Here is a 121,896-nt window from a genome sequence, read left to right as displayed (position 1 = left end):
GCAGCGCGGCCCAGAGCCTCTCCAGGTCGTCGAGGATCCGCGGCCGGCCGTGCCCGCCTCCCAAGCCGCCGCCGCCTTCCCGCAGAGCGCGCGCCCCCGGGACACCTATCCCGCGCCGCGGACTGTCGCCGCTCCCCGGCCGGGGCGCGGCCAGGGCGTCCCCCGGGACCGCACCGCGGCGCTGCGCTCCCGGGCGGCTGCGGGCCGGCGCGCCGAGGGGGCGCTGCTGAGGGCGCGGCGCGGGACGCCCCGAAGGGCACGGCCGAGGGGCGCGGGCGCTGCCGGAAGCTGGGGCGGGGCGCCGCGCGGGATGCGCTGAAGGGCGAGCGGCGCGGCGGCGGCGATGAGTGCCTCTGCGGCCACCGGGGTCTTCGTGCTGTCCCTCTCGGCCATCCCGGTCACCTATGTCTTCAACCACCTGGCGGCCCAGCACGAGTGAGTGGGCGCGCGCGGCGGGGTGCGGCGCCGGGGCCGGGGTGGGCGGCCAAGTGGCCTCGGCGCCGCGCGAGCCCCCGGCAACTTTTCCGATGGGGCTCGGGCCGCCAACCGTAGGGCTTGGGCCGGCGGCCTGCGGGGGCTCCCCCTCCGGGCCGGGGGAGGGGAGGCGCGAGGGGGGCGCGCGGGCCCGGGGGGGGGGCGGGGAGCTGGGCTCGGGCGGGCGTCCCGGCCGTTCGGTGCGGTTCTGGAGCCCAGTGCGGGGCGCGCGCGCGCCGGCCCGGGTGTCCGGGGTGACGGAGGTCAACGAGGCAATGCCCCTGCCCTTGAGCCCAGGGGCCGGGGTGTGGGGGCGCAGACGCCGCCAGCTGCGAGCGTGGCCGTGTTCCCTCGGGTTGTGCCGGGTTCGTTTCGCATTTCACAGGGACGTTTCCATGTATGGGCACGCACATACTTCTCGTTTCCTATTAATTTTAGAAACTGTTGTGAATGACTAGCAGGAATAGCCCCGGGCCGACAAGCAAAGACCCGGGTTCTAGGCGTGCCTTTGGCACGACCCGTGTGGCGTGGCCTCAGTTTTCTGGTCTGTGAAATGGCCTATATTTGTATCCTATTGTCAGGATCCAAAGAGACCGTTTTGTGTAGAGGCGCGGGGTAAGGGAGGCCGAGCCTTTCAAGGCCAAGGAAATGGGTGGGGCTGACAGGCCACAGATGGGTTGGTTCAAAGCCCCGCCTCCGTCTGGTGTGAGGGATCCCGGGCTACGCCACCGGGCACTGCGGACCTGCCCGGATGGTGGGAGAGGTGCCAGGCCTCCGTGCCTGCTGGTGTTCCCTGCTGTCCCTGGGGGCGAAGAAGTTAACCTGTTAGGTTTCCCCAGCAGTTGGTGCTGAGGAAATTGCATCAGTCTGCACGTGGCAACCCCCCTCCAGTCCTTGAGCTGGGGATAAGGGTCTGCCTCCAGGGCGGTGACTTCCTACCCCCTTCTCTCTCTCTGCTGGGGCTACCACTTGCTGACAGCCTTATCCAGATGGCCCCCATCCATACGGAGCACTGCCTGGACATTGGCCGTGACTGCCCTTGGTCTGACCCCGTCTCGGGGTACATCTCCTGGGAGCTGCAGCTCCGGGCAGCAGATGTCATGTGTCTGTGAATACAGCGTCCACAGTGGCATTGTGCGCAGTGCAGCAAATATTTATTGAGGACATATTCTGTGCTTGACGCTGTTCCAGGTGTTGGGGATATAGCTATGGGCAAGCTAGGAAAGGTTAGGGAAGTGGGTGTTGAAAAGGACATCAAAAAATGGGGTGACATGAGTGACTGGGAAGGCGACTGGTGGTTAGGGGAGGCTTCTTGGAGGAGGAGGCTTGAGGTGCAGGAGGTGGGCATGGGAAGAGGTGGGGACAGAGCCTTCCAGGTAGGGGAACAGGGAGCAGAGGGAGGAGAGGGGTGCGGCGGCTGGGTGCAGGGTATCTGGGCGGGAGTGCGGCTTACTGAAGGTCTGCATGTCCTGGAGAGGGTTTGGGGATGACTCTGAGATTCTGGCCTCAGCCCCTGGCAGGATGGTGATGGCATTTACTAAGCACACACTGAATTATGTATTGCCGTGTAGTATTGAGCACATCGCTAAGCCCTGCAGAGTTTTGAATAATTGGTTCCAGTCATTCTTCCCAGCCCCCTGCAGGGTAGAATCCCAGTGACCTCTGGCTCCTCTGGCCTCTTCCTCCACTCCCTCCCCCCACTGTCCCCTTCCACACTGGCCCCAGGCCTGGGCTAACATCTGTTTCCTCCCTGCGGTTCCCCACCCCAGGCCCTGCCAAGCCTCCCCCAGGAGCTTCTCTGCCCCAGCCCTTGCCTCCTTGCCCTGGTTCATGCTCTCGCCTCTGACTGGGAGGACTTCCTCCCCGACCCGACTGTGGAAGCCATCCCTGATTTGATAGCCTCAGGTACCATGCCACCTCCGCGTTTTCCAGACCCTCCCTCCAAGCATGCAGGATCTCTCTGTCTACCTGGCCCCCTGGGATTGTGCTTCTCCCAAGAGAATTCCCTTGCTGTGGTCAGAACTCACCTTCCCAGGCCACAGCTCACCGTGGCGTCGTCTGGCCCAGCCCGGGGCCTTGTGCGTAGCGGGCATGCGGTCAGGTTCCAATCCGCTGGATTAGTTGAAGCTTCCTTCCCAGCAGGCTGTTTATGAAAGGCTGAAAACCAGAAAAAGCAAGGCAGGTTACGGAGTCAGTAAAGAGTTAGGATCCGTTAGTCTCATCATCTCTCTGTGACACACACACACACACACACACACACACACACATACACACACTTTATCTCTCTTCTCATGCGCACCCATACACGTCCCTTTCATGGAAGGGCATCAGTAACCCCCCTTGCCCCCAGTCCAAGACTAGCAAAGTTTCCACCCTTTGTTGTGTCTCAGCAGCCCCCGCCCTCACCAAGTCCTGCCGGATCCTTCTCTCTCGGTTCTGAGCCGGTCCTGCACTTGGTGGTCCCTGGGATACTCCCAGAATCTGCGGCCCCAGTTTCTCTTCGCTCCTTGCTCCTCTGCCAGGTGGCAGTTGTGAGAGCGCAGTTTATGCGACCCTCACACTCCCCCGAGGGCACCCGCTGTGCGACAGTGCGTAGGTCCTTGTAGGAGCAGGGATGGGGGCCATTTCCTGGCCACCACCTGCCTCGGGCTGTGATTAAAGTGCTTGTCAGCTTACATAGCACACCGGACCTCTTCGCTTCTCACGGGATGCTTCAGTCCAGCATCATGTTCCTGACCCACATCAGCTTCCTCCTCCATCCTTTGCTTTTTGGCTTATCCCTACAGGAAGAGCCACGGATGTGCACCACTAGAAATTTCCTGCTTCAGCATCCTACCTGGACATTGACACAGTCATCCTCATTCTTATCACAGAAGTGTGTCATCCTTCCGTCATCTGTCATCCATCCATCCCATCATCCATCATTCGCCATCCATCATTCCTCCATCATTCTCCATCCACCATCCATCATCCGTCCATCCATGCAACCACCATATATCCATCCGTGGTCCATCCGTCGTCCATCCGTCGTCCATTCACTATCCACCATTCATCATCCATCCACCATCTCTTATCCTTCTATCCATCCATCCATCCACCATCCGTCTGTCCATCCATCCACCATCTCTTATCCATCTATCCATCCATCCATCTACCATCCGTCCGTCCGTCCATTGTCCATCCATCCATCCATTCACTATCCACCATCCATCCATCAGTCCACCATCTCTTATCCATCTATCCATCCATCCATCCATCCACCATCCGTCCATCCGTCTGTCCATCCATCCACCACCCGCCATCCGTCCATTCGTTCATTATCCGCCGTCCGTCCGTCCATCCATTTCTCCTTCTTGGCTTCTTCTCCCCTCCTTCCCTCCTTCATCCATTCATTAATTCCTATACACCCTGACAGGAGTTCCCAGGTGGACTTTGTCATACTCATCCAGGAATCTTGAAAAAAAGCTGCATATTCCCTTGCCCCAACCCAACGGGCTCTGATTCTGTAGGTGGAGGGCGGCATTTGGAAATCTGGGTGTTCCTGAGGCCCAGAGCCCATTCCCTGACTCTGTGTGGGCCTGAGGGCAGGTGCTGGGGATACAGCTTCTCCTGCACCCGCGACCAGTCTCGCTGGGGGCCCATTTAACCTGCAGCCTGGGTGGCTCGCTTCCCACTTCCTCACTGAGCTTTCTTACGCTGGGGGCAGGTTTCTAACACCCATTCCAGCTGCAGGGGGGCGGGTTTCTAACACCCATTCCAGCTGCAGGGGGGCGGGTGGAGCGAGCTTTAGCATGGGTTTGCCCTTCAGCTGTTGGTAGGTATTGTTGGGTCCTGGTGGAAGCTGTGACCGAGGAAGGTACTTTCCAGAAGCCCCAGGGGCATATAGCAAAGGTGATCCAAAAGATGCTCCTGGGCTGTGGTGGTGTGGACGGGGTTTCAGCTGAGGAGGCGGTGGTGCAGAGGGCCGTTGGAGAGGGCCACATGATCCTGTGTCTAGCCCTGCCGGCCCTGCTGGGTGCCGGGGGGTGAGAGAGAGCGCATCTCTGCAGGACTGGAGGTGACCTCCTGGGTGAGAGCGCTCAGAGTCCACGGAGACTGGACCCTCCATGAGACAGGGATGGATGGCCTCCATTCATCCCCAGTGCCTGGCCCACATGGGTACATAATACATTTTACCCTTAATGTGTTTTAAAGTGAGTTATAAGCAGGTGATGAAATGACATGGCTTTCTCAGGTCGCTCAAGTGGCGAAGGGGGTCCTAGACTCCAGGTGTCTTGACTGCTAACTCAACCAAGCCTCACGCCCTAGGGCTGCCCCATGGGGAAGGGGCCTTGGACCCTGGTCTCCTTGGTACCATGTCTTTTGTGCCCACCTCAGCCTCACCTTACCTTCCGGGTGTGGGGTTGGACTCTGGCTTGCTGGCCCTGGTGTGGGGATCTGGCTTCCTTCCTTTGGGCCGCAGCTCTGGCCCGAACTCCTCCCTCCTTGGATTGGTCTTATTCTTTGGTCCCTTGGATTATACACGTGGCCTGGGGCCCTTCCTCCTGGTCTTTCTGGAAGGTGTGTGTAGCTGAGACTCCTCTGTGCTCCCTGGAGTGCAGCCCGAGGGTTTCCGGCCCTGAGAGAGGCGACGGAAGCAGCGGTTAGGCCTGTCAGTCACCGGGGAACAGGATTTGGAGGTGCAGGGGTGAGCTGGGGGGGTGGGGCAGGGACCATCTTCAGGGGGCGTGGGATGGCGGGGAGGGTGAAGGTGCACAGGCTAGGACGAGTGAGGAACTGGTGCTTCCAGTCTGTGAAAGTCGCACGGGTGGCCCGCAGGGGCCAGAGGGCTGCAGGTGCACCCAGCTCAGCCTGCGGCACTGGAGCTGGAGGCAGAGGCAGACGTGGGGGCGAGAGCATTCACAGCCAGGAAATTCCACGCATCCACATGTTTATTTCGATAAGTGACCGCCTCCCTGTTCTGGTTGTTGCAGTTCCTGGACAATCGTGGGGGTTGCTGCCCTCATCTTGCTCCTGGTGGCCGTGCTGGCTCGTGTCCTGGTCAAAAGAAAACCACCCCGGGACCCACTGTTCTATGGTACGTCTCCCGGGGAGGGAGGTGGCTGGTGTCCCCCTCACAGCGCAGCGTTCGGCCTTCACCTTCCTCATGTCCCCCCGTGAAGAAGTCGTCTGCCTCCAGTACCCTGAGCCCCATGGGGAAGTGGCAGGAAGCAGGAGTGTTTCAGGGCAACAGTCCTCCCCTCGAGACGAACACCTCCTCTGGGCCGTGGACCCCGCCCTTCCCCAGCGGGGATCATGGCAGAAGGTCAATGCCAGCGCCAGGCCGGAGGCGCCTCTGTTCCTTGCCCCCACCCCCAGCCGTGCTCCGACCTCTGCCCTCGACTCTTGCAGTAGCTCCTTCCCGGGCTTCCTGCCTTTGCCTCGCTTCTGCCGCTCCCTCCGCCTGGCATGGAGCTGAGCTGCACAGTGTCTTGATCCGCACGTTTGCATGATGAGGAAATAATAACGCTCCCCGTGGGGGTTGCTGCATTCAGTGATATTAGTCGAATATTTAAGCAGTGCCTGAAAAATACACATGTGTATTACATAAATAAAAACACCCCGATCCAGCACTTACTATGTGCCTGGTGTGGCCCCGAGCGCTGGGGCTGTATTAGCTTATTTAATCCTTGTGACAAGTCCTCTCCACTTACAGACGAAGAAGTTGGCTCGGGGCCGCTGAGACAGGTGGTCAAGGTCATGCAGTGAGAATGTCACTGACCCGAGAAGCCAGGCTCCTCTTTGCCCCATGCTGCTTCTGGCAAAGCTGTCCCCGCCTTTGAGCACTTCCCCTGCTGGGAGCTGGGCTGGGCCTTCCCTGGTTCCGAGTCTGTGATAGTGAGGCTGCGGGTCAGACCCCCCCAGACCTCGGTGTCCTGCAGCAGCAACAGACGTTCTCCATGTTTCCACCGCTTTGCTGAGACACACTTGACATCCGACACGGGGCGGGTGTAAGGGTTACCCTGGGATGGTGTGACACACGGCCATACCGTGAGACGGTGACCCCGGCAAGGTCGTTCACCGTAGGGTCCCTCACGTCACATCATTACCTTTTATGGCCTGCGGTGGGAACACTGAGTGTACAGTGCGGCCTCGTTCACCACCGTCGCCGCGCTGACCACTTACTCATCTTGTCACTGTGGGTCTGTACCCCTCGACCAGCATTGCCCCATGTCTCCCCCTCGCCAGCCGCTCAGCCACCGTTCCAGCCTCTGTTCCCATGACCTCAGCTTGCTCGGGTTCCATACAGCCTCGGTCCTTCTCTGCTGGCTCCTCTCACTTAGCGTAACAACCTCCAAGTCCACCAGGTGGTTGGAAACGGCAGGACTTCCCTCTTCCTTTCTTACGGCTCAGTAATACCCCACTGTGTGTACACGTATCTTCTTTATCCATTCGTCCATGGACGCACGCTCCAGGTGTTTCCAGTCCTGGGTGTAAACATTTAGTGTCCGTGCTCATGGGTCTGCCCATCGGCTGGTACTGCTGTGCATCAGGCTGTGGGCCACGTCCAGAGCTGCCCCACGTGTCTCCTTGTTCTTGGACCAGCAGCTCCCCACGGTGGGCCTTTCTCATGGCAGAAGAGACGGGGACGTGGCCATTGTCACTTCCATGCACATTCCACTGGCCAAACCACGTCGTGTGGCTGCGTCCATCATCAATGGCATATGGGGAATATTCTCTGCCCACCGTGGGTCTTGGCAAAGGTGGGGAGGGAAAGCATTGTAAGTAACTAATTCCTCCCACCTTGCATGTAAAAGACCCCGAGGCTTGGGTGAATGACGTGACTTGTCTGAGGTTGGGCAACCAGAGGGTAGAGGAGCTGGCCCTGAGTTCAAGGCCCGCCTCGTTTCTCCTGCCGCACAGCACCTGCCTGTGCTCTGACCCCTGCCCAGCTTTCAAGAGTGCTCTCCTGCTGCTGTCTTCCCACCATCCGTGGAGTTCACGCTTCGCTGACTTGGGTCTCTCCCAGCCCCCCAGGGCCGAGCACGCTTGCTCCGCCGCCCGCAGCCGTCTGGTCTTGTCTGTGTCCCAGCCTGAGCACACTGCATCCCTGGCGCCGGGCTGGTCGCCTCAGACCCAGCATGGGACACCCCCGTCGGCCTCAGTGATCTGATGCGGGTGCTTTCTTTCGGGGGGACATTTGGTGGCTGATCCTGACAGCATGATCTGGGGCACAGGCCCGGGGGCGCACGGGGAGGCTGGGTCTGCGGGGCAGGGCGCACGCGTGGGCCTCGCAGCCTGGAGAGGATGTGGGCGCCGCGGCCCCGGCTGCGGACTTGGCGAGGCCGGCTCCCCCTCTCCGGGAAGAACCTCATTCTGTCATGGCTGTTCTGTCCACCTTCAAATTCTTGTCCTGCCTGTGCCCGCCACGTGGCTTGTGATGGGATACAGCTTGAAAACGCGGCCTTGCCGATAAACTAACATGCGCTAAGTTTGACCCCTTGCCGTGTAAAGGGCTCGTTCCGTAGCTGGTTGCTGCTGGGAGCTCGTGGGCCATTTAGGAGATTCTCACAGCCTGAGTGAGAGTCTCCTGAGATGCTGTGGCTTGGCTTGTTTCACATTCAATGGGCCGTCTTGGACCCATTTAAAAAATCAGCGGCCTTTCTTCTTCCAACTTGCCCGTCTGTCACTGTCCAGAGTCTTCGGGCTCTTCAGTGTGGAACAGGCGAGCACGGGGCCAGCCGGCTGCAGGGGGGATGCGGGTGTGGCCCACGGCGGCCACTGGGAGGTTGTGGAGGTTGGACGGGGTGGCCGGGTAGGCTCCCGTGGCACAGAGTTAGCGGGTGAGTGTGTGATTCTGTCCCCCCGGGGCGTGTCCCCTCAGAGAGCTCTCCGGCAATGACGTGGAGATCCATGACAAGGGTGAGGGTCCTTCTGCACAGGAGGGTCCTTCTGCTAGTCCCTCTTGATGGTGCCCGCAGCGTCTTCTGGAAAAGATGAAGCCCAAGTCACTGTTTTCGGTGAATGCCAAGCTCTACGTCATTGCCTCCCGAGCTGCTGCTTTTTAAACTCTTTCTTGGGGCACCTGGCTGGCTCAGGCATGGAGCGTGTTGACTCTTGATCTCGGGGATTCTGGGTTCAAGCCCCACAGTGGGTGTAGAGCTAACTTGGCAGAGAGATAAAGACATAAATAACGGCTTCTTCCTTTGCTCTAGTGTATGCGGTGTTTGGATTCACCAGCGTGGTGAGCCTCATCATAGGCCTGGAACAGGACGGAGTCATTGACGGGTTCATGACGCACTACCTGAGAGAGGTACGGAATCGCTTAGTGACCTTAGCCTTATGCCGAAGGGTCGGCCACCCACGTCCCGTCGCCCAGAGATGACAGAGGAGATGCCTGCGTTTAGTGTAAGGGGGGAGGACCCGTGGTATTTCATGTACTGCCACAGACGTAGGTGGTTTATTCCTGTGGAGAGTGAGGCAGAAAGTTGGGATTAAATCAGGCGAGGCACTTCCTTCCAGCATGGGGTCTGATCCCTCCTCCCGCACACCTGGTCCACCACCTTTCTCCTGTGCTTCTATTTAATATAAATGGTACACTCTAAAGGAGTTAGTGTTTGGTGTCTTATTAAAACATTACCATATCCAGAAGCCCGGACCGTTCTTAAGTGTGTTGGAGAACACCGAGGCACTGAAGGGAGCCCTTTGGTGTTGAAGATCCTCCCCTTCCTGTCATCGTATTGTAGGGCCACCTGCCCCTGAGGGAGCTACTCCTCTTTCCTTGTTTCATGGGGTGAGGAATCCAGCCCGAGAGGTTAAGTAACTTACTCAGGGTCACACAGGAAAGTACAGTCTTCATTTCTGTTTCAAACAACGGGGAGCTTCGTATGTTAAGCAAAGGGAATTTGGACTTTATCTCACATTTGAGGGAAGATGTTCAGTCAGGGAACAAGGCAGTCGGCTCTGGGAAGGATGGGCTTAAAGGCGACCGTCAGGGCTGGGAGCTGGGACACAAGTCCAGAGGCTTTGCAGGGCCGGGAAGGGTGTGGGGATGGCTTAGGCAGAGCCAAGCAGAGGAGGGGGGTGGAGGGACGAGTTCCAGAGGCTCTGAGGGGTTGGAGGGGATGGGGCTCAGGGGATAAGTTGGGGGAGACGGGGAGACGGTCGAAGAAGACATCTGCCTCCTGCTTTGGGGAAAATGCTGGGGTTGTTAAACCCGAGGGATTGCAGGGGAATTCTGTCCCACAGACAGGAGTTGGGTGGTCAGGGCCCACCGTGGAGACAGCGCGGGTTTGGTCCCAGACGGTCGCAATAAAGCAAATTTCACAGCACAGCAAGCCCCGTCAAGCTTTTGGCTTCCTGATGCATCTAGAAGTTATATTTACACGATGCTGTAGTGTGGGATCTATAGTCTAAAGCCTGCTCATACCTTAATATTGAAATACTTTTTTTTTTTTTTTTTGCTAAAAACTTGCTATTATCTGAGCTTTCGGGAAGTCCTCATCTTTTTGCTGGTGGAGGGTCTTTGCTGTGAAGTCGCTGGCTGTTGACCCATCAGGATGGTGGCTGCTGAGGGTTGGGGTGGCTGTGGCAGTTTCGTAGAAGACGACACCGGTGAAGTGTGCTGAGGACAGGGAGAGAGAGGACGGGCTGCACGGAGGCGGAGCAGTCAGGCCACACCCGACAGTCCCCGCCGTGTGTGGGGCCCGCACACGGTCACAGCTGCAACATCAGAGGTCACCGGTCCCGATCACCATCACAAATATAATAATGGAAAAGTCCGAAATAGCGTCAGGATTACCCGAACGTGGCCCAGAGACCCAAAGGGAGCAGATGCCGTCGCAGGAACGGCATTTCCTGAGAGACTTGTGACGCAGAAGTGCCGCAGACCTTCAGCGTGTGAAAACACCACGTCTGCAGGCTCCGTAAAGCCAAGGGCCAGGGCACAAGGTCTGCCTGTACGCAGGGAAGAGCCGGGGCTGGAAGCGGTCAGGGGAGTCCCCGTTGATTTAGTGACACCACTCTAGCCGTTTTTGAAATGGCAATGACAGTGGAGGGTGGACATTTTCCAGATGGACGAGGGGGGTGGAGGGCCCTCCAAGGAGAAGGGACGGCTTGAGCAAGAGCCTGGAGGTGAGAAGCAGCAGGGGTCTCCCCAGGTCAGCCCGGGTGCAGGTGTGCAGGGATGGCGCGGAGTTCATGTGGGGACATGTCGCGTTTCGGGTGGTGGAGGGACATCCCGGCAGACGTCTCCGCTGGCAGGGCTTTGCAGGTCTCCTTCCTGACGGAGAGGTTCGGGGGCCTTCGGAGTAGACACGGTGCCTGAAGTCTTGCTGGGGAGAAGGGCGAGCGCTAGGATGGCTGAGGCCGGAATGAGTGGAGGCCACGGTCAGAAGAGCCCCCACACGCAGCGGACTGTGAGGCCGAGAGGCAGGTGGAGGAGCCGGAGAGCTTGGGACCTCCTGAGTCCGGGACGGGGAGGTTTTGGGGACGAGGTGGCTGCGAAGGGCGCAGACGCTGGGCTGGTGGCGGTGGCAGGCGGGGAGGCACAGAGGGTGTGAGAAGGTGGGAGGGGGTGTTGCTCTGGGCAGGTCTGCAGGGCCAGGTTCGGGGCGCCCGGCTGCCAGATGGGGGAGGCAGGGCCGGGCCCGCAGGCGGCACCCAGCCTCGGGAGGCTTTTGAGCACAAGAGCAACGTGTTAAGAACCAGGCCTCACGACCCTTCGTTTGGCTGGTGGATCGGAGAGGAGGGGACCGAGAGACCGTGCGGGACCGGCTCCGTGAGGGGCACCGAGGGCTTGATCGGGGCTGTGCGGAGAGGCAGGGTGGCCCGTGGGGAGCTCGGAGAGAGAGAATTGGCCGGACTTGACAAAGATGGCCTGTGGCTTTGAGCCCGGCAGGCTGGGTGCTGGGCTTGGCAGAGGGCAGAAGCTGCGGAGGGAAAGGAGTTCAGGGGGTTGGAAGGGCCCGCGGGCCGCCCAGTTCAAGACGCCCACCCCGCTGCCAGGAGAGGCAGCTCCGGCTGGAGGGCCGGCGGGAAATGAAGTCATGACCTTGGATTGGATTGTCCAGCCAGAGCACGTCAGAGAGGGAGGGTGCGGGCCAGGCATGAACACACGAGAGCGGCTGCTGTGTTCCTGCCACTTCCTCCACGGTCTTTATTCCATCTGATTCGTGGGGACAGACGACGGGGCTGTCCCTGCCCTGGGCGCGTGAGGCTTCCGTGGGGCCCCTCTTGGCTGCTGCAGACGGGACGGAGGGCGTCTCGGGGGTGCACAGGGCAGGACAGCATGAACGTGGAGGGGAGAAAGGAGAACGGGGGGTCGGAAGGACACCAACCCCTGCGAATTAGCCCGTGGCTGTCTGCGGGCCGTCTGGAGGAGGGAAACGTCGCGCACGCCGTAATGTCACGTTGATAAAATTAATTTCTCAGAAGTATGGCTTTTGATGGTGTGCTGCATGCTGATGTTCGCCATGTGACCTTAGGCCGGTCCTACGACCCCTCGGAGCTCTGTTTTCTCGTGTGTAGAGCGGACTGAGTTGTGTGTGTCCCGTAGGATGGCTGGGAAGGTTGGGGGAGTGGGGTGCCCGTCTGTCTGTCTGTCTGTCTGAGAGCCCGGGTGCGGAGCAGCTTCAGAGGCGCGAGCCTGGGGGTGGCCATGCGGCGCAGCTGGTGGCTGGGCCGGCAGGGTCCCCTCTGCAGCCCCTCCGGCCAGAGCCGTGCACCTGGTCACAGATCTGACTCAGCCTCGGTGAGTTAGCTGTGCCACCACGGTTGCCCGTGATGTCACCTGCCTCGTGTCGCCGCCCACGCGTGTCACCCAATGCATCAGACGATGGCCAGGCAGGCTCAGGGCTCTCCCACGGGCATCTTCAGCAATAGCGGCTTCAGGGCAAAGTGTGGGACTTGGCCTCGGTTCGTCTCTGCGGACAAACCCAAGCCAGCTCCCTGCTCCGCTCTCCTCGGAGCCCGGGCCGGTGTGTGCGGGGCGGTCTGCGTCCGACTGAAAGCCGACCACTCTTTGACTCTCTCCTTAGGGTGAGCCATATCTGAACACGGCGTACGGGCACATGATCTGCTACTGGGACGGCTCCGCTCATTATCTGATGTATCTGGTGATGGTGGCGGCCATCGCATGGGAGTAAGTCCGTCCGTCCGCTTGTGTGTCCCTGTGTCAGCTTAGCCGCCGAGACGTGCTTGTGTAAGGAAACCACAGGCGGGGCAAAGGCACGAACAGGTACCCAGGAATGGGGAGATTCGCTCCAGGGACACGGGCTAGACGGAGTCAGCACAAGGTCTTTCCTTGGCACCGCTGCCTTTGAACACGTCCCTTTGGACGATCCCCAGCCATAGGGACAGCTTGGGCAGACCCTTCCACTTCTGACTATTGTCTTGTAAGGACAGGCTCCTCTCCAGGGGGCTCCTCGCATGTTCATACACGTGGGCCTGAGGCACGAGGGCAGTCTTACGTGGTGATTTCTGGTTTCTGGGCATCCGTGCCCTCAGTTGTGATACGCCAGCCTGTCGTGGGGGGCACGGAGGTACGCTCTCCGGAGACCCCGGCCCGGGACACTGCATGGCACAGAGCCCTCAGGTGAGTGGCGCTCTCACTGGCTGAATTCGTGGGACTTCCCTGCCCATGGTGACACGCCCACTGCTGCTTTCTGCTGGTGTCCCTGTCCCCAAGAAGGTGTACCCTTTGGGGCAGGATCCTCTCAAGCCTGGCCACCTTCCCAGGCCTCCCCGTGGCTCCAGGTTGGAGAAAACAATGGATTCTTGCCCAGACAAGGTGGAAATTCACCTCGACCCACCGCCTGCCCCGAGCCTCAGAGCCCTGAGTCATGAGCCCAGGGACAGCTCTAGTCCTTCTGGGACTCTTCCAGGTCCTAGCCTGTCTCTTCATGAACGTTCCCAAGCCTCCAGGGCGCACATCAGGTATTTCTGAGAATGCCTGGGCTCTGCTTGCAGGCGGCCGGGAGTGGGTCGGGGCTTCTTTGGGTCCACTTAATCTCTGCTGGGAAGGTTCTCGCCGGTCCTGCTGACAATCCCAGCCGTCGTGAACTGGCCTTTTGGGAAGCAGCAGCCGTTGGCTTGGGGCATGGGGCAGGGCAGAAAGCGCAGTGTGGCCCCTCTGCCCCCCTTCAGAGAATCTCCCTGCGGACTCTCATCACCCCTTACGGAGTGGGGATGAGCAGGGGTACCAGCCGGAAGAGCTTCTGGCCACCCTCCCCTGTGAGGATTCGGGGTCTGTGCCTGCCGCTCCGTTAGGACACGGGCTGGACGGCCCTGAATGCTTCATCCTTCTGACACCAGGGGAAGTCCACTTAACATCCTGTTACTCATACTTACAATGCCTTAAAGCATGGAACCAATTTCCTTTCTGTGCGAACTTTATTTTTCCTTCCCTGCCGTGAGCCTCACAGTGGAATGCAGGCCTCCCTGGACCGTGACTGACCGTGTTGTAGTTTAACAGGTGATCAGGGTAGACGTGTACTTCCTATCAAAAGGACACAAATAGGGTTCTATCGTATCACAGATGGGCATGAAATTTGACCACTAGGGCCCCTTAGGGTTGACTGATGACTATCGGTTCAGTAAGCTGCGATTCGTACACTTTACTAGTTAGGGTAATGCTAATCACGTGGGTCATCTTTTGCTAATTGTATCCTAACTCGAGTGCACTAAGCCAAGATTTTTTCGTTGCAGGGAAAGTTATAGAACCATTGGCCTCTACTGGGTTGGATCTATTATCATGAGCATTGTTGTTTTTGTGCCGGGAAACATTGTGGGTAAGAAACTCCACCTTAAAGTTTATTCTCCTCTTCTGAAACAATGTTCATAGACAGAGAAGCTGTCTGGGTTGTTATTGCAAGCCTACCAGACAGCGGCATGCCGAATTCTTCCTTTTCCCCTCTGTCATCTCACCTGTTAAATGCTTTTGAGCAACTTTCAGAAGTGTACACTGATCGATAAGACAATCAACGACTCCTGACGTTTAGGATTTAGAGGGGGTATTTGTGTCTGTGGCTACCTGCAATGTGCAAATATTTCTTACAACTTTTTTTTTTTTATCGTATGTAACTCTTTGACACATTCGATAAATGTATTTTATTTAGTATTAAGAGTATTAAGGCTCTCGAAAGCTAACGTGAAAGAGGTTATTGTTTATGTGTGTAAACACTCAGGGCATTATATTAAATATTCTTTAAAAAATATGGTAGCTAGGATGTGCTGGTAATGAGTACCTTGTAGTTTTAAATTGACGTGTTTTATTTGGTCTCATAAAGAGTATTGCCTGGTCCACAGCACAGAGTTAAAATTACTTGAGTTGAGTGTCCTGAACGTTACTCGTGTTTAGAGATGTTTTTTGGCAAATTTTTGACTTTGACTTTTTCTTTCTTTCTTTTAAATAGGGAAGTATGGAACCCGCATTTGTCCTGCCTTTATCTTAAGCATACCGTATACTTGTCTTCCTGTCTGGGCTGGTTTCAGAATCTATAATCAGCCATCAGAAAGTTATAATTATCCCTCAAAGGTGATTTTATTATGTTAACTGTAACCTGTTCCCAAACTCACGGGGCTCGCCGACATCTCCTGGCTACTGGCTCGAACCGTGCCTCTGCGCACTGGACCATCCGGCCAGTCCATTTGACGGTGCGGATTCTGGACACTGGTCATAGTCAGTTACAATGGCAGAGATAGTCTGTTTCTGTCTGAACACCTCTGCTGCAGCTGGATGGGCTGGGCTTTCTGGAACTCCCTGTGCCACCTGTCACACTGGCTGTTCCCATCAGATCCTGCTTTAGTGCGTGGACTGTGTGGTTTTTCTGAGGCGCTTAAAGGCCTGGTGTTTAGGCCTCTGGGCACCCCTTGCAGAGAAGCCAGTGCCTTTACCGCCCCAAGGGGAGGCTGCAGGGCTCCTGCTGGGCAGGGCTGCACACACAGCCTCAGGGTCTAATTTACCATGGGATCCAGGCATCCGGAGACTGGCTACAGGACGTCTTCTGAGACACTTCCCTTGCATTCACGGCCAAGGTGGTCAAGGTGAAGCAGTGCTGGCCGGGCAGATACTCTGTTAAGGTCTTTACTTCTAAGCTAGTGACATCGAAGTTTCTTTTCTTCTTATTGGTATTAGACCCTTAAGCAAGATCCATAAAGCAAAGTGAAACATGGAATGTGAATTACTAGTGATCTTTAGAACCTGATTATTTGGTTGACTCTAAGACTTAGTGGAGTTCATTAAATGCATTGTAATTTATAAACCTCATTTGTAAACAATTAGACACCTGCTGTGCACACTCAGGGTAACACACTGACATCCTTTTGAGGAATGAGGTTCCTGTTAAACAGCAGGAAGTACCCACTGCCTTGGGCTCCACCGCTTTTAAAACAATCTCCGCATCAGTGTATCAACACCGCTCATGCCATGAGACACAGAAAACTGTTCAGTATCATTTTGTAAATGTCCAGACACAGTGATGGGCAGGAAGAAATGGCCATCGTCACACAGCATGGACAGGAACATAAATCCACACTCGCTCTGTGAGGCAGTTTGGGGCTGTCATCAGCCTTTGCAAATTTAACCCCGTTACCCAGAAATCCCACGTCGAGGGCCCTGTCCTCGGACGGTTGTCAGAGAGATGTGGTCAAGACTTTCCTACAGGATCGCTCATCATCACATGGACGGTGCAAATGCCCAGATGTCCGACAGTGAGAGCAGGGCTGAAATGCGGGGCTTCCGCGTCACACAACGTGTCAGGAGAGGTTTTAGTAACGTGGGAAAGTGCTTGTAAAGTAGGTAGATGTTAAGTGTCAAAAGGACAAATACAAAATTGGTTATACATAAAGTCATAATTTTGTAAAAAAAAAAAAATACATGTAGATCAGATAGGTAAGTAGCCCGATATCTCCAGAAAAACAGTGGCTCCTAATAATGTGCTGGGTTTACGGTTTACCTTTTTAAATGAATGTATCTTACATTTATAATCACAAAACCATTACTGCAAGAAAAAAACAAAAACCAAAAGAACGATTCAGAGAGCGCAAAGGGCCCTTCAGGACCGCCGGGCCCCGTCTCATGTCACGTGAGCAGAGCAGAAGCAGAGAGGAGGCAGGACACGATTTTCCTAGGTTGGGCGGCCAGTGGTTTATGACACGAATCACCCATCCAGAGAATTCTCTCACCGTCTAGCACCAGAGCGCTTAGCCGTCCGTAGATCTCTGATGCTTCTCTGGCGCTCTGGGCCTGCTCATTGGTACAAACTCTTATTTTAGGTCATTCACGAAGCCCAAGCAAAGGACCTGACGAGAAGACCATTTGATTTAATGCTGGTCGTGTGCCTCCTCCTCGCAACTGGATTTTGTCTGTTTAGAGGACTGGTAAGCGGCACAGATCACAGGAGCATTAAAGAAAACATGTATTTAATCCGGATCCCTAGTGCCCCGACAAAACCCGGCCCGGCTTGCTGCCGCGCTACCACCTGCCAGGTCGGCCCCCAGCCTTCCTCCCTCGGGGGTGGGGGGGCGCTGGGCTGCCACATGCACCTCCTTTGCCTCCTTAGACTAAGCCCACCCAGAAGTCTCTTCCTTCCCCGATGTTAGGGTGCCTGAACAATGAGCTAGTAGAGTCTCATTCTTTTGGTTTCTTTGTTGTTTCTGCTTTAAATGTCATTGTCTTTGGGAAGGGTTGTTCCTGAAGACGCCAGTGACACTGTGGCACAGAGCATGCCTTGTGTTCTCGGGAGTAGGGACAGGGTAGTGAGGCGGGGTCCAGAGCAAGGAGTTAGAGTCCTGGCTGTTTCCCAGCTGTGTGGCCTTGGAAAAATGACTTAACCTCTCTGACCTCAGCTTCTTCTGCTGTAAAGTAACAGCACCTACCTTGCGGTGCTGGTTTGATGATTAAATGAGAGAACAAACATCAAACACTTAACAGAGGGCCTTAGACGTGGTAAGTGTTGACCACGTAGGGTCACTCGTTACCATCTTTATTGGTGGATGGTCCTTCATAATGCCGAGTACCATGATTTGCTCTTAGTGGAAACGAATTCCAGCGGCCAGCACCATGAGTAATGATACTCCGCTTCGGTGACAATGACTGCTCTCCGCCTGCTGGCTCGCACAGCAAGTGTGAGGCGAGTGGCAAGCGTGAGCTGATGTACCTGACCCACTGTCTGGGGGTCCTGGAACCGTACGCTCTGTGCGGCTGGCTGGGTTCAGAGCAAGAAGCTCTGGTCTCCAGCAGTAGATCACCAGAAATTTCCCGGAGTCGAGTCAGCTAATGGGAGGGGCGGCACGGGGACGGGATGTAAGGGGGAAGGCCGGAGGGTTTGCTCAGAGTACAGAGTGGTACAACTGTTTTGTTTTTAACTCCTCTCCATGCCCAACATGGGGTTTGAACCCAGGCCCCCAAGATCAGCAGTCACTCGTGCTGCCAGCCAGCCAGGCGACCTTAAAACTGGTCCTTGGTGAGTTTGCTGTGGCAAAGAGAAGAGAACAGCAACAAAAACGAGCCCCGGCTGTAGCCCCGCCGAGCCTTGTCCGCTCCTCTGTGCGCAAGGAAGATGTGGGCGTGGGCGCGGGACTTTTGCAGATGGGCTTTTCTGCCTGGGCCTCTTTGTACCCATTCCATCACTGGCCTGTGTTCCCAGATGTCATCTAGGCAGGACATTTATGACCGAGGACACAAGCGATGCAGGAGGGAGGTGACTCAGAGGGACCTGATGATGTGCTAAGGAGACTTTGTCTCTTCCGTGGCCAGGAGTCTGCTGTGACCCACTCTGCTCTGCCCTGCTGTTCCCTCTCAAGGTGGACACGGAACATGGCTTTGCACAGGACCCTGCTTTCGGATCACCCTTTACTGCCCCCAGCGGCCATGTGCTCTGTGAGGCGCTGCAGAGCGCAGGAGGCTGTGTTTTAAATTCTGCAAAGCATAGTGAGAGGAGTTTGGGCTAGCGATGTCCTTTTCTTCCCGCACAGAACAGCTGGCTAGTTATTTCTTCCCGGGAAGAGTGAAACTGGTCATCTGGCGGGAGCGGTGTTTTGGCCAGTGGGAATCTTGGCACTGAAGGAGTACCCAGGAATAGGGCCTCAGGTATTTCCTGCTCCACTGTTAACCTCTTCGTCTCCTCGGAGCAGATCTGCAGATCATTGCTTTTCTCTTCCCTCCTACTGATAAACTTCTACTACCATATGCCGGTAAAGTGGTCTGTGGCTGAACCTGGAACCTTTAGCCCTCCCAGCGCAGGCTGAGAATCCGAGGTGATTGCAACTATGTAATGAATTTGTTTTTGTTCCCAGATTGCTTTGGATTGCCCGGCTGAGCTCTGCCGATTTTACACGCAATTTCAAGAGCCCTACCTAAAGGATCCCGCTGCTTATCCTAAAATCCAGGTCAAGTAGTTATGAAGCCCGTGGTCTTTCTAACATGGGTGTTCGGTTCTTTAAGAATGGGAACATGGGCACCCATGTAGGAAACGGGAGTGAATATTCTCAGAGATGAAACTGTTCATCTTTTGTGCTTTTCATCAGGCGGGGCTGACTGTGAAGTTGCTGATGATGTTATTTCTCTGTTCAATGCAGATGCTGGCGTATCTGTTCTACTCTGTCCCTTACTTCGTGTTTGCGCTCTATGGCTTGGTGGTTCCTGGATGCTCCTGGATGCCTGACGTCACACTGATGCACGCCGGAGGTCTAGCGCAGGTACTAAACATACCCTCCGTTCACAACGTCCGCTGGGGGTCTGGCTATCCTTGTCGGGAATCCGAGAAACATCTCTGCTTGGTGTTTTCGGGGGTTGGGAAGCGGGTCCTAGACTCGTCCCCTTCGGTTCCCCAGTGCCTTGGGAGGCATTTCTGCATATGCATTTCATTCAGATCGCGCTATAACCATGTGGTAGTGTGTCACCTGGCTGTACAGGGGAGGAAGCTGAGGCCCAGGGAGGTTAGCGATCTGTCCCGGTCACACACCCAGCAAGGGGCCCTGCTGGTTCTCTGGGGCGGTTTCCCCATCTCTGAACACCACGGCTACTAACAAGAATGGAGAGTTGTCACCTTGTAGGTGTCTATATCACACCAAAGATGTCAGAATTCTGTTGTGCTACCCTGCACTGAGCCAGGGAAACCGGGTTGGAGAACATTCTGCTCCCAGTCATGCCTCTCCTTCCCCCCCTGCTACTCAGTCCAGCCCCTGGCCTCTTAGCACGGAACACTTAGCGAGCGTTCAGTGAATGCTTACTTCATTGAACTGGAAATAAAATTACCTATGGAAGTGCAATCTTACTCAAAGTACATTTTTACAAGCTAACAGTTGGCAAGACAAACTGATCTTATGAACAGGGAAGAAAATTATTCAGTAATTTTTCTTTCCCCACTTCTCACTATAAATAAAAAAGAAACAAATGAATCTATCTTGTAAAGTCACTCTTGCATCTTGCTCTTTTCGAGCAGAACAAAGCTCATCTGGACAGTGTCCGTCATAGTCCTGGTGTGGGAAGGCAGCACGACGCCCTGGCGTTTACAGGCTGGAAAACAGCTGTGGTGGTCAGGGGTTAACACTCTGAGCTAAATCCTTCTAGTCTGAGGTAATTCTCAGTTACAGAATTAGAATATTAGTACCAAAAAGTTGGTACAGCATCTGGAAGTAAGGGTTCCTGTCCTTTCCTTGAAGGACTTAAGATGGAAGAGAACTACTACTTGCTCTTTGCAGGCCTCTGAACAGCCGACTCCTCAGGCCAGTATCTTTCAATACCAACTTAAGCTGACTTTTAAAAAATTTTATTTATTTGTCAGAGAGACAGCGAGCGAGCACAAGCAGGGAGAGAGGCGGGCAGAGGGAGAAGCAGGCTTCCCGTTGAAGGCAGATGCTTAACAGACTGAGCCACGCAGGTATCCCTATAAGCTGACTTCTGATTTGGTCTTTAGGCCAAGCTGTTCCCAGACTCCTAGACCGAATCCTAATCTTGGAGTTAGTGTCTAAAACAGCACTCTTGACCTTCCCTACGCCTTATCCTCCACGTCGCCCATCCCTGCAAACAGCCCTTGCCATGCCCTCACCCCTACGTGTAGCACATCGCTAGGCCCAGTTAGTTCTGTCTCCGGAGGAATCGCTTGCAGCTCCTGGCCCTGCAGTGGTCGTGCCCTCGTCTACTTACTTTGTGGGAGGCAAAGCAGGCTAAGTGTTCTGCTCACTTGTCTGGGTGAGGCCAGGCTGTGAGCTCTGCTGGCATAGCCAATACTCAGTGGCTTAGCACAGTGAAGTCTGCCTTCTTGCTTGGGCAAAGGGCATGGGGGGTATTTTCAGGAGCCAGGCCTGGCATCAACATGACTGCGAGGGAAGCAGATCCTGTGGTCTTCCTGTGCGCCCCAGGAGGCTTGGAGTGATGAACACAGCCCAAGCCCCGCAGTTCTGTTTGGTTTTTAAAGCCTCACTTAAAGATAAGAAAGGGACGGCTCAGGGCAGCTTGTTACTTGCCTGGGGTCACAGTTACTAACTGGCAGAATAGGGATCTGGAATCCTGTCTGACCCCAGTGCCCATGTTTCTCTCTACCCGTATCCTTCCTCATGCAGACGTTAGCCATGGTGGAGTCCTACCCATTGGCACAAAGCTAGACCTTGTGCCCCAGACCGGGGCTGGGAGGCAGGGACGCAGGAGCAGGGCTGTGAGGGCCGGGCTAGGCCAGGGTAGGCTGGGTTAGGGCGCATTAGGTGGGGAGGTCACAGCGGGGAGTAAACCTTGGCTTCTGTCTTCCTGGCCTCATTCTCCTGCGCCGCCCAGGAGAGAGGGGCTCCCACCAGCCTCACTCTTACCTGTCCCTTCCTCGAGGATTAGCTTGCTCAGAGTTGATAGTCATGGTCCCTTCTCCATGCCTGGGGACCTGCGTCTGCCCCATAGCAGGCCGTGTTGCAGAAGCCGGACTGTCCCCATCGAGGAAGCTAACAAGAGTGAGGCCACTGTTGGACCCAGTCAGGTGGACAGGGGGCACTCAGGAGGCTTGGGAAGGTCACACCTTGGGGGCTTGGGGGTGTGCTTGAAGTGACAGCACTGAGCCGAACCCAGGATTGTAGCTGCTGGTGAGGGGTAGGCTTGCAGCCAGGCCCAGCAGCTCTGGCCCAGCGCTCCCGGGAAGGCCAGGGGGCCAGCAGGCAGCTCTGGGCAGCAGCACTAGCGGCTTCAGCCAGAGCCCTAGCCTCGCAGGAACTCTTCGGCTTGTCCACCACAGCCCAGTGCGACAAGGTGGCCGGAGGCTACAGACTAGATCCTACAAGTGCCAGGAGCAGGTTTCTCCCCACCCAGAAATGGCGTCGTCTGAGAACTGGGCGTCCGACCGTCCCAGGACTCTGCGCGGGGCCTTAGTATCTAGCTACTCCAGAGTTTAGCCAAAGGAAAAGTTATAAACCACCCTGGAAACAGAGTGCCCGCGATGAGACTGTCACGTACCTGGTTTTCTGCGTAGCCAATACTTGCTTACAAAACGAATTCTTGTCTTGGGAGGCCATCTGACACACTGATCACAGAGAACACCCTCCGTAACCCAACTCGCATCCCTCGCCTACTAAAACTGCCGCACTCCTTGTTTAGAAGCTTTATGCACTCACGATCCCACTAATTTTATCAAAGTTTCATTTCTTGAAAAGCCTAGTGGACTCCTAAGACTCTGATTTAATAGGAAAAAAAGTGAAAAATTTCTAGATCAGTACAAGTCAGTGGAAAAAACACGTTAAGTCCTTACAAGGTCCCTGATTTCAGATCCTGTACGAATCTGTAAAAATCTGTGAAATCTGCAGTCTTTAAAAATCAAAAACATAAATCAAAAAGTAAAAGAAACGGCACCTGGGTGGCTCAGTGGTTAAAGCCTCTGCCTTCAGTTAGGTCATGATCCCAGGGTCCTGGGATTGAGCCCTGCATTGGGCTCTCTGCTCAGCAGGGACCCTGCCTCTCCCTCTCTCTCTGCCTACTTGTGATCTCTCTCTCTGTGTCAAATAAATAAATAAAATCTAAAAAAAAAAAAAAAAAAAAAGTAAAAAAAAATCAAATTAAATGAAAACCAGGTCACATTTTACGCCAAAGAACCAGTGGGGACTTATTCATAACTCAAGTATCTTTTCCTAGAAAATTCTTATTGTAGGATTAAAGTTCAAGTCTCGTTTGAAAAGTATTCCAGGTTGCTTAGATCCACTTATTATTAGTACCTTCTGGCAACTGAAGAATTTTTCTCTGCTAAAATATCACTGAGCATTAGAAAAAAACAATCCAGTCAGTATGGTTAAGAGCACAATCTCTGGAGAGACTGTGTCATGTCTCAGCCTGTCCCTGGGGAGCTCGAGACCTTGGCACCTTGGATTCCTCTGCTGTGAAAGTGAGGATAATATAGGAGCTTTCTGCTAAAGCTCCTGGGGGTGGGGGGGCTGAATGAGGGCCTCTGTGTACAAGGCTTAGCACAGGGCCTGGCACAGAATGTGCCCTGGGTCTTTGTTGCTGTTCCCATCGTTGGTTTAAGATTCCCAACAGGAGTCTGGAGAGGAAGTGCGTTGTGTTGCTCAAAGACTCATTCATCTGAAGCCATGTGGAACAGACATTATTACCTAAAGATCAGAGGGACAGGGAAAGAGATCTGGGATTGACTCCCAGTGGGTTTTGGCAGGGAGCCTGCCGCCCGTCCGGTAATACCCACAGCCCTGGAAGCGGGAACAGTCCCGCCTTGGGTGGGGCAGTGCCCCTTCCCACTCGCAGCTAAGACTCTCACACTCCCTGGCTACTGCGGGTGCTGTGTCCTTTCTCACAAACGGGTCTAGAAGCTTATCTGTGGAGAATCTGGTTGTAGAGTTGACCCTCCTGAAGGCGAATTTTATGTTTTTCCCTTATGGAAACCATTAGGAAAAACCTGAAAGATTTAGAAGAACATGGATAATTGGGAATACTAATGCAAATTCTAATTAGTTTGCTTCCAGTGTAATTCATCGGTAAACATCTTTATTTAGCATTAAGATTAGAGACAGACCGTCTTGAAATCGTCAAAAGGTCAGCAAGGGGATCTAAAAAAGAGCCCACCTGAGTGGTCAGCAAAGGAGAATGCCAGATCACGAACAGGTGATTCTCTTGGCACTGTCCTAAGCACTCCACAAAGATCAACTCATTGAGTGGGCATAGCAACCCCTATGAGGTAGGCTCCATTATTATCCGACTTTTCTAGATGAGGAAGCCAAAAAGGTTACATACCTAACCCAAGGTCATGCTGCTGGTGGAGCTGGGATCGGACACTGGCCGTCTGGTTCAGATGCAGTGTTCTTAACCCCTGGACTGTGCTGCTCAGAAAACCCTAAAAAATGACATAGTTCTGGATTAACTATTCATATTTGTATCAGCCAAATAGTCTGGCTGTTGTCCCAGGGCTCACATCAGTTTTGGCCTAGGATACTTATGTGGACACAGGGTAACTTTCACCTCTCCTTTCTGCCTTCAAGGTCATGACTTTTAGTCATCCTTTCCATGTTGTCTCTAAATATAAGGAAAGGGAGTTATTAAAATTTAACCATTCTTTGCCCTTTCTTTGGCCTCATTTTCCATTCGAATCATCCACTAATAAAAGGATCAAAGCCTATCTTTGAAATTTACTTGAGGTGAAAGCAGGTTTGGAATGGCAAGAAAGATTAGGGGCTCAATGTCACATCACTGAATTCGGCAGAAATGTCTGTGCTCCACAAGCTGTACCCGTGAGCCTGGGTGACAGCTCAGCCGCAAGGAGCCCAGAGCCAGCGGGTGCCAGGCTGAGCTCTCGGCCCTGCCGTCGGCAGGCCTCGTGTGCTGGGAGCGGCGTCACACGGGACGCCTGTGCAGGCCCTTAGCAGCTGTGTGTTCGGGGAGGAAACCGTTCTCCGGGGAGATGGAGGGTTTTCTGAAACTTCGCAACTCTGCAAAGCGGACAGCACAGGGGTTGGAAGGAAGCAGTGGTCAGGGGCTTACTCAGCGGGAGGTGTGGCCACTGTAAACACACCTGTTAGAGCTGCAGGCAAGTGCCAGAAACTGCGGGATAGGGCCCCAGGCTTCTCACCTGAAGCCACCGCTCTGCATTAGGAACGTAGATCTGTACCCCTCGGTTAATAATTCTGGAGAAGACAGGCCTACCAAAATAGGTATAAAAATAGAGAAGTGCTTTGTAGAACCTTTTTGTATTTTGACAGTCACAAGACCATTGTTGTTTAATGTTTATTGAGCTCTAACAATGCGAGAGGTGCCACACGAAACATAAGACACAGTACCTGCCCGGTGGGCTTACAATCTAATCTAAGGACATGATCATTTTGTAACGTTGCCATGATTTTGTGGTTTTTGAAAATGAGGTATTAACTGCACTGGGGAGTGCAGGAGAAGAGCCTACGGAATTCACTGACTTCTGATGCAGGTTTCCCTATGCAAGGAGGCATGATTGCTCCTATTAATCTCTCAAAGGATGTTTGGCATTTCCCCAAACCTGGTGATTTTTGTCATGTGTACAAGCGTCTTTAAAGACAGAGACACCAAACCCACATTTCTGAAGGTCAAGATTCATATCTGGCCTCTAGTCCGGAAGTTTGGTTATATTATTCAGAAAAACACTGTTACTCAAAAGAGGCCCTAGGGAAAAACAGCAACAGGGGCCAAGCTCCTGGTCTGTGTTCCTAGAACTGCCCAAGAGCGGCTTCTCAGGGCAGCCTCTCCAGTGCCCTTAACTCGCAAGGTCTTTTGTCTTCAGAGCCCGGAGGTGGAATGCTTACTGGGCGCTGTCTGGGTATCTGCCTGGGGGACGTGTGTTTGGGGACCGAGCCCTCCCAGAGCCTCCTGGGTCACAACGCAGGGGTGGACAGTTTCTGTGTTGGTCCTTGGTAACACACCACACTAATCTCTTATCTCCAGAGAGTAGCAAAACTGTACTGTGAGGTCCCTAGAATGTACCAGTAATTTGTAAAAATGTAGCCTGTTAAAGTACCCGTCACTGATAGAAATCCATACACATGCCGCCGATGAAAGCGTGTCCTTTTCTTCCCATGATAAAGTCAGATGCTAAGGAACACTTTTATCTGTGAACCACTTAGCAGAACAGACTGATCTCATATGGAAGGAAGTATAAGGTAACTCATACGAATTTGAAGCAAATTATTTAGTTTTTCATTCTTATTATTCTTCTGTGACTTCTTTGGATTATAGTATCTTCTCTCTTCACTTTGATCCTGATGAACTAATAATCCATCACTTGGATATATTTAATTTCCAATCCTTTATTCACATACAGTTTAGATTTCAGTGAGATACGAACACGCAGACTCCAGGGTTGCATTTTGTAACAATATGAGAACCCTGAGAAATCCTCACTGGAAGCCTTTTCTGATAAAGTTTTCCCCTGTGCTTACGAAAAGTATCAAAAAAGATACATCCTGAATGCACGTTATAACAAGTATGTACGTACCAACCGGAAGCTCTAGCTCAGATGATGCTGACTGGGACTGGCTCTACTTCTAAATAAACTAGACTTCAACTTGAAAAGGTTGCCGGCAGGTACATTTACCATTTTATAAAGAGCAACCACAGTCCTACCCCCATCCAAGTTGGTGACAACCCTACATACTAGTATTTTTTAAAGTTGCATAAAAAAACCAATGCTTGAAGAAACAAACAAAAAATATAGAACAAAGGGCTCTGAGCTCTTGTTGCAGGGAACAGGTCAAAGACTGATTTATGACGCCGAGGTCCTCAGTGCTTCTCTTTAAATAGCTGCATTAAAAATGTTTCCACTTTGTAAACTCTGTACTTTCTTCATCTTCATTGGAACACATTTAGTAAGCCACAAGTGATGGCCTAATAGATCTCCAGAATGCAAATCAGAAAAAAACAAAAACAAAAATACCGAGATTTTGCTCAATTTTTCTTTTAAACTGAGCCACTGATGTTTGGTAAGGGACACTGGTGGGTGACTAAACAGCCGGCATGATAAAGCCTCGCTAAGGAAGGTTTACTTTATTTGGACAGTTATGTTAAGACTGGCCCTAAATTCAATGAAATCCTGAAGACTATGGATTGCTTGAGTACTGGTTTTGAGGGCACAGGAAGCAGGGTCTGAATGAATCACCCAGAACACATTGTGAATCCAACTGAACACAGAATCCATGCTTACCTCCCCCTCCCTTTTTTTTAAATGCAACAGGCTCAGTTTTCTCACATCGGTGCTTCTCTTCATGCTAGAACTGCTTATGTCTACAGAGTCCCCGAAGAAGCGAAAACCCTTTTTCTAGCACTAAACATAGCATATGGAGTTCTTCCTCAGCTCTTGGCCTATCGTTGTATCTACAAACCAGAGTTCTTTATAAAAACAAAGGCAGATGAAAAAGTTGAATAAAAATGTTGTTTCATGTTCTTCCTCTCTAGATTACTGACTTTGTTATCCTGGGACTGATAATTTTGTCCCATTTCACTCCCTTCTCATTCAGGAAGACTTCTACATAAAGTCTTGTTCTGCACTGTATGTGAGCTCTCATATGGTTTTGTGTGGGTAAAATTTTCTTTCTTTGAAGGAAAAGTGAAGTTGAGAAACGGTTTGCTTAAAGAAATATATTCAAAATTATCTGTGAATAAACTTGACCATCTATTTCCATATTGTTTGCACATATTAAATATAACTGTAAACAATTACAATTTAGCTCCTACAATAGTGAGAATGAAAATGAAACTATTCAAAAGTGGCCTATGCATATTAAAAAATTCAAAACAACAAATACATACTGGAGAGATACTTTTTGCATATAAGACATATATGCGTCATTATTAACCTCAATATAAAAAGCAAATCATCACAGTATTTTAAAATGTTATTTGAAAATGTTTTCCCAAGGAAAGTCTATTATATTCACTGCTGTTTTAAAGATTGCTTTTAGTAAAATTTTTTTGTGAGCCTAAATAGCTAAGGAGAGATCAATAACTTTATCATTACTCTTAATGAATACTGGTTTTATCGGTGACTGGAAATATTTCTATTGTATTTCTGTGTATATTTTTAATAAATTTTTTTGGCCTTTTATGAAAACAAATCTTATTAAACTGGAAACATTTTGTATTTTTTTTTTTCAGAAACAGTTTCGTAGTCTCTAGGGTTTTTATTTTAAAAATCTGTCAGTTACATGTTCCAATTCAAAATGTCATCTACATTCTCCTTATGTTTTAGTGTGAGCAATGAAGGGGATTTCTGATGAATTAATTAAATTTCATTAATTTAAAATTAAATTACAGCACTCAAAACTAAAAAATACTTCTAAGGGAGAAAGAACTGGATTGGCATCCCTTTTATCTTCTAATGAACCTTTCATATTTGGAATCATGAGTATAGAGAAAAAAACTGGTATTTGTTAAGCGAGAGAAGCAAACTAAAAATCCGTGCGCCCTAGGGTGGTAAGCAGACTGGTGCTTTCCATCCACTCGGGCGCGCTGCCACCAGCACCAGCACCAGCACCATCGCTGTCCTCGGTGGCCTCGGGCTTGCAGAACAGCTCACGTTTTCTCTTCATGTTATTTATTAGCTCTTCACCACAGTGAGAAAACAAAAAAGAAATGGGAGTCCAAAGCAATGCATGGATAATGTCAAGTGTGCGAATTTAGGGTCCACTGAGCTGGTAAATATTGTCTGAGACGTGTGAGCAATCATGTAGCCATTCCTCTCCCTCCTCCATGTTTACAAAAAACGTAACACCCAGACAGTGTGCAAAAAAAAAAAAAAGAAAAAAAAAAAGAAAAAGAAAAAAAAAAGAAAAAGAAACCCCTCACCTGCACTTGATTCTACTGTCAACTTGCTGTTAACAATTTTTGCTTTAATATATGAATTACATTAATACCTCACATCACATAGATGAAGCCAAATTACACTAACTTCGTTGTTTACAACCTCAAATCTTACTCCCAGTACACATTCCAATAAATTTATTCTGTAAAAACAATACATTTTTTTGTTTTTGATTTTTTTTTTTTACAGTAAACTTTTCAACTACAAACCTCGAATACGCGAAAGATGTTCCAAGGACAAGCATAACAGGATTGATAAAACCCAAACTGACTAAATGTGTTCTCACAATATAAGCTGGCATAAAAATAAATAAAATTCTCTATTATCACAATAGCAACAATAATGTACACATAATAATGGTTTGTGGATGAATATCAACTATTCTAATTCTAGTTCCAAAAGAAAACAATGGTTCATTTAAAAGTCAATGCTTGGTCTGGTTTCCCATAGGGCTACTGCTGATTCCAGCTTTAAAATGTAAATTATCCACCTTGAGTGATTAGCTCAAATTGTATTGGCATTGGGGAAAAAATAAATCATTGCCTTTATTTTGGAGTAACACAAAAGACTCACTAACTTCACATATAAAAACTGAGTTTTTGTACGTAACAATATGAGTTTTGAGAAGTATAAGCTGTCGACTAGCTATTTCTAATGCGGAATAGATATTTTACAATGTGATTAAACTTTACACATGGCCTCAAAACTGAAGGACAATTTAATTTCATCTTCAATATGCCAACATTATGTGTTTAGGAACTGGTTCCTGGGTTCTGTCACAGAGAGGAAATCCCGTAAGCATTATGTTGAGTGGTCATTTTTAAAAAGTGCTAATTTATATTTAATGGAGTGTCTGGTGACAGTGGAGTAAAGGCAGGAGAATGATGAACGTAACTGCCTTGATAAAAGGATCCTAGACATGTATAAGTCTGTGCAAAAATCTTGATAATCCTTAGTGGTTCAGGGCAACTTCATGCAACCAAATAACATGAAATTAAATCAATAACCTTAAAAAAGGCTAAAATGTCTTTTTTTCCCCCAAACACAACAGAGAGGAATGTGAATAATGTACATACAAACTGGGGTTCTGTCAATGACAACAAGGAATATGTGTTGGTTCATATCAAATCCAAGATTATTAGACAACCAAATGTATAACCTTCTTATGGTTTTTCTTAATATGCAGCATTCATTATGGTAGTTAGGTCTGTAAAAAAAAAAAGAAAGAAAACAAGACTTTAGATGATTTGGGACATTAACAATAAAAGCTCCATACCTATAAAGTATAATAAGTGGGATTTTCTGAGATTTTAATCTGTACTGCAGCATTACCAATACTCAGCAAGAACAGCCTGGTGAGGCTGTGCTTGATACCGGTCAGCTCAGCAAGCTAAAAGAGGTGCTAGGGCATCTGTAGTGTGCCATTCAAAAAAAAGGAAACAAAACAATAAACTCTGTCTACTGTCTGGCAGGGACAGAGTGCAGTAGTTTGCACTCGTACAGCTCAGGACAATGTATTGCTGGGATAAAGTCACTGGAGAAATTGAGATAATCCATCTTTGTGAGGACTGTGGTGTCAGAAAGAAAGGTAAGCTGCTTCAAATTTAAAAAGCATTTGGAATGTATGCAAATTACTCTGTATAATATTTATAACTTAATTACTTGGGACATATGGCTCGAAGAAATACAAGATTTAAGATTTAACAAAATCAAGATGTACGATAAGAAAGGAAGTCTTGATTTCTTTTAAAATTTAGATGGCATCTGTGTGACAAAATATTTCCATTTCAGGAAAGAATAGTTTCAGTCTGGGTCCTACCATAAATCCTACCAGGTTACGTTTCTTCATAGGGACGCTGTTTTTATTTTCTTCATCATTAACCCAAATACCTTACTCCCCCTACCCCGCATGCTCTCAAGGGACAAAGGAAAGAGGGATTTCGGGCCCCCGTATTTTCTCCTAAAACAGCCCGTTTCCATTCTTTCCTTTGCTAAGTGAATGAACTCGCGTGTGAGCTCATGCATACTCGCTCGTGGGTATGTTCTCACATATACAGTCCAGATCTATAGTGTGCATTATGCCATACATAAATAATTCCAGGACCTTCAAACAGGAAAAGCTACTAAACCTCAAGATGGCAGAAATACTTTTCTTGGGGCACCTGGGTGGCTCAGTGGGTTAAAGCCTCTGCCTTTGGCTCAGGTCAGGATCAGGTCCTGGGATTTCCCTGCTCAGCAGGAAGCCTGCTTCCCCACCCTCTTCTCTGCCTACTTGTGATCTCTGTCTGTCAAATAAATAAATAAAATCTTTAAAATTAAAAGAAAAAGAAAAGAAAAGAAATACACTTCTCTTATAGCCAGCCTGCTCTTTTCCTACCTGAATGAGAAAGTCAACTAAAAAAAAAAAACAAAATCTTATTTCAAATCTGTGAACCTGCAAAATGCAGTGACTAGTGACTCCTAATTATTAACACACAAAAATACTAGATATGATTATACTCACAGACTTGGGGGGTTTTCCTCTCTGGTGAAGGAGGAAGACACCCATTTAAAGCAATGAAAAATTATTAACCAAAGGAATTTATTTAACAATGTCTTTTCACTAATACCAGTGTGAAAGGCAATAAAATCTGTGTGGACATCGGTGGAACATTCATAGTACCAACGACTCAAACTGTATTGAAGAACATTTTTTGGGACAGATGGTCCCAGAGCCACCTTGGAATACAATTAATGCTCAAAGAAAAGGCGATACCTGTGACCACAACTGCAAGGACATGGAATTTGGGGGGGGGAAGCGGGGTGCAGTGTCTTTCAACAAGGTACTGTCGAATGGGTGCTTATAAAAAGCGAATTACAAATCCATTTTTTAACTTGTCATATACCACCACGACTCTATTGGCATCTCCGCATCAAAAACCGTCTTGCTGATTCACAATGGTACGTATCCTGGACATGGTGCTCGGAGCACGTGCTAGCCTGGACATCTCCTCCAAGTCCGCAGCAAGAAGTGGTTCCCTCTGCCGGCAGCCGTGCTCCGCGCCAGGCCAGGGCGGCGGACTAACGCAACCAGACCCCCGAGGCCCACGGACGCGAGGCACAGGAAGAGGCTGTGGGTGGGCGCAGAGCTGAAGGAGCCCCGAACACAGCGGAAGTGATGAGATGGTGGAAGTCACAGGGTCTTTTCCTGGAGCACCATTGTCACTTGACAAAATGATGACAGGTAAACTATAACCATAGTTTTCTCACAGTTTCTCATAGTTTTTGGACGCTTTTTCAGGAGTCACTGAAATGAGCCTATTCCCTCAAGGAAGACAAGTGGAAGTACTTGTTGCCAACGACGAAACTTGAGCTTTTAAGTGAAACTTAGAATTCTGGAAAACTTAGTCCTCTACAGTCAAGACTTCCCAATAAGGATTTTTCTGACAAGATATACCTGGTATTTAAAAATATGATTAAAAATACTTTATAATGAAAGATTTGGAAGACTCAACTAATTCAGGGAACCAGTATCTTCCAAATGGGTAAGAGCTATTCAAAGTTCCAGACAGTCCAACTGACTTCATTAACAGAATACAAAAAGTTCAGACTGCACGTGGCTAGTAACCTTTCAGAAAATATCTCTTTCACAGAGCTGGTATAATATCAAAGAACATTCGCAATGATCTGAAGAAACTATTAAAATACTTAAATCTCTACTTTCCAACTACATATCTATGTGAGGCCACATCTCTTCATATAACTCAACCAGAGACTGAAAACAGAAGCAGATATGAGAACCCTGATGTCTCGTATTAAGACAGACATTAAAGAAATTTTAAAATGCAAAACATTATGGGGCACCTGGCTGGCTTTCAGTAGAGCGTGTGACTCTTTGATCTCAGGGTCGTGAGCTCAAGCCTCATGCTGGGTACAGAGGTTGCTAAAAAAATTAAATAAAAACTTAAAAAAATAATGAAATGTAAAACAATGTCTTTCTTCTCAAAACACTTTCTAAAAAATGTATTTTTCATAAAAATGTTATTTATATTGAGTATTATTTTACAAATTAATAAATACCTTAAAATAAGTTTTTATTCCTAATTAAATAAATGCTCACAGGTGTAACAGAAGCTCTTTGGGGCCCTCAATAACTTATAAGTGAATTAAAAGGGCGCTGAGACCAAAAAGTTTGAAGAATCACTGGCTGAGCAGATACCAAGTACAGGGTTAGAAGAAAGGCTGCACAGATAACCTGGGATCTGAGTACAAAGGCCAACATCTGCCTAAGTAAGGAGTCTGGACTTGATCTTGAGGGCACTGGGGAGACTAAGGATATAGCCTCTTACAGCAGAAAGAAAAGGTCAGGGCCGGAAGGATAAATGCATGGACACTGCTTAGTGGTTACAGCAAACGCAACAGCTGTCCCCCAATATTTATTTTATCCTCTGCTCTTCCCTGCTATTATGGTGGCCTTGTGGTTTGGGGACCTGACTCCTGCTCCAGGAGTGGGGAGAAACTGACTGGTCCCAGTCTCAATCATCAGTGGTTGGTTCAGGGATGGGTGACTTTCGGACAGGGTCTCCAGCATGCCCTTGTGTAACGCCCTCTCCCCCTGAGTGTGGGCCGGACCTCGTGAGTTACTTCTAATGAACAGGATGAGGAAAAAGTGATGGGAATGTAGTGTCTGCGATGAGGTTGCGAGATTACAGAGGACTGGCTTCTATCTTGCTAACACTCTCTCTCGAGGATGAAGCTCTCTGGCATGACGGAGCTGCCTTAGGGGAGCTCACGTGTCAAGGAACCTAGGGGACCTCTGGCCAAAGTTAGGGAGGAACTGAACCCTGACAACATCTACTGAGTGAGCCGGGAAGAGGACCAACGCCCCAGCTAGGCCTCAAAATGATTTGAGCCTCTAACACCTTCTTCGCAGCTTTGGAGACCCAGAGATGGAAGGCTTAACAAGTTATGCCTGTCCGGATTCCCGATCCATGGAGAATACCAGATAATAAATGCTGTTCTAAGCCACTACATCTTGAGGTAATTTGTTACATGGCATCATTGCCACAGCAGGCCCAAGCCAATCGGTGCACAGTCTTCCTGTCACAAAGATTAGTAACTATGTCACAGCCCCGTGGATCAAGAAGGGCGCCCCATGTGTTCTGGAGCCTGCCCTTGTCTGCTTCATGCTTCGAACTATGAGCAGCGAGGATGCTGTCAGAGCCTCTGGAAGTAAAGGGGTCCCCAAAAGTCTGTGGGTTCCTCCTAAGAATCTCTTCTCTCCTTCCCTCACCAGTACTTATAACCACAATACCATCTGCCTCGAGACCCTCAAACCTTTCCTTATGGCCTATGCTTACTGTAGTTAAACGACGGGCTCCTGGGCATGTCACTTCCTACATGCTCACGCCCAGTCAGCTGTGTCCACGTTAGGCTGCGACTTCATCTCTTAAACTCTCCTGCCCCCACCCACATTCCTTGATCTCTTCCGCCAGGCCCCTTGGAAATCACAGTCAGCCACAAGCAAGTCTCCCATATTCCCAACTTGCATTTCTCAGCCACACTGCCCCCTCATGTGTTCCAACAGAAACCTAGTTCTCCCTGAGGACGGCTGCTGCTTCTCCCACAGGCCTCCCGCGGCAGCTCTCGTACCACGGCCCAGAGGCAGGGAAGGTGTCTTTCCTGACCATCACCGCGGTTCCTAAGCCGTTCCTCCTCTCCGCTGTGCTCTCCTCCGACCACCCAGTCCTCCCAGATCTGAACTGCCGCCCCTCCTGCCTACCGTCCCCTCCACACCACCGGGACCACTCCTTCCTCCCACTGTCATTCGGTATCCTCACCACTGGGAACGCTCTCGGTGTAGAACTGTATTTCCGAAACTCCGACCTCTCAGTGCCTTGATTCTCTCTCCTCCTCGAGCTCGCTCAGACCCTCACTGGGGCAAGTGTTGCTCACGCCCCAGAAGTACAGGAGACCCCACAGATCTGCACTTTCACTTTCTTTGGTCAGCTGTGGTCGGGAAGCAGACGGTCTTCCCTTGGACTTTCCTTCCAGCAGTAGGTCGCCGGTAGCCTCCGTTACAGGGGCTGCGTCACCCCCTCACTTGTCATCTCACAGGCGTTCTGTCATTTCCCTTCATCAACCACAGCGAGAAGGGGGAGTACCGCACGGAGATATTTTGAGGGAGGTCACTCTCACTTAACTTCTATTACAGGATATTGTTACAGTAGTTCTATTTTATTAGCTACTGTTGTTACCGTCTTACTGTGCCTAACTTACACATTAAGCTTTATGATAGGCACATACGTGTAGGTAAAAATACAGTATATATGGGGTTCATACTATCCATGGTTTCAGGCATCCACAGGGGCTCTGGCAATAGAGCTCCTGCAGATAAAGGGGGGACAGCTGTATTTGCAAACATGGTTTTAAGCCACTGTTTTGGGGGGGTGGAATTATGAAGGCAGTTTTGGTTGTCCTAAGAACTTGGGGGCTGTCTGGTATTTTACAGGCAGGCGTCAAGGGACCTGTGCCACGAACGGCACTCACCCAGTGAAACGTCCCACTCAAGTACCAGCCCCACGTGCAGGGCGACCACCCCCGCAGTTCTTCCCCAACCTGATGGAACACCGCCCTCGTCCACCACCACTTGTCCCCAGCTTCCTCTCTTTAGCTAGGACTCTACCTTCAATAATTCTCTGATACTGAAAATCTGTTGACCCACTCCCTTCCTCATGCCTTTTTTTCTCCTTCCAAACATATTTTGGTTCAATGATCCATCACTGTAACTGCTCCCTTCCTTGCACAAAATCCATTTCTGCCTCCATCCCCCTCCATCCTAGTTGCACTCGATTCTCTGCCTTTCTGTGGTTGCACAGTTGAACACTGGAATGCCTGGAGAGGATCGCACACCCATCCTGACGACTGTTCTCACTTTAAGTCACGGCCACTAACCTCAAGTAAGCCCTCACTTCATTCCCCAAGTCTATCCACTCTTCTCATCTTCTAGGGGACTACTTTGTCCCATTTCCTCTCTCTCTCAAAATTTCCAACACTGCTTCCCGGTATCAACTCTCAAATGCTGACCTCACTTCCTGAGAAAACAGAAGCAATCAGATAAGAAATTTTACAAGCTCTCACCCTAACTAAGTACCCACTTACCTGCCTTCCCTCCCACCTCAGCGGGGGAGCCAGGGGAGCCCTCCAGATGTGTTCTAGATCTTACGCCTCCTTGTCTTCTGAAGAGTACTGCTTTGGCAACTCCTTCCTACATTACCATTTTGTGCTCATTCATTCCTCATGTGAATCATTCTTACCAGCACATGGGCTGTAAATTCTCCCATCGAAAAAAAAAAGCCCCTCTTGACTCTCTCTCGGACCACGATTATTAAGTATTTGAAAAGAAGTTTAAGATTAGTCTACTAGCCGTACTAGAATCAGGACTCATTGTACAGCTACTATAACTAAGAAAAGTATGATCCTGACCGAAAAAACATAACAGAGAACCCAGAGAGCGACCCATGGCTGTGAGAGATGACACTGCAGGTCAGAGAGGGAAGGAGGGACAATTTAAAAAATGATTCTGGTTCCCATGGTTATTCTGTGGGGAAAAAAGGCAATAGTCCTACCTCATCTTATAAACCCAAATTCCTGATGGATTAAACACTAAAATGTTAAAAACAAAACCTACAAATTTAAAAGGAAATATAGGGGAGTATCTTTCCGATCTTGGGAAAGGGACAGGTTTCTTAAATAAGACAGAAGAATGCTAACCATAACAGGAAAAGTCTGAGACATTTGATTACTGGAGAGAAAGTCAGTTCACTAAAAGGTATCATAAAAAAAAAATCAGACAAGCTACAAGTGTGGAGAAGATATGTACAAATGCACATGACCAACCACACTAGTCAGAATCCAGAATCCGTAAAGGAGTCCTACATATCAGTCACCAAAAATAGTCCAATAGAACGGGCAGAAATACAAAATCAAGGAGATGCCAGAAGGAACCTGGATGGTAGATAAACAAGTGAAAAGAAGCTCAGCCTCATTATTCATCAAAGAATTGCAAACTAAGACTATAATGTACACTCATGATTATAAGCAAAATTTTAAAGTCTGACAATGACACGTCAGTTACAGGAAAGCTGTACGCGGACGGCCGGAGTGTGAACTGGCCCAGATACTTAGGGACGTCCTTGGGCTTTCTCTTCTAAAGTTAGCAACCGTGAGCTCCTGACCTGGCACAGCCAGCTCTCGTGTGTAGTAAAGACCCTCTAGCTTCTGTGCACGCGGAGGCGAACAGGAGGGTGTTCACAGCAGTGCAGTTCAGAATTGTGAAAACCCGGGAACAACCAACATGACCGTCAAAAGGAGACTGAATCAAGTGTGGTGTATTCGTAAGGCTGAGTGTCACACAGCATCGGAGAGTTAACAAGCTACTCTGCACACAATTGTGTGAGGGGCTCCTGGAAGCACACGAGTAAGTGAACGTCACTGTTGTTTAAACAGCTCAAAAATGAGCAAAACTAAACAATGTATTATTTAAGGATATACCGATACATTAGATAGGAGCAAAAATTCTGAAAATGAAGGGAAATAATACAACACTAGTGATTATCCCTGGGTAGGAAGAGTATGGAATTAGATATAAGTTACTGTTCTGTTTTAGGTTGAGTGGCAGGGTTACTGGTATTCATGAGAATACCATATTAAATTTATAGTACATATATATTCTTTTGTATATGACAAATGTATTATTAAAAATGAGCTAAAAATAAAAGGATCTGACTTTGCACAGAGTGGATCTAGAGGGAACATAATCAACATAATAAAGGTCATATAGGGGACGCCTGGGTGGCTCAGTTGGTTAAGCAGCTGCCTTCGGCTCAGGTCATGATCCTGGCATCCTGGGACTGAGTCCCACAATCAGGCTCCTTGCTCGGCAGGGAGCCTGCTTCTCCCTCTGCCTCTAGCCCGTCACTTTGTCTGCCTGTGCTTGCACGCTCTCTCTCTGTCTCTCTAACAAATAAATAAAATCTTAAATTAAATAAATAAATAAAGGCCATATAGGAAAAACCCACAGCTAATTAAGAGCTGTTCCTTTAAGATCGGGAATAAGACAAGGATGTCCATTCTTGCCATTTTAATTCATGTAGTACCGATGTCCTAGCCACAGCAATTGAACAAGAAAACAAAAAGGCATCCAAACTGGTAAGGAAAAAGTAAATCTGTCACAATCGGCAGATGATGTGATAAAGCAGATAGAAAATCCTAAAGACTCCACCAAAAAAACTATCAGAATAAATGAATTCAGTAAAAATTATAAGACAAAATTAATATACATAAATCTGTTGTTTCTACATACTAATAACAAAGTAACAGAAGAGAAATTTAGAAAGTAATCCCATGTATAGTTGCACCAGAAAGAAAAAATACCTAGGAAGAAACTTAACCAAGTTCCTGACAGACCTGTACTCTGAAAACAATAAATCACTGATGAAAGAAATTGAAGACGACATCAACAGAAAGATATTCCACCTCATTGACTGGAAGAACAAATATTCTCAAATGTCCATACTACCCAGGGCAATCCACAGATGCAATGCATTCCCTATCACATTACCAGAACATTTTTCACAGAATTGGCCCAAATAACTACTAAAATCTGTACTGAACCACAGAGGATCCCAAATACCCAAGGCCATCTTGAGAAAGAAGAACAAAGCTGGAGGTATCACGATCTCAGACTTCAGGATACACTACAAAGCTACATTAATCAAAGAGTATGGTGCTGGCACAGAGATATATATGTATCAGTGGAACAGAAAAGAAAGACCAAAAATCAACCCATACTTACACGGTCAATTGATCTCTGACAAAGGAGGCAAGAATGTACAATGGGGGAAAAGACAGTCTCAATAAATGGTGCTGGGAGAACTGCACAGCTCCATGCAAAAGAGTGAAAGTGGAGCATATTCTTACACTATACACATAAATAAACTCAAAATGGATTAAAGACCTAGATTTGAGACCTGAAACCATGAAACCCCTAAAAGAAAGCCTAGACAGTCATCTTGAACATAAGGCTTAACATTTTTCTAGATGTGTCTCCTTAGAAAAAGGAAACAAAAGCAAAATAAACCATTGACACTTCACCAAAATAAAAAGCTTTTGTACAGCAAAGGAAACCATCAACAAAGTAACAGGGAACCTATGGATTGGGAGAAGATACCTGCAAATGATGTATCTGATTAGAGGTATATATATATATATATCTCATACAACTCAACATCCTATATATATATAGAGAACTCATACAACTCAAAACCAGAAAAACCAAATACTCCTATTAAAAAATGGGCAGAGGACCTCAGTAGACATTTTCCCAAAGACATCCAGATGGTCAACAGACACATGAAAAAATATTCAGCATCACTAGTCATCAGGGAAATGCAAATCAAAACCACAAGGAGATAGCCTCAGACTGGTCAGAATGGTGATATCAAAAAGACAAGAGGGGTGCCTGGGTGACTCAGTGGGTTAAAGCTTCTGCCTTTGGCTCAGGTCCTGATCCCAGGGTCCTGGGATCAAGCCCCACATTGAACTCTCTGCTCAGCAGGGAGCCTGCTTCCTCCTCTCTGTCTACTTGTGATCTCTATCAAAAAAAAAAAAAAAAAAGACAGGAAACAACAGGTGTTGGCGAAAATGTGGAGAAAAAGGAGCCCTCGTGCACTGCTGGTGGGAATGTAAACTGGTGCAGCCCTTGTGGAAAACAGTCAGAGCTTACTCAAAAAACTAACAGTAGAACTACCACATGATCCAGTAATTCCACTAAAATATATGGGGGTGCCTGGGTGGCTCAGTCAGTTAATTGGCCAACTCTTGATTTCTGCTCAGGTCATGACCTCAGTGTCCTGGGATCAACCCCCACACCAGGCTCCGCGTGCAGCAGGGAGAGTCTGTTGAGGATTCTCTCTTGCTCTCTCCTTCCGCACTCCCCAGCCCCCTACTCTCGCTCTAAAATAAATACATAAATAAATCTTAAAAAAAACAATAAAAAAAGATCTATGCACTCTTATGTATACTGCAGCATTATTTATAAAAGCCAAGTTGTGGGAACAAACAGCTAAAGCTGCGGTATCAATGGAAGACGACTGAGGCATAAAAGGAAGGTCATCTTGCCATTTGTGACAACACGTGTGGACCTAGTGAGGATTATGCTAAATGAATTAAGTGAGACAAAAAAGACAAATAGCGTACGATTTCACTTCTCTGTGGGATCTAAACAGAAGAAGACCCATAAATACAGAGAACAAACAGATGGCTGCCACAAGGAGGAGGGCCAGGGAATGGGCAAAATGGGCCCATTTTGTCCAGGCTTCTAGTTCTGGAATGAATGAGTATGGGACAAGGTACAGCAGAGAGAATACAATGGATGGTACTGTACTGGTGCTGTGTGTTGACAGGTGGTGGTTACATTCGTGGTGAGCACAGCGCAAGCACAGTCCTGTCAAATCACCATGCTGTATACCAGAAACTACTGTAACATGTGTCAGCTGTGCTTCAACTTAAACAAAAACTGAAAGAATAAATGAACGGATCTCAGTGTCCTTCTTTACAGTCGGGCTCTCACCAGCTATGTGACCCTGGGCCAGTCTCTCCAGCCTGAGTTTCCCCAGGTGCAAATGGAGATGATACATCCTGGGATTTGTGCAGAATCAAGTGAGACGATGCACTGGCAGTCTGTGGCACAGAGTAAGATGGCAGCCATCACTACTCTGAGTCTGCTGCTGCTGCTTCTAACAGCAAGTATTTTCTGAAGTGCTTTCAAGACATCTGAGTTGAAATGGTTTCATGAACCATTAGGAAAATGGGTCTACAATGCAGGAGATACAGGGTGGGAAGTCACCGGTAGTACATAATGATTGAAACCAGGAGCGGGGAGCAGATGAACACAGGGGAAGCTTTCCGAACAGCAGGACACCAAGAGAGACGGAAGGAAGGCGCTCTGGGAAGGAACTGATGCAGGAGCAGGAGAGGCCGGTGACCTGGAGGCAAAGTCAGGAGGGAAGGTGGCTAGTGCCTTTAAATGCTGCACAGATAAAATAAAAACTAACGACGACCCTGACCCTGCATCTGGCAAAAAGAGGGCCGCCATGGACCTTTACAAGAGCGATTTCTGTCCATGGGGATGAAGCAACACGAGCGCCTGGGGGAAGGCAGGAGCAGGTGAGGGACCGGACACTGGAGGCAAGAAACTCAATCTGGAAGTTTAGAGATGAAGAGAAGAGCGGAGAGAGTAGGATATGTGGGGGAAGGGATGCCTAACACTGTTTCTAGGCAGAGAGAAAAGAAGATAAAGGTCCAGGGTGACAGGTGACCACTGACCGGGTGAGGCCTTGGAGAAAGGAGGAGGAGACGCAACTCTGGGCCCTGGGAACAGACAGGCGCAGAATAATGCATCTCAGACTTCCAAGTGCATGTGAGTGACCTGGGGCTTAGTTAAAATGGTTCGCAGAGCCTGGGGTCGGGCCTGGGATTCTGCATCTCTAACAGGCCTGCAGGTGACACGGATGCTACCTGCCCACCGACCACACTCTGAGCAATACGGGTGGAGATCGCCGCTTCCTCTGGCACAGACGTGCAGACAGAAGGGAGTTCATAAAGGGAGACGAGCTGTGAGGCTTCTGCTGCATGCGCACTGAAGCCAGCTGCAGTGAAGACGGCGGGCGCGATAAAGAGAAAATCAAACGAGTCAGGTACTCCGGCCTTTGGGGACTGTTAACAGGACTGGTCCCAGGAGCACTACTCGCAAAGGTAACGACAGAGGACTCGTTACTGGGAAGAGGTCAAGGGAAGAATGATACAGAGGACAGAGTAAAGCTGAGTGGCTAAGAGGGATGAGCGAACAATGAGAATCACAACTGGGGAGTGACTCTGGAAAACGGCACGAGGGAGCTGTTGAGAGGTCAACTGTACTGACAAGAACGCCCAGCACTCAGCTGAAACCAGAACCTCACAGAACAACAATAACAATGTATTCTGCGGAGTACTGTTTCAACATGATTTACCACTGTCCCATTTGTCTTCACAGAGAAAAGACTAACAGAAAATGACCAGGGGCAAAATGTGCCTTCGCTAACCCTTTAAAGTTGATAGGGGTTAACAGAAGTTAAGATCGAAGACATCCACATGGCCAACAGACACATGAAAAAATGCCCACCACCTCTCATCCGGGGAAACACGCATCAAGACCACAGTGAGCTATCACTTCGGACCTGTCAGAACGGCTGGAATCCAAAAGTAAGAGGTAACGAGCTGGCAAGGATGTGGAAAAACGGAAACCGTGGCGCACTGCTGGAGGGAGTGCTTACAAACTGGTGCGGCCACTGTGGAAAATAGCAGGGAGGGCCCTTAAAAGGTGAGAAATACTGGCAATTCCACTCGTGAGCATTTATCTGAAGAAAATGAAAACACCCATGTCAAGAGATCCATGCACCGCTCTGTCCGCCGCGGCACTATCTACAGCAGCCACGGTACGGAAGCAGCCCACGCGTCCAGCGACAGGGAAATGGATAAAGAGATAGTGTCCGTGTACAATGGACAGTTACTGAGCTGTAAAAGGAATGGGAGCTCGCCATCTGTGACAACGTGGACAGACCTAGAGGGTGCCATGTTAAGCGAAACAAGTCAGACAAAGAGACAAATACCATCTGATTTCACTCGTCCATGGAATCTACAAAACAAAACTCCAAGTCGCAGATACAGGAGACACACTTTGGTTACCACCAGCGAGCGGAGTGGGTGAGATGGTGAACCAGGTGAAGGCAACAGAGAGGTACCGACTTCCATCACACAACAAGTCAGTCACAGGTGTGCAAGGCCAGCATGGGGAACGGAGACGGTAATGTTGGCATAACTGGCTATGATGACAGATGGGAGCCAGACTATCACAGTGAGCATTTAGTACCGTCGGTCAGTGTGGGCTCACTGTTGTGTACCTCAAAGTCATACGCTATTGTACGCCACCTTAAGACAGAGTTAACAAAATTTAAAGTGGACAAGTCTTCCCCTTCCATACTTCAAGTACCAGTCTTCACGTGTTATTGGAATACTTAAACATTTAAAGGCCCACTGGGGACATTAGAGTACAAACTCCTAGGAAAGAAGGTGTAATATGAAATTCCCTATTGTGCATGTGCTGTCTTATAATAAAAGAAATACAATTATACAATTTTAAGGTGGCATTTCATGATTTCAATATTTCCCACCTTCCTTTTTAAAAGACTATCAAGTTGTGGCAGTTAGTTTAAAAAAGAATAGACCTGTTCCTAGGGTCCAACCTGTAAGGCAGGCGTAGACCTCCGCCCTCTTGTGCTCTGAATCATTATGTACCCAAGAGCAGTGTGGGACCCCCAGAGGCTGCCGGCCCCCTGCGTCCACTCATTTATGGGGACAGGGCTTGCCGGCGGCGGCTCCGAAGCAGCCGGTCTTCTAGGTGAGAAGAAGCGTGAGACCACGCGTCGCCCTTACCCCTTCACTGGTTTTCTGCAAGTCTGAAGTCGTGTTCCTTGTGTCATTGCCGGCGTCTCCGCCCTCAGAGCTGCTTTTGTTTTCCTCTTCTTTGCAGTCCTTGTCATCTTCATCTCCTGGAGATTTCCGGGACTGTTTAGAGGATTTCTAAACGTTTGGACAAGTTAAAAATTATAGTCAAAAGCACAACTCCAATGCACAAGTGTAGGTAAGAAACACAGAAGTGGCTGACTTACATCCAATCAGGGAACTCGCTACAAGACATACCAGCACCACAGTGCGGTGTGCCGAGGCTGGGCCAGGTGACCTGGGACACACTGTGTCACCTCACTGGGCCTCAGTGTAACCAGCTGGAAAAGGAGGTACAGGTGCACTCGATGACCTGTTCGTTCTTTCCAGTAGTGCAATGGTAAAAGCAGAAAAGAAAGATTCATGTCCCTGGGGCACTGCCAAAGGATGAATGACGGCCAGATGGACAGCCCGGCGCCACCTTTGGGGGCTCCTGGGCTAGAAGGCTTCCCCGAATTTCACAGCAGAAACTCAGGTCTCAGGAGAGTGAGCTGAACTAGCTAAGACAATAGATGAATATTCATGTTAGGACACCTGTTGAAGCTGCCTGGTTAAGAGCAGAAAACATTTATATCACCATGTGATAGAAACTAACTTTAATCTTTTTAAATTACGGATGATTATTGAAGAGCCTGAGGGAACCAGCCCTTTTCTCTTATCACCTTGCCTTTGAAATCAAGATGAACTCTAAGGAAGATGAAAATACAGTTCTAGTTTACAGCCAGAGCTGTTTTGCAGAATGCATTAAAATGATCAAAAGCCGGCCCTGCTGTGCACCTTTAAGAAAGTTTTTACTTTTTTTTTTTACCATCTCACTAACAAGTCCTCTCCAGAATTTTAAGAATCTTTAAGCACACAGCAAATAAGAGCTGAGGCAAAACTGATTTAGCCATGTCACTTTCAGTCTTCCAGAAATAATTAGCAAATTGGAGCTTCCTCAGACAATCAATATTTTAAACCCAACTTCCAAAGAGAAAATATCTTATAGCTACATGATGGAGCATGTAATTACACTGCTTCTATTTTACTTAACTGAAACCACCAACTAAGCCCAAATGTCAGTTTAAAATGAGGTCATCTTTACTTTTCACAGGAAGGAAAAGCAGAGATTTAATAATCCAAATGTGGAGTGTCTACAGGTAAAGCTAAGATCAAGTCTGACAATACAGAAAGCAAACCACTTTTTGTTTCCCTAGTAAATACAGTATAGTTACTGAAACGTAGTAACTGCTTTAGGTAGTAATTCTCAAGTAATGGTTTCTGGCCTACAGTTCTTCGAGGTAGTAACACACAACTCCCTAAAGTTCACAATGCTTACCAACGATCCTAACAAGCAACCCCACCGTGGATCTGTAAGTGCTATCATTCGGCACACGGACCAGAATTAGGGCAGTACAGAAGTTCTGCTCAAGGGTCACATTCAGTACTCGAAGAAATCTGGCTGCCCAGCTAGACTTGGTAACGCTGCAAAGCTGTCAGCAAACTCAGATCATGGCAATTCTTGTAATTCCGGGGAAGGACCCTCCAAATGTTTCAGCACTATAGTCTTGAATTGGTTGGGGGTCCAACTCTTGCCACCTTTGTTTCTTTAATTAAGATGACTAGTGGGTTAGCATCATCACCAATGTTGTGAGGCTCTCTGACCTGCCCTACTTTATACAGTAAATAATGTGTGTGTAAAATATTCTGACCAGCACCTGTCATGGCTCAGATAGGAATCATTCATCTACTTACTACCAAAGAGACAGACACATAACTTCCTTCAAATCTGCTTGGTGACTGAGATGCAGTTAAAAGTTTGTGAACCACTGGTTTTCAGTGGCAAAGGAAGATACTCAACCTTAAGAAGAAGGTATAAAAAAAGATAACCATACTCAACAAAAAGGAAACATTCGGGAAGCCAAGGGGAAAGGAGATTATGTCAGGAAAGTGCTTCTCTACATGTGGTTCCCAGATCAGCAGCATCAGCCTTAACTGAAAATTTAATTCTCAGACCCGCATACCCAAGACCTACTCAAACAGAAATTTAGGCAGTGGCTTAGTAATGTGTATTTTTAATAAGCCCTCCAGGTAATTCTGATGCGTGTGCAATTTTGAGAACCACTGTGCTAAGTTTCTCAGTCAATACTAAAAATTAAAAATCATTTATGTGCTTCCAAAATTTTTGTGTTTGTGCGTAATTTATCTCGACAATAAATAAAATGGTAAAAAATCAAATTTAAAAATCATGGTTCTTGAGTGATCATGGAATTTGTGATCTTTGGAAGAAAAAGAAAAGATGATTCCTTAATTTAAAATAGGTAAACCTTAGTAAGTAAAGTATGTCTTTACCCCTTCACTGCTTTAAAATTATATATCCACATCAGGTCTGAGCCCCATGACTTCTGGTCTTCACAACGAATGAGGAAATAATGACACCGAAAAGCCGCATATCCACACTAACAAATGCCTCAGATACCTCAGGTAGCTTACGTAATTTAGAAGGGTACAACACATCACACAGCTCAGCAGGCAATCATAAATTAAAAATATCAACTGGGGGCGCCTGGGTGGCTCAGTGGATTGGGCCGCTGCCTTCGGCTTGGGTCATAAGCCCGGGGTCCTGGGATCGAGCCCCGCGTCAGGCTCTCTGCTCAGCGGGCAACCTGCTTCCCCCTCTCTCTCTGCCTACTTGTGATCTCTCTCTCTGTCAAATAGATAAATAAAATCTTTAAAAAAATAAAAATAAAAATATCAACTGAATTGGGTATTTAAGTGAAATCCAAAATACTAAAAAACAAACAAACAAACAAAACAAAACCATCTTTAAAAAATGCGATGAAAGATAACAGTCTGACAAGGAAAATTCTAATTATTTTGTTGTGATCTGCAAACTTTATCCCCATTCAAGGCAGATACCATGTTTCTCATTAGGTACGCAGGAAGTAATATGTGATCACACAATTCCACCTGTATGCTAGCTGGGGGGACTTTATAGATGGTAAAATAAAATGCTGATAATCCAATCAGCTCCTGGTACTTGGTTTTTAAGGAGCTGCCTAAGTCTGGCCAGCCACTAAATACCAGAATCTAAAGGGAAATAATTTATCCAAGTAGTCAGTCATGTGAAAGAACAATTATAGTGAAACCTGTACCAATCTCTGGTCTTCAAAGATGTATTTATCTTGCTTTCAGTTTCTAAAGGTGAACAGTTTTTACAATCTCATAGTTTGTTCAACTGCGTGTCTAAATTACTATATGAAAAACCTAGACTTTCAGTGTGTATACCTAAGATCATGTCACTCCTCTGTTTAAAGCCTTCAATAAACTATCATTACATTGGGAAAAAATCCAAATTCTTTCAAAGGCTCAATCACTGAGCCTCTGCCTGCCTCTCTCCCTCTTGGTCACGATGTTCCAACGATGCTCATCCTCCTTCAATTCAGGACACATCAGACACTTTCTGCCTCAGATTTTAGCTGCTCTGCCCCATCCATCCCTCCTCCTCTGCTCTTTCTTCAGGCCTTGGCATGAACTTTGCCTCTTCAGAAAAGCCTGGCCACTCTATCTGAACTACATGCTCTTCACACTCACTGCCTTCAGACCCCCTCATAATTTATAGTTATTATTTGCACAGTCTTTAAAGCAGAAAGACAGGTTAGGAGTAAATCATTCTCTTTGCATAGACTTGTTGTGAATGGTACCGGGTCTCCTATATTCCTAAATTCTTCCAAGTTCATCTGGAGGTTCCTATAGGAGGCACACCTACTCTTGTACACTTGATGCACACATTACTAACTAAAACACACATTACTAACAGTCCTTCTCTGAGAAGCGGTATTTTCAGTGCCAGATCAGCCCTGAAGATGCCCTCACGTCTAAGGTTACCTGTCCTATCCCCCTTGGCTATCTTACTGTCTCTGGAAGCAGAGGTCCACCGAGCTAGGATACTTCCCTGCACCCAAGGAATGAATTAAGAATCATCTAAAACCTTAAAGAACATGCATATAACATTAATAACAATGGAAAAGGTTTTCAGTCACCTTTGAAGTGTAGGACTTTTTCCGTTTTGAGCCTGCTTTTTCATTCTTTCTTTTGCCTTTTCCATCTTCTTCTACTCGATCGCCTTCCTCCTCACTGCTCGCATCTGCAGTGTTCCCGCCTTCTCCCTCAGTTTCTGAGGAGCTCTGCTGCTGAATTGCCTAAGAAATAGCAAGATATTGGCTAATTACATTTTTGAAAAAAATAGTAAAGAATACTGACTGTGAAAAGAATCATTCTATTTTAACCTGAAAAGGTTCAGCTTACTTTTAAGATTTTCAAAATAAAGGACTGTCAATTTCAATTTTTCCATGACCACTTGACTTGAACCCTCTTGGGTAACAGAATTATATTTAATCCAAATCGTTACTGGAGCTAAAAAGAATTCTGATTTCAAATAGACGGAGGGTAACTACCAGTACAAAGGACATGTAAGAAAGACCCCAAAGAGAGTTAAAAACCAAAGAAATGAGATCTAACAATGAAGCAAATCATTACCTGGTACCCAGTAAACTTCACTCCTGGGTTATTCTCTATTTCCCACAATCCTTCATTAAATCCTTTCCGCTTGTTTGACTTTCCAAACTTGTCTTTGTATTCCTTATATGGAAAAAGGTCTTTCGGACCTAAAAATGCACTGTAGAGATAGATTAGAAATAACATTGATACTTTGACCTTCAAATACAAGCTATTTTTAATATCAATATCAACTAAGGTGTCACAGTATATTTCAGTAAACAAATTAAAAGTATAAACCCTCTGAGTTGGGTACATATCATAAAACAGTTTACATTTACATATATAAATATATAAGGTGCCTGAGTGGCTCAGTTGGTTAAGTGTCTGACTTCAGCTCAGGTCATGATCTCAGAGTCCTGGGATCGAGCCCCATATTGGGCTCTTACACTCAGCAGGGAGTCTGCTTCCTCCTCAATCTCTCTCTCTCTCTCTGTGGCACCCCCCGCCCCTGGCTCGTACTCTTGCTCGCTCTCTAATAAATACAATCTTAAAAAGTTTATAAATATACTTCTAGGCAGAAAAAAATGGCCGGCTATATAGACCAGCAATTCTAGACCATGTAACTTGGATTTTACTTTTAAATTAGCAATTTATTTTTTGTTTTAAGACTTTCAGTTACACACGTAATTTTAAAGATGTCTAATGCTGACCACTTATGTCATCACCTTAAACTAAGACTTATTCATGTTAATCTTCCATAGGTAAGGGTTTTATGAGATTTACAGTAAAAATACAAACACTGGTTTTAAAAAGTGACTTTAGCTCTATATAATCACATTAGTATATTTATTCACTATTATTTCAATAAATTAAAAAATCATTTCAGTGATTAATGAGGCACAAACAAAAAAGTCAGATGTAGCAAACATAGAATGTTATGCAATTTAAGCCTTTTTTAAAAAAATTAACTTATTTGACAGGCAGAGAGGCAGGCAGAGAATGGAGGAAGCAGGCTCCCTGCTGAGCAAAGAGCCAGATGGGGGGCTCGATCCCAGGATCCTGGGGTCATGACCCAAGCTGAAAAGCAAAGGTTTTAACCCACTGAGCCACCCAGGTGCCCCTTAAGCTTTATCCTAATTTAATCATAACCAGAAAAAGAAAATGAGTTCGGACAAATCCTGGGGCCAGCTAAGAGATCTGAGCATTCAGACCAGAGTCTGCAGTATCACTGGCAACATATCAAGCTGGTGAATGAGACGGGAGAGGCCCACATCCTGGCGGGACACCCAAGAAGCTTACATTTCAAACTGAGATTCCGAGACCCTTCCGTCCAACAGACCGGACGGACTGAACACCCATGAAGGGTCAGGCCCTGCTGCCGTGCCGTGGATTCTGCAGGGACAAGCGGATGAGCACCTCTGCGCTCAGAGGGCACACGTGCTAGGAGGGCGAGCAGGGTTTGGACAGACACAGGGAGCAGAAAGCACAGTACCATGTGCCAACATAAAGAATGCAGAGAAGGGGGATGGTCAGGCTGGGGGTGCCATGTGGTCGCTTCAGAGACACGGATCGCAGAAGGCCTCCCTGGCCTGGGAGGTGAGGAAGCAGGCCGGGCAGTGTTCCGGGTACAGGGGCACATTTAAGGAAGAGTGAGTACGACAGGCCCCGAGGTGGGAATGCCGACTGTGCTGAGGAAATGAAGAGGCCGGCGTGGCTAGAGTGAGAGGAGGGCCGAGAGGGGACCAGCTGGGGGCACAGAGTACGTGGGGCCTTGAAGGCCGCTATCGAGGCTCAGAGTCAGATGAGCAACCATGAAAGGTCTGTGAAGACACGTGACGATTTGTGTTTTAATAGCATCATTCTGGCTGCTGAGCTGAAAAGAGACCGAAGAAGTGGGCACTAGGGTAGAAGCAGGGGGACCTATCGGCCCCCGGAGTGATGACAGTGACTCGAGCCAGGGTGTGCGGGGTGCAGTGGCTGAGGGGCTGCTGGATTCTGAACTCGTGCCGGTGAAAGAGCCGACGTGACTGTTACTGGGCTGGAGATGCCATGTGAGAGAAAGGAAGGAGGTGAGGCTGTCTCCAGGGTGCCAGGCTGGGAAACGAGACCAGAGTGGCATGTACCGAATTGAAGGGCTTTTGAGAGAACAAGACTTGAAGGCGAAGAGCTCAGTTTGAGATGTTAAGTTTGAAAACCTGGTTTGACATCCAAGTGAGGAGGTCAAGTCGGCAGCTGGAGACGTGATTCTGGAACTCAGAGGAAAGGTCTGAGCTGGAGATATCAAAGCTCTGAGAGGTGTGGTAACAGTGTACTGTCGATCTTTATCAATGCCATTTTCTGGGCCATCTTCTCGGGTGCCCTCCCTCATCAGGAGCTTTGTACTATTGCTTGATGCCATCTCTCAATAAACTTTGTTGCCCACCAAAATATATATATATATTTTATACATACATCTATGTGTATTTGTGTATGTATGTATGTATGTGTACACACACACACACACACATACTCCATTTTCTGACTGGGTCTTAGTACTGATTTCCGCATTACCTAGCTGATCAAAAACTTTAATTTGACAAAAATATCTGGGGAAGTTTTCTTACCCCAACCACCAAAACTCCCTTGACCAATTTTAATTGCTTGGTCAACATGATTCTATCTCACTGAATCCAAACATAACTTATTAGGTTGCTGGACATTTTAATCAAAGTCACGTCACAGTCTTGTGTGACAAATGGAACATGAGAAAAGAAATGGACTTTAGGTATGTCCGTCTGACTTTCTGAGAAGTCTGTCAGGCCTTATTCCACTACGGTTTTGACCTTCCTCCAGCAACGGACTCCCAGTGTAGGAATTAGCTGTGGGTGAGGCAGCAGAGGGCCCATGAGCTGCTGCTGCTAACCAGAGCCTGCTTGTGCTCTTCTGAGGCAGGGCTCATGGGTCCAGTAGCCATCACAGCTGTGGCCACAAACAAGAGCGCTGAAGGAACTGTCTTAAAACAACGTATTTTTGACACACAACCTCGTTTTCTCCTAGATTACAGAAAGATAATTCCGCACATCAAATTTTCTCCCAACTGGTTAGTGACTCCACAGGCTTCACAAGTCTTAAAGTATGGGCCAGGAAACAAAAGCGTTCACAGGTCCATGTTCTGCGAATGGTTTCCCTCCAGGCTAACGCACCTTGAGAAGTGTCCGAACTAAACCTGCTGGGCTGTTACACAGCGGAGACTGGGGGCTGCGACGACCTGTCTGACTGGGCACCAGAATAAATTCAAGGCGATGTTCTGAGGAAACCTCTAGTCTGCTTGGGGGTGCTCCTCTGGCTGACCAGCACACAGCTTTCTTGTGAAGTTCCTCACCTTTCCTATACTTTTCCCTCTTTCTTTTATGTCTTTTTAATTTAATTTCAAACCACAGTGATTATTTTAAACACTGACCATTGGCAGGCACCGTGCCCACGGGAGTCAGCCACCCCATGCACTCTCCGCCTCCGCAGAGAGGCTGAACACTGGCTATGGGCCAGGCATACAGCCACAGGCTCAGGGCACCTAATACCCAATACACAGTCTGCTGAAACTTGAACTCACAGCTGGTTTTGTGAAGTTCATTTTCCTCTAGATATTTAAGAATCTACCTCTGGATGATCAAACCAGCAAAAAACTCACATATGGATTGTTTGATACTTCTCCTTGGTAGCACGTTCACTGAACTGAGGCCTGGAATGATGCCACTGGCTTCCATTAGGGATGCTGTAAAAAACAGCGCTGTGAAACCCTTCACACTGTTCACTGGAATGATCCTATTACATTCACCAGCAATACACCAGGTGGCAAGCTCCTAGTTCTACAGTGCATTAAGGAATGCCTAGAAAATGTTTACTAAGTAAATAAAAGTGACCACATCATGTCAGTAAATGGTTGATTTGTCCTATATGGTGGAAATGTGGTAATCTTTTTTATTAAAGCCTGCCTGGTCCCAGGGATACGATACAATCGTTTGGAAATAGGTCCTAGAGAAAAAGCACAGTAATGGTATCGATGTAAACTGGAGACAGGAATGGAGCAAAGAGAAAAATATGTGTCATAAAGCCCTTTGTACTTATTTTAGGTAAAACATTAATCTCTAAACTTTCTAGCAACCTCTATGGAAGAAAACCTATGGTAATGGTGCATAGTATGTATGCAGTGTCTTTTTTTTTTTTTAAGATTATATTTATTTATTTGACACACAGAGGTCACAGGTAGGCAGAGAGGCAGGCAGAGAAAGAGGGGGAAGCATGTCCTCACTGAGCAGGGAGCCCAGTGTGGGGCTCGATCCCAGGACCCTGAGATCATGACCTGAGCTGAAGGCAGACGCCACCCAGGAGCCCCTACACAGTGTTTTTTAGATAAAAACAAAAGAAAATAAAACCAACTTTCTGAAAGAAACAAAACTATGTCTCACATGAAGCCAAGAAATAAATATGTCTTAAGGGCCTTCAGTCTCCTAACTAGCTCTCTTTCTTTTTTATTTTTGTTTTAATTTTTTTAAAAGATTTTATTTATTTTTATTGAGAGAGAGTAGAGGGAGCATGAGTTCAGGGAGGGACAGAGGGAGATGGAGAGAGAGAATCTCTAGCAGACTCCACGGTGAGCACGGAGCCCAATGCAGGTCTCGATCTCATGACCCTGAGATCATGACCGAGCTGAAATCAAGTCAGACACTCAACCAATGAGCCACCCAGGCACCCCGTCGCTAGCTCTTTCCAGGTAAGAATGAAGATGTCAGAAAGGCACAGACCGCAAGACGCAAGCTAAGAAGTTCGCGCCTGACTCTACTACTTCAAATGAACACAAGGGAGGGCCCTGAACCTGACGACTGTTAAGAGACAGTGTTTAGCTTTCCCCCACATCTGCAGTTCCTACTCAATTATGTCCTTGCTCTGACAGACCACAAACATTTCCATTGTGTCAAGACTGTCAACCGTCTCCTAGTATCTACTGTCTTCTTTCTTTTTATTAATGGATTACTCCTTCCAATTATTTCCCCATTAAGAGTTGCCCTGCTGGTGGCCGATTTCCCAATTCCTGACAGTAACACGTGGCCACGTGACCCAGTCTGTGCCACTGCACTGAATGCAAGTGTATGTGATATATGCAACTTTCTTGTCATTTCCTTACAAAGAAGTTACCTGTTCTTCATGTTCTCTCTTTTCCCCTTCCCTCTACCTGTAAGATGCACAGATGCTGCTAAGCCCTGTTTCGTTTGTTTGCTTTTAAATAAGCAAACAGGGGGCGCCTGGGTGGCTCAGTAGGTTGAGGCCTCTGCCTTTGGCTCAGGTCATGATCCCAGGGTACTGGGATCGAGCCCCGCGTCGGGCTCTCTGCTCAGCGGGGACCCTGCTTCCCCCTCTCTCTCTGCCTGCCTCTCTGCCTACTTGTGATCTCCGTCTGTCAAATAAATAAATAAAATATCAAAAATAAATAAATAATAAATAAGCAGACAGGAGCAACACTCCAGGCAATGACAGGACAATGTGACAGAAGGAACCTGGGTCCCTAGAGCAAAGTAGTAGTCTACTCACCTCCGTCTACCTGCCTATCCCTGGACTGATTCAGAGAAAGAATTTTCTGTATTCTTTAAGACACTGTATTTTGAGGTTCCTTTATTTAGCAGTTTGGCCTGTATTCTAACCAATGCAATTTAAAAACCTTATTAAGGTGGTATGTTTGCTTCAGGGTTCAACAAAATTAAAGAGCCTGAGAAAACATAACTTTGTTGTACAATTTATAAATGGATGAAGTTTCTCTAAAAGGAAATGTACAAGAGCAATAGAAGAAATTTACTGAGAGCGGTAAGGAGATACCTTAGGACTTAAAAGTGTCCTAAAGGAGATTCTGGGTGATGTCCAACATTTACATAGAAATAACATTCGAAAGCGAAATCAATGAAAAATCTTCACATTAAGAAAAATACATTATTGGGGCGCCTGGGTGGCTCAGTGAGTTAAGCCTTTGCCTTCGGCTCAGGTCATGATCTCAGGGTCCTAGGATCCAGCCCTGCATCAGGCTCTCTGCTCAGCAGGGAGCCTGCTTCCCCCTCTCTCTCTGCCTGCCTCTCTGCTTACTTGTGATCTCTGTCAAATAAATAAATAAAAGCTTAAAAAAAAAAAAAGAAAAATACATTATTAACCTTGGTAATTTTATATAATTGTGATCCTTTTAATAACAGATAAAATGTCATAGAACAGGTATAAGATCGTAATTTAGTAGAAATTAGAGTTGCTGAAGCTTTAAGTTGTTTTGTTGACTTACGTTTCATGGGTGCCAAAAAAGAAGATAGGATACTTGTTTGCTGGGGGCTTCACAGCTCCCTCTGGGAGTTCATCAATCTGTTAAAAATAAACTTAGTTATTAAATATTCAGTGAAATCATGTAAAATAGCATAAGCATGATATAAACATTGTTTTGATAATTTCAAAATAAAATTATTCTAATCAAAATCCCAATAGTTTTTCTTTTTTGAATCTTACAAATGATTCCAAAGTTCCTACTTGGCCCACCATGTGGAGAATAACACTGTAAATTGATTATAACCATTATAATACATAACCAGGAGCCAAAACTACTCATTTCCTTTGACTCGACAGAACTGCTGCTGGGAATCTGTCCTAGAGAAATAGTTAAAAAGAGTAGTATTAAGAACAAAAAATCCAAAAGATGCATCTTCTGGAGATGACAGTGAATTTTTACACACACACACCCCCCACACCCCCAGAAACATGTGCTGTAAGATAAAGAATTATTATGAAAATTAACTCATGAAATATATTGTCATTAAAAATTATCATCTCTTGCCTGAGCTTTTGCAAGTCTCTCTTACCACCCATTTAAGCTAGAATTACCTTTTTAAATTTCATTTTATTTTTTAAGTAGTCTCCACCCCAGCGAGGAGCCCAATATGGAGCTTAAACTCAAGACCCTGAGATCAGGACCTGAGTTGAGATCAAGAGTCTGATGCCCAACTGACTGAGCCACTCTGGAGCCCTCCTCTTTATTTTTATTTTTAAATATTTTATTTATTTGTCAGAGGGACAGACTGAGAGACAGCAAGGAAGCACAAGCAGGGGCAGCGACAGGCAGAGGGAGAAGCAGGCTCCCCACTGAGCAAGGAGCCCAACACAGGACACAATCCCAAGACCCTGGAATCAGAACCCGAGCCAAATGCAGATGCTTAACCGACTGAGCCACCCAGGTGTCCCTAGAAACCTTTTTAAAACAGACATTTGATTATCTCACTTTCTTGCTTCAAATCCTTCTATAACTTTTCATTGCTTATAGCATTCTTAGCTGTGCATATGAAACCTCTGGAACTTTAAAAAAAATATACTTCGGGGGTGCCTGGTTGGTTCAGTTAAGCCTCTGCCTTTGGCTCAGGTCATGATCTCAGGGTCCTGGGTTCAAGGCCCACATCGAGCTCTCCTCCCGCAGCCTGCCTGCAGCTCCTCCTGCTTGTGCTCTCTAATAAATCAATAAAATCTTAAAATATACATATTGCATACACACGCACACACACACACACACACACGCTTCAGTCCTCCCCCAGGGACTTACTGATTCCTACATATAGCCGGGCTTGAGGTCCTCTAGTAAGATAAAGTTAAAACCCTTCAGCTATTATATTCTTATACATCCATAATTCCTTACAGTGTGTCAGGAAATGGTCCTTGCCTCACAAATCTCCATCTGCAGCCCCAGCTTTGCCTCTGAACTCCTATGACTCGGACAGGATTACACGGACCTGCAGGCAGGAGACTGCCGAGGTCTACAAACCACTTCCATTCACAGGTCCTCCAAGCAGCTCAAGCTGAAGGAAGCCTATGAAGAGGAGAAGGGGCCCAACTGCAGTTCAGAGAGCAAGAGGCAGGGCGTGGGGCCTGGTCCCCCGAGGAGCTGTGCAGGCCCCCTCACTCACACACGGCCTGGGGAGGACACCAGCACATGCTCACCCGGAACCGGAGGAAGCTGTGTCAGAACAGACACCGTGTGTGTGGAGGAAAGGGGAACTTTGAGTCTAGAACATGTAAAGTCCTGCTTCTGATTTAAACTGCGACATCAAAGGTATCACCTCATCTCTTGGGGCCTTGACTTTCACATCTATAAAATGAGGTGGTTGCACTTGGTGACCTCTCGATTTCCTTCAAGTCCTGAAATACCATGGCTTGTCTAAAACGGAACTAACTTCCCTTGAATCTGTTTTTCTTAATCTTAATTATTGGTATAATCTGTTACTAAGAAAGAAACCTTCATCTTTTTTTTTTTTAAGATTTTATTTATTTATTTGACAGATCACAAGCAGGCAGAGAGGCAGGCAGAGAAGGAGAGAGAGAGGAGGAAGCAGGCTTCCTGCTGAGCAGAGAGCCCGATGCGGGGCTCGATCCCAGGACCCTGAGATTATGACCTGAGCCGAAGGCAGAGGCTTTAACCCACTGAGCCACCCAGGCGCCCCAAAACCTTCATCTTTTTATTATCTCCTCAAGCCCCATATTCAGTTTTTCATCTAATTCTCCCAGATCAGCTCCGGAAATGTCTCTCAAATTGATCACCACTCCCATTAGTAAATTTAGTTCCCTGAACAAGCTCTCATGAGATCGTTCAACAAGGCCGCTATAGCGCTCTAAGTATCTCCTTGTCTCCAGGCTTCCCCCCATCCCACACCGTTACATTCAATACTGCCCTACAAAGACAGTTTAAAATGAATTAATTTATTATTTATTAATTATTATAATATATATTATTATAGACTATATATTATATTATAATATATATTATAATTTAAAAATTATCATTATTAATATAATTCACTAAACATTCAATAATACATGTGTGTGGCAATATATGATAAAAACCATAATTTTATGGGGCAACTGCGTGGCTCAGTGGGTTAAAGCCTCTGCATTTGACACAGGTCATGATCTCAGGGTCCTGGGATCGAGCCCCGCATCAGGCTCTCTGCTCAGCAGGAAGCCTGCTTCCCCTTCTCTCTCTGCCTGCCTCTCTGCCTACTTGTGATCTCTCTGTCAAATAAATACATAAAACCTTTAAAAAAAAACACAAAATTTTCCATCTTAACTATGTTTAAATGTATAGTTCAGTAGTAACAATATTCATTGTTGTGACACAGATCTCCAGAAAGTGAATAACTGTATTTTTAATGGACCAAAAAATGGAACTTAAAATGGAAGTACATGTTAAATATGCGGTGGGCATACTGTTTTGTCACTCTTATAAAAAAAACTGAAAGTATACAATTTAAAAAGAAATCTTTTAAAATCTTCTTTCCAACAAAAATACAACTTTTGGTTAAACTCTTCTTTTGCTATAATGTTACATAAGTAGCATCTACTGCAGAGGTTGCAAAGTGATGGCCCTTGGGCCATTTTTGGCCTGAAAACAAATTTTGTTTGGCTCATACAGAGTTTTTTGCTTTTTAACTGAATTAGTTACCAACACTTTAAAATGGGAAGATTCACATTGAAATCCACGTTAATAGCTTCTGTCAAAAAAAATATAAAAGACGTGGATAAGCAAGAATTCCCACAAGGCGACAGTTTGCGAACATTTTCAACGGTTGCCACCTTTAGACAAAGTATGTGCCCTCGAGTGTGTTTGTTACATGCCCATCGCTTTCTAGATAATGTAAATGCTTGTGTTCCTTATTTATATTGTTTACCTGGCCCCTTGGAATATTTGAGTCTGTGTCCCTGTAATAAATACTGTCAAAAATAGCATAGCCGGCCTTACCACCAGGAAGCTGTTACTCACTGCATTTTATTGAGAATCTTTGTTTTTAACTCTTTTGAAAATTAAAACGTTGGCAATTCTGGAGTAACAAGTTGTTCAAGTAGATACATCTTCCTGAACTAATTAAAAAATGTACCTCCCAGGCACTCTTTTTTTGGCTCCCATAGTGAACGGCAAGTGGCTACAGGACTTTATCTTCAGAGTTTGTTTTTCTCTGTTTCTGTTTTCCTGACTTTGTACTTTGTTATTTTTACTTTTGTTTCTGGTTCTTGGCTATGTTTGGTTTTGATTTTGGTCTGTACACAGCCAAATGTTATGCCCTATTACAGGATGATGGTGACCTCTTGCCTTTCGGAATGATATGGCAAAAAACAATCTGGTGTATTAGTCTTTCCGTTTGCAGAAGAATGTCTGGCTTCTATTAGAAAGAAGAAAAGCCCTTTGGAGACCTAGATCAGTGAATGTGTGTGCTCTGTGCCTCCTTTAACCTGGACCTGAACCTGTAGACCTGAAGCCACAAGCTCTCTGTGTTTGTACTTGACAATACAAACCCCTCCTTTTGTGATTTTGAAACATTTTTCTACCCAGAAAATGGTCTTAACAAATTATATATAATTTTCTTAAAATAAAAGAGCTCTTTTTATTGGTTTGCAGATACTAATATGACTTACAAAAATGTGATATAATGGAAAAATAAATAAAAATACACATATTACATAAACATAAGGTTTCTTTATATTACATTCATATATAATATGAAGGAATATAAAACCTAAGAATCCTCAGGAGAAAAAGAAGTGAATGTACAGTATGTTCAATATGGTAGCCTTATTGTTCTTTATTCATTTGTCTGCTTTGATCATTAGAGAGACACTCAGGGATGTCAGTTAGAGACCAAGCCTCTACCCCTTGAAGTCTACAGGTCTACAGCCCTATGGGAGGAAGGCAACCTCTTATTTCCTAGAAAACCTAAGAGTTTCATCCGTGGACCTTCACCCTTAGTGTTTCCTGGGGACTCACTAGAAATGCTAGTTCTCATTCCAGAATCCTAACCAACTGACAGACACCTTGGGAGTTAAGCCTAAGAATCGAATCAATGTTTTAAGAAGACTCCAGCTGATTCTGAATTACACTGTAAGATGTTCCAGGCCTCTTGCTGTGGTTCCTGCGGGTGGACTGCCTTCATTTCTTGTGATTAATATGTCTCACTTTTTCTGCAGGACTTTTGCACTGAGACTGCAAAAATGCACCAATGCAGGATTGTTTTCCTAATGCTTTAAAATGTATAAAATGTCAACATTTCTGTTTTTGATTAAAGGAGTACTGTATTATGTTCAATGTGGTGACCATCTAAGAAAAAAATCCTTCTCACAGAAACTGATAGGTCAGAGGCATCTATATAAAAAATCCAAATTTAAGTAATCAAAGTGAACAAATCAGACTGGTAATAATTTTGGTGTAAAAACAACTTTGTGTGGATCTAATCATTGTAGAATGTGATATAAGCAAATGTTTTATTTTCTTAAGTAAAATTTGGGTTGGTTTCCTAATGAAGACACTAATTACATTGGAACTTCTTAAACAGGTCTACTGATATCAAGCTAATATTACTTCCATATGATGTTAAAGATTAAGGAAAATGTAAATGAATTATATTCCTGACAAGTTTTTCTATATCAATGGTAATATATTCTGTGGTATGTTAGATTAAACATAATTTCCAAAAGTTAACTTTAGGACACTGGACTAGTATCATATTGAATTAACGAATGGATAATCTTTGTATCCTTGAATAATTTCTAAATAAAATAAAATACTGAAACATTGGTAATGATGTGTAGTTTTAAAATATATAGAATGTGAACTTTTATATGTTGTGTGGTGACTATTTTTGCTAGTCTAAGGAGGCAGAGAAAGGATATGTGTGCTATGTTTGCCTGTGAGCATTGACGGTTTGTTAAAACACTTATAACGACAATAATCCCTCAAGTTATCTGACTCTGTGAAACAGAGGTTAGTTACTTTGGTTAAATTGTAAATAATGGGGTGGTGTCTGGGTGGCTCAGTTGGTTAAGAGTCTGCCTTTGGCTCAGGTCATGGTCCCAGGGTCCTGGGATCAAGCCCCATGTCAGGTTCTTTGATCAGCGGGATTCTGCTTTTCTCTCTCCCCCTGCCTGCTGCTCCCCTGCTTGTGCTTTCTCTTTGTCAAATAAATAAATAAAATCTTTTAAAAAAATTATCAAAAAGGGGATTGAGACTACACTTAAAAACAATCATGGCACAGAAGTGTAACCAGGTAGGCAATGTAATGGGATGTGTTTTGCTTATTAATGGGAAAAGATTAGTTTTGTACTTGAGGTCAAGTATCTGGGTTGTTCCAGCATGTGGGAGAGGATTAAGAAGGCTAAAACCCAATATTCAAGGAATACTGAAAGCTACAGGTTTGTAGAAAGGAAAGTTTACTTGTGTTGGGACAGTATACTACAAATAGTCTAAAAATATGCAATGAAATATTAAAATGTTGCCAAAGCTGGTTCAGTTTGTTCTTCTTTTTAATTGAACTATAACTGACATACAATATCCTATTAGTTTCACATATACATCATATCAACACTGTTACATATTATGAAATGATCTCCACAGTAAGTCATCAACTGTCACCACACAAAGTGACCATAGTGACTCTCTACCTGGTGCTTTACATCTCATGACTTGTCACTAAGTTTGTAGCCTCAATCCTCTTCACCTATTTGCCTGCCCCACCTCCACCCCTCCCCACTCTCGTAACCAACAGTTTCCTCTATCTATGAGTCTCTTCAATTTTATAAGTTTCTGGGTTTTATTCATTTGTTTTTTTAGATTCCACATAAAAGTGGAATCATATGGTATTTGTCTTTCTCTGCCTGACTTATTTCACTTATCATAAAACCCTCCAGATCTACCCAGGTTGTCACAAATGGCAATGGTTCACTTTTTATGGGCAAGTAATATTCTACCATATACATACACTGCATCTTCTTTACCCAATCACCTATTGACACACACACTTCCATATCTTGGCTATTCTAAATGATGCTACAATAAACAGGGATGCATAGATCTCTACAAATTGATATTTTCATTTTCTTTGGATAAATACCAGTGGAATTGCTGGATCGCACAGTATTTCTATTTTCAGTTTTTTGAGAAACCTCCTTACTGTTTTCCATAGTGACTGCACCAATTTACATTCTTACAACAGGGTATGAGTGTTCCCTCTTTTCTACATCCTTGCCAACACTTGTTATTTTGTCTTTTTGATATAACTGGCTCATTTTTTATTCTTATTCTTAAGATTAAAAAGGGTGAGCTTATAAATCCATTAATATCGAATATTTATTAAGATAAAAAAAGAAGTTGGCTTTCTCTGTTAAAATAACAAATTGGGTCTTGGAGTATCCTGTTCCTAACAAGATGTGGTAAAAAAACAGTATTCTCAGAATAACTCACGTAGCTAGCAGAGATGCTGTATTTCACTAGACTTCCTAGTGACTTCCTAGAATTTATACTGTCATATCCTTAAATTTGTTTTTAAACAAACAAAAGTTCCTTGCTAAGGAATTATGGTTCTTAAAACAAAAAACAAAAAAACTGGATTACCATCTTCCATGTTCACTTAAAACATTGTTTCTTTAAGTCATTATTCATTATTTTCAGAAATATAAGTTCCTATCTTAATCAAGGGATCAGATCTTCTCTGAGAACTCTCGTGATGCCGCTGAGATCAGAGTACTTCCAGGAAACAAATTCTGCTCAGGCCGTGGTGTAAGACCTGAAGCTCAGTACTGCCAGCCCTGCAAGTGATGAAAACAAGGCAACCACACTCTTCCGTGGGAGCCCCACTCTCTTGATACTCCGAAGCCCACCTCCCACTGCCCCGGTTGTTCACTCTACTCCTCAGTGCAACCCCCACATGGCACGCGGTGTCCTCTTCCTCTCGGGTGGGAGTTCATGTAATGAATAAGCTGCGGCCTAGTTCGTCTGTGCGGTGATGTGTGTTGAGGCATTCCCGGAATCATACGGTGGGAATCCCTCTCTCACCAACAGGGTGAACAGGAGGGTATGAAAACCCTGGAACCAACATTAGGGGAATCTAATCAGGATACTAGGGGTCAGGGGTTCCACACTGGTAGCTTACTGGTTCCGTTCACTATAGTCCATGCAGCAGTCGGGGGTTGGGGTGCGGGTGCAGGGGTCCTAAGAGCCCGAAGGGCAGGCAAACATACTCAAGCTCCCTCCTTCGGCAATGCCTTTTCTCTCAGAAGTGCCCTTGGCCCATTCCCTTACTTTGTTCAAATCTCTGCTCATACACTACCTCATCAGAGAGACTTCCTTACAACCCAATTAAAAATAGCACCTCTCTGGGACACCTTGGTGGCTCAGTTGGTTAAATGTCCACCTTCGAGGGCCTTGGGATCGAGTCCCACATCAGGCTTCTTGCTCGGCGGGGAGCCCGCTTCTCCCTCTGCTGCTGCTCTCATGGCCTGTACTCACTCGTACACGCTCTCACTCTCTCTCTCACAAATAAAGAAATAAAATCTTAGAAGGATAAAAAAGAATATAATCTCTGTGCAGGGGAAACATGTTCTTTACACAGTACCCCAAATGCCTAAAACAGTGCCTGATACATGCATAATAAATACTCCTTGAGGACCAAGGTTTCCTTACTGACTTAGGACATGAAGAAGCCCACACTCGCACATAGAGAAAATTAGTGATTCCAACTACGACAGGGAAAAGAAAGCATATCATGGAGCACTTTTAGTAACAGGTTACTAAGAAAAAACTATTCTGAAGTTATAGTATAAAGGAGTCTCTATGCTTAAGAAAAAAAAAATAGGAATGACAAGCAAACTTGTCTCTGAGTATGCCGATAAAGATCTGAGGAGCTAGCAGAAAAGAAAAATGAAAAGAATAGAGAAAAAAAGACTATTTTAGGTATCAAAGTGTATACAATGAAGTTAAATTACAGAGGGAGAAAAAAAAACTTGTGATGTTACTCTAAAAATGGCTTTAGATAAAGAGTTCTACAAACGAGTCAACAGATTTACTGCAGGGTAAAATCAGAAAAGCACATTACAGAAAACAGAAATGTGCACAAGATAAAGGGGAAAGAATTCTTAAAATGTGGCTATATTTGGCTTGATAAACAGGTTATTCATCAATTTAATATTTGAAAATAACACTCTGTTAAAGAATCACAAGCATGACTATACGGAAATCGTTCCCAAAATAACAATTCAAAAAAATCTCTAGAAAAGCAGTCCCTAATAACTTTAAGTATGTAAAAACCATCACTTCTTAGTAGATAAGAGCAATTTCATAGACATGTTTTTTACTCCACAGAACTTTGAAAACCTTGACAATTTTATCTTTAAAAGAATTATAAGTGGGGTGCCTGGGTGGCTCAGTGGGTTGAGCCTCTGCCTTCAGCTCAGGTCATGATCCCACGGTCCTGGGATCGAACCCCACATCGGGCTCTCTGCTCAGCAGGGAGCCTGCTTACCCTCCTCTCTCTCTGCCTGCCTCTCTGCCTACCTGTGATCTCTCTCTCTGTCAAATAAATAAATAAAATCTTAAAAAAAAAAAAAGAATTATAAGTAATTTCGAGAGGACGTGATATACTCAAATGCAGGGCTTTTAACCTTGTGGTAGACGCTCTAGGGGGCAGGCTGGACAATTAACCGCAGACCTTCACTAGCACTGCTGATTCTGGAGACGGGGCATGTGCTGGGTATTAACTCATCCCTCTTCCTCATGGTACACCTTAGGGAAGGCTAGTCTGACAACTGGAAAAACTCGGGTTCCAAAAAGGAAGGGATTTGGTTTATGATTGTCATAGAAGATCTTCATTTAAGCCTCCAGGCCCTCTTTTTTTTTAATTTCGGAAGTCACATTTTAAATTGAAATGTCTAAAAATTTGGCCTATTCCTTCAACTCTCCCTCAGTCCCCACAGTCTTCTAAGCAACTGTCCACATGGGTTCAATTTTGAAAAGGTATGAAATACACTTGTTTTTCAGGTTTCACTTTTACTGAGGTAAAAATTTATATATATAGTGAATTATACTGATCTTAAATGAATAAGAATTTGATACATCATAGACCCATATAATCCATCCTAATCAAGTATATAACATGAAGTCAGCTCAGAAAGCCTCATCTTCCCTACCAGTTACTGCAGCCCACCAAAGACAACCACTTCCCAGATTTCTGTCACCAGAGATCAGTTTTTATTTTTAAATTTTAAGTTTAAAATTTAAAGTAATTTTAAGTTTAAAATTTAAAAATAAAAATAATAAAAATTTTAAAAAGGGAAGAAGTCTTTGTTATTGGCCTTTTCTACTTAATGTGTTTTTGTTGTTTTTTGTTTTTTAAGATGTATCTATTTATTTTCGAAAGAGAGAGTGTGAGAGAGAGTACAAGTACAAGGGAGAGGCAGAGGGAGAGCGAAACTCAAGTGGAATCCACACCAAGCTTGGACCCTAACAGCGGGCTTAATCCCATGACCTTGGGCTGAGATCATGACCTGAGCCGGAGCCAGCAGTTGTCTGCTTAACCAACTGCGCCACCCAGGCACCCATTTAATGCATTTCTGAGATGACTTCGTATTATTTAAGTAGTTTGTTCTTTTATATTACCAAGTAGTCTTCCACTATACCCATTCCCCTGGGGGTGTACTGATGGGACATTTGTATTGTTTCCAGGTTTGGCTATTGTGAATGAAACTGCTATACATATTCTTGCACTTTTTTTTAAAATTATATGCTTTCAATTCTCTTGGATAAATACCCAGGAGCATGATAACAGGGTAAAGCCTAGGTAAATGTTTACCTGTGTAAGAAACTGCCAGACTATTTTCCGAAGTGGTTACTGTATCGTATTGTTCTTTCAAACAATATATGAGAGCTCTTCTTGCTCCCCATCCTGACCGACAGGGTTTGGCAGTACAGCCAGCCTTTCCAATTTCAGCCATGCTGTTCGGTATGAAGCGAAATCTATCGTGATGATCTTTTAACACACCGAACTGCCACAATACTCTGTGCACTGATCCAAGAGAAATCAAAGCACATGACCACACAAAGATCTGTACGAGGAGGTACACAGCAGCTTCACTCACAAGAGCCTGGCCTGAAAGCAGCCAGGCCTTCACCAGCAGGAGAGTGGCCAAGCGAAATGCAGTGTCCTCATACACGGGAATAATATTCAACAATCAACAAGATGTCGTGATCATCATACAATAACATGGATGAATCTTAAAAACATGTTAAATGACAGAAGTCTTACCATAAAAGAATACTGCGTGATGCCATTTACATGATGTTCTAGAAAAGGAAAAGCTACTTTATGGTGAAAAAAATCTTAACATTGCTAACTTCGGGGACTTAGGGATTGGAAAGAAGCGTGGGAAAATTTTCTGGGACAATGGCAATACCCCATATGCTGATTGGGATTTGGGTTATGTAGGTGTATAAATCTGTCACAATTCATCCTATGAAACACTTAAGACTTAGGCATTCACTGTGTATTAGTTTTCCTCAAAAAATGCAAATAAATGTTAAATTCCAGTTAATTATATGCATGCTGAAGTGTATGGAATGAAATTCTATGCAAATTAATTTAAAATACATAAAAAATAAAGTGGATTGATGGATAGAGAGAGAGATTGTTAGAAGGATAGAAGTGTGATAAAACCAACCTAGGAAAATGTTAACTGTAGGACCTAGGTTGTGGATATACAGTGTTCACTTTGTATTTTAACTTTTCTGTATTTTCAATATACTTTGGTAAAAATATGTAGAATGGGGATAATAGGAGGGTAGTAGACCAAGTTGGTTATATCCTTGTCTTTTTTTTTTTTTAAGATTTTATGTATTTATTTGACAGAGATCACAAGTAGGCAGATATACAGGCAGAGAGAGAGAGGGAAGCAGGCTCCCTGCTGAGCAGAGAGCCCGATGTGGGGCTCCATTCCAGGACCCTGGGATCATGACCCGAGCTGAAAGCAGAGGCTTTAACCCACTGAGTCACCCAGGTGCCCCATATATTCTTGTCTTTTAAGATAGAAAGTCAACAGACACTGTCTAGTCAATAAATTTGGATGAGAAAGGAAACTGTTGTACTTCATCATAAACAAAGGTTGATCTGTAAAACTGTACATAAAATACTTCAGCTAAAAACAATTCACAAAGTAAAACCACCAAAATGTCAATTACAGAGACTATACCAATTACACCACCATATGTGAGTCCATATTCCTGTATCTTCACTAATAATGGGGATCTCAATTTGCTATGTGAAAAATGGTGTTTTAATTTGCCCTTTCTTAATTATAGAGGACGTTGGACACTTTTTCATATGTTGAGTTATCTGTTTTATGTTTTCTACAAGCTGCTTTTCCAAGTCCAATACTCATGCTTCTACTGGGTTATTGATCTGTAAAAGCTCATTTTGTGCATATCTATATCTCAGGCCTTTTCTTTTTTTTAGATTTTTAAAAAATTTATTCATTCAAGAGAGAGAATGAAAGAGATAGATTGAGAGAAGGAGAGGGTCAGAAGGAGAAGCAGACTCACTGCTGAGTGAGTGAGTGCTTTTCTAAGTCCAATACTCATGCTTCTACTGCTGAAGGCAGTCACGTAACCAACTGAGCCACCCAGGTGCCCTCTCAGCCCTTTTTCTATCATACTCTACAAGTGTTTTTTATTCACTTATCATTTGTCTTGATTTCATCTGCAACACTTTTTTTTGGCCAGCAGAAATTCTTAATTTTTATATAGTAATATAGTAAAAGCTATTAATGTTTTTATTTAAGGCTTATGGGTCTGTATCTTGCCTAATAGGCCTTTCCTATTCCAAGACCACAAAAAAATTTTCTCATATTTTCCCCTGTATCACTTTTGTGGTTATACTGAATTATTTTCTTAAGCTAGAAATGTGCTCAACTTTAAGTGTGGGGAAATCAGCACCCACATAAATGATTACATAAACGAAATATAAATTGCTACAAACGTTTAAGAAGTGGATATGATTTCATATATTACAAAATTAAAGACACACATACCACATGTCTAGCAATTCTACTTCTAGGATCCAATCTATTCTATAGGAGAGCAGGAGCATGTAAAGATAAACAATCCAAGATGTTCACCGAAGTTCTGCCAAAAGAAGAAACAACTAACGGGCCATCAGTATAGAAATGATTAACTAAAGGATGCCGCAGCCATACTAGGCATATCCATTGCCAAGATCTGTATGTACTGACTTGGAAAGCTAGCAGCATTATCAAGGACAAGTGAAAAGAGCAAGCTGAAATGAGAAAATGGTAACTGCATCAAATTACGTGTGTGTGTATCTGCATCTTCCTATCTCTATCTATCTACAAATGCTTACATAAGCGTAGGAAAACATTAGGAAGGATCTATTGCCAACTCTCACTGCTAGTTACATCAGGGCAGGAGGACTGGTAGTGTTACAGAACTACATTTCTGAAACTAAAAACAAACCAAAACATTATTTTCTAAGAGTAAATCAATCAAACTATAAATGCTTAGGGCTTGCCCCAGAAAGTCTGATTTCAAAAAAACAAGAACCGCAGAATGGAATTTTTATTGGGTAAAGAGTACTTGGACGATTAAACTTCTCAGACTCAGAAATCTATGTCAGCTGAAGATACTTCTTTACACCCACTGGATAGAAACAGCGTCTTTTCCCACAGCAAAGGGGGTTCAGCACAAGCCTCCAGTTCCAAACCCGGTTTGAATTCCTAGGAAACGGTATTTGTAGAACTTTACCCTTGCCTTCTGCATTTCCCCAGCAAGGATTCTTGGCTGGTTCTCCACCAGAGAAACTTTCATAATTACACACAAAGATTTAGGTAGCATGTTTTAATAGAAAGAGAATTTATTGCTTCATCCAGATCTTCCAAACCCTGCTTCCCCCACCAAAAAGCTTAAAGAAAGATAATTATGTAAAACAATATTTGGATACTTGTAAATCGAATTCACAAGACTTATGCCAATTCGAGCACATCTTTTATTTTTGGTGTCAATTTCATTGGGCTTTATGTTGTCAATATAAAGTGATATGCACTGCCTGCTTTTTTTCCCTTAAATTTTATTTTGCCGGATATAAATTACTGTCATCTTTCCGTTCAGTTCTGATAAATAGATCTTTCTAATTTGGGAGTAATCTTTACCTCCCATTATTTTGTGTTAGGTCGGTCTCTTACAAACATTATATTAGATTTTATTTATGGGTCTAAATGGAGAACATCTATGCTTCTAGTATAATACTTGGCTTTTTATGCCTCTTTTCTCTCTTCATATTTACCTTTATTCTATGAATTAAACTCAAATATCTCAATTTTAATTCTACAAGTGCCTCAAACATTTTGAGGACACTATTAAAACAACAGTAATTACACAATAACATTAAGACAATATTTACCTATTTATTCTAATCTGAAACCAAATAAGGTATCCAGTGCTTTCTCCTATCTTCTTCCCTTCCCTGTCTCATTATTAATCTTCCTGCCATCTCTTCTCTATTATGTTCCACTGTTTGATTTAATAAATTGGTAATCATTTTCCTTGTTACAATAACTATGAGCAATCACCCAAAGCAAATGCCTTCAAAGTATTAGGAAGAAAGCAAACAGCAGAAGCAGGATGTCAATACGGACTACCTGAGTGTCAGTTTTAGCTGCAGATCCAAGAATGTGGTCAAAATTCCTTGCAGGGGTACCTGGGCAGTTTGGTCGGGTGAGCCTTTGGCTCAGGTCATGATCTCAGGGTTCTGGGATGGAGCCTAATGGAGTCAGCTTCTCCCTCTCCTTCTGTTTCTCCCCCTGCTCGTCCTCTCAATCTCAAATAAATAAAAAATCTAAACCAAACCAAACCAAACAAAAACTCCTTGTGAACTTCAGCTCTAGCCAGAAAAAAAAAAAAAAAAAAAAGTTGGAGGTAAACAGAGTTGATAAAAGGCTCTCCTTTCCCCTAGCACCTTGATGTAGGGAAAAAAGCATCAACAAGACCACTTGGAAGCGCTTATGATATGTCTTCTAGAACTAGAGTCATAGAAGACCAGTGATTGACTCAAGACTAAGAAATCTTGGGAAAGAGTAGAGATTTGCTGGTGGTGGTTCTCGTGGCAGACTGAAATGGGTGATGATTACACTGGGATTGGCTTGTACCCCCCAATTTTTTGTGGTTAAGGATGCAAGTTTTCCATACACCATTAGGTAGAGATAGATAGTATGGGGGTTGTCTTAAATCCTGTTCAGGAGGGCCACCTGGAGGTGAGGGGACCAAGCAGAAAGATGTCCAAGGAGGAGGGAGTTGTGACTACTCAATAAAGAGATACAAGTGCCTGCATCAAGAGAAGTGAAACTGAGATAATCCCAGGAATACTGGTGGTGGGATGGTAGGCTGCTTCTAAAATGGCTCCCAGTGATCTTTATTTCCTGGTACTCCTGGCCTGTGTACTCCTCTCTCAGGTGTGTGCTCATCTCGTTACTTTCTTCCAATGAATAGAATATAGCGAAAGTGATAGGATGTAACTTCCAAGATTGGGTTACAAAAGACTGTCACTTCCATCTTTTTGACTCTTCCCCTCTTGCTTGAAGGAAGCCGGCTGCTGTATTGTGAGTTGCACTGTGGAGAAGCCTGTACGGCAAGGTGCCAAGGGAAGGCTCTAGCCAATAGCTCGTGAAGAAATGAAGCCGTTGGGCTACTGGCGCATGAGGAACTGAATCCTGCCAACAACTACTGGAGTAGGCTCAGAAGCAAATCTATTCCCGAGTCAAGCCTTAATAGGACTCTGATCTTGTGAGAGACATAGAGGTAGAGGATCCAGGTAAGCCATGTTTAGATTCCAGATCCACAGAAACTGTGAGATAACAAACATGGGTTGTTTTAAGCCGCTAAGTTTTGGAGAGATGTGTCATGTGGCTAAAGATAATTAATACTGGGTGGCTCTGAAGAAACTGCAAAAGAATTCATAAGCAAAATGATCAGCTGTACACACTTGCTAAGTCCAGACAGCATGAACACCGCCCCACAACAGTCACAGTCAAGTAAGAACCTTCCTGACACCTTCTGCTCCACTTTCTGCCTCGGGGGCTGCAGGACGCTGGAAGAGCAGTGAGTATGTCAGGTCAAGTCAGAAAAAGTAGCTGACCCCTCCTCCTTCCCACTGTAGTAGGCTAACCTACTTCAGGAGTTAGAAGATTCTTTGGAAGGGCGAAATTTTGGCTTTAAATAAAGTCTGAACTTTTAAATTATCACACAGAACTGACCATACTCCTTACAGAACTTGGTTTGCTTTTGTGACTAGAACTGATCTGGGGGCTTTTCATTAGCAGAGAGTGACCAGAATAGTTACAGGACCTTATCCAAAGAAACAGGAACGATGCTAGCTAGCATCATAAAATGGCTTTGAACACAAGTAGAAGCAAAACAAAGCTTCAGGTAAGTAAAATAAGGCAAGATGACACAGCAGTTAAATCTCAGAGAGGAAGAGCAAAGGTGGGAGACCCGTCAAGATGAATACCAAGTAACGCATGAAGATAAGACAAGAGAAAATCAGCCAGGCTAGCCCCAATCTTCTGTAAATGGTACCTTCCCAACCCACAGGCTCCCACACTGCTCTAGAAGTTCACATAATTAATGACAGTCACGACGTCCATTTTAATCTCAATGTAAAAATCAATAAATACACTTACATCTATCAGAATGGCCAGAATCAAAAAAGACAAGACATAATAAGTGTTAGCCAGGATGTGAAGGAAAAGGAACACTTGTTCACTACTGGCGAGAACCCAAACTGGTGCGGCCACTGTGAAGGTTCCTCAAAAAATTAAAAATAGAACCACCATATGATCCAATAATTCCACTCCTGGGTATCTACCCAAAGAAAATGAAAACACTACCACGAAAAGAGATGTGGCCCCCTGTGTTTACTGCAGCACTATTTACAATACATAGCCAAGATAAGGAAGCAAGTCAAATGTCTAAAGCCATAGATGATGACTGGATAAAGACACAGTAATACAGGCATCAGGCATTAAGACTCAGCCATAAAAAGAGTGAAATCTTGCCACTGTGACAACATGGATGGACCAGCGGGAATTATACTGTCAAGTAAGTCAGAGAAAAACAAATACTCTATGATTTCACGATGAATACGGAGAACAAACTGATGGCTGCTAGAGGGGAGTGGAGTCAGGGGGCGGGCAAAATGGGTGAAGAGGAGTGGGAGGTCCAGGCTTCCAGTTACGGGATGAGTAAATCACAGGAACACAAAGTGTTGCACAGAGAATATAGCCAATGATACTGTAATAGAGCTCCATGGTGACAGGTGCTAGCTACAACCCCGGTGAGCCCCACATAAGGTACAGAGTGTCAAATCAATACGTTGTGCACTTAAAACTAATGTCACATTGTGTGTCAACTATACTCAAATTTTTTAAAAAGCATATAATACATAATATTTTTAAAAATCAATAAATATCATAAATATTTTCTAAAACTGAACAGTATGAAAGTATCTTCATACCTATTGGACAGATACATACAGTAAATACTAAATAACTGTGCTCGTGATTCAGATATTCAGTGAGGTTTATCACTCAACTGAACATAGCTACTTGTGGGTTTGACCACTAATCTGTTCTAATTTCTATTCTTAGTTTATACCCAAAACAAACTGCTGGTTAAGGACCAAAAGCTAAGAAAACAAGAGGAAGATTAATGTTTAACAGAAGTTAATGAAGGGAATAAAATGGAACTAATTTTGTAAATTTACTTAAAAATTATTCTTATGAAAATAAAAGTAAGAAGTATTCTTTTGAAAATGGAATTTTTCAACATCAAGTTTCTCCATTTGAACTAGCACTGAAAGGACAAAAAATGGTGAAAGTACACCCCAATTTAGCATTTTATTTTTAAAAAAGTTAATTATACTTTAGGATTATAATTTTGGTGACTGTCTTTCCCCATCTTTATATATAGGCACATACACTTAACATAAATGGGATATATCACGGAAACGATTTTATCCTGGGGATCCTTCTTTTAAACAGAGATGAGTGTGTTTGAGTTTATTGAGTGAATGAATGAGTAGAGACTTACCTCCACAATCTCCCTCAGATTTACTTATCCCCAGACAAGAACTATCTAGAACTATGCTTTTCTCTACCTTCAAACAGATACAAATGTATACACAGGCAAAGTTTTTCTGGAAAGAGGGAGACTACTGTGTTTCACACGTGTACACACAATGAGTCATATTTTATAAAACTGTCTGCATCATTCAAGGTCCTTGACTTCAACCAGCTGCATAATAATCCAATGACTGGATAACCTATAATCATTCAACTTTTCCCTGAGGGACTGGGCATTTACCCTATTTTTAGTGTTTTTACCCTTTAAAAAGGCTATTGTAAACATACTTAGATTTTTATGCACTGGTGCTTCTATTTGCAGGAGACAGATTTCTAGGAGTGAAATTGTTGGATCATAGATTAGAGATATTTTTCATTTTAATAGATATTGCCAGGCTGCTTTCAAAGAAGGCTGTAATAATTCACATTTTCACTAAGCTATGAAAACGAACTCCCTTCCAATCTTTGACAGCATTAGGTATTACTGTTCTTTTAAATTTGCATTTCCCTGATTAATGATGAGGTTAAGCATCTTTTCATAGGTGTACTGGCCATTAGGACTTACCCTTCAGTGAACTGCCTATTCAGATCATTTTTGCATTTCTCTATGTAAGACTGTCTTCTTACTATTCACTTGTGATATATTAACCTGATATCTGTAATTTCTATTACAAATATATTTTTCTGTTACATAACATGTCTCCTGACCCATTTTCTTCTTTTGAGTTCCTGGACTCCACGGCTCAAGGCACCTTCCCCTTCTCCCCGCATCCACTTCTCGGCCTCCTTTCCTAGCTCCTCTTCTCTGTCTACACTCACCCTCCCAGTGGTCTCTTTGGACTCCAAGGTTTTGAATGCCATCTGTATGCTGATGAATCCCCTATTTCTATCCCTTGAACTCTAGACCTCCCTTCTGAGGGCTTCATACTCACATACTTGGGTGTCTAACAGACATTTTAAATTCAAGGGATCTAAGAACAAACTCTTAACCTTACGGCCCAACCTGCTTACATTTCCCAGGTGAGTATTTCCCTGGTGAGTAAATGGTATTACTGTCCAACCAGCTGCGCTCAGTAGAAAGTAAGAGGTCTTTATTGATTTACTTCTCTCCCACACAGATATATTTCATCTAATACTGAATCCTTCCGATTATAAACCCCCCAATATATCACCGAACTAGCCAATTCCTTCTCCATTTGTTGCTGTCCCCCCACCTCTGGTCTACCACACCATCATCTAATGTCTGCACTTCAACAAAATCCTCCTAACTGGGCCCTTTGTATCCACCTCCCAAACCCCATCTCTGCCCCCAACAATCAATTCAGACTCTAAACATGATTCAGATTATGTCATTCTGCCCCAAATTCTCCAAGGACTTTCCATATTTTTTTAAAATCCTAAACTTAGTACTAAAATTGTAAGACCCTACATGATATGAATTTTGTCCATGCCCTTGAACTCCTCTCCTGCCCTCTTCCCCTAGTCCTGGCGCTTTATCGGACTCACACTTGGCTTCTTCAACTCCCTTAAACGCCAGGCTCATTCCTATTTTCCCCCAAGAAAGTAGTAACACTCTCTCCCATAGGACACCCAACTCTTTTCAAATGTTATGTTTTCAAAAAACCCTTCCTCAATCTGCAGAAACACAAACACACAAATCAAATTATATGCTGTCCTCTTACCTTGCTTCATCTTTTTCCACAGCTTTTATGAATTATATCGTTACATATTGCTTTGCTTAATTTATCTGTTCCCTCTGAACTAAAATGTAAGTTTCATGAGGATAGGAAATTTGTCCACCTTGTTCACTACAAAATCCTTAGCACCCCAAACGCTGTCTGGCACATGGCAGGAATTCAGTAAGTTATTTTTTTAAACCAATTAGTAAGTGTTTATTACTTATTTTTTGACACTGATCATTGTAAAGCTCGCCTGCCTATGCTGAAAGCAGCCAACGCACAGCTGTAGCTCATTCATTTTTAATGTTGTATAATATTCTTACGTCAATATACCAAAACTTAATTTTCTATTCTTTGTCAAAGGACATTTGGGTTATTTCCAAGTTTCTTTTTCCCATTATGAATCATGCTGGTGTGAATATTCTTGTTATACATCTTCTAGTGAACATGTTTATGTGTTTCTAGGGTGTAAACCCTAGGAACAGAAATGCTGAGTCAGTGATTCAGTCTATTACAGGTCCAACTCCTGATCTCAGCTCATGTCTTGGATCTCAGGGTCATGAGATCAAACCCTGCGACGGACTCCATGCTTAGAGTTTCAAGTTCATTAAAGGAACTTTTTTTGTTGAACACAGCACTTGATTTTAATATACTCAAATTTATTAATCTTTACTTTCATGGATAGCTCTTTCTGTGTCTTGACAGGTAATTCTTCCCTATTCTAGGAACACAATATATTCCCCATATGCCCTAAAAGCTTTTCATACTTTTATCTATGCAGAAATGATTTTTGTACACTGTATGAAACAGGGATCTAATTTCCTATGGAAACTATATCGTGAACACACACAGATATTTAACTCTTGACAGTCTCTCCACATCCCCTCCCCCACCTTCATGCCACCCCTGTCCTGCATCGTGGTTCCATAAAATCTGTGGACCAGTGTCTAAGTTCTCCTTCTGTTCTACTGTTTAGCACATCTCCCCCTGAGACAAACTTGTCTTAATTTACTATTAATTATCATTTGAAGAATTCTACATTTTGATATCTGGTAGGCTAAGTCTCACCATGTTATTTCTATTTAGAACATCTTGTCTTGGCTTTCCACCCTTCCATATTAAAGGACAGCAACAAAAAGAAAACATCATTTAGAAACATATATTTATAACAACAGCAGAAAGGAAAAGATATCTAAGAATATATCTAAAATAGATGTGTATAGAAAATTATAAAGCAATTCAAAAACATTTAAGCCAGCCCAAATAAATGGAGAAAAAGACCACATTCTTGTATTAGAAACCTCAGTATTATAAAGTAGCAATTTCCCCATATTAATCGATGGATATAATCCAAATCCAATCAAAATCTCAACATAGCTTTTATCATTAATCTGAATAAGCTAATACACCGTCTGTACTCCACTGCCTGATTAGAAGCACACAGAATTACAAGTTTATCTTATATAAGACTTTGACCAGAGTCTTAGTCCAAAATGTGGCAAACCTTAATCTATCTCCAGTGTTAGAGTTGGGTTTTTTCCCTGTTAAAGTCTACAAAGTTTCATTATAATTCTGATAGCCAGGTTTCTTTTTTTCTGATAACCAGTTTTTGTTTTTGTTTTTTTAAGACTTATTTATTTATTTATTTGACAGCGATCACAAGTAGGTAGAGAGGCAGGCAAAGAGAGAGGGGGAAGCAGGTTCCCCACTGAGCAGAGAGCCAGATGCGGGGCTCAATCCCACGACCCTGGGATCATGACCTGAGCCAAAGGCAAAGGCTTTAACCCACTGAGCCACCCAGGCGCCCCTGATAACCAGTTTTGATTTGTCCTGTCTTCTGCTAGAGTCCACAATGTTTGCAAGCTGACTCTCTCTGAAAGATATTTATTTGATGCTTATTTTATTTGTCTCTAACTTCTTTTGCTTTCTAGATACATTCTGCAGAGTCTGTCTTCTATTTGGCTATTTTCTGGAGCACTGATTCTGCTTGCTATGTAGGGTGTTTATGTACTCTATACTCTGGCCTTTTTATTTAAGAGACTCACTATACACATACTATTTTTCTTCATTGGAAAAAAAACCCTGAGAAACACAAGTGTGGTAGACTACCAGAAAGAAGGGCTTTCTCTCATAAGGCATAGCACGAAGGACTTTTAAAAAGCCTGGGAAGAGGGAGGAAACAGCAGAAAGGCTGAAGGAAGAAAACACGTGCTTTCATATCTAGGATAGCAGCCATTAACCCTGAATGCCTCTGGAAAGGAACCTGTGCTTTCAACTGTGGATACAGACAAAAAACAAAATCATTGAATCAATGTACAAGTATGATAATTCATCAAATGCCTCAAAAATTTAACCTATGGTAGCATTATGATTGTAAAGGTTTAGAACCATCTGTTCAAAATGCTGCTGTAATCTATTTTTAAGGATAAAAATGGGAAGATAGTTTGTCTTTCTGCCAAAAACACCAATGTAAAAATAAAAAACAAAAGCAAAGAACAAAACAAAACAAATTTTGATGGACACGTGCTCCTGACAGCGTCGTTCAACAAATACTTAGTGACAGAAGGCAGGCCACCGGGCAAGCCCAGCAACCTACGCCACCGTGAAAAGCAGACAACGGCCAGCACGCTCATGAGGAAACTGATGTTCACTTCTCAGGTTTTGGTGTAATTGTCCATAAAATAAGAACAAAACGAAACACAATGAGCAAACTGTTATATTTCTACAAGTAGAGGACAAGACTTAGTTCCTGTCACAATAGTGCTCCCAAAATACAACACTTTTTGGTTAATTTTCTCAGAGACTCTTTCCTTTATTTTCTGCCTCAGGGATGAAATTCATCATATGAAAATTTCAATTAATTCTTGGTATAAAACAAAATTAAACCATAGTTAGACTTTTTTTTTTTTAACAATAAGTAGGCTCTGCAACCAACAGGGCTTAAACTCATGACCCTGAGATCAAGTGCTGTGTGCTCTACCGACTGAGCCAGCCAGGCGCTCCATAAACTATATTCAGTCTTTCTTTAAAAGATTTAATTTATTTACTTGACTGAGAAAGAGAGAGAGACAGCGAGAGAGGGAACACAGGCAGGGGGAGAGGGAGAAGCAAGCTGAGCAAGGAGACCCATATGGGACTAGATCCAGGACCCTGGGATCATCACCTGAGCCAAAGGCAGACGCTTAACAACTGAGCCACCCAGGCACCCCTACCATATTTAGTCTTAAAATATGATTGTTTTTGACAAATAAAGGTAGTGGCTTAGCTGAACCATCTTGACCACCTTATCTATGCAAAAACTCATTTGATCACTTAGATAATCAGTCACAATTATTTTCTAAATACGATCTTGTTTTCCTTGTTCTCAATTCTATCCAACTGCCTCATCTAAGGCTAAGGCTGGTCAAACTAGGTAGGTTTGCCTTTAGTCTTACTTTTTTTTTTTTTGAAGATTTTATTTATTTGACAGACAGAGATCACAAGCAGGCAGACAGCAGGCAGAAGGAGAGGGGGAAACAGGCTGAGCAGAGAGCCTGAAGCAGGCCTCGATCCCAGGACCCTGAGATCATGACCTGAACCGAAGGCAGAGGCTTTAACCCACTGAGTCACCCAGGCACCCCTGGACTTCCGTTTTTATCTGACAGTAACTTCCTCTCTTGTTCCAGTCCATGCATACGATAACACAGATCACAATGACCCTAGCACCTAATTTCCTAGCTCTTGCCTGCTATACATGTGCTACCATAGAATCTCACTGTCTTGGAAAACATCTCATTCAGAGTCCTGTACTTTGCTTGTATAAATAAATTATAATAAGCACAACAATCAACAAAATAAAAAGGCAGCCCACATAACAGGAGAAAGTATTTGCAAATCATGTTTCTGATGAGTAGTTAACATCCAGAGTATATAAAGAACTCCCATAACTCAAAAGCCAGAAACAACCCAATTAAAAAATGGGCAAAGAACCTGAACAGATACTTCTCCAAAGATACACAAATGTCCAACAAGGACACAGGAAGATGCTCAAAATCACCAATCACTAGGGAAATGCAAATCAAACCCACAATGGGACAGATACCATCACACACCCACTAGGATGGCAACTACCAAAAAATAAAATAAAATAAAAATCCAGGACTCCTGGGCGGCTCAATTGGTGAGGAGTCTGCCTTAGGCTCAGGTCATGATCCCAGGGTCCTGGAATTGAGTCCCGCATCTGGCTCCTTGCTTAGCAGGGAGCCTGCTTCTCCCTCTGCCTGCCAAGCCCCCTGCTTGTGCGCTCTCTCTGTCTCTGACAAATAAATAAAATCTTAAAGAAAAAAAAAATCCAGAAAATAACAAGTGTTGGCAAAGATATGGAGAAATTGGAACTTTTGTGCACTGTTGATGAGAATGTAAAATGGTATATATAGTTCCTATGAAAAAAAGTGCCTATGGCATTCCCTCAAAAAATTAAAAATAGAATTATCATATAATCTAGCAGTTCTACTTTTAGACTCTTACCCATAAGAATTAAAAGCAAGGTCTCAAAGACATATCTGTACCCTTATGTTTATAGTAACATTATAACAGCTAAAAAGTGAAAGCAACCAGGTTTTCACCAATGTCTGAGTGGATAAACAAAACAATACATATAATGAAATATTATTTAGCCTTAAAAAGGAAGAAATTCTGACAATTGCTACAACACGGACAGACCATGAGGACATTATGCTAAGTGAAATAAGCCAGTTGCAAGATGACAAGTACTATATGATTTCACTTATAGGAGGTGCTGAGTCAAATTCATAGAGACAGAAAGTGGAACAGTGGTTGCCGGGCTTGGGGTGAGGGGAGAGGAGTTACTGTCTAACAGGTACAGGGTTTCACTTCGGTGAGAAGAGAGGGGTGTTGGATGGTGGTGATGGATTGCTGAATTACACACTTACAAATGATTAAGACGGTAATTTTTATGTTATGCATATTTTGCCACAATTAAAAAGAAAAGAAAGTGAAAAACACATAAAATAGCTCATGCCAAGTCTGGTTTTGATCCTTTCCCTACCTGAACTTTTAATTTTCTAAATTAAATCAGGTTTCTCCCTAACCATCAAAATACTGTGAATTCCACATGTTCTTCTTCCTCTCATCCCATAAAGGTGAGTAAAGAGGAAAATCGATTTTAGAGCAGCTCTTTCTTACCAATTTGCTCTGTAACCCTGAGTAAATCAATCAAAAAGATTTATGAATTTTAGTTTTCTTATCCATCCCCCCCAAATAACACAACAACAATATAACAACACTAGAAGTCATCTTAAATCTTGTCTCAGGAGGTACTAACATTTAACCTTCTCTCTTTTTTAAAAAATTTTATTTATTTATTGGACAGAGAGAGACACAGCGAGAGAGGGAACACAAGCCGGGGGAGTGGGAGAAAGAAAAGTGGACCCCCAGCTGAGCAGGGAGTCCAAGCCAGGGCTGAATCCTAGGACCCTGGGATCATGACCTGAGCCGAAGGCAGATGTGTAGCGATGAGGCCACCCAGGCATCCCAACTTTTCATTAAAGACTTCAAAATTATCTGCAGTAAGTAAAGAAGCAATGGAACAAAATGTAAGGTAAGGCTCATTCAGGATGCGGTGTTATGTCTCTCTGATGAATAAGAGTACATAATCCTATCATAAATACTACAGAAATAAATGTTCAAAAAATAGACAAGAAACATTCCCCAACTTATTTTTTGAGAGGGGGCCAATATTCCTCTGATACCAAAACCAGGCACAGACATCACAACAAAATCGATCAATATCACTTATGATTAAGATGCAAAAATCTTCAACAAAATACCAACTAGCAAACTGAATCCAGCAACATAAAAAGAATTATGCCCCACTTATATCAATGGGCAGACCATCCAGACAGAAAATCAAAAAGGAAACACTGGCTTTGAATGACACATCAGACCTGATAGACTTAACAGATATATACAGAACATTTCTATCCCCAAAAAGCAAAATACACATACTTTTCAAGCACACACGGAACATTCTCCAGGACAGATCACGCATTAGATCAGTATATTTAATATAGATCAGTATATTTAAGAAGATATTGAAATCCTATCAAGTGTCTTTTCTACCACAGTGGTATGAAACTAGAAATCAATTACAAGGAAAAAAATGGAAAAAACACAAACATGTGGAAGCTAAACAATATGCTACTAAACAACCAGTGAGTCAATAAGGAAATCAAAGATGAAATAAAAAACACGGAGAGAGATGAAGATGAAAACACAAAAGCCAAAATCTCTGGGAAGCACAAAAGCAGTTCTAAGAGGGAAGTTTAGCAATACAGGCCTACCTCAAGCAGCAAGAAAAACCTCAAACAACCTAACCATACACCTAAAGAATCAGGGAAAGCACAAAGCCCATAGCAGAAGTAAGGAAGTAATAATAATAATAAATAATAAAGATAATAAAAGTAAATAATAAAGATCAGAGCAGAAATAAACAAAGTAGAGACTAACAACAACAGGAGAAAAGATCAACAAAACTATGAGATGATTCTTTGAAAATATAAGACTGATAAACCTTTAGCCAGACTCATCAAGAAAACAAGAGAGAAGATTCTAAGTCAGAAACGAGAGAGAAGCAACAACCAACATCACTGAAATACAAAGGGCTATAAGAGATTACTATGAAAATGATATGCCAACAAACACAAGTCCAGGAGACCAGATGGCTTCACAGTTTAATTCTAGCAAACATTTAAAGAACTAATACTTTTTCTTCTCAAGCTATTGCAAGAAAATAGAAGAGAAAGGAAAGCTTCCAAATTCATTCCATGGTACTACAACTGTACAGAGACATTACAAAAACAAATACACAAACAACAAAAAACCCACTACAGGCCAACATTTCTGATGAACACAGATGCAAAAATCTCCCCAAAAATATCAGCAAACTAAATTCAATAATAGTTTAAAAGGATCATTCACCACGATTAAGTGGGATTTATTCCAGGGGTGCGGGGATGGTTTAGTATCTGCGATGTGATACATTACATTAACAAAATGAAGGTTAAGAACCATATGATCATTTCATTTGAAAAAGAGAGCCTTCCTTTAAGATCAGGAACAAAACAAGGATGTCCACTCTCACCACTTCTAGTCAACACAATCCTGAATGTTGTAGCAGTAATCAGAAAAGAAAAAAAACAAAAGGTATCCAAATTGGTAAAAAGTAAGTAAAACTGTCACTATTTGCAGAGGACCTACTACATATAGAAAACCCTAAAGACTCCATATCAAAAAAACTACTAGAATAAATGAATTCAGTAAAGTTGTAGGATACAAAATTAATATACAGAAATATCTGTTGTGTTTCCATATACTAATAATGATGCAGCAAAAGAGAGATTAACAATCCCATTTATATTTGCACCAAAAATAAAATACCTAGAAATAAATTTAACCAAAGAGGCGAAAAGACTTGTACTGTGAAAATTATAAAATAGTGATAAAAAAAAAACCTGAAGACAACACAATGGAAAAATATACTGTATTCATGGCCTGGAGGAGTTAATATCGTTAAAATGTCCATAACTGCCCATAAAAATGTACAGATTCAATGAATCCCTTTCAAAATATCAGTGGCGGGGCGCCTGAGTTGCTCGGTGGGTTAAAGCCTCTGCCTTCTGCTCAGGTCATGATCCCCGGGTCCTGGGATCCAGCCCCACATTGGGCTCTCTGCTCGGCAGGGAGCCTGCTTCTTCCTCTCTCTCTCTGCCTGCCTCTCTGCCTACTTGTAATCTCTGTCAAATAAAATAAATAAAAAAACAAAAACAAAAACAAAATACCAGTGGCATTTTTCACAGAACTCGAATAATCATAAAATTTGTACGGAACCACAAAAGACCCCAAATAGCCAAAGCAATCTTGAAAAAGAAAAACAAAGCTGGAGGTAACACAATCTGGCTTTGAAGATTTTGAAGATACACAATAACAAAACAGTATGGCCCTGGCACATAAACAGACACACAAATCAATTTAACAGAATACAGACCTCAGAAATAAGCCCACACTTATCTGATCAATTAAACTATGACCAAGGAAGCAAGAGCATTCGAGTAAAAGACAGTCCCTTCAATAAATGATGTTGGGAAAACTGGACCTCTCTCCTATGCCATACATTAAAAATAAACTCAAAATGGATTGAAGACCTAAATGTGAGACCTGAAACCATAAAACTTCTAAAAGAAAACAGATAGTCACCTCTTCAACACTGGCCAATATTTCCCTAGGTATCTGTCCTCCGGCAAAGGAAACGAAAGTAAAAATAAATTACTGAGACTATACCAAAATAAAAAGCCCTCAGAGAAGGAAACCAGCAACCTACTGAATGGGAGAATATTTGGAAATGATATATGCAATAATGGGTTAATATCCAAAATATATAAATAACTCATACTACTCAACAGCCAAAAAAATCTGATTAAAAAGTCAGCAGAGGACACAAATAGACATTTCTCCAAAGAAGACATTCTGATGGCCAACAGACACATGAAAAGATGCTCAGTGTCACCAGTCATTAGGGACATGCAAATCCAAATCACAATGAGAGATCCCCTCACACCAGCTAGAACGGCTGTATCAAGAAGACAAGAAATAACAAGCATTAGCAAGGATGTGGAGAAAAGGGAACCCTCATGCACTGCTGGTGGGAATATAAATTGGTATAATCACTGTGGGAAAACAGTATGAAGGTTCCTCAAAAAATTAAAAATAGAAATACCCTATGACTCCAGTAATTATACTACTGGGTATTTACCCAAATAAAATGAAATTCGGTAAGATAATATGCGCCCTATATTTACTGCAGCATTCTTTACATTAGCCAAGTTATACAAGCAAACCAAGTGTCCACCAACAGGTGATGGATGAAGATGCAGTACATATATACAATTATTACTCAGCCATAAAAAAGGATAAATCTTGCTATCTGCGATGCCATGGATGGATCTAGATGGTATTATGCTAAGTGAAATAACTCAGACAGAGAAAGGCAAATACCACATGATTTCACATATATGTGGAATCTAAAAAACAAAACAGAAACAATCTTAAATATAGAGAACAAACTGGTTGTTGCATGAGGGGACAGGGTTATAAAAAGTGACAGGAAAATAATCCTATTGGCTAAAACTAGAACCTGCTCCAGCATAACAGATTATAAAACAAAGAAACTAAACCAAATCATAAGAAGTGAAGGAAATAAACTCACCTTTAGGAAGAAAGACCAAAATAGAAGACAGTTTGTAAGCACATTATTTGGAATGAGGAAAGCATTTAATTCTACTGAACAGAGGGGAATGAGCTAGACACTGACTGACTGACAAGGAGAAACATCTAATAAAAGAGGACACTTTTAAGATTAATGGGTTAGCCCTGTTACTGCGTTTCACGTTCATGAAACAGCATGTATGAGAAGGGTCAATCAGTATTCAATGTCGTGTGTACCAACCATGTGTGCTGACAGACTGGGAAAGCTAGAATGATAGGGAAGGAAATGACTCAAACTACTTCTTCTTTTTTTTTTTTCAAACTTCTTTAATAAAACTGGTTTTGATTTTTTTTTTTTAAATTATGTACCATAACCCAAAGACTTTATCTCAGGAATGTAAGGTTGGTTCAACATTCAAAATCAATCAATACACTACACCATACTAATAGAACCAAAGACAAAGACCACATGATAATCTCAATAGACACAGGAAAAACACTTGAAAAGATCCAACATCTTTTCATGATAAAAACATTCAACCAACTTAGAATAAAGGAAATATCCTTAAGCTGATAAAGGGCATCTATTAAAAAAGAACAACAACACAAAACCTTAGTTAACATCATACTTAATGGTGAAACACTATAATTTCCCCATAGAACCAGGAACAAGATGAGGACATTCACTCTGATTTCTTGTCAACACTGTACCAGAGGTTCAGCCAGGGCAATCAGCCTACTGGGAGTGTAACGTAGGAGGCAGCACTGGAAAAGAGTCCAGCAATTTTTCAAACATAGAGTAATAATATGACCCAGCCATTTGATTTATAGGCATATGGCCAAAAGACTGAAAACATTAAGTCCACATAAAAAACTTACATGAATGTTCATTGCAGCAATATCCATAACAGCCAAAAGCAGAAGCAACCCAGGTACCCACCAACTGATGAGTGATTTTAAGAAATGTGGAATATCCACACAGTGGAATGTTACTCAGCTATGAAAAGGAATGAAGGATTGATGTTTGCTCTACACGGATGGAATACGGACAAACATGACACTAAGTGAAAGAAGCCAGACACAAAAGGCCACACATCCTATGATTCCACTTCAGTGAAATATCCAGAAAAAGCAAATTCATAGAGATAAAGTAGATTTGTGATTGGCAGGGGTATGGGTAGATGGGGAATGACTGCTTCATGATACAGGGTTTCCTTTTGGAGTGGTAAAATGTTCTGAAGTTGCCAACAATGGTTGTACAAATGTGTGAATGTAATAAAAACCACTGAATTACATCATTTTAAAGGGTGAATTTTATGGTATCTGAATTCTATCTCAACAAAAAAAGAAACACACATATACCTACTGGGACAGAGGAAGGTAAGTTCCAGGTACGCAGCTACAATTTAACATTTAATATCTGTTTATATAATTAATACAAAGGCTAAAAGAGAAAATGCTATGATTATTACAATGGATGGTAAAAAAGGCATTTAACAAAATGTAACTTCTTTAAAAGAATTCCTCGAAAAACAGGAATACAAGAATATTTCAACATGATAAAGACTATCTATCTGAAAACAGACAAAACCATAGAGTAATAAAATAAGATGTACTCCTAAAAACCAAGGAGACAAGAACATCAATTATCTCCAATGCTTAACACTGTTCTGAAAGTTCTAGTTAATATATTAAGAGAATTCACAGCCCGTGTAACAAGTATTGAAACAGAGAAGACAAAAGAATTATCTGCATATGATTTAAGAAAAAGTGTATCACTAGAAAAACAGAATTAAAAAGTACAGTAGAATGGGGCCCCCGGGTGACTCGGGGTTATGCAGCTGACTCTTGACTCCAGCTCAGGTCATGATCTCAGGGTCCTGGGATCGAGCCCTGTGTCATGCTCCACACTCAGCAGGAGCCAGCTTCAGGATTCTCTCTCCCTCTACCCCTCTCCCCGATCACTCATTCCCTATAATAAATCTTTTTTGAAAAATAAAGTATAGCAGGATGACAAATAAGTAAAAATAAAAAGCTTTGGCATGTATCATCAGAGACCAGGTTGAAGAATATGAAAGAAAAAGCCTGAATTTAGTCCTTCAACAAATATTTAGGTTCTTTTGTGAGCCAGACACTGTTAAAGGCATTAAGGATACACCAACAAACAAGGGGCAAAATAAAATAGAAAATAACTCTATTAAATAAGTAAATTATTTAGTATATAAGAATGCAAATAAAGAGCTATACAAAATCAGAGCCAAGGATGAAGACGGGGTTATATTTTAAACGGATGGTAAAATTTCTCGTTGGCGCCTACGTAGAGACTTGGAAGCGGTCTGGGAGGGATGTAGGAAGAGCCTGAGCAACGTCCCTGAGGCAGCAGCATGACTGGCACAGTAAGGAGCAGGGAGGAGGCCCCAGGCTGCGCTGGAGCAGAGAAGGGAGGAGGTCGCACGTCCACTCCGTTCTACCATGCGGCAGTGCCCACACTGCTGAGAACAGATCTTCAGAGCGCAAGAATGGAAAGGGAGACCAGCTAGAAAGGGACTCAAATAATCCATTTAAGAGACAATACTGGCTCGGATAAGGATAGTGGCTGTGGAAGTTTTGGATTCTGCACATACTCTGAAGTTAGAATTAAGAGGACTTGCCAGCACACTAGGTGTGGGAGAAAGCTACGATGTCGGGGGGACACCAAGGTGCTTGTTCTGAGCTACTCAGATTCCATTTATAAAAGCACCAGCAACAGGAAACAACACCCAGTAATTTTTTAAAACTGTGTGGATCCTTTAGGAAGAAAAACCACAAAACTCTACTGAGATAGAAAAATAAACATTCCATACCTCTGGCAGGCATGTTTCAATGTTTCAATATAGAAAAAGGGTCATTTCTCCTATTAATTTACAATTTAATTCATTTCCAACTAAAATTCCATTGTGATTTCTCTTGAAACTCAAGGTATTGCTAAAGTCAATCTAGAAAAACAAGTAAGTGAAAATGGTTCAGAATAATTATTCTTAATAGAAAGATTAATTATGAGAAACTTGCTCTTCTCTACCTAAAATGAATGTCCACAGGGCTTCCTCCCTTCCTTCGGTTCCCTGTTTGAATGCCGTGTTATGAGAGGCTTTCCCTGAACATTCTTACATAAAACACAGCAAGATCGTCCCTGCACTCTGTACCACTGCTAGCACTTCCTGTCCCCTTCAACTACTTTCTTGCCTTAGAGAAGAATCACTGGGCAGCAGGTTCTTTGTCATGTTCTGTACCGGGCACTCTGCCTGTGTGGGGGACAGTGCCTGCCGTAGAATAGGTGCTCACTAAACAGTGCTGAATGGGTGGCTGAATATACAAGCACTGCCACAGACAGAACGCACTGTGCACTGTAGTGGTTCAGAGCACAGGCTCCAGGTTTATCATTTACTATAAGTGGGCAATCTTTGGAAAGATACTTAAAATCTCTCTGAACTTCAGGTTTTTCATCTGTAAAGAAGGGGCATCAACATGCATCACACAGGGTTACGTGCTGATAGATGAAGTTAACGGCATATAAATTCTCGATAATTAGTCCTAAGACTTTCTCTTAACTGTTCTTCCTTGCAATAAGCCTACTTTCAGATCAATTTCTATCCCATATTCTAGTTCCACCCTTTTAAAAACTACCCAGGAAAGGAAGGGACTAATATTGGCTTAGCTTCAACTATGTGTCAGGTACTAAGTTCTCTCACCAACCTCGTGGGGGGAGGGAATACCAAGTCCACTTCAGAGAAAAGGAACCAGAGGCTGAGGGAGATTAGGTCATCTACCCAAGACCACAGTCAACAAGTGGTAGAGCTTCATTGAACCTATACTTGTGGCTCCAAAGTAGACACTCTTTCTGCTACCCCACACTTCCTATTTCTTCTTGCATGTGAGTCCCTTAAATATTTGAAAATCACTATCAGCACGTACATCTTTCCTTCTTTGACTAAACATTCAAATCCCTGATTATGTCCTTCTATGTTTTTCTCTCTAGGTCCCTCATTGTCACGAATTCATTTTAATTTGTTGAGGTCTCTTAATCTGTGGCATCTTAAATTGCATCTGACCCTTGAACATGGATTTGAACTACAAGGGCCCCACATCATATACATTATGTGAGGTTTTTCTAATACAGTACTGTAAATGTATTTTCTCTTCCTTATCATTTTCTTTTTTTAAAGATTTTATTTGTTTATCTGACACAGAGAGACAGAGAGATCACAAGTAGGCAGAGAGGCAGGCAGAGAGAGAGGGAGAAGCAGGCTCCCCGCCAAGGAGAGAGCCCGATGTGGGGCTCGATCCCAGGACCCTGGGATCATGACCCGGGCCGAAGGCAGAGGCTCAACCCACTGAGCCACCCAGGCGCCCCATTCCTTATCATTTTCTTAACAATATTTTCTTTCTCTTATTTTATCGTAAGAATAAACATATATATGTGTTAATCAACTTGCTTATGTTATTGGTAAGGCTTTTGGTCAACAGTAGGCTAGTTGTACTTAAGTTTTTGGAAAGTCAAAAGTTATACTTGGGTTTCTGACCATGGGGGTCATTGCCCCAACTCCCACCCCCTCATTGTTCAAGGGGCAATTGTAATTATTTTTATATTTTTTAAGACTTTATTTATTTATTTGACAGAGAGATGATCACAAGTAGGCAGGCAGGCAGGCAGAGAGAGGGGAAAGTAGGCTCCTTGCTGAGCAGAAAGCCTGACGCAGGGCTCGATCCCAGTACCCTGAGATCATGACCTGAGCTGAAGGCAGAGGCTTAACCCACTGAGCCACCCAGGCATCCCTGTAATTATTTTTAAACTTTTTTTTTAAAGATTTTATTTATTTATTTGACAGAGAGGGATCACAAGTAGGCAGAGAGGCAGGCAGAGGGAGAGAGGAGGAAGCAGGCTCCCTGCTGCGCAGAGAGCCCAATGCGGGGCTTGATCCCAGGACCCTGAGATCATAACCTGAGCCAAAGGCAGAGGCTTAAGCCACTGAGCCACCCAGGAGCCCCGTCTGTAATTATTTTTAAAGGGAACAAAATCTTGTAGAACCCCAGCTGTCATAAAATTTTATCATAATGTTCTAGAACATGCTCAAATATAGCAACAATATATTATAACCATATACTATAAAACCAAGGTTAATTTATATATTAAGTAGAAATGAAGTAAATCAATAAAATCCAAATTAATGATACCAATTTAATATCTTATTATTTTACTGAAATTATATCCTGTTTACAACATGAATATGTCTCAGTTCTCTTGCATTCAGCATCCTTACTATGCCGTGGGCTGTGTGATGAATCAGACTTCACACCACTTTTCTCTATCTAACGACCAGCAGGCCTGTGTTGGCATGGCCATCTAGACATCTTTAGTGACCAGTAAAATGTGGGAGATGAGGGAAAAAGAGCACCTAGGATAATCTGAGGTCTTTGTCTTTTGGGGTGACTGAATTGTAATCTCTCACGGAAACAGAAATATTTAGGCAGGGAGGGGCAGCTAGATTCGTTTTGACAATGAATTTGTGGTACCCGAGAGATGGCTAGATGGAGCTGTTGAGACGGTAAATGGACATAGGGGTCTAAAGCCCACAACAGTTGATTCTGGGCCTGAAACGGGGTTTAGAAGTTGTTAAATGGTGGCTTGAAGACAAAGAAGATCCTGCAAAGGCACAGTCAGAGAAGTGGAAGGACCTTTCGAGAAAAGAAATACAGGAAGGAAGCCAAGAGAAAAGAATTTTTTTTTAAAGGCGGTATTAAATTCCACAGAAGCGACAAAGGAGGACTGAAATGTGTTCTTTGGACTGGGAGATCACGGTGACCTTTGGGAAAGCGGCAGAAAGACAGTAAGGTCAGTTATTTAAGAAGCCTGGCTACCAAGGAAAGCAGAAGGAGCAGTGCCTAGAAGAGACAGGAGAGAGGATTATTTCTGGCCAGGAGAGAAAGAGCGAGAGGAGGGAGAAGGCTGCTGAAGTCCCTTCTGTACTCCCAGGACCTATGAGAGCACCTGGAACATAGCAAACATTCCCCAAATACTTACTGAATGTTGCAGGCAAGGAGGAAAAGGTGGAATCAAGGAAGAGGAGGGATTTAGTAAGGAGCACAGGGAACAGGTGAACCCGAGGGAAACAAGTATTTTTTAATCATGTTAAACTCCAGGCTGTTTATGTTCAAAATCCTTGAAACAATTCAGAAAACAAGTCCTTCCTGTTTCCATTTTATAGAAGAGTCCACTGAGGCAAAGAGATTAGGTAATCTACCCAAGGTCATTCGTCTGCTGAGGGACAGAGGCACCATGCCGACGTGACCTCCTCTGCCCACGAAGCCCTTACTCTTCCCTTTTACCTTCAGAATGAACATACGGAATACGAAGGTACAATGATGTGCCGAAAACGAGGGGGAGACATCTGAGTTGGAGAACAGTACAGGGGTGCTGGAACACCCAAGAAGGATGGACAGGGGAACTGAGGACCTAGAAGAAAGCAGTCTGCGGCAGGGCCGGGCTGCACACTTGGTGATAACGGCCGGCCGGCTGCAGGAGGCACCTGCTGGAGCAGACATCCTTAGATGACTACAAGGATGACCAGGAAGGGGTTTCTAGGAAGAATGTCTCAAAGAAGAAGAGGAGACTAGAGTGGGAGAGTCTAGGTGACCTCGGAGGTGACATGTGGGTAAGGAGAGGCAGTGGATGCGGCACGAGGACATGGAGAGGTTCCGGTCTGACTCCGAGTGCACAGTAACACTGAGGGAGGAACAAGTGCACTGCGGCAAAGGAGGCGTCCCCCGTCACTGTCCTCTCCTGTCACTCCAGCAAGCGGCTCCAACTGCCCACTCCCGCTGAACTGCTCTACTTCTGTAATTTGCTCTTAGTGCAATACAAAACAAGGGACACACTTGTTCTGGGTTACCTGATCCCTAGTAGCTAAATAAATCCTCGCCCAGACAAGGAGCTTATTAAAAACAAACAGTGGAAACCATCGTATTTCATAACTCTATCACAGGCTCTGTCTCTCCCCGCCCACCTGGCCTCCCACTGGGTAGGGCCGGAGGACCCCCACAGCAACAGAGGCACTGAGCCGGAGAACGAGCAGAGCTCGGAGTATCTGGCATAGCACAAAGATTAACCTAATAGGATCCTTCCAGCTCCAGGATCCTTCCATTCGGTACAGCAGGCGTGTTTTCTAACAGACGTGTACTTGCTTTGTGTGAGTGAACCAGCCGGATGTGAGAGCCTAAACTGTGTTTACTACACCTTTTCAGAAATGCACCTTTTACAGAAACCGAAGAATGCCTTACTACCATCAAGACTTGGTTCTCTCTACTGAGGCTAATCTATTAATAGCAAGGAAGTCTCTTTTTGATTAGACAAGTGATTTAAAAGGAAATACAGAACCACTAGGAATGTTAGTCCCATGACTACACCGGCCTCGGAAGGTACCACACCATGGCTACAGCACAATCAAATGCTCAGGACTGCTAACTCGTTTCAAAACTCCTGCTGTCATCGGGGACTTGGGTGGCTCAGTGAAGTGTCTGCCTTCAGCTCTGGTCATGGTCCCAGGGTCCTGGAACTGAGCTCCCAGCTCAGCGGGGGATCTCCTCGCCTCTCTCCCTGTGCCCCTCCCCCTGGCTCATACTCTCACTCTCTCAAATGAATAAATAAAATCTTAAAAAAAAAAAAAATCCAACTACTGATATATATATATATATATATACACACACATAAAACTCACATAGATTAATTTCCCTTTGGCCTAACAGACCAGACCAGTGGTTTTCAAACTGTAGGAAGTGAAACTGATTCAGTGGGTTGCAACCTGATTTTATACAAAATAAAAATATAAAAATATCAGAATGCATCACATATAGTATGATTTGGTGAAACCTTATTACAGGTGTGTGTGTGTATGAAATTAGTAGTTATTTCTTACTATGGGCTTTATTTCTTACTATAGTACAAGAAAAGTCTGAAAGCCACCGGACTAGACTGCATCAGAATTAATCAGCAACAATGACTCATTTTCAAGATCTAAACATTTTCAAAATTATTGACTGAATCCTCACGTAGCAGTTCAGTGAGGGGAAATAAGAACACTTATGTCTTGTTTGAAAGTAGTTGGTCTCATTTCGAAAGTCAAACAGAGGTCTAGAGGGAATTAGTTTTCAATCTAGTCAACATATGTAACTCTAAAAAAAAAAAAAATGAACCAAGGATCTGTCATAGCACTCCCTCTGAATATGCATTTCCTCCAAAGTTAAAGACGCCATTAGCACAAAAGTTCTACTTCAGGGACAGAGAAAAAGGAAAAACAGATCTGAAGACATGAGTTTATTTTTTGACATTTCTTCCTACATAAAAATTTTTGAATCTTCTGTGACACTCATTTTTATATTGGCAACCACTTCTGAACCGAACAAACCCAGCCTTTCTAACAGCTCTCATCTTATATATATTTTGCAACAGAAACTGAGACGTTAATGTTATCAAGAATTTTCCAGTCCCCGTGGAGGCGACTTCGTTATTAGCATGGACTCCCTCCACTCTGACAACCAGATAACGTCTACTTCCGGGCAGCCTTATAGACTATGATCAGATGGAGAGAGTCCATTCAGAGCTCAAGTGTCTGTGCTCAAGTGGGAAAAGTGGTTTTCTCACAGAGCCTTCCTGTGCGCCAACGCAGTCCAGTTCAGTCTGCCCCCAAAGACTTAAGCTTGAACCTCCAGAAATGGCCCACCACACTCAGGAATCTGAGGGAGGGGTGCCAATGAGAAATGCCCACAACACTCAGAGCCTAGAGCCAAGTCAATATTATAAAGCCACAAGAAAACTACTGAAAGACACCTGCCAACCACAAGAATATCCACTGAGACTTTCCTAGGTTTCTACCACTGTATGACAAGGAGTTTGGTGCTCTCCTAGTAGGTAACTGTTAGGTATATCTTAACACATGATTCCTACGGAAAAAGAAGGGAAAGCAAATAGAAATTTAATAAACACAATTTTTAAAATTTAAATTCAAGGTAGTTAAACATACAGCGTGATACTGATTTCAGGAGTAAAATACAGTGATTCATCACTTACATGTAACACCCAGGGCTCATCACAAGTGCCCTCCTTAATGCCCACCCCCCCCAACACCTCTCTTCCAACAACCGTTAGTTCTCTACAGTGGAGTCTTTTATGGCTTGCCTCCCTCTCTGTTTTTATCTTATTTTTCTTTCCCTCCCTATGTTCATCTGTTTTGTTTCTTAAATTCCACATGAGTGAAATCATATGGTATATGTCCTTCTCTGACTTATCTCACTTAGCATAACACACTCTAGTTCCATCCACATTATTGCAAATGACAAGATTTCCTTTTTTAAAAAGATTTGATTTTTGAGAGAGAGAGAGAACACAAATAGGGGGAGGGGCAAAGGCAAAGAGAGAAGCAGGCTCCCCACTAAGCGTGGAGCCCAACATGGGCTTGATTCCAGGACTGAGATCATGACCTGAGCCAAAGTCAGACACTCAACCAAGTGAGCCACCCATGGGCCCCAGGTTTTCACTTTTGACGGCTGAGTAATATTCCTGTGTGTGTGACACACACACACACGGACCTTTATCCATTCATCAGTTGACGGGCATTTGGGTACTTTCCATAATTTGGTTACTGTTGATAGTGCTGCTATAAACACTGAGGTGCATGTGCCCCTTCAAGTCAGCATTTTTAATATTCTTTGGATAACACCTAGTACTGCAATTGCTGGGTCATAGGGCAGCTCTGGTTTTTAACTTTTTTTTTTTTTAAAGATTTTATTTATTTATTTGACAGAGAGAAATCACAGGTAAGCAGAGAGGCAGGCAGAGAGAGGAGGAAGCAGGCTTCTCCTGGAGCAGAGAGCCTGATGCGGGGCTCGATCCCAGGACCCTGGGATCATGACCTGAGCCGAAAGCAGAGGCTTTAACCCACTGAGCCACCCAGGCGCCCCGGTTTTTAACTTTTTGAGGAACCTCCATGCTGTTTTCCAGAGTGACTGCACCAGTTTGAGTTCCCACCTACAGTGCAAAAGGGTTCCCATTTCTCCACATCCTCACAAACATCGGTTGTTTCCAGAGTAAATTTTAGCCATTCTAATAGTTATGAGGTGGTAGCTCATTGTGATTTTGATTTGTATTTCCCTAATGAGTGATATTGAGGATTTTTCATGTGTCTGTTAGCCATTCGTACGTCTTCTTTGGAGAAATGTCTGTTCATGTTTTCTGTCCATTTCATAACTGGATTATTTATTTTTGGGATGTTGATTTTGATGAGTTCTTTATAGATTCTGGATACTAGCCTGTTACCCGATGTCATTTGCAAATATCTTCTCCCATTCCGGCGGCTGCCTTTTCATTTTGTCAATTCTTTCCTTTGCTGTGCAGAAGCTTTTTATCCTGATCAAGTCCCGATAGTTCATTTTTGCTTTTGCTTCCCTTGCCTCCAGAAACGTGTCTAGTAAGAAGTTGCTGTGGCCAAGGTCAAAGACATTGCTGCCTGTCTCTCCTCTAGGATTTTGATGGTTTCCTATCTTACATTTAGGTCTTTAAGCCATTTTAAATTTATTTCAGTGTTTGGCATAAGAAAGTGGTCCACTTTCATTCTTCTGTCCAGTTTTCCCAACACCATCTGTTGAAGAGACTGTCTTTTTTTTTCTAGTGGATATTCTTTCCTGCTTTGTAGATTAGTTGACTGCAGAGGTGAGGGTTCATTTCTAGGTTCTCTATTCTGTTCCATTGACCCATTTGCCTGTTTTTCTGCCAGTACACACTGTCTTGATGACTACAGCTTTGTAATACAGCTTAAAGTCTGGTATTGTGATGCCTCCCACTTTGCTTTCTTTCTCAACATTACCTTGGCTATTTGGGGGTCTTTTCTGGCTCCATACAAATTTTAGGATTGTTTGTTCTAGTTCTGTGAAAAATGCTGGTGTTACCTCGATCTGGATTGCACTGACTGTGTAGATTGCTTTGGGTGGGTAGTATAGACATTTAAACAATATTTTCTTCTAATCCAGGAGCATGGAATGTTTTTCCATTTCTTTGTGTCCTCTTCAATTTCTTTGATTAATGTTCTACAGTTCTCATTATACAGATCTTCTACCTCTTTGGTTAGGTTTATTCTTAGGTATCTTGTGGTTTTTTTGTACAATTGTAAATGGGATGGACTCCTTGGTTTCTCCTTCTGCCACTTCATTACGGGTGCAGAGAAATACAACAAATTTCTGTAGGCTGGCTTTATATCCTGAGACTTTGCTAAATTCATGTATCAGCTTTAGCAGTTTTTTGGTGGAGCCTTTGGGGTTTTCTATCGAGAGTACCAGAGTATAGAGTGAAATTTGACTTCTTCCTTGCTGATTTGGATGCCTTTTATTTCTTTTTGTTGTTTGCCGAGGCAAGGCCTTCCAGTACTATGTTGAACAACAGTGGTGATAGTGGACGTTCTTGTCGTGTTCTTCACTTTAGGGGAAAAGCTCTCAGTTTTTCCCCACTGAGGATGATATTAGCTGCAGGACTTTGGTATATGGCCTATATGACAGACTTTGGTAAATGGCCTATATGACACTGTGGTATTAATAAACACAAATCTGTAACTGAATTAATGTCTGGTTACAAGTTAGGCAGACTACACACACACACACAAGTTAGGCAGACTACACACACACACACACACACACACACATATATATCTACATATATAGTCTGCCTAACTTGTAACCAAACATTATTTGTCTGGTTGTGTGTGTGTGTGTGTGTGTGTATAATGTCTGGTTACAAGTTAGGCAGACTATACACACACACACACACACACACACACACACGCACACACACCTCCCCATATATGGTCTATGATTCTTTTAGCAAACTTATTTCATGTACATTTCAACATCTGATTCCAAGGAAAAATGAGAAAGAAATTAAGAATTATCATCCCCCCTATTTTACAAAGAGGCTATAATAAAAAAAGATGTCCAAACCTGACAAGCCAAGACAGTGGTGGAATGAAGTATGTGAATTTTAACTCCTGGTGTCACTGTTCTTTCCAACATCATAGGAAGTCTTACTCAGATACCTGAGTAGAAGGCTATCCCTTCTAAAGGCTTAAAACTCACCAGTTACCAGATTACTTCATTTTTTAAAAGTTTTATTTATTTATTTGACAGAGAGAGACATAGAGAGCAGGAACACAAGCAGGGGGAGTGGGAAGCAGGAAGCACAATGCGGGGCTCAATCCCAGGACCCCGGGATCATGACCTAAGCTAAAGGGAGATGCTTAACCACTGAGCCACCCAGGCACCCAGATTACTTCATTCTTTTTACCTCCATGTGGTTCCCTGTGACTATACAGCTATTCCTGACTAACTGCAGCAAATTCCTATTTGGTAAGAAAATAGAATAGAAAAATTCACTTACTAACACAGCCGAGAAGCTATTACATGTTATGAATGGCAGTGAAATAACACACGAAGATGCTGTTACAGGGATTAAGAATACAGTGGCTAGTAGTAGTTCTTATGATTTAGCTTCTAGGCTCTACTGAACCAGTAACTCTCATAACTGCTCCACCTGGTATTCAGAGTGTATGTATCCTCTCACACATAAAGTTTTCGAACTTACACTACGTCAACACCATGCTATTCACTCGGAATTGATTTTAATGGGTCTCTGCTTTCTCTGTATGCATAACTAATATCTTACTTGGTTTTCACTGCCTTGTGTCAAAGGGCTTGCCAAGAGATACAGACTAGAGAAAAATAATGTAATAAAAATAATAATATATAATAATAAAAAATAGTAATAATATACTAATGTCACAATAAATGTTCTCAACCACAAGAGTGCTGGCCTCCCAGGTGCTTCTCAGTACCACATATATACAGAAACGGTCTTATGCACCACCAAATGCTTCTTCAGTCCCTTTACCTACTCTTGTCACATTTCTTATGTTCCTGTGGCATTCTTAACAATCTGGGGATTAACACACTTACTCAGTACGTAACCTTAGGTGAATTTCTTAAGTCTTGGTTTTCTTATAACTTACAGTAGCTTTATCAAGTATTTGTCCTCACTTGTAATCAAGACATATATGATACATGATTTGATATGTCACATATGATTGATATATATATATATACTCTGCCTAACATGTAAACAAATAAATTAATTCATTTAAATATTTGTATTTATTAAACTGACAAATATTTTTAAAAATTTGAGACCTGTACTTGTAATGAGTATGTATGGAAACAGGTATTCTCTTATTCTTCTACTGGGTAAGACAGTCAAAACGTCTCTGGAGGACAATGTGACAATGTAAATCCAAAGTTTTAAACCATGCACATGCCACTTGACTGAGATATTCCCAGAGACTTGTCCTGAGGAAGTTAACTAAGGATTTAGCTTAATGCATGCTTCTCTGAGCATTATTTTATCTGAGTATAAAGCTGGAAATTGGGGGGTCTGGGTGGCTCAGTGGGTTAAACCTCCGCCTTTGGCTCAGGTCATGATCCCAGGGTCCTGGGATCGAGCCCAGCATCAGGCTCACTGCTCAGCAGGAAGCCTGCTTCCCCTTCTCTCTCTGCCTGCTGCTCTGCCTACTTGTGATCTCTCTTTCCCTCTGTCAAATAAATAAATAAAACCTTTAAAAAATTAAAAAAAAAAAGCTGGAAATAACCTAAATGTCCCTATAAAGGAACTGGTTATAATTTATAACAAATAGGTCTATACCATAAATCACCAGACAGTTACTACAAATAATGCTATAGGAATATATTCATTGCCATTGAAAGTTCCCTAAGAGAGAAGATATTTGCAAACGACATATCAGATAAAGGACTAGTGTCCAGAATCTATAAAGAACTTAGCAAACTCAACACCCAAAGAACAAATAATCCAATCAAGAAATGGGCAGAGGACATGAACAGACATTTCTGCAAAGAAGACATCCAGATGGCCAACAGACACATGAAAAAGTGCTCCATATCACTCGGCATCAGGGAAATACAAATCAAAACCACAATGCGATATCACCTCACACCAGTCAGAATGGCTAAAATCAACAAGTCAGGAAATGACAGATGCTGGCGAGGATGTGGAGAAAGGGGAACCCTCCTACACTGTTGGTGGGAATGCAAGCTGGTGCAACCTCTCTGGAAAACAGCATAGAGGTTCCTCAAAATGTTGAAAATAGAACTGCCCTATGACCCAGCAATTGCACTATTGGGTATTTACCCTAAAGATACAAACGTAGTGATCCAAAGGGGCACGTGTACTCGAATGTTTATAGCAGCAATGTCCACAATAGCCAAACTATGGAAAGAACCTAGATGTCCATCAACAGATGAATGGATCAAGAAGATGTGGTATATATACACAATGGAATACTATGCAGCCATCAAAAGAAATGAAATCTTGCCATTTGCGACAACATGGATGGAACTAGAGCGTATCATGCTTAGCGAAATAAGTCAAGCAGAGAAAGACAACTATCTTATGACCTCCCTGATATGAGGAAGTGGTGTTGCAACATGAGGGCTTAAGTGGGTACGAGAAGAATAAATGAAAGAAGATGGGATTGGGAGGGAGACAAACCATAAGTGACTCTTAATCTCACAAAACAAACTGAGGGTTGCTGGGGGGAGGGGGTTTGGGAGAAGGGGGTGGTATTATGGACATTGGGGAGGGTATGTGCTTTGGTGAGTGCTGTGAAGTATGTAAACCTGGTGATTCACAGACCTGTACCCCTGGGGATAAAAATATATGTTTATAAAAAATAAAAAATTGTATTAAAAAAAAAAGAAAAAAAAAGAAAGTTCCCTAAGATATAGTGTTTAAATGGGGATAAAAGGCTACAAAACTGTACATAACTACAAAAATTATGTACTTATATATGTAGGTTCATATTCATGATGCTTATGACAAGGCAGAGGGATAGCAATCTTTCCACAATGAATATTATTACTTAAGTAATAAAAACTTTTTACACAGATGAGATACTTATAAGAGTCAATCCATTCTCTCTTTTAAATAGCTGAAGACAGTTTAAAATAGTTTCCAATATGAGCAAGGGTTCCTGGCTGACTCAGTGGACAAAGTGACTCTTGATCTTGGGGTCGTGAGTGTAGAGATTACTTTAAAATGTTTTTTTCTTTTTAGGAGAGCAAGCAAAAGCAAGCGAGCCAGAGTGTTGGGGGGAGAGGGACAGACGGAGAGGGAGAAAGTCTTAAGCAGGCTCCATGGCCAGCAAACAGCCCCATGCAGGGTCCTATCTCATGACCCTGAAATCATGACCTGAGCAGAAATCAAGAGTCAGATGCCTAACTAACTGAGCCATCCAGGTATCCCCAAAATAAAATCTTTAAAAAAAAGTTTATCGTATGAGCAGATTGTTTTAGATGCAAGGAGTACTACTGACCTTTAAGGATCCTCTATAGTCAGTACTCTGGGGTGAAAGACATTTTTTTTTTTTAATTTCTAATTTGTTACAGACATTTTTATAAAATACATGAAAGATGAAATAGTAGAAAAATAAAGTCACAGAAAACATAAACTTCATTTTAAAAATTAAATTCATAAACATGAAGTTACTCTACCAGATTGCTTAAAAATTTTTTTCTAAATTCTTACTTTCCATTTCTGCACCTATCTGGTCCTTGACAGGTTAACGGTTCACAGACCATGCTCCCAGTAAGCAAGGCTCTGATTAAGAAGCCTTTTGGCAGTGGACTAATCACAGCTTCAAGTAGACTGGATTCTGATTGAACATCTGGACAATCTTCTGCATCAGAAGGTAACTTTCTCCAATAAACAGGAGCATTTGGGCTCTTCCCTATTAGGTTTACCATATTTACTAGCCTACAATGTTTTTCTTATGCTAATAGATATTTTCAATACAGTCATATAATTTTAAACTATCAGTCATTTTCCAAAAGAATGAAACACAATCTCATATAGTAGAAACCTGGCTTCAGAGAATTAACATTTTCCAAATCCCGGGGAAACAGTAGTCATTACGGCACAGCAAAGGGGATGTGCCAGAAATACTGATTCAGCAGGTTGAAATGGAAGCAAATGTACATACTGACACTGAGGGTTTAAGTTGCCTATCTGTTCCCAGATTTAAGCAGAAGAAAATGAGACAACGTGCCAGTCCCTCAGCAACATGAATATAGTCTCCAGGGAAAGGCTGATGAATTCCTGCCACTCTACCTGAGGGATGAACCAATGATGGGCTACTCTGGACTCATGCCAAAGAAACAGGAATATAAACATCTTACTTCATGTTGAGATTAAAAAGAATTTAAGTCCCAAGTCATTCCCTGAAATTATGTAGCTTGGTCTCCAGAAATAAAGGTTCAGAGTTTAGTAACAGCAAAGAAACTGGAAGTACTATGGATCAGAACTAAGGATTCTCAATCAGTGTTTAGGTACGAAGGGGAGCCTGAGTGGCTCAGTTGTTAAGCCTCTGCCTTTGGCTTAGGTCATGATCCGAACACTGGGATCAAGCCCTGCATCAGGCTCCCTGCTCAGCGGGAAGCCTGCTTCTCCCTCTTCACTGCCCCGGCTTGTGTTCCCTCTCTCGCTGTCAAATAAATAAAAACTCTTAAAAAAAAAAAAAGGTGTGGAAACTTTAATATGTAATTATAATATTTTTAAATTGTTGAAAATTTAATCTGTTGGTAGAAAAATGAAAAACTATACTTAGCACAGTGGCTTACACAGTAAACTTTTGCTCAGTAAAAGTTTAGCCAAGCTGTCCTAGAATGGCGATCAAGTGCCTTTTTTTTTTTTTTTAAGATTTTATTCATTTATTTAAGAGTGAGAGCAGGAGCACTGGAACGGGACAGAGGGAGAGGGAGAAGGCGGCTCCCCACCAAGCAGGGAGCCCGATATGGGGCTCAATCCCAGGACCCTGGGATCGTGAGTTGAAGGCAAACACCCAATTGACTGAGACACCCAGGCACCCCCAAATGTTTTATCTAGCTCTCGACTTATCAGGTAAGAAGTTGAGAGCTAGATTAAAAATACGAGCAATGATTTAGCATGAAAGGATTAGAAAAACCAATATAGTTAAACCAAAGACAGGCAGAAACCAGAACTAAAAAGAAATGTAAACAGAAAGCTGTAAAGTAGTAAACGAGTTTCTCAGACAGTCAAAAGGGAACAGGAAGATGCAAATTGGTAGCACTGAAGCCTCAAAGAAAAAATAAAATTCTCACTGAAAGCTGAGAATGGTCAAATTCAATCCATGAAGTCTGAAGTGTTAGATTCTTTTCTCCCACTTCAAAGTATGAAGGTAAGGTAAAACTTACACACAGGATAGTGTGCAAATCTTAACTGTGCAGTCTGATAAAGTTGAGTGTATCACATCCAGATCATGATAACAAACATTTTCAGAGCTTCCTCCCAGTCTGTAACATCCCCTCCAACCACTACAGACTGATCCCCACTTTTGCCTGTTTTCGATGGTCATGTTATCACACAGAATCTATTCATGTTGGCTTTTTTTTTTCACTCAATCCCAAATTTTGAAATACAGCCCTATGTTTGTGGGCCTCCGGAGTCTGTTCCTTTTTACTGCTGAGCAGTACGCCACTGCATGAAGGCGTTACGGTTTGGTTTAGCCATTCTCCAGCTGATGGACATCTGGGTTGTTTTCAATCTTCTGCTATGATGAATAAAGCTGTCATGACTGAGCCTTGTCGTACAAGCCTTGTAATGGCCATAAACACTCACTTCTCTCGGGTAGATGCCTAGAACAGACTGCTCAATTACAAGATAGGTGTGTGTTTAACTATGGTAGATTGGGCCAGTTTTCCCAAGTAATTGTATCTATTTACTCTTCTATTAGCAATGCTGGAGAGATCTCATCGAAGGTTTTTAAATTTTAAAAAAGAGTTTTGGTTGAAATACAAGAGTTTGGGGACTTTTTTGTTTTGCTTTGCTTTTTACTTCCATCTTTCAGAGCAGGGGTAACACACAGAGAGTGCTCACACCTCAGAAGATATACAAGATAATTTGGGGGAAGGCTGTGAGAAGAAAATGGTACAATTTCTATTTTAGTTTCTTATTCTTTTACCTACAAAGTAAATTTTACAGATATTTAACATATAAATGGGCACCGGTGTCCTTATTCAGATGGCTGTATTTATTCACTTTGAGCACACTGTGATTTACGCCATTTGGGAGTGCCTAGTTGAGCAAAATTATGGAATATTCACTTCTAAGTGAACTCTTGCCAAATGAACAAGTGGCTAAAAGGAGTCCTGCAAAGATAATACCAATAATGTAAGCACAAGCAAACAAGGAAATGGCCTAGCTGACAGTTCTATTGTAGAAAATCTCTTTAGAAAAACTGTGACTATCTAGTCAGATCTCAGAAGAAACAGGCAAAAAAATTCCAAAAGTTATTTTTAAAAATAGACTTAATCTACTACTATCAATATTTTGCTAATAAGAATTTTAAAACATAAATTACATCATCTGTCATCTGCTTTCTTTTGTATTTATTTTACAATGTAGGAAGCAATAGTGCATTTTACATGGAGATATAATTTAAAGTAAATTTATATATATTAGGGATTTTTACCAATAGAGCACATGATCAATAGGGTTCAGAGACTCTTATTTTAGCATAAGTATTTTTAATATCAAGCTAGTTAATCTGTAGGTACAAATAAAACTTGTATTTTTAAGTCATATGCAATATAAAATATATTCTGTTAGAAACAGCTAGTTGGCCACTGAATGCTAATATAATGCATCTGAACAGGGAAGAGGACAGGAATTAACTGAGAAGAGCCACGAGGGAACTTTCATGGGTACTGATACTACCGTATATCTTACAAGGGGTTTGGATTATACCAGCATATACATTAATCAAACCTCACTGAATGGTACATTTAAGTGTGTTTCAGTTTATATAAATTTTATCTCAAAAGGCCAAAAAAAAAAAAAAAAAAGAAGAAGAAGAAAGAAAGAAAGAAAAAGGATCTATAAAACATACTGACCTCTAGTTAATGATAATGCATGCTGAAGTATCTAGGAGTAAATTATACTGATGCCTGCAACTTACCTTAAAATACATTAAAATAAGATGGACTGCTGTACGGATAGAGGGATGGATCATGAATCACAAGATAAAGCAAGTGCAGTAAATGTTAATTGTAGAATTTAAGTGGTAGATATAAAGGTGTTCACTGGACAACTGTTTTAACTTTTCTATACACTTGAAACGATTCATGACAAAAGGTTGGAAAAAATAACCTATCTACTCAAAATTGAAACGATTCATGACAAAAGGTTGGAAAAAATAACCTATCTACTCAAAAGCTGAAAATTAAAAACAGTGTAGTGATACAAGGGGAAAGTCAGAAATCGAAAAAGGAAAAAAGGTAGCTGCTTGGTACTTTTACACACACTGAATCTGTGCAGTGAGAATTATGCCTATTTCACAGGCTAGTAAATTAAAACTTAGAAAGATTACAGAATATGCCTAAGGTCACAGAGTTTGAAGGGCGGCCAAAAGCGGAATCCAACCTGACCAAATTTGCTAGAGGAGTGAATCCTCTGGGCCCACATTCCTCACAAGGGGCTGCCTAGGACCCAACAGCATCCCTTCGGCAGGGAAGTTGCTTCTCCATTCAAGCATGGACCTTCTTCGATAGAAGAGTCCTCCCAAAATCTGTCTCCCCCATGTTTTTCCTCCTAGGTCTGTCTGATCCCTTGGGGCCATACAGAGTCTAATCCCCACAAGAGCGCCATCATATCGAATGCCAGTATTTGAAATATGAAGAAGTAGGATTTTTTTTTCCAGTTAGCATTTTGTAACATCATCTACAGACATCTATAGCGAGGTGTAGAATGGGGATAATGCCTTAGCCACCTGGAGTGGAAGCAACTTGAGAACATCCATGGAGCATACAACATGGTAACTACCAGAGTAGGGACTCACATCTTTTTCTAACCATTACCTTTTCTTGGAAATTACAACATGCCACTCACTATAAAATACCATTTTATAAAAAAGAAAACACATGTCCTTTCTTTGAGGAGTTTACATGAAATGGGGAAGAGACACAGATTTTTCCTTCCTGTACTTATTTTATCTAACCACCTGATTGTTTCCTCATTTTATTTTCCATTTTGCCTTCGTTTGGAATTACAACTTCTAGGAATTTTGTGTGCAATCAGATATAGAACTAGAACTACTTATTCTGCACTTTTTTGTTTCAAAATGACTACAGGTGGCCAACCTAAGTAAGCAACTTGTTAATGAAATTTTAAATTTTGGTTTGGTTTTTTGTTTGTATGTTTTTGACTCTCCAAAGTTATAATCACAGCCTAATGGAACCTGAACCTCACTGGAAACCAGAGGTTGTTGGAAGGAATCCTAGAGATGATAATTTTCTGATTTCAGAACTGGATGTTCAGACAGCTGAAATGATTAGTCCATAACAGAGCCCAAACCCAATACCAGGCCCCCCAATTTCCAGGCCAACTGTTTTTTGTGGGTTTGGGTTTTTTGTTTTTGTTTTTTTCTATTTTACAATCGCGGAACTAAATGCAAAAAAAAAAAAAAAAAAAAAAGTGATTATGTCCACCCATTACTTCAACTTCACTAATTTCAGCCTGGCCACCCGTGATGTCACTTCCTTTTGTGAATGGGTGCCCCCCCCCCCGGTCTAGCTACCTTCACTTGACTGTAATACAACATTTTAGAGCTCACACTCTTATTTATGCCAATATTTCCCACGTCTATTCTGTTCCCCAAGGATACCAACAGAGCCTCCAAGATGCCCCGACCCTCCTTTTCACTGTTATTTCTCCTTTCAAACACCTAACTGCCAACTAGCATAAAAATCAAAAGTAAACGGGGTTTATTTTTAAGACACAAAGCACACACGGCAGTGTTGATCTCCTCCTCGCCCAAAGGGCCCGATTTAAAAAAAAAAAAAAAAATCGAGGCTGTGTATTACACGCAGATGCTTTCGAGAGAAAGCGCCAGCCACGACCTGGAAGAGAGAGCTATTGTGGGCTGTAGCGGGAGGCCGAGCCGAAGGTCTGGGATCCGACCTAAAACAAACATGGAGGTGAAAAGGCACCGGGAGCTCCGCGGACCCGCCAGCCGCTGCCGGGCTGCGAGCTCCCGGCTGCTCCGGGCGGGTCCGCGGAGCGGCGGGCGGCGGGCAGGCGCGGACGCCAGGACAATGATGCGGCCGGCGGGGCTCGGGGGGAACTCAACAAGTCTGGAAGGCGATGGAGGCGCCGAGGGATGGATGAACCGCTGCCAAGAGGCTCCTGCTGGCCTCCGGATGACCACTGGCCCTTTCCAGGCTCCGCCGCCGCGGCCCCCGCCGGCCCGCCGCCAGCCATTTGCATCACGCTCCCCTACGTGCCCCGACGTTCGCCCGGGCCCCGGCGGCCCACCCGCGACCCTGCCCGCAGCCCTGCCTCGCGCCCGGGCCCGCCGCCCCCGCGCCGCGGCTGCCCGGCTTCCCCGCGGCGGGCCTGCCCGGGCCGGAGCCGCCTTCCAGAGGGGGCGGAAGGATGGCCGCCCTCGCGGGGAGCGGGCGCGGCCCGGAACCCTCGGCTCCGGCCCGGGCACGGCCTCCGTGCGCAGCGCCGCCCGCGCCTCCAGCCCCGGCCGCCGCCGGCTCGGGGCGCCCGGGCTCCGGGGCGCCGGGCTCCGGGCCGAGGCGGATGGAGGAAGGGGGCGGGCGCGCCATCATGAAGGGGAAAATGGTGGGCGGGCGGGCCCGCCCGCGGCCGCCGTACTCACCCGGGCCGGCCAGTGCGGGTAGCCCTTCATCTTGGCGAAGACCAGGTCGCCCGCCTTGTACTCGCGGGGCCGCGGACGCGCCATCCCGGCCGCTTCCTCCCCCGGTCGTCCTTGGTCGCCGCGAAGATGCCGGGAGGCCGCCCCCCCGTGGGCCGACGGACTGCGCCGCGCTCCCCGCGGGCCTCGAGCGGGCGGGCGAGCGGCCGCTCCGACGAGGGGAAGCGGCGAGGCGGCGGCTGAGGCGAGGGGTGGGCGGGGGGCGCAGCAGGCCCGGCAAATCACGGCCCGGCAGCGGGGGAGGGGAGCCCCCGGCCGCTCGGCTCTCGCCCGCGCCGAGGTCCCCGCCGCCGCCGCGCGCTGCTCACAGGCGCCGCGTCGCCTGCCTCATGCCGCCGCCGCCGCCGCCGCCGCCGGCCTCCCTCCCGGGCTCCCGGGCGCGGCGCGAGCGCCGGGCCTCGCGCCTCCTCCGAATTCCTCCTCGGGCAGCGACCGCAAACACGATCTTATTATTGTTCTCGCGCGCGCTCAGCATCCCCCCCGCCCCGCTTCCCGCTCCCCTCCCCTCCCGCGCCGGCCGGTTAATTCCTAGGTACACGGCCGGCTTTCGCCCAGAAACCGAGCGCGCCAGCCCGGCTGCTCCGCGGGCGGGCGCGTCCTCCCCCAGCACCGAAGCCCGCGCGGAGCAGGCGGGAGCGCCTACTCCGGGGGACGCCCGCCGCCCGCTCTCTTTTGTTCTGGGCCCGGAGCTGCCTGCCGCAGCCCAGCCAATCACCACCTGGCCGCCCCCCTCCCCGCCGGCCCGCGCCGCTCTAGGGGGGCGCTCCCCCACCTCCTCGCGCCCCCCAGTCCCACGCCCGGCCCCCGCCTGGCCGTCCCCCCGCGGGCCACTGCTGCGGGTGCTCTCCGGCGAGTGGGGCACAAAGGCGCTGCAGGCCTGGGGGACGCGAGGGGACCCGCTGCCCTGCGCTTCAGACTGCCTGCAAAGAGCCCCGCTCTGGAGTCGGCGACCTTGTTGGTCCTCACCCCAGGTCTGCCCTTGACAATGCACCGTGACCCACCGAGGGCAGGCTCTTGGCCGGAGTCACGGGCGGTGGCTCTCGTTGGCCTGGCGGCACAGGCGGGATTCGAACGCGGACCTACAGGACTCCAGAGTCCAAGCGCGGTCGTGCTTCTCCAGCGCGTGGGTCTTGCAGGCCTGTAGTTTGGGGAAAGGGACTTAACTCTGGCGTGTCACTTGTTTCCAATCCTGGCAACATTTCGGACAACGTGTCTTCAATCTGCCTAATGATGAATCTGCTTCTTTCATCATGTCGAAGCCCACCCGTAAGAAGTCACTGGCGCAGCCCTTGAGTGTAACCTACTTGCTGTGGCCTTCGTTTGTCACAAGGATGGCTGTCGTTCGCGTCTGTCCCCTCTTCTGAGCGTTCCTGCTCTTCCCTTTTATAGAAGCTATTCATTTCCATCAGTACCTGCCTCCCTCGCTTGCTTTGTAGAGTGTGTGTGTGTGTGTGTGTGTGTGTTGCCTGGCGGACCAACCCCTGCACCTTTCTTGGTGCTGGGCTTCCAGTAATGGGGCTTTGAAGTCTCTAGACTTCCTGAGGCTTGTTGACATTGTTACTAGTGCTTGACGTGACCTACTCATGCGTTTCCTTACTACTTAGATATCACGCCTTCCCCCATGGGTCCTGCAGGCTCACCTGTCCTCTTTTCTCACCGTGGAAGACCAGTCTAGGTCCTTTTGTCTCCGTGTCAAAAGGACATAGCAAAGAGACCAGCTTTGGGTCGCCACCAGTGTCAGTCCCTTCCGGTGGCTACAATAAAATACCACAGAAGGGGGGACTGATTTCTGACAGTTCTGGAGGCTGGGAGGTCCAAGAACAAGGTGCTGGTGAGTCTGTCCACTAGTGAGGCCCCACTTCCTGGTTCCTCGAGGACAGTCCTTACTCTGGGTTCTTCCACAGGTAGGAGGGAAGGGCATGGCAGATCTCTGGGGTCTCTTTTATAAGGGCACTAATCTCATTTATCAGGGCTCCACCCTCATGACCTGATCCCCTGCCAAAGGCCTCACTTCCAAACACATGGGACATTAGGATTTAGCATCTGAGTTTTGGGAGGACACCAACGTTCGATTCCTAGCAGTCTGTGAACGTATTTCCCACTTCTACGACCTGTCCTGTGTATCTGTCATCATGCCCTGCTCATGAACCTGAGAACGGTTCCTATATCCTCATATGTCAAACCGAAATCCCTGTGATTAGCTGCCAAAGCCCTAGCTGTTGGCTGCTTGCCCCCTCCAGTCTGGCCTCCCTGTGGGCCTAGCGTGGCAATGGGGGAGAGGCAAGAAATGAGGACAGACAGGCTGTCAAGTTGAAAGCCACGGGAGCCTTTAAGCAGAGGAGGAACATGGTCACGGTTTGGGGCCAGACTTATTACTCTGGAGGCCAGTGTGGGGGTGGACTTGAGGGTAAGAGTCTAGAGGCACAAGCTCAGTTCGGGGGCGGGGGGGGTCTCACTAGGAGACAGAAGGGCTGAGACAGGGCTTGGTGACTCACTGGGTGGCAACTGAGTAGGAAGAAGAAATAAAAAACCATTCCCTGGTTTCTGGCTTAAGCAACAGGATGATTCGTTTTGGCACTCAGTTGAGGAAATCCATGAAGAAAGGGCAATTTGGGGATGAGATAATGAGTGGTTTTGTGTGTTGAAATTTCCGTGGGGCATCCAGAAAGAGGTGTTTAGTGAGCAGCAGAATGTACAGCTTAGAGAAGGAAGGCGAGGCGGAATGTAGAGATTTGAGTGACGTTAATATACAGGTGGCGATTGAAACCCTGTGGGAGGTTCCCAGGACACTGTATCAAATAAGAAAAGCAGTGGCCAAGGATAGAGCCGGGCAACATGAACCTTTAAGGGTCGGGCAGAAAAAAGAAGAGGAAAGTAGTGCTGGAGAAGCTAAAAAGAAAAAAAATAATAAGGAATTTCCAAAAGGAGGGACCTGTCCAGGCAGATGCCATAGGAAGGTCAAGGGAGCTAAGGCAGGAGATGGGTGCACTGAATCTGGTGACTGAGATGTCTTTGGTGACCGTGGTGGGAACTGCGTCACCAAAATGGTGATGGGACGAAACCAAGGAGCAGTGGCTTCGTAAGTGACAGCCAGGAAGTGTAGACACCTCATTCCCGGCGGTAGAGAAGGTCTCTCAAGAGTGCATGAAGGGTGAGTTGTCCTGTTGTGACTGGTCGCTTGGTCAAAGATTGGAGAAATGTAAGTTTACAATGAGCAGAAGCAGTCGAGGGAGAGGTTGAAGACAAAAGCCAAAGAGGGGATTGTCGATAGGGTTTTTGTTTTTGTTTTTTTTGTTTTGTTCTGTTTTGAGAATGTAGAGATTTCTCCCAGCTAGGCTTTGGTTTCAGGGTTTCTTCTAAGCCTGGTCTCACGGCTCAGCACATGTCCTCTGCCTGCCTGTCATGCCCTGACCGAGTCAGCGTCAATAACAAGCGCACAGGGGGTCCCCTTCCAGGCTCCTTCTGGCTGGTCCTGGGAATCTCCTCATGCGTTTGGCTCAGAGCCCATCTGTCTCCGCAGCCAGGCTGGGCGCAGACCACCTTGTCGGCACAGTGTTGTGGGGTTGAAGCATTGCCCTGTGGCTTTCACTGCAGACAGGGCTTTCAGACTGGTTCCTCTGCTTTTATGCAAAGGCCTCTTCCTGTGGCTATTCCAGAACAATGCTCTATTCAAATATTTAACAGATAATAACTAACCCTTTAGAGATACCACTAAGACCATTAAGAGTCTGATGTATTTTATTTTATTTTGGCCCCAAGAGCTGGTCTCTTTGCTATGTCAGAATAGAACACATTAATTTTGCTTCTGAAACTTGGAAAGAACTCAATTCACAAATGATAATAATATCAACGTCCTTTGATCACTTTTGATTTTATTATCCTAAAATCCCTACGGGCTACTGCTTTGCCCTGCTCTTGGCACTTTGGTCTGTTTTTTGCTGTTCCTCTTTTCGCTCACACACATCCACACGATTTGTTGAACCCGTCTGGCTTTCACCTTCACCTTTCGTATTCTTGACTCAAGTTCCTAATAAAACTCCAATAGTTCCTTCAGATTTGTCCCCCAGATTCTACCCACTCTCTGATGCTTCAGTTGCCTTAAATCGATTCTTTCTCCCCAAATGATGTATGAGGTGATATCTGGAAAGCACCCAGAACAATGCCTGGCAAATGGTAAGGACTCACTAAATATTAGTTGGTAGTATTTGTGGTGTGGTTGTTGGTAACATGGTGCGGTGGAAAGAACTGTGGAAAGGGAGTCAGGAAAATTTGGTTTTAATCTCTCTCTCTCTCTCTCTCTCTCTCTCTCTCACACACACACACACACACACACACACACACGGATGTCCGAGGGTGTTCCCTGCACTTTGCATCAGAGTTCATTTCTACTACTATTGCCACGAGAGGCGTCTTTCAAATGTCCCTGAGGAACTGGTCTCACATTCCTTGAAAGAGAAAGGGCAGTCACATACTGACACCTTCTTGAGAGTCAGTGGAGGGGCTGTCCTGTACTACCTGCGGTGAGACCGAGTACACCCCCTCGATGAGTGTTGGACCGTTCTGAGTCGGCAGAAGGAACCATTCAAGTCAACACGGACATGATAGGACAAGGAGTCAAGGGTTGGGTCAGTTGTGTTGCTATACTCGGGCCACTAAGGCAAGAAGAGAGCACCCTGGTACTGATCCAGAAGCGTTGTATGGTCTCTGAAGGTACTACCCGAGCCACTTGGAATCTTATTTGCAGAAGGAAAGGAGGATTGTTTCAGACCCTGGGAACTCTACGCCTGGACACCCAGAGTCCACAGGCCACCTCCATTGCGACAGCTTTCACGCTCGCCCTCTCACTCTCCTGTTCTGGCCGAGAGCAAACTGGAGGACGTTAGTGAGTTATTAAGCTTTTTGTGCAGGAGGAGACTCAAGATGTAAAAGACATGAGAAGAATTTGCAGCTTTGGCCACCATTTTGGCTAGCCTGGTTCCAGTATCAGCATGGCACTGCTGAAGAGAGCACTGCGGCCCGCCTGCATTCCTTTCTCTGTTTATTGTAAAAAAATATTTGTTGAGTAGCACTATGCACCTGTCACTGTCTTGGGTCCTAGGTCAAGGAGCCATGGGGAACCAGGAGGTTGGGGAAGGAGTGGAGACCATGCCACACAGAGCAGGGTTGCAGGAGTCTGGGGAGAGTACAGTATCTGGGTGCAACCATCCAACGGGCTACTCGGTGAGTGAAGGGTGTGGGAGACACAATGCCTGGCTAGTTCTAGGCCGAGGCATTGAGAGGGGTAGCAGCTTCTGTTTTCACCCTCATGGAGCTCCAACACACCATGTGAATACCTACAAATTCGTTGTTGGTTTGGGAGGGGAAGGGCACATGGAGAGAGACCTCACAGAATGAAAGAATTCAGAGAGAGAGAGAGAGAGAGGACATTGGGCCAGTCCCCAACTCTTTCCAACCCCCCTCGTTGAAGTGTCAGACATGTGACTGAAGTCATTTTGGATCCACCAACCCCAGTTAAGCTACTCGAGGCCACAGCATGTCTAGCCCAGAGACATACTGTCCCTCCTGAACCTCGCCCAAATTGCAGAACCATGTGCAAATAAATGGTGGCAGTTGTTTGAAGCCAGAAAATTTTGGAGTACGTTATTATGTAGCAAGAGATAAATAACCAAAGCAGAGTTTAATAGTAGGTTAGATACCGCTAAAGAGAGCTAGTGATGTGGAAGATAGGCCACAAAGAAAAATATTCAGACTGAAGCCCGGAGAGATAAAAAGAAAGGAAAAACACCAGAAAATAATATAGTATAGCCACATTGACTTTATACTGGTTGATATTTGTAAGGTATTTTCCATCTGTGTGATATGATTAGAAAGTCTAATATGAAGTCTCAGATGAGGAGGTAAAAAAGAGAATGGGATAGAAGCAGGATCAGAAGCCACGATGGCCAAGAATTTTCTAAAACTGATGAAAGCTGGGTGGCTCAGTGGGTTAAGCCTCTGCCTTTGGCTGAGGTCTTGATCTCACGGTCCTGGGATCGAGCCCCTCATTGGGCTCTCTGCTCAGTGGGGAGCCTGCTTCCCCCTCTCTCTGCCTGCCTCTCTGCCTACTTGTGATCTCTCTCTGTCAAATAAATAAATCTTTAAAAAAAAATAAAACTGATGAAAGTTATTAAGCCATGGTTAAAAAGTATTTTGAGGGCCTGATTAATACAAAGAAAACCACATCCAAGAACATTTTAGTAGAACTGAAACCCATAGGCAAAGAGAAGGCAAACACAAAACTACATTCTCTTCAATGGTGTGGCCAAAAGACTGATACTTGATTCACCGCAGAAAGAAAATAACCACAGTCTGAAATCCCAAAAGCAAGTGAACTGTCTTTCAAATAAAAGAGAAAGACAATTGTGAGGCAAGTATAAACCTCGAGAATTCAGCAATCATAGATGTGCATTAAGTGAAAGATTAAAGGGAGCTAGTCAGGCAGAAAGAAAATAATTCCAGATGGAGGCAGGGGGATGCAGGAAGACACGAGGAACAATGGAAAACATGAATACTTGAGTCAGTCTAAATAAACAGTGACTGTATGAAATTAAGAAATGATGAATTACTTGGGTTCTATTTATGGAGAAATAAAAATTCACAAAGTGTGAGATTGAAGGAAATGGAATAAAAACGTCTAAGGTCCTAATACAGAAAGTATTAAGGTAATAACACAGAAGGTGGCCCAAGTATCAACATTACATTTTCGTAAGTTAAAGATACATGTCGTGACCTCTCAACAACTAGGAGGATAATAAAAGAATGCTCAACTAATGGGAAGGATAGCAAAAGAGTAAAATAATACAGAACCCAAGAAATCAGGAAAGGAGAGAAAAAAGAACACAGGATAACAGGGATATAACAAAGAACATAAAACATGGCTTCAATATAAAGCAAATAGTCATTTAGCATATTTAAACCCAAACGTGAGGGATCACATTAAAGTCAAAAGGGACAAATACTTCGATTACAATTAAGAGAATGTCAGACTGGGGGTGTCTGGGTGGCTCAGTCAGTTAAGCATCTACCTTTGGCTCAAGTAATAATCCTCAGGTCCTGGGATCGAGTCCCATGTCCAGCACTCTCAGCGGGGAGCCTGCTTCTCCCTCTCCCTTTGCCTGCCCCTCTGCCTGCTTGTGATCCCTCTCTCTCTGTCAAATAAGTGAGTAAAATCTTTAAAAAAAAAAAAAAGATTGTCAGACTGGATTAAAAAAATCAGTCAATCTAATGCTGCTTATCAGAGACACATCACAAATAGGGATATTGAAAGGTTGAATGTATAAGTTTTTCTATTGCAAATACCAATAGAAAATGCCATTCTTAATTCAGACAAAATAGACTGGAAGACACAAAGTATTGCTGTAGATCAGTGCCTCTCAACCAGGAGTGATTTTGCCCCCCAGTGGACATTAGGCAATATATAGAGATATTCTTGATTGTCACAGCTGGGGTTGGGAATGCTACTGGCATCTGTTGGATACAGAACAACGATACTGCTAAACATCCTACAGGACCCAGGATGGCACTCCATCCCTCCAACAAAGAACTATTCTGCCCCAAATGTCAATACCCACAATTGAAAAATACTGCTATAAAGAGACATTACATAAAGATAAAAGGTCAATTCACTAGGAAGAAATAAAATTCCCAATTTGTATATACTAATAACACAGCCTCAAAAATATATAAAGCAAAAAGTTGACAGAAATAAAAGGAGAATAAACCAATTCACAATTATGATGGGAGATTTCAATATCATTTTCTTGGGAGGTGATAGAACAAGTAGATTTTAAAAATCAGTAAAAAGATAGATGGTTCAAGTAACACAAGTAAAAAAAAACATAATCATATTGTAACACAGTACCAAATATCTACAGAATCACAGCATTTTAAAATATACATGGAACATTTACCAAAATTGACCATATGCTAGCTCATAGAGTTAGGCCCAACAGCTTTCAGAGGATTAAAATTAGGCATGGTATATTCTCTGACCACAGTGAAATTAAGCTAGAAATCAACAGCAAAAGAGAATCTAGGAAATTCCCAAATGTTTGGAAATAAACAATATTTTTGCTGCCTAATTAAAAATGACCTATGAGTCAAGAAAGAAATCACAATGGAAATAAAAACACATTTTGAATGGAATAATGCTGGAAACACAATGTATCTAAACTTCTAAGATAAAGCTAAAGCTGTTTAGAAAGTCTTGAATGCATATATTAAGAAAAAAAGGATAAAAAACAATGGTTTATCCATTATCCCAAGAACTTAGAAAAATAACAAAAAAGTAAACCCCCCAATAACAAAAGAGAAGGGGGGAATAACAAAAAGCAGAAATTAATAAGCTGTAAAAATATATCATAGAGGGGATTGGGGCACCTGGGTGGCTCAGCTGGTTAAGCATCCAACTCTTGATCTCAATTCAGGTCTTGATCTCAGGGTCCTGAGTTCAAGACCCAAATTGGGCTTGGGAATAGAGTGGGCTTGGGAATGGGTGTGGAGCCTACATGAACATATATATATATATATATATATATATATATCATCACATACCCACATATATCTATATATATCTCATAGAGGAGCTCTACAGAACCAAAGGCTGGTTTTCCAGAAGGACTAAAATTGAAAAGCCTCTGTCAAGACTGAGGAATGAGAAAGGGACATCATTTCAAATTCTACAGATATTTAAAATAATAAAAAGCAGATGATAGAAAGTTTCATGCCTATACATTTGAAAATTTAGATGAAACAGACAATGCCTTAGGAAAATATATCTTACCAAAACTGACACAAGAAGAAAGAGAAATGTGAGTATCCTGAATCTGCTAAAGAAAGAAATCTCATCTGTAAATACAATCTCCCTTCAAAGAAAATTACAAGCCTGGATGGCTTTACTGGTGTATCATACCACACATTTTAGGAAGAAATAGTGACAATCTCACACAAACATAGAGAAAAGACTTCCCAACTTCATCTTATGAGGCCAAAACAATCTTTTTTTTTTTAAGATTTTTTTTCTTTTAAGATTTTATTTATTTATTTATTTTTAAATTTTTTATTTTTTATAAACATATGTTTTTATCCCCAGGGGTACAAGTCTGTGAATCACCATGTTTACACACTCACAGCACTCACCAAAGCACACACCCTCCCCAATGTCCATAATCCCACCCCCTTCTCCCAACCCCCCTCCCCCCAGCAACCCTCAGTTTGTTTAAGAGATTAAGAGTCACTTATAGTTTGTCTCCCTCCCAATTCCATCCTGTTTCATTGATTCTTCTTCTACCCACTTAAGCCCCCATGTTGCATCACCACTTCCTCATATCAGGGAGATCATATGATAGTTGTCTTTCTCTGCTTGACTTATTTCGCTAAGGGAACGAGCATCAAAATTCAGGAGGTTCAGAGAACGCCCCTCAAAATCAATAAGAATAGGCCCACACCCCATCACCTAATAGTAAAATTTACAAGTCTCAGTGACAAAGAGAAAATCCTGAAAGCAGCCCGGGAAAAGAAGTCTGTAACATACAATGGTAAAAGTATTAGATTGGCAGCTGACTTATCCACAGAGACCTGGCAGGCCAGAAAGAGCTGGCATGATATTTTCAGAGCACTAAACGAGAAAAACATGCAGCCAAGAATACTATATCCAGCTAGGCTATCATTGAAAATAGAAGGAGAGATTAAAAGCTTCCAGGACAAACAAAAACTGAAAGAATTTGCAAACACCAAACCAGCTCTACAGGAAATATTGAAATTTTAAAGATTATTTTTAAGTAATCTGTATACCCTGTGTGGGTATAGAGATCAGCCTGAGATCAAGAGTCACACACACTGCCAACTGAGCCAGCGAGGCACCCTCCAACACAATCTTAATACTAAAACCCAACAAGTACAACACCAAAAAGGAAAAGTACACACCAATCACTCTTATAATATAGATGAAAAAAAATCTCAACTAAAATATCAGCAAATCAAATATTGGTATATACAAAAATAATAATATATCCTGGCAAATTTGAATCTAGTCTAGAATATAGGTTGTTTAACATTTGAGAATCAATCAACATCATTCACATTAATAGATTCAAGGATAAACATCATATGATCCTTTCAAAAGACGCAGAAAAATGACAAAATTCAGCATGCATTTTTAAAAATTAACAACTAGAAATAGATGGGAATCTTAATGGATTAAAGGGCTTCTACTAAAAACTTATAACAAACTTCCTACTTAGTGGTAAAATTCTGAAATTTATCCCTAGGATTGGGAACAAGACAAGAACATTTGTTATTACTTCTTTTCAAGATTCTTATCCTGTGAAATAAGGTAAGAAAAAAAAAAGAATAAAACACTGTTATTTGCAGATGACATAATTATGTATGTAGAAAGTCTAAATAAATCTATCAATAAACACTAGTAGTAGACTAAGTGAATTCAGCAATGTCATTGCACGAAGGGTCAATGTAGAAAAATATCAATCGCATTTCTGTATACCAGCAATAAACAACTAGAAAATGAAATTTTAGAAGTGTTACATTTGCAATAGCATTAAAAAAAATCAACTACATAGGAGTAAATCTAATGAAAGATCTATAGGAACTTTATACAGAAAATTATAAAATATTATTTAGAGAAATAAAAGAAGACTAAACTGAAAGAGACACTATTTTCTTAGATAGGAAGAGTCAACATTATAAATGTGTTAATCCGGGGTGCCTGGTTGGCTGAGAGGGTTGTGCCTCTGCCTTCAGCTCGGGTCGTGGTCTCAGGGTCCTTGGATGGAGCCCCACATCCAGCTCTCTGCTCGGTGGGGAGCCTGCTTCCCCCTCTGTCTCTGCCTGCCTCCCTGCCTGCTTGTAATCTCTGTCTGTCAAATCAATCAATCAATCAATCATTAAAAAAAAAATGTGTTACTCCTTCCCAAACTGATCTATGGATCCCAAGCAAACCAAATTAAAACCCAACGACTTCATGTGTGTGTGAATGTGTGTGTGTGTGTGTGTATATGTGTGTGTGTAAAATGATGGTCTAATTCTAAAACATATATGAAAGGCAAAGAGGCAGGCATAGCCAACACAACACTAAAGAACGAAGTTGGAGGAATTTATCAGATATCAGTATTTATCAAGGTGAAATGTTTAAGACAGTGAAGTTATAGCACCAAGACAGATAAACAATGAGACAAAACCGGAAGAGAAACCAACCCACATATACACGTATTTGACTTATGAAAAAGACACATTTTGGGGAAAGTCCTGCCTTTTACATAAATAGTGCTGGGTTGATAAAATTTCTTTAGTTTTAACTCAAAAAATATGCAAAAATAAATTCCAGGTATATTTTGGTTTTATTTATTTATTTTTTTAAAGATTTTATTTATTTATTTGACAGACAGAGATCACAAGTAGGCAGAGAGGCAGGCAGAGAGAGAGAGAGGAGGAAGCAGGCTCTCCGCGGAGCAGACAGACCGATGCGGGATCATGACCTGAGCCGAAGGCAGAGGCTTTAACCCACTGAGCTACCCAGGCACCCCGGTATATTTTGGTTTTAAATGTGAAAAGTAGAAGAATATAATAACAAATACGGGGTAGGCAAGTGTCTTAAATAGGATATCCTCATCCCAAATCCCTGAATAACGATAAAGGAAAGATTGGATTCACTGATGTTCACTAAAACCAGAAATTTAGACAACACTAAGCCAGTACAAAGACAAACTATTGAGTGTGAGAAAATATTTGCAAGACAAGTAATCATGAAGGGGCTTATACCTAGAATATGAAAAAGAACGACAAATCAGTAAGAAAAAGCAACAGCCCAGGGGTGCCTGGGTGGCTCAGGTGGTTCAGCATCTGACTCTGGATTTCAGCTCAGATCATGATCTTATGGTCGTGGGATCGAGCCCTGCTTTGGGCTCTGCACTCAGCACTAAGTCGGCTGCACCTCTCCCTCTGTCCCTCCAGTCCCCCTCTCTCTCTCACACATAAATAAATAAATAAAATCTTAAAAAAAAAAAAACAGCCCAAAAGAAAAATGGTTAAAAAACCTGGACAGGGGAGGAGTCAAGATGGTGGAGAAGTAGCAGGCTGAGACTACTTCAGCTAGCAGGAGATCAGCTAGATAGCTTATCTAAAGATTGCAAACACCTACAAATCCAATGGCTTATAGAAGAGAAGAAGAACATCAATTCTAGAAACAGAAAATCAACCACTTTCTGAAAGAAATTACCTCAGTGATGAGAGCACAATAAAGCATATTTAAGTTGAAAAAAAAAACCTGGACAGGCGCTTCACAGAAGGTTTTGGACACAGGGCAAGGAAACAAATGAAAAGCTTCTCAAATCATTCATTATCAGGAAAATGCAACATACTCACAATGAAAGACTACTACTAACCTAGCTCCTGCAAGGTTAAAATTAGAAGTACCAATAATACCCAGTGTTGCCAAGGATGTGGGGTAATTGTAGCTTCCAGATGCTGCTCCCAGCAGTATAAATTGGTCCAACCCATTTGGAAAACGATTTGTCATTATTTACTAAATTTAAGATAGGATACACTGAAGTTAAAGATAAAAAAAATTCACTCTTTAGATATACAAATGTGAATATATGCGCAACAATAGTCATGGACAAGCATTTTCTTAGAAGCATTCCTCTTAACAGTCAAAACCTAGAAACAATCCAGTTGGATAAACCGTAGAAGAGTCTTATAACGGAACACTTCATAGGAATGAGGAGGAACAAATTACTATCACAAGCAGTAACATCAATTAACCTTATATTATTGGACAAAGAAACCAGACACAAGAAAAAATCAATACTGTGTGATTTCACTTACAAAAAATTCAAAACATACCTTTGGTATTAGAATTTGGGGCAGCAATTACCTTGAGGAAGGAAGATGCAGATAATTGTAGGAAAGGGGCACAAGAGACTTTTGAGGGCAGGTTATATTCTTCTTCTCCATCTGGGGAAGTATTCACACAATTCTGCTCACCTTACGACAATTAATTGCACTGTTCCTGTGTTTTTTTCCACATCTTTTTAGTTTCCATATTTGAACCAAGTTTATTCCAAAATAAACTGGCTGGCTTGGTCAGTGGAGCAGGTGACTTGTGATCCTGGGGTTGTGGATTTGAGCTCCACATTGGGTATGGAGATTACTTTAAAAAAATAAAATATTAATAAAACAAAATGAATGTTGGATTTTTGGACCACGGCTAAAAATTCCCAAATGAACTCCATTTAAAATGAAGGGGATTTCTGGCTTTCAAAGTGACTTCAAGAACTAGAGTTAATTCTTAGAAGGTATATACATTTCCAGATCATTAAGGGCCACTTACTAATAAATTTTGAACTTCTCAAGAGGATAAATGACTCCATTCACTCCTGGATGCCCAGCACCTATTATAGGAGCTGACTCAGCTCTAAGTCAAGGGCAGCTGATAGGTTTCACCGTGTCAACTCTAAACTATTAGTAATGGCTTCCTAACTATGCAGGATAATACTTCCCGAAACTGTATCCAAGATTCTGTGATTAGCTAGCAGCATCTGCCATGGGTACCAAAATCACAATGGGGACATATGCAATACATACAAGTCACCTGGGGCTGAAAGATGCAACCATGGGACCTTGGCTGATGATGCAGAACATCGAATTAAGAGCGTCGTATACCCAGGAACTCACCATAGAACCAAAAGGCTTTGAGGCTAATGATGGCCAATATGAAAGAAAAGTCCATGAATCAATCAGGAAAACTAGTGACTATGGAGGAAATAAAGTTTGATGGAGAGAAAAGTAATAGTAAGAGAAGTTGGCGGTGAAAGGAACACGGCAAAGAGTCAGAAACGGTACTTCTGACCTTCGATGTCTGCACATTAACTCTTCCCCAGTGAATGTTCTGCAGAAAACTGCCGGTTAGGACATTCATAAGCATGTTTGCTCCTAATATTGAGAGACCCTGGGCAAGAGTAGAAAGTGAAGATACACATCAAGTGAAAACATTTAAAAACTTATAAATCAGGCTAACACACTTTCAGATGAAATGTGTTCTGCCCCCTGTTTTGACAAATGGACCTTCAAAAGGATAACATTGGGGGCGCCTGGGTGGCTCAGTGGGTTAAAGCCTCTGCCTTCGGCTCAGGTCATGATCCCAGGGTCCTGGGATCGAGCCCCGCATCAGGCTGTCTGCTCAGCAGGGAGCCTGCTTCCTCCTCTCTCTCTGCCTGCCTCTCTGCCTACTTGTGATCTCTGCCTATCAAATAAATAAATAAAATCTTTGAAAAAAAAAAAGGATAACACTGAAAAATGTGTAAGCAGCTATGGTCTGTAAGTGATTAAAAATGGCAAAAAACAGAAATAATGAATATAATTGTTATTGTGCATGTCTGGCTGCTCTGTGGATGGTGTGGTGATGTTTGGGTGAGTAATAAACTAAGGGCATACACAGTTAATCAATTGTTTTGTCTTGACTCCATGACCTGTAATTCCTTGAGGAATTTCAGCAAAATTGAGATTTGTATAACATGCATTTTATTGGTAACAATCTTGAATTAGACATTACTAATGTCTGTGATATATCACCATAATTCTTGGGTGATTTAAAAAAAAATTATTCCATTGGGAAGAAATACTGCTCTCCTGGGACAATAACAACTATAATTGCCAACAATATTCTCTAGGCAATATCTAGATTTGGGAACAAACCCAGCATGACTCTCTCGGAGAACTCTGTAGTCCCATAGTCACCGCAGCATCACTCACAAGTTCATAGAGTCCCCGTGTAAGTGATCATACAGGATTTGCCTTTCTCTGCCTGACTTATTTCACTTAACACGATGCCTTGAAGTTTCATCCGTGTTGTTGCAAATGACAGCATTTCCTTCTTTTTTATGGGTGAATTATTTTCTGTTGTGTACACACACACACACACATACACACAGGTCCTGCACGTTTTCTTCAACCATCCATCTGTTGGTGGGCACGTAGGTAGTTTCTCCATCTTGGCTACTGTGAGTAATGGGGCAATGGACTTGGGAGTACAGACGTCTCTGAGAGTGTGATTCTGTTTTCTCCAGAGAAATACCCAGAATTACTGGGTAATTACTAGGTGCAATCATTGGGTGGAATTACAAGATCACAGGGTAGTTCTATTTTTAATTTTTGGAGGGATCTCTGTACTCTTCCCACAATGGCTGCACCAACTTGCATTCTACTAACAGTGCAGGAGGGTTCCCTTCCCCCACCACTTGTTATTTCTTTACTTTTTGATATTAGCTGTCTGACAGGTGAGGGGACCTCTCACAGTGATTTGCATTTCTCCAGTGATTAGTGATACTGAGCACCTAGTCAAGCACCTGTTGGTCTTGTATATTTTTGTATATCTCTGTATATTTTTTGTATATACAAATATACATTTTTGTATATACAAATATACACTTTTTGTATATACAAATATATATGCAAATATATATTTTGCATATATATATTTTTGTATATATTTTGTATATATATACACAAATATATATATTTTTTGTATATTTTGTATATCTCTGTATATTTTTCTTTCCTTTATTTATTTTTTTTTGGGAAAACAGCCTTCCACAATTTTTGATGCTACGTACTTACTTGTATAAAACCGAAATGTTTTAATTTGAACTTTAATTAATCTTGATAAAATATTTTCTTCTTATTTTAAGATTTTATTTATTTATTTGACAGACAGAGATCACAAGTAGACAGAGAGGCAGGCAGAGAGAGAGAGAGGAGGAAGCAGGCTCCCCGCTGAGCAGAGAGCCTGATGTGGGGCTGGATCCCAGGACCCTGAGATCATGACCTGAGCCAAAGGCAGAGGCTTAACCCACTGAGCCACCCAAGCGCCCCTAATCTTTAAAAAATATTTTCACGAAGATAAACCAGTTTCTAATTCAAGCATAATGTGTCTATTTTATGCTAAGATAAAGGACAAATGTAAGGACATATACACATTTACGATTAGTTTGAGAGGGAGGCTCCTAACTCGAGGGAAAACTCCTAAGTGACTCCTAACTCGAGGGAAAACACTGAGGTTTGCTGGAGGGGAGGTGGGTGGCGGGATGGGGTAACTGGGTGCTGGGCATTAAGGAGGGCACAGGATAGAACGAGCACTGGGTGTAACATGCAAATGATGAATCACTAAATTCTACCCCTGAAACTGATAATACACTATATGTTAACTAAATTGAATTTTTTAAAAAAGATTCATTTTACTTGTTTAGTCTTGCAAAATGTTCTTCAGTGACCAGGAGCAACTGCTGGCTGGTACCTTTGTTAATGCACAGTAGAATGATGAATAAAAATGCGGAAGAATGGAAAAACAGGAAGCTTAGTTCTACCTGGAGAAGATATTTTGTTATGCAAAAATGTATTGTAGTCAAGCTCCCAGAGGCTTTGACAACTTCATGTTTTCTCTTCCCTGTGTAAGCGCTTCTCCCACTCAGATGTTCTCCACACTCCCAGCCCGTGTTTACCGTTTACACCAGCGCAGAGCTACCCACAGACCTTTGTGTTTTGACTTAGTCCCCTTTGGTTTTAGGTTGCAGGATACTGATGGACAGAAACTTTTTGTTCGGAGCCCAGAACACTTTTTGTGATAGGCAGGGCCCAAGGCAACGTTCTCTGTGTCCTGGGTCTGTGCCTGGCCCAGTAGTAAATGTAGGGCAGAAAGAATCTCATAGTCCTGTAAGTCTGGGAAATGTTTAGTGAAGGCACAGTTATGTCATCTTTACTGTGGGCATTCTTAGAGCTTCTAATTAATTATGTTGGAGAATCTACGGAAGGGCCATAAATCTAACAAAATTGGGAGTCTTCAAGAGGTAGACAGAGGACATGGCTCATCTCAAACAAATTCACCCGCAGGGTCCTTTGTTCTTAGAAAAACTCATAGGACTGGTGCACTCCAGGGAGCAGAAGACTGGGAGAGGTTGCTACACAACAGGTTTCCTCTCCACAAGGGATGGCAGGACCAGGAAGGGCCCCCGTAGGGGCAGTGTGGTGTTTGTGAAGAAGTTCTTCCCTCCATTCCGGTCAGGGAGATGAGCCAGAGAGGGAGCTCGAAGTCAGATCTGTGACTGACACATTAAAGGCAAATGGACTGAATCTTTAAAAAAAAACAACAAAAATTTCCTGAATTTAGGGAATCAGTTCGAGAAAGAGTCCTCTATCCAGTATGAAAGGGGTTTCCCGAGAGAATAAGAAAAAAATAAAACTATTTCTCGTAGTGGTGGTTAAAAGCATGCCAGACTACCTACACTGAAATGTTGGCTCCTTCTCTCATTAGCAGAGTGACCTGTGGCATGTTACTTAATTTCTCTGGGACTCAGTTACCTCCTCTGTAAAATGGGCTTGATACAAGTATCATTTTTATAAGGTTATTTTGGGCATGGAAAGGTTACTTTCTGTAAGCACTTTGGAACCAGCGAGGTATGGGGTAAATTTTGTTTAAGTAAAAAAATAAGTTGGATTTTTTAACAAACCAGTTATACTCCAATGGCTTCAGGGTCAAGGCAAGAAGTGGTTGAATAAATTAGGTGTGAGAAAAGGAACAGTGGGGTATGTGCAAGTGGTGGGGGCTCTCGGAAAGGGTGCTTGGCTGCAACTCATTGTGACCACACTGGAGTGAGGTCCAAGTATTTCTATGGCTTCTAATGTTTCAAAACAAAACAAAACAAAACCAACCAGAACCCTGTGGGACAATGAAATACA

The 121,896-nt window shown here is 43.9% G+C and overlaps 2 protein-coding genes across 8 annotated transcripts; one reads left to right on the top strand and one right to left on the bottom strand.

Annotated features, from left to right (window-relative positions):
• The first annotated feature begins 214 nt into the window (after nucleotides 1-214).
• On the top strand, nucleotides 215-32,208 carry TM6SF1 (transmembrane 6 superfamily member 1). Of its 7 annotated transcripts, XR_006602684.1 has the most exons (11): nucleotides 215-435; nucleotides 5,448-5,551; nucleotides 8,670-8,767; nucleotides 12,492-12,595; nucleotides 14,161-14,243; nucleotides 14,868-14,989; nucleotides 16,729-16,833; nucleotides 18,751-18,843; nucleotides 19,033-19,152; nucleotides 29,726-29,841; nucleotides 30,866-32,208. XR_006602684.1 is itself a non-coding variant. In XM_045067292.1 (10 exons), exons 1-10 carry the CDS (start codon nucleotides 344-346, stop codon nucleotides 26,817-26,819), a joined length of 1,113 nt encoding a protein of 370 aa, XP_044923227.1. In that variant the 5' UTR covers nucleotides 215-343; the 3' UTR covers nucleotides 26,820-26,836. The 7 variants fall into 7 exon arrangements, 6 of the variants coding, with proteins under 6 accessions (XP_044923227.1, XP_044923231.1, XP_044923232.1 ...); XM_045067292.1 differs by lacking the exons at nucleotides 29,726-29,841; nucleotides 30,866-32,208 and adding an exon at nucleotides 26,628-26,836; XM_045067296.1 differs by lacking the exons at nucleotides 29,726-29,841; nucleotides 30,866-32,208 and adding an exon at nucleotides 21,906-22,289.
• On the bottom strand, nucleotides 29,228-104,349 carry HDGFL3 (HDGF like 3). The gene is made up of 6 exons (XM_045067298.1): nucleotides 104,056-104,349; nucleotides 53,608-53,684; nucleotides 47,352-47,490; nucleotides 46,856-47,014; nucleotides 42,765-42,911; nucleotides 29,228-29,460 (listed from the first exon to the last, which is right to left on the bottom strand). The coding sequence occupies exons 1-6, from the start codon at nucleotides 104,137-104,139 to the stop codon at nucleotides 29,455-29,457; spliced, it is 612 nt and encodes a 203-aa protein (XP_044923233.1). The 5' UTR covers nucleotides 104,140-104,349; the 3' UTR covers nucleotides 29,228-29,454.
• Nucleotides 104,350-121,896: the final 17,547 nt, after the last annotated feature.

This window comes from Mustela putorius, unplaced genomic scaffold (assembly GCF_011764305.1).
Source record: "Mustela putorius furo isolate JIRA1106 unplaced genomic scaffold, ASM1176430v1.1 tig00003875_pilon_pilon_pilon, whole genome shotgun sequence".
Classification (NCBI taxonomy): domain Eukaryota; kingdom Metazoa; phylum Chordata; class Mammalia; order Carnivora; family Mustelidae; genus Mustela; species Mustela putorius.
The sequence above is the reverse complement of the archived record's forward strand: the minus strand, read 5'-3'. Positions and strand labels throughout refer to the sequence as shown.

What these genes read in the sequence shown, in the direction of transcription:
- HDGFL3 (XM_045067298.1), bottom strand. Translation starts at nt 104,139, where the DNA reads ATGGCGCGTCCGCGGCCCCGCGAGTACAAGGCGGGCGACCTGGTCTTC. An exon ending in ACCCGCACTGGCCGGCCCGG is followed by an intron (nt 53,685 to 104,055) that starts GTGAGTACGGCG and finishes TATTTTTAACAG; the next exon opens with ATTGATGAACTCCCAGAGGG. An exon ending in AAAAGTCCTACACTTCAAAG is followed by an intron (nt 42,912 to 46,855) that starts GTGACTGAAAAC and finishes CCAAACGTTTAG; the next exon opens with AAATCCTCTAAACAGTCCCG.
- TM6SF1 (XM_045067292.1), top strand. Translation starts at nt 344, where the DNA reads ATGAGTGCCTCTGCGGCCACCGGGGTCTTCGTGCTGTCCCTCTCGGCC. An exon ending in CACCTGGCGGCCCAGCACGA is followed by an intron (nt 436 to 5,447) that starts GTGAGTGGGCGC and finishes TGGTTGTTGCAG; the next exon opens with TTCCTGGACAATCGTGGGGG. An exon ending in TGACGCACTACCTGAGAGAG is followed by an intron (nt 8,768 to 12,491) that starts GTACGGAATCGC and finishes CTCTCTCCTTAG; the next exon opens with GGTGAGCCATATCTGAACAC.